The sequence below is a fragment of the Triplophysa dalaica genome, chromosome 7 (assembly GCF_015846415.1).
Source record: "Triplophysa dalaica isolate WHDGS20190420 chromosome 7, ASM1584641v1, whole genome shotgun sequence".
Classification (NCBI taxonomy): domain Eukaryota; kingdom Metazoa; phylum Chordata; class Actinopteri; order Cypriniformes; family Nemacheilidae; genus Triplophysa; species Triplophysa dalaica.
The window spans coordinates 11,362,186-11,471,617 of record NC_079548.1 but is presented as its reverse complement, the minus strand read 5'-3'; the positions used below and the strand labels follow the sequence as shown (position 1 = coordinate 11,471,617).

The 109,432-nt window shown below is 39.5% G+C and overlaps 1 protein-coding gene and 1 long non-coding RNA gene across 4 annotated transcripts; one reads left to right on the top strand and one right to left on the bottom strand.

Moving 5' to 3' along the window:
- Positions 1 to 21,964: 21,964 nt before the first annotated feature.
- cacna1ia (calcium voltage-gated channel subunit alpha1 Ia) lies at positions 21,965 to 99,570 on the bottom strand. Of its 2 annotated transcripts, XM_056752974.1 has the most exons (35): positions 99,443 to 99,570; positions 91,072 to 91,205; positions 79,813 to 79,910; positions 78,219 to 78,378; positions 72,326 to 72,668; positions 71,989 to 72,081; positions 67,651 to 67,999; positions 66,996 to 67,387; positions 64,729 to 64,880; positions 64,347 to 64,532; positions 62,138 to 62,255; positions 57,889 to 58,044; positions 57,140 to 57,227; positions 56,043 to 56,203; positions 54,907 to 55,383; positions 54,350 to 54,450; positions 53,095 to 53,218; positions 52,707 to 52,775; positions 48,969 to 49,147; positions 48,718 to 48,844; positions 48,272 to 48,397; positions 47,800 to 47,889; positions 44,915 to 45,107; positions 44,403 to 44,554; positions 44,078 to 44,187; positions 42,148 to 42,281; positions 40,727 to 40,797; positions 37,131 to 37,209; positions 36,909 to 37,030; positions 35,124 to 35,501; positions 27,352 to 27,498; positions 26,619 to 26,756; positions 25,113 to 25,281; positions 24,774 to 25,006; positions 21,965 to 24,083 (listed from the first exon to the last, which is right to left on the bottom strand). In XM_056752974.1, the coding sequence occupies exons 1-35, from the start codon at positions 99,530 to 99,532 to the stop codon at positions 23,457 to 23,459; spliced, it is 6,366 nt and encodes a 2,121-aa protein (XP_056608952.1). In that variant the 5' UTR covers positions 99,533 to 99,570; the 3' UTR covers positions 21,965 to 23,456. The 2 variants fall into 2 exon arrangements, with proteins under 2 accessions (XP_056608952.1, XP_056608953.1); XM_056752975.1 differs by lacking the exons at positions 21,965 to 24,083; positions 24,774 to 25,006; positions 25,113 to 25,281 and adding an exon at positions 25,296 to 25,487 and having other exon boundaries at positions 99,443 to 99,547.
- On the top strand, positions 58,987 to 60,944 carry LOC130426310 (uncharacterized). Of its 2 annotated transcripts, XR_008907169.1 has the most exons (4): positions 58,987 to 59,204; positions 60,080 to 60,248; positions 60,481 to 60,611; positions 60,808 to 60,944. It is a non-coding gene; the product is annotated as an uncharacterized LOC130426310 (long non-coding RNA). The 2 variants fall into 2 exon arrangements; XR_008907168.1 differs by lacking the exon at positions 58,987 to 59,204 and having other exon boundaries at positions 59,822 to 60,248.
- Positions 99,571 to 109,432: the final 9,862 nt, after the last annotated feature.

Here is a 109,432-nt window from a genome sequence, read left to right as displayed (position 1 = left end):
TGCTGGGTTGTTTTATTTACATCAACTATTACGTTGCTGGTTTAAAACAAACCCAAAATGTTTGAAAATAATAATAATAAAATCATAGAATTACTTGAGGCACTATTAAGAATAAAAAGTTGAAGTTTTATTAAGGATCGAAAAGAAATTCATAATACTTGCAATATTTTAATGCTCAATGAACAATAAAATGGCATATAAAACACTTCGATGCAATTTATATACATATTAAGAAAAAGAAACATCAATAAATTACAGAAGTTTAGATTTAAAAAAATACATAAAGTCACACAAGAAAATATAAATAGTTCGACAACTTTCCACTTCGAAACTCATAACTGTTTACAAAATACAATTTACAAAGTTGCACGGGTAAAATGCTTTAGGGCAGTTCCAGCATTAGGGATGTGACAAAAACACTCAGGGAATGTATTTGTTACCAATATACTGAACCATTTATTTTTAGTTTACTAAACCCTTGTTGATAGAACTGCACTAATATGATAAAATATCAGTCTAAAAGGAAAAATAAACAAGCGTTATGGATGTGAATAAGGGACACCGCATTCGGGAGGCAACAAACTTTGTAGGATTTCTGTAAACTAAAATGTACAAACCTGAAGCAATAATACCTTAACTTGAAGAGGGACCTCACACAGGTAATTGAACCACCAAATGTAGGTAAGGTGCAGTTAGTACAGTAAAACCTTTTGTAAAAACTTTTTTCATGTTACTGGTTGACATTTGCAAGGAATGTCTTAGTCCAAGAACTTTCCTCTTCATATAAACTCACAATTGTTTTTAAAAAGCTTTAGTTCTTTCGGTTCCAGTACTGCTTAACCTGACATACCAACGGAGCAGTCTTACTGAAGAGGATTCTTTTCATGGGAGTTTGTAGACAACAGTGTGGTGTGCACTTTTGGAAGTGGATGTCCGGCAGGAGGGTTTCTTCATCAATTTGTTCATCTTTAAAGAGACAAGAAAATAGACAAGAGAAGAATGTAAGGAAACTGGCCTACCCAGAGCACAATGGATTATAATAAACATATAAAGAAATACATTAAAATTTTACCTAAATAAAGTTTACCTTTAAGCTTGGTATCAGGACATCCAAGTTCCAGTCTACTTTCTCCTGAATGAATGATCCATTAATATTAGCTGTTATTCTGTAACCTGTCAGTGGGGGGGGAGGGGGGGAAGTAGAGTGGGATCTAGTACAGAAAGTGAAATACAGTCTTAAAAAATAATATTATAAACGTTAACACAACTCTTAACTAATTCGACACACTCAGGAATACGTAGAAGAATAAAAAGACCAACAATTGTTCGTCTCATATACCCAAAATTAATTATATTGCACGGTTAACCACTAACGTTATACAGTTGTGTTCAAAATTATTCAACCCCCACTGGAATTGATTGTTTTGGTCGGTTTGACATTGATTATGATCATTCAGTCATCCTGCTTACAATTAAATCAAAGAGGCACGTGTAGGTCAGACAAATATAACATAACATTTATAATGAAATAACCACAAATGTCTTTTCTGAGCTCACATCATTATCAGTTTTATTCAACCCCCAAGTGACATTCAATCTTAGTACTTAGTACAACATCCTCTTACAGTTATAACAGCTTTTAAACGTGAAGCATAGCTTGACACAAGTGTCTTGCAGCGATCTATGGGTATCTTCGCCCATTCATCATGGGCAAAAGCCTCCAGTTCAGTCACATTCTTAGGCTTGCGCACTGCAACTGCTTTCTTTAAGTCCCACCAGAGGTTCTCAATCGGATTTAAGTCTGGTGACTGCGATGACCACTTCAAATGTTCCAGCCTTTAATCTGCAACCATGCTCTAGTGGACTTTGAGGTATGCTTGGGATCATTGTCCGGATGAAAGGTCCAACGACTTTCCAAGCATCAGGTTTGTGACGGACTGGATCACATTGTCATCCAATATCTCCTGGTACTGAAGAGAATTCATGGTACCTTGCACACGCTGAAGCTTCCCAGTACCTGCAGAAGCAAAACAGCCCCAAAGCATGATTGACCCCCCGCCATGCTTCACAGTAGGCAAGGTGTTCTTTTCTTCATAGGCCTTGTTCTTCCTCCTCCAAACATAGCGTTGATCCATGGGCCCAAACAGTTCTAATTTTGTTTCATCAGTCCACAGAACACTATCCCAAAACTTCTGTGGTTTGTCCACATGACTTTTGGCATACTGCAGTCGACTCTTCTTATTCTTTGGGGACAGCAAGGGGGTGCGCCTGGGAGTTCTGGCATGGAGGCCTTCATTACGCAGGGTGCGCCGTATTGTCTGAGCAGAAACTTCAGTACCCACATCTGACAAATCTTTTCTCAGTTCCTCAGCAGTCACACGGGGACTTTTCTCCACTCTACGCTTCAGGTAGCGCACAGCAGTCGAAGTCAGCATCTTCGTTCTGCCACGACCAGGTAGCGTTTCAACAGTGCCCTTTGCCTTGAATTTGTGAATGATGCTTCCTATGGTGTCTCTTGGTATGTTTAACATCTTTGCAATCTTCTTATAGCCATTGCCCTTCCTGAGAAGAATAATCACCTGTTCTCTTGTCTCCCTGGACCATTCTCTTGACCTCACCATGTTTGTAACCACACCAGTAAATGTCTAGAAGGAGCTGAGTATCACAGTCATTTTAAAGCTGCCTAATTGGTGCTTATTAGGCTTTATTGCTGCTCCCTGATATCCACAGGTGTTTTCAATACCTGATTGAAAACACTTCATTGAACCTCTGTTCTTCAGAGTGGTAGTCTTTAAGGGGTTGAATAATTATGTCAATGAAGAATTCCCAAAAGAAACATTTACTACTGTATTACAAAACTAATTGATGTCATTTTAGTTGCATATGGTTCTTTAAGAAGTCCTTGTAGGATTTCATTCTGAATACAATTACAAATGTACACTAAATTCCCTAAAACCATTTACAGCATTGGGGGTTGAATAATTTTGAACACAACTGTAAGAGCCAGCCGCTATTCCCGAAGCAATAGAGCTGCTCTCAGAGGAGTCATGACCGCTGATAGCCAGAAGCTCACACCTCCGACAGCGTCTTAACAAAATCTCAAAGAGGAGTACTGTTTATATACAACTTACGTATTTGAATTCTTAAAAACTACATTCTCGTCTAAAAACAACAACAAGCACATACCAGATTAGCCCACATTGTTACATTCTTGCTAATAGGAAATGCAGAATCCATGAAATCTATTGCACCCTCTTCCCCTTCTCAAGATGTGACAATAGATTTCATGACTGACCTACTCTGCATTGAAATAGGATGAGAGTAAATGTTAAAGAGAAGTGAGATGTAAATGGTTTGAAAGGATTGTTAATGGTTATATGTACGTTGGCAGACTGCCACCTAATATTTTTTGCAATCTGTTGGTTGTCTTTGTGGTGACCTAACCAGCCCACACTTACACTGACACAGAACAGCACACTTAGAGTCTGTCACTTATAACGGTGTAGTTATAATAGCCACCAGCTATCAGGTCAATGTACAGAGCATGTTTAAGGAAGATCCCAGGGGCTTTCCTGCTATATAGAACTGGCTCTGGTCCATCTGGGCCACACAAAGTAAATTACAGAATATAGAAAGAATCTAAAATGTTTCTGTATCTCAATTGGAAGAGAATTGTGTCAGCCACACAAAGGTCATTGTTAAGATTTCAAGGGAATACACATATTAAATAATCATAATAAACAGCATTTCATAAATGCACTGTAGGTTGCATGTAGGATGAGAGCATTTCAAAGACCATTGTATAGGTACTACTATGTATGAGTATGTGTTTGGTAAAATAATTATTTTGGTTTCATTCTGTGAACAACTAACAATATTTCTACCAAATTTCAAACAAATATATGGTTTCTATTTCCATTTATTAGCACAAAAAGAAACTTGAGAAACAGGTCAAAATAACGGTGTAGGAATGACCATAGCGGTCATGTGACATTATTAAGACTTGGCACATCTCCGTCCACCTCTCTGACCCAAAGCTCAAGTCCGTCTCCATGGAGAGGTGAGAGTTCCCGCTGGAGTTTTCTCTCTGTCCATGAGAATTGATTACCAGATCGACACTCTGCCAAAAAAGAAGCTGTCTTCGTGTGGCTTGTTTAGATCTGAGCATGCTTCACATCTGCGTTTACCTCAAGCTTTGCATTATTTGACAGATCACATGCATAATTAGGCAACAACGGAAATAAGTTTCATACTCCACAAGTCTGATAAATGTGGTTTCCTGCCCTCACTTCTCATTTTAACAGCTAAGGGTGAAAAACAGTGGCAAATTACATTACAAAAGAAAGTATGAACCATATGACGTTGATCCCTTTGCTACCTGTATAGAAAAACTTGGTTATAGTTTGTTCAACAGATCTTTTACAAGATTCAGTTTCTAAAAGCCTGTTAACAGCAGGTGAGAAGCAGAAATGCTTTCTCTTTTATGAGCAACAGGGGGCAGTGTTTAGCTTTTATCAGAACTACCACACATCTCGGACGCTCTCACGCACGCGAGCGCGCACACACACGGACACTGTGTGTGTGTCTTGTGTTTGTGTGTTCATGCATTCACACATGTGAAGAAAGAGAATGGAGCTTTAATTGTTTGCCACATATGTTTTCTGGAAAATTCAAAACAACACTGTTGGGGGATGAAATTTAAGACCATGTTAATTTAACTAAACCGAAGAAATTCTTTGTTTTCTTTCTATTTGAATGCTCACATCCAATTACTCAACCACAAATAAAACGCCATCTTTCTTTATCTTCCTCTCCTCCTCTCATTGAGCAGATGGGCCCTCGATGGGTTGTGGCCCTCATGCCGACACCACAATGTCCCTTTACTGACTCCCAGCAGTCACTCCTCTCCCCTCGTCCTCCATTTATACCTTTTTATTGTTACTCTGTCCAGCATCCGCTTCCAATTTCATTCCCTTCAAGCATCATTCCCTCACACTGAGTTGCTTCAAGCAGTGTTTGCCTTCCTGGTCTTTGCCTCTCTCTGGAAAGAGATATGGACAGAGTCCAGATAGTGAGTTCTCACCGCTCTTCATTTCTGGTTAAATCACTGGTAATGTGATTCACAATCTATTTGACTTCGGCAGAGCGGAGGCAAGCAGGTGAGCTAAACCAGAGGCGACGTGAAATTACTCACTCCCCTCTCCATGGCAACGCTTCAAACCTGACCTCCCATAATCTGCATTGTAAAAGCCATACAATGAAAAGGAAAAAGAAGCACACTTACACAAAATAAGTGCGCTGAAATATTTGTAATCTTAAATCTTGCTATCTGTGATTGACCTTTAAATGAGATACTATGACAAAGAGGAAAGATTAATTACGGTGCACAATGTGTCGACATAATCCAGAAATAAGTCTGTTCTTAACTTAAAGACCCTGTAAATTCAGCAAAGGCTTTTTGCGGCTTTTATTTCATTTATGCTATAGCTTTTAGTCCAAAATATGCTAAAGCCATCTAAATGCAAAATTCATACGCATTTAAAATGCAATCAGTCTCTTCGGGAAAACAGATTGAAATTATTGATGATTCATCTTGCTATACACAGATTTGAATCCTTAACAAATGAACTCCAGACTCTCAAGCAGAAAATCACGGTTCATTGCTGTGACACAATTAAAGCTTTAAACAAAGAGACAAGCCCTTTCTGTTTCAATATGTGCTCATCATTACGTAACTGATCATGAACTTCTACATTTATACATTTGTACAGTCCTGATATGCGCATCATTGAAATTTAAATCTCATTATTAACATGACGAATATAAACATTGATTTGGTTGGATGTCCGTTGAATGTTAATATATTATAATTAGACATACTGCATGTCTCATTTACAAAATTTATGCAGACAACTAAACTAATATGCAAACAGATTATTATCCAGTCAAATGAGACACATACTGTTGTTATTTGTACAGTTCTCAAAATATCAATACTTATTGATTTTCAAAGGTTCTGGGGCTATTGTTTGTCTTTGTGTTGATTTATTAGACAGATTATGACATAAAGACACCCCCCCAACACCAGATATTATTGAAAATTAATACATACATCACCATACTTAGTGAATATAAGTTTTAAAGGTCCATTGTGTAATTTTGTTTATGAAACATTATGTTTTTTATCATCTTAGAATGAGCTATTTCTATACACCACGGGTCTCCTTGCATGGAATTCACCATGTTGTTTCTGCAGTAGCCCTAAACGGACAAACTGCTCTACAGATTGCGTTTCATAAGCACGTTTGGTCCTTCGGGAAAGAAACGAAAACGTGAAGACATCTTTGTCCTGTTTCAGCTACCGTAGTGCTTTGTAAGGGACGGGTTGACGGGTAGAGTGAGCCGTTGGTTGCAATTTGCAACCTCACCACTAGAAGCCGCTAAATTTTATACACTGGACCAAATCGTGGAAAGTTTATATTATTCGCATTATCATTTTTACTCATATATATGTATGTGTACCTGTAAACGTATTTCTCTTCCCTCTCTCTCCTAATGTACTGTAAGTGTGTGTGATTAAATTCTCTATCTGGTCAAAAGTGCAAAGCAGAGCAATTCGAGAGCATGAGTTCTAGCAGAGCTAGTCAGAAATGTGTAATGTTTAAATTGCCTTGAGCTCTGACCAAACAGAAGGTTTATCATCTGACTCACTGCACCCGCTCCACACATGCATTACGGAACATACTAATTATTTTGATCATCATAATGATGATTGCAGACTGTTTAACACACACGAACGCGCGTGTGCGCGTGCACACACATATGCAAATTTAATGCTAAAGAATAGCAACAGGAAATTGGAGGAGAGGCATAAATGATCATTTGGAATTTGACTGGGGGAAATGGCTTGTGCATGCAGTGACAGATGTTCTCCTGCACCCACACATCGCAGTGACTGATGACTTTTACAGTAACGTGGTCTGCTGTGTCACCTTGGCTAGCCTCTAACAAGACCCCCTGGGTGGACAAGATAAGATCTTTGACTCTGTTTCGACGCGTCTGGTTTGGACCGCATGTGTGTCTGCATCATGGTCACACACACCTGCTTTACCAGTGGTGGCTTTTGGTATTTTTATCTCCAAGGAACCTGAAGTTAAAACCTCAGTTAAGCATTTTACATGAGAAAATGGCTCTGTAGAACAAAACAAAAATTAAAAGCCTGTCTGTGCATCACTTTATGGCATTTCATTTTTATAAAGCTTCTTTAGAGGAAAAATACACCAGTCTCTAGTTTTACAATAAAGCCTGCAGACCAGCATGTGATGTATAACACATTCTGGCATGTTATTGTTTCGTCTAACAATATCCGCAGTGGGGCTGAAAATGACTTCACTGTGAAAAACAGTGTGGCACTTTAGTGCACAGAAGCTTAGTGTAGACCTAATGCTTATGGTAATGCAGAATTCTTTCCTTGACTGAGGGATATTAAAGGCAATATATTTTCTTTCTCTTTCACACCTGAAGCTCTTACAATTAGCAGAGAAATCCACGTGACACATCTAAAGTTACAAGTTGAAAACAATTCAACCAGCCAGAAGTGGATGTCTTATGCATTATTGAGTCAACCAGTCTTATTTTCGTCTTTACCAATTTTGTGTTGTTTGTTTTGAATCAATCTGTATGCAGGTTAACCCTCGTAAAAATACCAAAAAATATTCTTAAAAATACCATATTTAATTGAAATTTACAGTCTTGAATTTGGGGAAATAAAAAAACACTGATAACTCATCCGGCACTACATATTTCCAATCAAATGTTGTCTAGAATGAAAACGTTCCTTCTCCTAATACCACCTAAATAAATTCAATTCAAATGTACTTATGTAGTGCTTGTTACAATGTTGAATTGTTTAAAGGCAACTTTCAATGAACACATTGAACTTTTTTATCTACACTATGTGTGATCAATATATATTCATTTCAATACTTAAAGCTATTATGTATAATGCATTATAAAGGGTTATCAAAGGGTATAGTTCATGATGTGATTTGTTATACATTATATGTTGTTGTAATGAATTATAGACAAATTATATGTACAGTATATACTGTATATATGACAATAATGACACAGAAAGAGAAGTTATACAGGAGTGTATCACACAAATAAAGCAGTGGAGGAGGGTGGAGGTGTAACATTGTGTGTTTAAATGAGAAAAGGTGAGGTTGGAGCTGCCTGTCTCCTTGTGGTGTGTGTGTGCTGAAAGAGCTTCAGGCCACTGTCTCACGACTGCAAGGTCACGCACAATAGGTTACTGTCAGACATGTGAAAGTAATGTGTAACGTGTGTGTGAGAGAGAGAAAGACTCAAAGCCTTCGCGGCTATAATAATGTTAATAAGATGCTCATCAGATCAGTGGATTAGTATCTGGAGCTGACAGGGAGGAGGTGAGAGATGCTCCGAGTCTAATATTCTGAGACTGAATCAGTATCTTAAACTCACCCATTAATTCTAATACTGACAGACACCACGGAGAGCGACGGAGTGAGAAAGAGATGCAGAAAATATACAAACTGATTATTCTAAAAAATGCCACATTCAGCAGATGATAAAGGAGACTGAGGAGTGTGGAAACGCATTTTGTTCCACCGTCTGTTACTCCGTTTTTTTTTTATATGCAACTCAGATCTTGCTATGATATTCTCAAATTGATCTGCTAGAAATTACAACAGACGTATCTATTGACTTGCATATCTTTTGTGTCCAAAAAAAAAGTGAATGGGTACCGCCGCTGTTTGGTTACTAACGTTTTTCTAAATTTCTTTTTATGTGTTCTGCAGAAGAAAGAAAGTCATACATGTTTGAAAAGACAAGAGAATGAATAATTGATGACAGAAATTGAATTTTCTTGTGTAATATACCCTGACCAACACTCTTTGGTCTCCCCTATATTTACTGCAACCATATCTAATCAGTAAGGTGCGAATGAATCACTGTCCCTCAGTATAACAGTCAAGCACTGATCAATGATGCTGCCCGGGAAAGGGTCAAAGTTCTAGCGGCACAGGTAGACAGCTAAATACATCACCACATGCGTTTACAGAGGCCCCACATTGTACTGAGAAACAAAGGGATGGAAGAGACAGACCAGACAGAGGGAATAAGGTAATGATTGAGAAAGTCCTGTGGGTGTGGAGCTCAACACAAATCTTTGAGACCTGACCTGGGGTCAGTGTATTAACTGTCACTGAGGGCACGGGTCGTCACAATGACCTTTGATAATTGAGATAGCAGGAAGACTAATGGAGCCAGCCTGTTGCCTCAGATACTCCTCTATTCTCTGTTAACATCCACTAGATTCTCATCATCTCATCTCGTCGAGTCTATAGACTCTTCATTAATGGAAACACAACCTGGACTGGTGGAGTCTGTGTGATGAAGTAATATTGCTTGCTCAATTTTATACATGCAAATGCAGGTGAATTAACTTTTAAACCCATGGGATCACATGTGAAACATAATGACAGGTTGTTCATATGTGGAGAGACATGTTGAAATTTCATGTGAAATATATGTGTGGTTTCTCTATACAGAATTTTTATGAAAAAAGCTTTTTGAATATTTAGATTTGTCACTTATCAAATGTAAATCAAATTGCGACATTAACAACGGTTACACTGAAAGGTCAGACCTCCTCTCTTCTACTTAAGCACAAAATACGCTCTTTTGAACATTCTGAGATTGTGTAGGGATCACATGGATCATCAGGTTTTGCACATGTGGATTCCACATTAGCACATGCTGTTGTTCAAGCGAAAGTGGGACATGTATTCCTGTGAGAACTAATGCCTCGCCTTACTATGTTTTTCCGTGTACCTTGTTGCACTGCCTGGTACCGATCATCTAAATAATCGAGCATCATCTCAGGATCTCAGGCTCTTTGTTAAGCTCCCGGATGGCAGAGAGCAGCATGCAGTCTGTAAGAGAACTTCTGCCTCTCTCAGGGGACTTTCACTTCCAGTATCTTTGATACCTCAGGATTTCTCCTGGTTTCTTAGCATGCTCTTGCTGAACATGGTGCTGGTGAGGAGATAAGCTGATACAGGAGGATTATGTCCTATGGAGTAAAACCAAGATATGAGGGAACATGGAGGCATCTCTCAACATGGATGATAGAAAATGGGGTTGGGTGTGTGCACTGCGAAAATATTTTTTTAAGTACATATTTCAATAATATTTGCTTGTTCTATGAATGTCAAACAAAATATTGTAGTTTAAAAATGACCAAAATAATAAATAAAAAAATTATTTCAAAGTTATTTTAGATTATTCTATATAAAGAATTATGAAAACTAAAAAAAGTCTAGAAAAAACAGGTTAAGAATTTTTTGGGCAGTGTGTTTTGGCTCTAACCATCCATCTGTAATGACACTCATCTGCTCTTGGCTGCAGGTCTGCCTCATCTCGATATGCCACACCAATCACATTTTAACATACTGGAAATCCTCCAATCAACATACATCACCTTAGGGGGCAGAAACGTGGAAACCAGATGATGAGGGCTCGGGGAGAAAACGCAAGTCAGACAACTAATGATGCATGGAAAGTGAAGCGCGCAAGTCAAGATCTGAAATTAAAAACATAAAAAAAGATCCAAGTTCCAGCTGGCAAATATCTGCTGCACATTGAGTGACTGATGATCTGGCTGCAGGTGTGTTTTAGTCCACGGAGGGATGAGCTGTTGCTGGTTGGGGCAAAATGGAGTGATGCTGCACTGAGCCAAAGATTTCACACTGATCAACGCTGAAGTGATTATGGATTTAACACTGTGACCCAGGAGTTACACCTGCAGTCCAGATAACACTGAGCTGTTATACACATTGAACATCTGAAATGTAAACTATTCATTATTATCTATGAATTATGAATATTTTGAAACAAACAAATGTTCTGACATAAAATAAATATGAAATTTCCAATGTCTAAAGTAATTTAATTTGAACATGGATAATTCCTTTTACATAAGGTTTCCTTGCCTCCATTGAAGCGACAACATGCTCTTTGGATCATTCTCAGATGTGACTGGGATGCCATGAATCATCAGGTTTACACAACAGTTCAAGCACATGCTATCATTAAAGCAAGGATTTCAGTGATCATGTTTATTCTAGTCTAGATGACACTGTAAATAATGAACCTTTCATCCAAGCTGCAACATCTCGCCTCAAGTGGCTTTTCAAAGTCGTGCTTTCACACCATTTCAGCTGAAAGGAATTTGCAACAGAGGCATTTTTCTTAATATATGAGATTTATGAGACGTGTTCAGGACAGATGAGTTTGTTTATTATCTACATCACACAAACCCACGGATCTCTTTTAGACAATTGCAAAGCAACCCTTAAGCAAACAAAGCATATTTTTCTTAATATTAATTGTCAATATATTCAATCAATTTATATAGGTTCGAAAATGATATTAAAGTTATAATAATATTTTGCTAATTTATCACAATGTATTGATAATACATTATGAATTGCTCATGTTCATATGTTGAAAAATAACCACTTGATTCCCAAATATGGAAATGTATTATATTTTTTGTATACTTTCGAAAGGAACATATATATTTTACCAAAGTCATGCAGGAGAAACAAGCATCGTCAGTCACCGCTGCTTTAAAAAAATATTGCAACCTGACATGAGTAACAAATACCTGTTTTCATTTAAATTTCGCATCCATGTTGCTTCCATGTGTAAAGCTCTGAAATGTTTGATGCTTTTGTCCTCACAGGCTGATCATTAGGTGAGAAACCAACACAGAGATCCAAGCACCCTGTGGGTAGATTATGTGAGCTCATGTTTGTGTTTATTTGCTTCTATGCTATACACCAAATGGTAAGTGAGTATGATGCGCTATTACACGACAGAGATGGCATTTGAATTTGAGCAGACATTCTTCATGCTTGTTTACATAATTTCAGCGCTTGTAGAAATCTAGCAGATTTCATTTATATTTATCCAAAGTAACCTACAGCGTATTTAAGGAATAAACTATAAATTAAACCTATGACATTGGTGTTATGAACACTGAATATATTGCTTTGACAATTCGGTGTGTGTGGAGTGGATGTTGATGTATTTAAAAACAAATAGTGACTAACTTGAGTAAATATTTCTGTCTGCATAGTTATCCATTGAGTGCAAATGTTTAAAAGGATTGAGTTAAAGGGTTACCACTGTCAAAGTATTGAAGTGTCCACATTGTGGTGCATTAACGTGTGTGTGTCTGTCTCTTTACACCTGTGCCAAATAGGATTTTATCTACACAAAACCACAGACAAACACACTTTATTGGATTATAATCCATTCATTTCACGTTTCAAAGCCACCAGGACTTCAAAGCACAAACAGAGAGCAATTTTATTCCTGTCAACATTTGTTTAAAGTTTTGCAGAAAGAAACGACATCTCTGTAGCTTTGAACACTAAATGTTAACACCAGGTTGTCAGTAATACTAACATTTTCGTTACTGAAAGTGCAAAACTCCATATATGTTTTTAGGCTTAAGATATTATTTTACTGCTCAGACTAATACACAATTCAATAGCGTGATGGGTAAGATTGATGTTCAGCAGTGTTTCTTTGGGCAAATAACAAAGTGGAAGATCTGACATGCACACAAGCAAACATCTGTGGCAGGAAATGGATTAAAATGGTACCATTGTATCAAACAACCCCCAAATACAAACTGTTGGCTCCGGTTCCCCTGTAAGCAGTGAGCAGGGTCGCATTGACAATGCCATCAGATAATATTAGAAAGAGGAAATGAGCTAATGTCTGTGTCAATGAGGACCAATTTACCTTAATCAGGCTGAATTCACACGGGCACACAGTTATTGATGTGCTAGACAAACACCTACACAACATTTAACGATTTCTGTTGACATATCCCAAGAATAATAAACAAACTAACAACACACTGCACAATGTTTTTCATAAAGTCTCAATATCTTAAATTTTATTTCATACAATACATTTTACAATGAAATCTTAAGCAGGACCGGTGGTACATGTACAAAGGTGAAAGAGGGCAGGACTCCTCAGTCTCAAATCGTTCAAGTCACCTCTTTATTGCCACCAGGCTGAGAATATGTACATTAAATTACAACTTGTTATTTTTTCCTCCACTGTTCATTATTGCACAACTTTTTGTTTGGTTTTTATATGAACAGAATCAACAAAATAAAGCAATCGATTCATTTGGACATTATAGTACAAAGAAAGCAAAAATAAAGTGTTATGTTTACATGTATCAATATATATATATATATATATATATATATATACCATAAATTCAAAAAGTCTTTCATATAAACAGCCTTTCAAACGTGATAAAATCAGCAAAACTGCTGCAGAAAGCCAGAGAAGCGGTGGTGAGAAATGCCACGCCCCAAATGAGTTTGAGTGACAGCTCTTCTGATTGGGCTTGCTCATAAGAAGTACCTCCCATCTGTATATGTTTGTTTGTAAAATGTAAGCACCCTTAAATTTCATAACACTCCGGTCCACACACCGTATGATCATGCAGGGGTGCTGCCAGAAATTCTGGGCCCTATGGAAACCAAAATTTCTGGGCCACCAACAAATAGGAAAATAAAAAGGGGGTCTGCTCTTCTGGGCCCAAAATCAGCCTGGGCCCTTAGAATCGTCCTAACCTTACACCCCTTTACTGCGCCCATGTGATCATGCACGAATCTCTAAATTCTCAAAAACAGCCTATATTAAAAATCCATCCCAGACACAGGACACGTCGCACAACAACACGCTCAAAATATCAATCCTTTGAGGGCTCACGTCAAATCCGAGCGGCTGATTCTGAGGTAAATGATTCTTAAATCCATCCAATCATGTTTCTCCACTCCTCAGTCCTTTGTGTGTCTCACATTGTCGCATTCTATCACAGTCACACAGTCTAAAGATCCACTTGATTTCTCACTCCATTGGCTGGCGTCTAAACACTTCATGAGGGAGTAAATGTTCTGTGTGCCACCCAGGTTCGAGAAAGCGAGTATGACATTTGTGGTCTTGCGTCCCCTGGGGGCCCGTGATCTCTTATGATTCAATCGCTGCATTGGACTGCTGGGATAAAGGACATGTGGATTTTGCTTTAACAAATGTTAACGAATGTGAAATAGAAAGGCTGTGCTTCTTACTGTAAAAAAACTGATAATGACCTTTATCTTTCTCTGCTGCAATTCTAAAAACACCACACACATAATTTCACAGCTATGAGGGTTATTAGAGAGCGAGTCCTTCCTTTGCTGCTGTAACCACTTCCAATCTTCTGGAAAGGCTTTTTGCTAAATGTTGGAGCACGGCTGTGTAATTTTTTTTCCATTCAGACTTAAGGTAATGTTGGGCAATGGCATGCAGTTTGCCTTTTAATCAATCCTAGAAGTTTTCATTCATTAGAACTAGCTTTTCTTCAGCTCAGTGGTTACAGCATGGCCTTAGCAACTCCAAGGTCATGAGTACGATCCCAGGGATTGCACAGATTTAGAAACAATTTAGAAAGTGTATAGTGTAATGCAATGTAGGTCGCTTTGGATAAAAACGGCTGCCAAATGCATAAATGTTAATAGGGTTTAAGTCGTCATGCAGGTGTAGAACGGTTGATTCTCTACGCGTGGTTTGTAAATAGCCGAACCCTTTATTGAGAGTGGATTGTCAATTTACTTTAAAATCCACATGACACGGAAGTAGCGATTGTCTTCTTTTCCATATCTTGACCTCTATGCGATTAAAATGGCTTCTGAGATGAAGAAAAAAATGTAGGGTGGGACTTGATTTTGTCCAACGAGACCTGAATGGATTGTTGGAAGTTGCTAACAAAATGGAGGCAGATTTGAATGCCAGTTGCAGTCAGTCAGTCGGTCATGGGAGCCCCGCACTTACGCCATTCCTCGTGACTGGAAAAGCGGAGAGGACGTCTTTAGTCATGACCTCATCCACTATCCATCGTGATTCGCTTTATAAATTATGCAACATAAAACTCATTCAAACATGAAAAGTCAGAATGCTCCGTCTTTCATCTCGCCCTCTCATCTTTCGCCATCTCTTTCTCCATCCTCTATTACCACCCTCACCGTCTATCCCTCCCTTCTGTCCATCTTCCCAAACATCAAAGTAAGCAGACATCACAGGGCCGATACGAGTAGATGCTAATGCAACTATTCATTCATTCATGCACGACTGGAACCGTTGCATCATAACTTGTGCATTCAGCTGTGAATGCAGAGCTGGGGACTAGACCCTACCGTCTGCACGCATCCAGCGGGGCCTGAAGAGCCTCAAGGGCTGCTGGAATGTGTATCATTTTAAGTATTCTACCTGATATCATCTTTATTACACTGTATAGTCTATAGATGTAAACCCGGTTTGACACATTTTTTGCAACACCTGCTCGTGGTAGGTCAATTCATAATCATACTAAACTGAGTGGATGACCACGATCTGATAGTTAGTGTACGTAAATTTCTCGCTTATGTCTTATCCTCTTCATGAATGGCAAAACACAGGAGGGTTGAATCATAGTAACATGCACTACAGTAACATCCTGTGCTGGAGGTTCTGGCTTTACACTCACTTCCCGTAGCCCGGGGCTATACAACATATGTCACCCAGACAAACAAGAGCTATTTTCAACCTCGGTTTGTAGATGTCTGCGTATGTTTGTGCGCTTGTGTACTGCATGTGTGAACCCTTATCACAGCTTTTCAGACCACATACCCCCCTCTATCTCACTCTCTCTCGCTTGAGCGCTTGGCAAGCAGCTATTTTCTCTAAAAGCAGAGTTGTACAGTGAAAAGGAGTGGCTGAGCTTTTGTTGGAGATGCGCTGAACATCGGGCTTGTAGCTGTAATAAAGAGTTTGAGTATCTCTTGCGCATTCATGGAACATACAGGGGGGCACAAAAGCCACACGGTAAAGCCATATGCAAGCCATTAAGATAAGCCGCTTTGAAAGTCCGCGGCTCGAGCGGTACACACAGACTGCATCAATGCACAGTGCATGGGGCCATTTTAAATTGAAGGGCCCTCGGCTTGCAGACTTCATAATTGTCATGATAAATATGTAATATTGTCCCGAGGGCCGCCGCCGAGGGTGAACCCACCATCGCAGCCATTTCATAACGCCCCCGGCACATGCTTGCTTCCAGCGGCATGTAAAAGACACGTGCAGCTGAACATTTATGAGAGAGAGAGCGTTTTGTTGTGACAGATCAGTAGCTGTGCATCAGTTCACAAAAAATGGCAAATGCTATCTTTGCGTCTCTTTTATTCCCCACACAATAGGCCAGAATCATAATTGCTACAGAGAACATGACACATCGGGAATAAATTGCTAGTGATTTTTTGTCTCTCAGCTTCTATCTGCAACGCTGCATTAATGGCAACCCAGGCAAAACAGTGGTTGAGGAATCTCTTTCCGATATTAACGCTTCACATTAGAATAGCAAAACAGATGAGATTTTTATCGAGGTAACCTGCTACACTGCCTAAACGCCAACCAACAGGCACTTATTTGAAGCAGAATAAAGACAAAGAATCAGACTTTCAGATTTACATTACAGCTTCACAGTAAAGTATTCATGGCCATCTAGCATTAAGTAACGCCATACCAAACCGACATCAAATATGTAATCATGAACGCAGCCTCGCGTGTCCGTAACGACATTTTTATGTCGTGACATTATGGAGCCAATTAACAAACTGTAGGGAAAGACATGCAGGACTGTATATCCACAGGCCATTCGAAGTGGGTGTTGTGCGAGACTCATAAAGAAACAAAATCAACCTTGTAAAATTGAAAACCGTGCCTCTAGCTTAAGCCTGGTTAAGAATTCATAGCTCAGCAAGTTCACTGAAAGTCCTGTACTGTATATATCATGTGTGGTATACTAATGCGTATTTCCACACAGTGCAGTCATAAATAAACTAACAAGCCAATATGCTTTAGCTGTTGTATCAATGTACAAAAACTGATTTAAACACATTTTTTGATAAAAACAAGATGATGCTTGTTAACACAAACAGGGACAGTGAATAATGACTAAGGTCTGTGAAATGTATGAATCCATTATATAAATTAACTTTAAATAATCTGGTGCGCAAACAAATGAAAATGAAATGCCTTTGGGGTTTCAGACACTATCCGCTTAATTAATGTCAATGTAGCATAAATAAACAAACAGACTTGCCATGCTTGAAATAAACATTATTATTTGCTGCACCGAGCATGTGCGGTAACACAGCAGACATCTGTGAACTAATGAAAACCTTATAGCCCAGAAATAAATACGGATGAGCTGTTTTCCAGCAAATATGATTTTGTTTCATACTGCTTGTTTTGTCTGTATATGCTATTCTCTACAAAGCAATAAGTTGACAAAATGTTGCAACAAGCAAATCCTTTGCTTAAATGTACTTTAAAAATGGCATTACCTGGAAAGAAATCGATTTCAAATAATTTCCTTTTTTTAGCTTTACAGAGAAGCTTTGAGAGACATTTTTATAAGATTAGTGTTAAGATGATATTTCTTTTTGGCGAAAGAGTAAGATTTAGGTATCAGTTCCCATGTGTTCACGTTAAAACAAAACCAGTCCGAATTTCTCAGTGCTCCAGGCATGTGAAGGATTTTTTATTTCTATGGTTCAATTCATCTGCCAAAACACCAGGGCACATTTCGTAGTGGTTCTCTTATTTAGATGCCAACTTTCCAGTCATGATTCAATCCCAGGCAAGGTGAGTCTGGGCAAACCCAATAACTAAAATTTGACACTTCATAAGGCTGTCGCAGTGATCACAGACAAGCCCAGACAGCCTCTGCTTTGCCTTATCCAAACAAGAAATGATGATGCCGTCATTACAAATAAGAATAATCATCAGTCTCATGACCAAAAAAAGATCTCCTTTGTTTCCAAGTGTTCTGGGACACGTTGTTCAACCCAAAACACCTGCTGCCTCGATTTAGTATACGAATTACGTTTTACAGATCTTGAGGATTCGAGAAGCCAGATGAGGTTAACATTTTACTGTGTTTTTAGGTTAGTAGAAGGAACAGGGATGCATATTCATTTCCAAAAGTAGTCTATTAAACATTCATGAACTTTGACGTTACTCAGAAACAGGTGCAAGTTAAACAGTGAATTCGATTAACTGAAAGTGAACTCGCATTTACAAGCTCTCTGGAACATGAATATTAATGGACGTTGCTGCACGTACAATGTTTTAACAGAAAATTATCATTCAAGCCTGGGAAGGTTCATGCAACACAAGCATAATCATGTTATATCTAAAAAACCTTCATAGCAATGAAAAGAAAGTCTACAGGGAAACACATATTTGTATTCAAGTTGTTCAGTTTTGTAGCCAGACATGTCTTCGTGTGCTTGATGGGAATAAAAGAAAACAAGCTCTACATTCAGGCCTCATCTCTTTATAACATCTGACTCGAAGCACTTGCGAAGCCACAAGCACAGAATAAAACCACCAGACTATACTCTCTCAATTAGATTACTAATACACTGTTGTCTATGGTATGAGCATCAAGGCCAGAGAGCTGGGTAATATCAAGACCCACCTGCAGTCTGATCGTCAATAGAAATTAAGGTATAGCGTCAGACAGAAATTCAAAACTGGCTTGGTTTGAGGGATTTTGCATCAAATGGCAACACAACATGAGAACACAAATGTACAAATGTTCACAGAAATGTCCCTAAATCAAACATTACGAAATCAAACATTTCTTATTTTAACTACACAGCCATTTTACTTTCTATTAAATATTAATGTATTTCTTTTTTTGGCAGCCAATAATGACATAACGGCACTATTGATAACGCTATGCCCGGGGTTGCCAAGTTTATACTTTTCCTGCAGAACTTTTAAACTTCTTCTGTGTGTGTTCTATTCCGAGGGTTAAAGGTGGAAAGATTTTGTTCGTTTTTGGTATTTTTAACTAAAGATTAAATTATTCATGTAAAAAGTGTTTATGATCACCCTTTTATACAGCTATTTTAATAAAAAAAATTGTGGGGTGGGATAGTTGTGTTGGACTTGGGCTAGTTTTTTTGGCAGATCTGGCAACCCTGAGCAAAAGATTTATTAAAAAAAATATACTACTACTACTACTACTACTACTACTACTAAAAATAATAATAATAATTACAATTTAAATAATCTAAAAAACCCTGAGCATGACATTTATTTATAAAATTATACTACTACTACAATAGATGAAAAAAAAGAAAGACAAAAATGTTGTTGAAGCTAATATATTTTGCTACAATGTCAGCTGCATTCTAACATTTGAAATTAATTTTTTGCTGCTCTCTGTGATCTTGTTTTAAGGTCAGAAGTGCTGCCATCCAGTTAAGAAGCACACCGTAGATGACATTCGCCTAGCTTTATATCTACAACGTGTCTAATGGGGAAGATTGACAGCCATCGAGATTACGTTCTGTCCTCTGTTCCTGTTGTTTATGGAGTATGTTTTCGTTTTGTGTCTTTTATCTCCTCATCTCTTTCTTATCTGCATTAAATGTGGTGGAGCTGCAGTAACAGAGCCTGAGCAGCGTGTCAGGAGCGATTTGCTTTGTGTCACCTTGATAAAACTGATGCGTGTGTGTGAGCAGAACACCATATTTTAGGAATGTGAAGCCGTGTGCTCAGCAATGACGGAGTGCTAGTGCCTTGATTTAGTAACTGCCAAACGAACCAAATGAGAGAGGTGTTTGGGGATAAGGGAGAGCGAGAGATTGAGAGCCTCGAACACACCTACTCAGGGACGTACTCGACTACACCAAGCTGCAATTTAGTCCAAAAATACAACACCTACAAATAAATTCAAGCATTTCTTATCCTTTCGCAACGAGTTGCAGAAAATAGGGACACGTTAAAAGCTTTAGAGTACATCACAAGGGTATCTTTCCCATTGTCCTATTGGAGGTGCCCTGGTCATTACTGAAGATAATTTTTTTGTCATTAAGTGGGATGATCATCTTTATTTGAACCGTGTGACTTTTCCTTGGTGCTTGCTTTATTCCAGGCAGACGAGGTAATTACTCAAGCTCCAGATAAAAAACTGTCACAGCCATGATGTCAGAGGTTCTCCATACATCTCACAGACGTCCTCTAGTGCTGTAATGATTAGATAAGCCAGATTCAGAGCTTATGAGTTAAACATATAAAAGATACGACCTCCACAACTTTACAAACTGCAGCTACAGCTATGCTTCTCATTTGCCATTTATACACAAGTGGTAACCAGATAACTTCATACCTTCTATATAATAAAATAGTTCGATTTTTAGACCAGCGCAACAGCCTCAAGATTCCCTGGGCATGTGACACCACAGCCCCATAAGTGTGCCGTCATGACTCGAGGCAGCAGAGCAGATGACATTTAAAGGACAGATAGCTGGAGGGCAGAGATGTTTAGGTGGAGACAAAACACTTTGCCTTGGAGCTTTCTGACCAACCACATGGCTGTCCCCAATCCTGTCTGCTGTCAGAACCATCTTTTCAAGGCCATGCTACATGGGGCTTTATTGCTGTTTTACGAGGGGAATTTCAAGAATTTGAACTCTTTTGGGATATTAATGTCTACCAGGGGATGAAAGCTACAATAGTGATTTGACTAGAGCCAATGGAGGAAATCAGTGGACAGGAAAACTAGTTTCATCAATAAAACATGGTTGCAAATGTGGGTTTACTGTACATCAATACAGATTTATCCCTTAAACAAGGAAGACTTGAGGGGTGGGGAAAAAAGAATAAAATCTGTGTAAGCCTCAAACACTCTAAAATGCATGTATCATTGTCATTGGTCATAGCATACATGCAATTCAATTAATATAAAAGGATATGTACACGTTCAACCCATTGACAAGACACACAGAGCTGTGTATATGATCCATTATTCAACATCAAATACACCTCCTTAATAAATGCATCTTTAAGCTACATTATTACACGTATGTCAAACTATACAGCAACAGCTGTGAAGCACTTTACCTGTTGCTAATGTGAATCTGGCCACCGCTTCTGGTTTGCCGTGTTTGTGATGCAAACTTGTCAGAGCATTAAAAGCTAAGTCAAAATAAATCAACATTACATTTACCACACAGTTCTTCTCGACTCAGCCATCTGTTTCCCTGAGGAAACGAGCGGTAAGTAGTGGTTTTCCAAGGCCCTGAGTTCTAAATGACTTCATTTGCTCATCTGAACCGTCTGGAGCCCATTTATTAGTATTTACGCGTAATGTGATCAGCCCTCACATTGTGCAGGAATTGTGACACTGTGACTCGACAAAACGCCAATCGATGAGAGAATTTCTTAAACAGATGAATGTGTAAATGATAGTTGGATTCTAATTCTTGTGGCATTGCGCTGGATGGCCGCACTGTTGAATCTCATTGGTCCACTTTATTAACTTATTTTGTTAAATAAATATCAAATATATTGTAGTGAGTTTAGTTAACGAGGTTAAATATTCTATTAAAAAAATTCACCGTGACATCATTATGTGTATTTGGGGAACACATAGCTACTGTTTATTGCTGTAGTGTGAGACTAAGCTTTGAAGTCATGCACACTAATAGCAAAATTGTCTTGTAAGTTTCATGAACACCTTGAAAACTAAGTAAGCCCTTTGTTGTGGTGTTCTGCTGAAATCAATTTAATCTGTGAATGGAATAGGTAGGATATTGACAATCCTGCACTTGGTCCTGATTTAACCAAAACAGAACGGATGTATGTACAGAAATCCAACATCATGTATTGACGATAACAACCAATCAAATGACAATGAAGTTCATCAACAGGCCTAATTTTGAGAAACAAGTAAATTGAAAGAAAAAAAAAAACCACCAGGGGAACTAAATACTACAGCAGGCTAAACTAAGAATTCATCATATTTTGTATATTTGTCGTACCTACATTTGAAACAAAAAATCTGCATTTGCACATGAATTCACATGACTAATGGAGTCTAAACTACATGGAATAAAGATCAAACGAGTGCATTTTTTCAGGAGGAGGAATAATAATAAGAGGTGCCCTACTGAAGTCCTGTAACCATGCTAAAGAAAATTCCTGCATAAATAATCGAGTCTGCTGCAAATCCAATTAACCTAGTTACTGTATGTCGAAATGAAAGCTTAATGTCATCGTTGTACTCATCTGACATGCCATCCAAGGAACAAAATACAGTAGAAGCTCCAGGGTTCTTGAAGAAACGTTAAATCCCATGGCCTGTTCACCATCCGTTGTCTGGCTGTGTTCACATCATCCAAGAGTTTAATGTAATCCACAGTTTAATATCCGTGTTTTGTTCCTTTTTTTCAATCCATTGGTCCTTTACATCCAAGCATACAAAAAGTCCCCTCCACGTAACCAAAATTATAAAAATGGAAGCCACTTGCAGGGAATAAAGTCACACGTTTCGGGGTTGTGGAGAGGACTAAAGTGACAACCGTCACCTGTTTTTTTTTATTCCAGAGCATATCAATAAAAAAATATCTGAGTAAAAACCTTTCTGCTCCCATCCAGAATTGACATCTTCATGTGGTATTTGATAAACTGGTTGTCTTTGTAGAGACTACATCATGCAGTGGACTGTCCAGTGTCCATATTTTTCCCTCCTAATGGAAAAGGTTTTGCATTACATTTGCCCTTTACTGAAATTGATAAATAATAGAAACAAACCAATAAATAAATAAATAATCCAATAAATAACCGAAACATAAAATAAATAGACACACAGAATAAAGCATAAAACACAGCATAAAACAGACAAAACCATAAACTCGAAGGCCTTCCTCTCAACTGCATTCAGACAAACTAACATAAAAGGACAAAAAAATTCAAAAATTGTGTTTTGTGAAAGAGTTAATGTCATTGAATCATTATTAATTTAACTTAATCTAATCATAAAACATGTCATGCCCTGTATTACAGAAGAAAACCTCTTTACTACTGTATGTTTATGGTCGGTTGCTCTCTTGCTCTTTCTCTATATATTTTTACATATAGTTCATTTTTGATTCACCATAACCACACAATTCCTCACGGGATTCAGCTTTGCGTGCACTGTTTGTTGTCTCCCTGACACGATAACTCGGGTCGTACAGACATCTGTGTGAACAATCCCCTCTGAGTCTAGTCATGCACAGAGGGACTGAACCCTATTCTCTCAATTCCCTCCAACTAGTGACTCTGTTGGACACTTACTGAAACCAGTCCAAGCAAATACAAAATGGTAACAGGTCACAAATGAAAACAGGGAGCTAGAGAGATTTTTTGAGACGGAATGCCAAGAGTCAACTCGCTCTCTGAAAAAAACAGAGAAACCGGGCAGTTGGCCTTAGAAATTACTAACACTAGGTAGAGTTTCATCTATTTTTGCTGGAGCCTACGATTGTTATTTGGCTTGTACTTTCCCCGTCCTTGCCCTGGGTTGCTTCCGACTGCCTCTCTCTTCCCTCTTCCTTCCGTTCTTTCCAGGGTCCGCTGAGATTACCCTGTGGCTCTTTTGCAAAAACGTGCCTGCCCTCCATTTCTTGGGATGTGACAGTCCCCTGGTCTAAGCTGCCAGTGCTGTTGCACTTTTTCACAGATGTAGATGCTAGAGAGCTCGGCAGAAGCAAAGACGTGAGCGAGAAGCTGCTCAGGGTCTCCGAGAGCTGCTGGCTGTCGCAAGTCTGGTTGGAGCTGCACGGTACCATCCCTGTGTCATCGTCGGATGGATCTACGGAGCCTTGCCTAGTGTTGGTTCCGCAGCTGCTCTTGCTACGCTGGTGCCCCCTGGTGGTGTGGAGGTTCTGGGCAGCTGGTGGGCTTGGTCTCAGGGTCTCTGTGGAGAGATCGGTATCCTCATCAAGAGGCGTGTCTAATAGGGGAAGGGTGAGCTCAGGGTTCTGTTGGGCAGATACAATGAAACTGAGCCCTTCTTCCATGGTCGTGGGGAGGCTGCCCTCTGAGCTGCCCGTAGCCAGAGAGGAGTCGCTGTGAGATGGATACTGAGGGCAAAGAGAGAAAGAGTGTTAAGCAGGAAATTAATAGCGAAATGCAAAAGAATGCCACAAAAATAGATTAGGCTAAGGCAAGGAATTTTAAACCAGGGTCTGTGGATCCTCAAGGGACTTCGACAGCAAGCTAAGAAGTCAGAACAAAAAGGGGGCAGAGGAAAGGAAAACTGACTGCAAAATGCAATTTGAAAAAGTAAGAAATAAAATCTAGGGGTTTGTATATATTGAATATCCTGTGTATATATATATAATGTATTGCATATCGTAAAACAAAAAACTTAAGATATGTATCTTAGAGCGGTCAACATGTGACCTGCGACAACTTGTATATTGTTTTCTGGGTTTTATTTGTGCGAAATTATATTTTTTATTAATATCATTACATTACATTTTCTGTGTTTCATTTCATGAAATGTGCATATTGTTTAACCATATAATAAACAGTAAGCCCCGTGAAGCTTTGGTTTACATGCAGTGATTGTATAGCCATGATGCATTGCGACTAACCATGCCTATTAGCATTATAAAATCCCTGTAAACCAAGGGTTTTTGGGGCTTGTTGCTTCAATACATCTCTACAAAAAATCTGCATACATGAAAATAAATTGTTGTCTCATATTTAGCACCCATTTAGAAGGGGCTAAACCGATACATAAGTTTTACATGTGTGCAAGCTCATACTTGTGTGGTGAGCAGTCTGGTATTGGCTCCAGGAGAGCGCAGAGAAGCCCACGAGGCTGGTGAAGTTAGCCGAAGCCCTCTTGGTTTGTGTCCCAGTCTGCCACTGGGAGGAGCAGGGAGGGCGGCGGCTGCCGGGTGGAAGAATTCAGCAGGGAGACGAATGGGAGTGTTAGAGCCGCTCAAACCTCCTGAGACTCCTGCAGACTCTCGATTACTGCTAGAGGGAACTCCACCTTCACAGGGAGACAGCGGAACAATATTACGGTCGATGAATAGCTGTGTTTACTTCACAGAATAAGTCATTCATTTTTCTCCAGTGCTGTGAAAGTGCCACATTACCAATGCTGTGACGAGCAGGTGTGTTGTGACATTGATGCGGACTTTGAAAATCAGCCCCCGTCGACTCTTCCTCTGCCCCGGAGCTGTAAACTCGACAGGGTCTTTGCAACCTGCTGTGACCTTTCCCTCCTGGTTCTTCTGAGCTCAGAAACTCATCGCAGCCCATTTCCTGAGAAGACAAATTTACATCTTAGCTCTTTCAGGATGCTGGGGGATCTCATTTAGAGCTCCACTACAACAGTAATAGAGATCAAGGGATAATTTGGCTTCTGGTGGATCAATGAAGCAATCTGCAGCACATATTTTAAATAGCTGGAGATGTTGAAAGTCTTCCGAAGAATTAGGCTGTCCGACAAGCAAAGCTGCTTCCCCTCCCTGCGAAGAAGTACAAGCCCCATGAGGCTTTGAGATGTAGAGTAAGTACTTACATACAGTAGTTATTTAATTTCTGTTAATGAGGGTGAGATTGTGGTCCTTCTCACTGTTTAGAGTTCAATAAAGGCTCAAAGTGGGAGATTGAAGAGATTACATCACAAGATCAGAACATCCAATGTTAACTTTTTCAGAGACAGATTTACGGTGATTGAATATATGTGAACATACAGAGCAAGAAAAAAATTAACTATTTTCAATTCGACAACCACCTTAAGGTCTGTCATGCTACACAAATCCTGTTAAGATGCAAAATGTAAACACACATTTGTGTATTGCATAAACTAGCTACCAGATTACGATGTTTACATTCAAAGCAAAATCAAGAAAAAAAAATCTATGGGTGCTGATAATATATAACCTTTACCTAAAAAACACTGTTTAAATCAATTACATAAAGTTATTGAAATGTGGATTGCCTGTGATCAACTTAATGACTTCAATCATTGAGGTATAGTTTAAACAAAACGCAAAGTTTAAAGTGATAGTTCACCTTAAAATGAAAGTGATGTCAATATTTACTCACCCTCTTGACATTTCAAAACGTTTTTGCCCTTCTTTCTTCCACAAAACACAAAATAAGCTATTTTAAAGAAAGTTTAAGCGGGACCCGGGACTTCTATTGTATGAACACGAAAACCAAGTGAATGGGTGCCAGTTAACAATATTCTTCGAAATATCTTGTTTTCGTGTTCTGCCGAAAAAAAGGAAGTCATACAGGTTTGAAATGACAAGAGGGTGAGTAAATGATAACAACATTTTAACATTCATCAACTCTGTCAAAAAAACACAGGTTACATACTGTACTTAACTTTACATGTCATATCCTGCAAAATCATTTCCGTCAGATCAAATTATAAATCAGGATTATAAATTTACGATTGCAAATCATGGTAAAAAGGATGATCACTGATCTATGCACTAGCTGATTTCATTTTACGGATGGTAGCTTTAAGAGGATAAAACATGTTAACATCTCAAATGATGAGTTTGAACGGTGAGATAATTGCATCAGATCTCAATGGCTGCAATACTTGGAAATATACACAATTATGTTTATTAGACAAAGTTCACCTTGCTCCCCTTTCCAGCCATCTGGTACACGCTCTGTTCATCCAGACTGAGGTCATCAGGCAGCGCTGGAGAAGATGACTTATCTGAGAGCTGCTCTGATCTTAAAGACGCCTGCTCCAGTTCAGCCATGTGGATCTGCTGTGGGTCACAATCAAACAAAATGAAAATCAGAATCCATTGCATTTCCATTCCTGCCTTGTTTTGAAATGTCGCTATCAATTGCTATTTATTTTTAACAAGGTGATGATCTCTTTCCAAAAAGACCAGGAAGAAATTTGTGTAAATCAAGCAGAGAGACTTTAAGAGTCACATGGAGTGGGACGGACTCCTGGGAATCAGAGATGGATGATGAGCAGAGACAGGGGAGAGGAAAACAGACTGATAGGCTGACAGTCAGGCACAATGGAGGTATGACAGGTGTGGAGGTTACTGCTTGAATTACTCCCAACTGCCCTTGTCCAGTTTGTCACCATGATGTATACAACAGGATATTGTGTGTGTGTACATCAATGTTTATTCACACCCAGTGATGTGCTGTAGTGGAATAATAGATTAGCTGATATAATAGAATTGTTCTGTGATACATCTTTAATTTTTTAATATAGCTAATGACATTATGGAGCGCAAGATTAATGTAACAAACTTTGCTCAGATGTGTCAAGATACCGAAGACCTCACATGATGTTAATTGAAAAAGGATTTGATTTAATTCAGCTCCAGTGTGAGGGGGTACCTCCTGCGGATGAGTCCTGCAGTCTTTGCAGATGGGTGGGGAGGAATAATGATGGAAGACTGAGCCCGAGAGGTTGTCAATCATCAGCATCTCTCCTTCAAATGAGTCTTTGATGAGCAGAGAGACACTGTCCAGCCACAGGTTCTCCTGGGATACAAAAACACATCATCAGACTTCACATCACTGACTTAATACCAATAACTCTCCAGGACTTTCGTGGCATAGACACCTTGCAGCATCTAGAGACACCGCAGACCAAAATTTATTGTAAATATTTTTGATAGACCAATCCATTCCCGTATAGCGCATCTACAAATGTGACGACAAGTAATCCAAAATTTGATTTGATGTTGTATCTTCGCAAAATTTATGTTTATCTACTCGAAACGTGATAGATGTCATCGCAGTCATGACCTGAGTTAACATACACGGTTTCGGAACAGTGCCACTTCTGGTCCAGAGATATAAAAATGGCTATTTTTGATAATAACTTTTGAAAACTTTTGTGTAAAATCATAGGAGTGGTCTTCTTTGATTCCTTGACCCTTGCCGAGTTGAACCATACCCAATGTTCCTCATTCGTCCATTGTGGGCATCGCCCATTTTTAATTTTGTCATAAAATGCTGTATTTTACGAACGCAATAAAGTATCGCTCAAAACTTGGTTCATCAAGGTCAAGTTCTGAGAAGACTTGTAAAGTTATAGGCCAGTGGTCAAAGAGATATAATGAAATGCTTATAACATTTGAAGAAATAAACATAATGGTGTTCAATTAACATTAGTATATTTGTTGGCCCAAGCCGAGTTGTCATATTCCACCATTCTTCCTGGTCGCCATATTAAATTATATAGAAAACATACTTTTTTTAACTCCTTCTATACAATTTGTCAGATTTGCACTAAATTTGGTATGTAGCATCTTGAAACATTACCGGCAAAAGTTCTTAAAAGTTCCATGAATGTATGTCCATTACTTGACGTTTATATCAAACTTTTAATGTCCAAATTTGCTGTTTTTCAACAAATTTTATTTATATTTGTTAAACCCAGTGACGAACATATGGTGACTTATAATAATGATTTATGTCAACAAAAAAAATCATGAAATATGAAGATACAAGGTTTCAGAAGGACAGCACCAATATACAAAACCGAGACATAACACACACACACTCACATACATACTACACACTCTCCCAGCAGGGCTGGACTGGGCTCGTTCGTTATGTCCGTGCGCAATTGCATTCCGGGTTTTCTGGCCCCTTGGTGACTGGGTTCAGTCCACAATTACGTTCCACGACTGTATTTCACGTTCTGGAGGGGTCTCCCACCGCACATCGGCCCACCGGGAAAATACCCGGAATGCCCGATTAACAATCCAGCCCTGGCTCCAAATATACACCCAACACAGTCCTTGATTGCAAAATTGTGAGACACTCCCTAAACACACAGTATCAGTATGTAGAGTAGTTCCAGATTTCTTTATGGACTTGCTGTAAATGAACAACATTAAAGTTCATATAAACAAACAAACAAACCACCTCAAAAGTTATCAAATAGAATTAGGCTTTGAGCTCCCTAAACACGATAACAAAAAACTTCAGACCGCATCCATCAATGTCTAGCTCACCGTACCTCATAAATGGCACGTCACTCAATGCTTAATATCAAGATATTATAAAGATGTTGTGTATAAATTATTCTAGACCAAATCGGATTTCCACAGAAGTCTAAAGATCTGACCGTGGCCTTTCTCTGAGAGCTTAGCATTGAATTTACTCCACAGGCAATAGAAGCAGGAGTCAACTAAAGGATCAATCTAACCCAATCAGAAGTGCTGTTATCTAATGACAAACATTTATTTTCTCAGGTAATTGTACGTTTTGCTTCAAAGCCAGCTCATTACGCGAGTCAAAAGCTTTTGATTTACCTCAAATAAACAATTAAGTGGCGACGGCTAATTAGAGCTAGATGAAAATTGATCTCACCGGGCATTATGTAGGATATAATTCTAAGTGCACTCAGTTATTAGCACACAAACTCTTACATAAAACAGAAGTCTTCACAGTGTGGGGCCTGGGCTTTGTGTTTGTCCAAACAGTTTGGCAAAGTCCCAATGTTCACCTCAGCAACACTAATGAGAGTAGGACTGTAATACTAGAGATTTGTAGCCCTATTCTAACTCACAAGCTGCTATTATCCCCTGAAGATTAGCATCTAGCGATGCAGAGTGTTAAGAGATCACACACACACACCTCTGTAGTTAAAGGTACGGTACAGAGCTTCAAGTAACCAATTTATGGTTCCAGCCATGACCCACAGAGATAATGCGCCGCTCGAGTCTGGCTGCGGTCACCGCTACGGGCACCGTGGTCACATGCTGCAGTGGAAGAACAATCATTGTCATTATGTTTCTGAGAGCCACCTCTATGGTTGTTATGGTTTTACCAGCACATGCACGGCTCATAAACCGTAGCAGGCGCACGGAGCAGGAGAGTGCTGTATAATTGGCAGGGATGGATTTTTAATGACACTTTGGCACATGGCAAACCCAGCTTATCAGAATCACAGCATACAGGCACTTTAGAGCTCTTAAAAATCACAGGTGGAATTTTACCTGGCTCTTCACAGTCCTGAAGCGTACACACAAGTTAGCGTACACATGCCGGGGTTGTCTTTTAATGAGAGTTCTGTCAGCCTCCCAGCGGCGGATCGTTCGGCACATGGCACGGACAAGAGTGAACTCAGGGAAGAGCAGCATTTCTCTGCCGGTCTTGCACTTTTGCGAAGGTTGTGCTGTACGAATGGATGAAAGACAGAGAGCATCTCTCTGCGGTACTGTCTTTCTCATTCTCTATGTCTGCCTGTCTCTTTCTCCTCTGCTGACTCTGGCTGCGGTTTTGCACAACGCTGATCATGAGCAGTTATGATGTGTCGTTGGGGAGCATGCTGTACCTAATCAGTACACGCGCTGTTTCCTCCCAGAACCACACACCGGGGCACATTGAGTTACCGAATTTATACACTTTAAGAGATATATTAAAATCACTTTCACTTTTACATATTTTTCTGAATTTATGATTAAGTCTGACTTATTTTTGATTGTAAAGATAAAAATTATTGGTGTTCATTTTTTTGCAATTGGACGTCTTTAATTTTTTCTGATTCCTATTTAGATGCTAGGTACAACTTTGCAGGGAGTAAAATGTAGGTCTTAATATAAATATGAATAAAAACAGACAAGCTATGTTAATTTGGTATCATTTGAAGATACTGTAAATACTCAGATACACGTACAGTACTTGACAGCGCCATCTGACTCAGACAATTACCTTACATTTCCTGGCCATGGCACACAGCGTGAGCAGAAGCTCAAGTGCTTGGAGGATGAGAAGAGCTGTTCAGCAGAAATGCTGCAGTCAGTGTGTCAGTGCGCAAGGCACAATCCAGAAGACACGTTTGGAGTGGGAGGTGACTTCCCACCGCATTTAAAATATGTTCTTTAATAAATACACACTGAACTGTGATTGAACCCGGGATCCAAGCCCCTCTCAAAATTTGGCCTCTTTCAATTTAAGCGAGCTTTATCGGCATAGAGAGTAACTGTCTGCCTTGTGGGAGCAGATCGAGGCAGCTGGTCTTTCACTAAAGAGGAACAGTGCAAAATAACATAAAGAACCACTACAATACTAATAAATCATCTTCGCATTAAACAGAATTATTTAGCAGCACCAAAGAAGGGTTTTTGTTGATAATCTAACAGACTGGCATACCTGCTCCTATAGAAATGCCTGTAACAGTCACCAGCATCATGCTTCTGCGATGTGTCATGGTCATGCACCTTCATTTGTTACAGCCTCAAAATATGAATGTAACAAGGTCTATTATTGGTTTCTTGGGATTTGATTTATATAAATAAATAATTGACATAAACCAAAACAAAATAAATCAACATAGATGGAGATGGAGCTCTCCTGAATAATTGACAATACACATATCTCAACTACATAATATGTGGTACTGTATTTCCTGCAGAAAGACATAAAAACCATAGGGAAGAAAGTATAAACATGGCTGTAAAAATAATGCAACATAATGAAAACAATCAAACAACTTTGATTTATGTTCACTGAATCCTGTACCTTGTCAACAGCAGACAGGTATGACATATCATCATTTAAGGGCCAGCAGGGTTTTTAATAGATGATGAAATTATGTGTTCTATGTGATGAAATGCGGTTTAGTCTAATTAAACAGGCAGCATGATTCTGGATGATAGTCTGAAGGGGGTAAATAGGTGTTGGAAATAAACTATCTATCTATCTATCTATCTATCTATCTATCTATCTATCTATCTATCTATCTATCTATCTATCTATCTATCTATCTATCTATCTATCTATCTATCTATCTATCTATCTATCTATCTATCTATCTGTCTGTCTGTCTGTCTGTCTGTCTGTCTGTCTGTCTGTCTGTCTGTCTGTCTGTCTGTCTGTCATTAAGTAACAGTTCACTAAGAGCAAACCTTGTTCCTGGAGGTTCACAACCCAACACATATTAATCAAACACACCTGATTCAATTTCTCAGCCCATTAGTAGAGTACTCCAAGCTGAAATGGCTGTGTCAGATAAAAATAAATAAAAATATAGTGAGTTTGTGTTTCTTAGGGGACAGAGATGGTAAAGACCCCACTAAAACACAATAATTTCTGTGACAAATACTACTGAGCACTTATGACCACTTATCTTCAATAATGACAGATTTGCGTTACTCCTGTCTCTTTATACGTCTGTTCACCTCGCAGAGGAGATGATATGTTTTAGTCTGCTGACTTGGCTTCTGCCTGAAGTCAAACTAGTTTTTTTCCATTACTGTTCTGCTGACAGTCATACACATCTCTTTCCCGTTTCTCTCTGTCTCTCATTGTCTCTTTCCCCTCTCTGATTCTTAGTCCCCAAGACTGCAGTTAGTGATAAGGAGTAAGCTCATTGCATGGATGTTGTTTCTGCTTTTGTGTGAGTCACGTTCTAAAACTTTCTAAGGTAAGGGACATCGCTTTCTGTAGGCAACGATCTGTACTGTTGGATCAACATATTCAAAAGCATACTAGCATCATCATTGGGGTTACTGTAGCCCTAAGGATTTCAACTACACAACCACAGCCGAAATGTTAACAGGAAAACAAAAACCATTAGGGTGCCATAACAGATTTTGAGCGTTTGATGCCTTATTCATACTACATGTATACAACGTAGGAAAACTGTAAAAAAAAAACATTATATTAATGATACATGCACCAGTAAAGAAAAAAGTAAAATGGGATGTTCAGTTCATGTAGCTCAGTGGTTAGAACATGGCGCTAGAAACGCCAAGGTCATGGGTATGATCTCAGGGATTGCACATACTTAGAAACAAATGTATAGTGTATAGTATAATGCAATGTTAGTCGCTTTGGATAACAGCGTCTGCCAAATGCATAAGGCCAAGGGATTTAATGTAGTTTATTACATGACGTAATATTTCATAAACTGTTGTATATATAACGATTATTATATTCTCGCCATATCTATTGAATTTTTATATATATATAAATAGAGCTTTAAGTCAAATTCATGTTTTGTTAAGTGTTTTCTTTTTTGTTTATCAAATAAATCACACTCAAAATACGAGTGTAGGGAGGAGGAGAGAGAGGCAGTTTGTAACTATTGTGGAGCTAAAAGCAAAACAGATGTTCAATTATTTACGTTATTATATGTGGAGCATAAACATGATATAGATAAATATTGTTATTGTCAATAGAGGTATATTGTGACACCCCTACACTGTACTCTTAACTTTTATTTATAAAAGTTTATAAACTTTTTGTTTATATAAAACTTTCGGTAAAGCCCTCTTAACTGCACAAACCTATAAAGACGTGCAGTACAACAACAGCTTCAAGCTAAGTGCCAGATTTACTAACAGCTCACGGTAGAAAAAAATACTGTTTATATTTCCAAAAGACACGCAGTGAAAATTAGTGGACACAGCTTTTTTTGCGACTGAACTTTCTCTTCAGATGCAAAATTTATGATAGGAGAGTATTTAAATGACTCACGCAATGCGATTTACCAAGGTTTGTGCTCATAATAGTACTGGTATTTGAAGATTTATTTAACACAAGTGTTAAACTCTACGCTTATTTGCACTGCTCTTAGTAGATTGCGTAGGTCATTATGGGAATGAGATATTGTGACATATTGTGAGAAATTTCCACTCTAACCTGCACTTTTTTAAACTGCACTTTATGTTCTCTATTCCATATTCAACAACGGTTTGTAAAGTTTGAGATCAATTTGTGACTTCAACTAATTGGGAAATGGTACATTTATAGCAGCACTTAGCAGTTTAGATCAGGAAATACTGCGGTTGTAAAAAAAAACAAATTCTGGCTAAGTAGCATCACAAGGCATGGCCTTGGAGTTAAGGCACTCCTGAGTCCTGAACATATAAAATTGTACAAATCGCACACACTCACGATCAGATGCATTAACACATGCAGCTTCACTACTGAATTCATGTGCTTAATATAAATTCAAACCTTCAATTACAGTAGCATTCCATTGCTCTGTCTCTCCCTGTCCTCCTACTTGCTTCCCTCTTCTCTCAGCAGCTACATAATCTGCTGCAGAAGCTAAAAATGGACAGGTAAAGACAATTATAGCTCCACAATAGCTGCCTGATAGTGAGTCATCATTGCGTTTGTGCGAGTGCACATCTATACCAGTGCACCACAATATTTGTCACTATTCCGTTTTTAGCAGATCTATCTGTGAACACGCCAAGTACTGACTCCTGATTCGCTATGATGGATAAGATTCACTAGTTAATCATTTGATCCCGAACTTAATTACAAAAACGGTGATTAATTGTCGCTCAGTGTTTACATGTCTCAGAGCGTCGGAGACTGACACAAACATGTTGCCATGACGACGGGACCCAAGCTGGGGCGAGTCCCGAGGCTCTCTAATGAAAACGTCTCATTCTGCCTTTTCTTCCCCCTCATTATGCCTCTTCTGCCCTTTTTAGCAGACCCAAATCATACTCTGACTTCACGAGCAAAGGGCAATAACATTTTTCTATGCTTGAAGACAAATGATTATGAGAAAACGCTACACTTGTTGACACCGTCCAGGAGATATCTACTCATTTATTCATCAATTCGACAATCATTAATTCATTCCTCTTTAACAATCCATTCATCATTCAATCATCAATCCATATATCCATTATTAATGTGACCATCCATTCAAACAAACCTAATCTTAATCAATCCTCTCCCCATCCATCATTCAATCAATAATCTCATCTCTCTCCCGAACAGCAATGTGAACATCCATCCGTCCTTTGTCCACCAGATCATAAATTCAATCCATTTTATAAATTCATTCCAGTTAACAAGTCTTAAAGGGGAAGTTGACACAAAAATAAAATTCTTTCATCACTTATTCGCCCTTATGTCATTCCAATCATGTATGACCATTTTTTTCTACTTTGGAAACCAAACCTGATTGGACTCCATTGACTTCCATTGTATAGACACAAAACCACTGAGACATTCTTCATAATATCTTATTTTGTATTTAACAAGAAAGACTCATATAAGGGGTTTTATTTGACATTGGGAGAGTAAATAATGCTATTTTATTTGGGGGGGACGCATTCCTCCATAAAAAAATTGTCATTCAATCCATCCCTCAACCCCTGTCAGTGCTGAATGTGTCCTACCTGGGCCGGTGAGTAGAGTTTCCTGGCACTGTTGAGTTCACAGGCCCCTGTGTGTGTGTTTGGGGAGTGATGTGGAATAGCAGAGCTTGGGCCAGCTGCCTGAAGCCCCCCTCCACTCCTCTCTACCCCTCCTCCTCCCGACCCTCCGATGCAGCAGAGCGTTCCCTGGGCCAGCTCAAGTTCAATCTCTGCATCCATCTCAGCCTCTTCCTGGGCTTCTTTGTTTGAGTCATCCAGATGTTTCATCAGCACTGCCACGACCACATTGATTAGAACAAACTGAGCCGTCAGTACAAAGCTCACAAAGTACAGTGGAGAGATGAACTGCAGGCTGGGATTGCAGGTGTATTCGCCGGGCGGGCATTCGCGAAGAGTGTCCTGCAAGAGTTTGGAGAGAAAGAGGGTTAGGATAAATATATTTAATCAATAAGGTGCGAGAATTGGTAAATGTTAAAATACGTTCTCCAACTACTCATAGCTATGCTTGAATAAGGAACGACTAGCAATAAATCAGCATGCAGGATTGAGGAATTAATGGGATGATTCACCCCAAAATTTTAACTCTGTTACTATCTCCTTTATTTATTATTATCATTTCAAACCTTTATGGCTTTCTTTACTATGTAGAAGACAAAAAAATATTTTGAGGAATGTTGGTGATGGCACCCATTGACTTGCATTGATTTTGTGTACATACAATAGAAGAAAATGGGTTCTGCTGTTGTTCGGTTACCAACATTCTTCAAAATTTCTTCTTTTGAAGAAGATAAAAAGTCATTAATGACAAGAGGGTGGCTAAATGATGATGACATTTACACACTATCCCTTTAAATGGTTAAATTATTCATGAAACTACAAAAATCCTTTACTACGGGCTAAACCTCCTAGATGCGTCTAGTAACCTGTATAGTACACAGCGTGACAGCTGACTTCCCCATCATCCTCATATCATGTGCGGTTTGATACAGACTGCCGTTTCAAACAATAGGAACAAATGCCATTTTCATTCTAAATTATTCTGATGTAATATCAACACTCTCTCTTTTTATTCACTCCAAGGATGCAGCGACTGAGTGGCAGATGGGTGCAAGCTCTTTCAGTGATTTTGCTTGGCCACTCATGCGTACGGCCCGGGAAAAATGTAGTGGCTCTCTGCAGGTACACCGGAGCTCAGGTTGTAATTTACAACTTTGATTACAGTGATTCAGCTGCCAGGAACCCATTGCAAGCTTCCATCACCTATAAACCTCATTGGGTGTGTGTGTCTAATGGGGGAGCATGTCAACCTCCATCAAAAACACCCTTAGATGTGTGGGGGCTGTTCTGCCCTCGATATCGCATCGATATGTTCGCATTTATTCAGGTGCGCATTACCACTGGGCTGAATGCGCTGAGCTGGCAGTTTTTCCATCATATAGCTATAATATAAAATCCCGGCCAGAGAGAAAACGTAAAACTAGGCAGATTCTCTTCATATAGGCTGATAAAAACTCTTATAAACTCATTCTTATAGATTAGCATTAAAGATGAGAGAGAGGTATGGAAATGACTGATGATGAAAGTGTGGTAAAATACTGTGCAGAGAAAAATGAGGAATAAAGAAATGACACGTATAAGGAATAAAAATGTTATATATCCAGATGAGCTTGAAACAATGTTTCTCTATTTTGGTGGCTTAATGTAACGAATATTACACATATTACCGTCACTTTTTGGATTTTTTTTTCGAGAAACTTTAAATGAGATTTTCTGGTATGTCTTTTGAATCAACAGTAACTTTTTTACCTTCATTATACCGTTCCAGTTATCACCGGTGGAAACCTGGAAAAGTGTGAGGAACGCCATGCCGAAGTTCTCAAAGGTGGCGTGGCGACTCATGCCCTCACACGGGTAGTCCTCATTACACACTGCAGGAAACAAACTGAGCCATTAGACAAGGAAAAGAAAGAGAAAATGGGGGGGCAACAAATAAACCAAAAAGAGGAAAGAAGAGTCATGTGTTTTTACCCAGCTCTCCAAACAGCTCCACCCCCAGAGCAGCATAAATAAAGAACAGAAGCATGAAGAGCAGGCCAAGATTCCCCACCTGAAATACATCAAATGAAAATCTCAGTACCTAAACCAACACATAAAGTAATCATTTAGCACATGCTTTTTAAGCACCAACATAAGTGAGAAAAAATGAAGCAAACAAGCTTTCGTTTAGATATGGATTTTAAGAATTTATAAGAGTTTATGTATTAAACTCCTACAGCTCTGCGAAAGTTTTCTAAGTACTCAAATCGCATGTGGAAATCCTTGTATTGCAGAGGAAACGTCACCCTGGGGCTCCACACAGATGGAACGAGCTCCCGGAACAGACATAACAATAACAAAAAACGCCGTAATGTATATTTTGTTGTCTTTGTTTCTGCAGTTTGTGTCCCTCCGCAGTCGTAGGCTAAGCCAAAGTTGTACCGGCTTCCCTTCAGCTAAATGAAGTAGAACAAATGTGTGATTTTACAGAAAGAGCATAAATGATTGATGAGACTAGCGGTCATGTCACAGGCGCTGCTCTGGGAACAGAATTAACCCTCTTAAGAGAGGAAGTGACCTGTGTCCTAACACAGCCAAAGCTTGCCCAAAGGATAAATGTGAATTTAGGCTGGATTCAAAAGCACACAGTCGATGCAAATCACAAAAAGAGCTAAGACAACAGTGAGGAACAAAAACACACAGGCGCTAAAAGCTAGCCTAAAGTGGCAGTCATTATAAAAACAGTGTGAGAGATGAGCGCTGAATGCGTAAATGGTGAATAAAACAATCAGCTTAGATCATGTTAAAGGGTTAGTTCGCCCATTCACTCACCCTTATGTAATTTCATAGCTGTATAAATTACATTGTTTCGATGAACACGGAACAAGATTTATGGAAGAATGTTAGTAGTTTTCAGTACGGGATATCATTGACTACTATAGTAGGAAGAATGAAATGGTAGTCAAAGGTGCCCGAGAACTCTTTGATTTCCAAAATTCTTCAAAATACCTCTGTACTTCTTCGACAGAACAAAATAATACAATATTTTTTTCCAACTATGGTAGTGGATGATGTCCCAGAACTGAAAATTACTAACATTCTTCCAAATATCTTTCTCTGTGTTCGTTGGAACAATGACATTTATACAGGTTTGAAACAAATGTATAGTAAAATGTAAAAGATGACCGATTTTTTTTTTTTGGATGAACTATCCCATTAATGTGATTTGTACAGTGATGTGATGCGTTTGGTCATGTTGTTTTATAGGGCGTGTCCGTGGGTGTGATGAAACAACAGCTGAGCTTTAATACCATTAAATGCAAATAATGGCCAATCTTTCTGTAGCAGGACAAAATCTTTGTAGCGCTAGTGACAGACTAGAGAGAAACTGCCTATCTTAGCATTGAGAGAAATATTACAAATGAAAAACCTTAATGTGTGCGCAACATCTCCAAAACTGCTTCATTTACTAAAGAGGCCTTTGTGGTTGTGTTGTAAACATTTTAGGATTCTTGGCTGCATTCTCTCTAGCTCTCTAGACCTGCCACGTGCCATCTCACTTTGTTGGCTCGAGCTAATAAAGTTTGATCTTTTGACTCCTGGAACTTTCGTCTGCGAGATTCATCTTCAGGATTGAAAAGACAACACCAAGTGCCTATATTGCCCAAAAGTACATTAGAAACTGTGGTAACAGATTACATTGAAAGCTTTAAAAGTGATAACATGATATTCAAAATATATCATAATACATAACATAATACCATTAACATTTATGATAGCAATTACACTGTCCACTATATTCCCCATGAAATCAAAGTTTTTTTCACAAACATCTTTTAGACGTCTATGTGATATCTGCATTAACATCAAGAGATGTCTCCTGTCAGATGTCTGTAATGTTTAGGATTCAGAATGTATGTAAAACTGCTTTTTCTAAGCTGTTTATCAGATGTTTTTTGCACAGCAGATGTTTTCCAGATCTCCAAATCTTTAGCAGACATCTTACAGACGTACATGTGCTAGCTGGGCTGGCTTTTGGCATGAGTGTGTTAACCTAACAAGGATATCAATTCACTAGTGTGCTCAAAAAACATTAATAAAATCACTTTTTAGAAAAAGAACATTCAAAAATAATTATGCACTTCTGCACTTCAATTTCTCAACAGACATCCATGTTGTGAATTAAACAAAACACTGTTGGCAAAACACTAAGCATTATTTTAAAAGGGGAGGAGCCACTCAATATGTCTACCTGAACTTCCTGCTTTGGTTGACCTTTAAGGCACTTGAGTGGGTCTCTAAAGAATTCCATGGTACAACAAAACTGTTTATCTAAAACCAGTATTATACCATTTCACTTTAATAAGTGTAGGCTATTTTGTTAGTGTAGTGTATGTATAATATACTGAGAAAGAAAAATACTAGTTATATACAAGTAGATGAGCAGCATTTCTAAAAGAACTAGAAAAAAAATGAAGAGGCATTTCTGGAAGAACGTGCAAAATGTGTGACCAGTCTATGGGAAGTCTGCGTGAGAATTGTGTCTGGTGAGCTGGTGTGCCTGAGTGACTCTTTAATCGGCTGGAGTGTTAATTACCTCACAGATACCATTGGGGATAAGACATTGGGCCCAGCAGTAATGAACAAGGGATCAATACCCACAGAGGAGTAACGGTTAACTCCACCCTAGAGACGTCTAGCCAGTAGATCTCTCCTGAGGCACTAACTGTACAATTCTGTTACCAACAACCTACTGTGTGTCTGGTATAATAACGGTGTGTGAATATGAGAGGGATTTCGAGTGCCTTGTTTCATTTAGATTTCTTTCATTTTACAGCTCCTCAAACTTTTTTACAGAACACTATTGGGGGTGGGTCACATTCCTCTTATGCCCTCCCAGCTAGGACAGATACGTCTGTAAGATATCTACTAAAGATCTGAAAACGTCTGCTGTGTAAAAAAATCTGCTGAGCATCTTAGAAAGAGCAGTTTTAAATCCATTCTTAATCATATACATCTTACAGACATGTATGACACCTGACAGCAGACATCTCAGAGACATATTGCAGATGAGTAAACAATAAAAATACATTTTACAGATGTAATTGCAGACATCGAATAGACATCTCCCAGATGTATATGTTTTATCAAGGGTAATAAACATCTTACTTAGAAGTGCTATTATTGGACTTATCTAACATATTTTTATTTCCCTTTATACAAAACATATGTACAGTTATGCATTTTATAGTCAATGTGTCCCTTTTATATGGTACAGTTTTCTGTTATTTTGCGCTTTTACTCTGTGAAGCACCTCAAAAGATGTTTGATTATGTTAAAATGGTGTGTCTGCAAAAGCAGTCACTACATTCTTATTCTGCTCTTATCTGCCCTCCAAGAGTGAGCTTGTGATTCCTCTGAATCACCAATTTTCATGGGCCGATAAGCAGGCCGTTCCTGTTGCCATCTCTGCTTGGATGACTTCCTCTTCCTCGTCTCTTTGAGCCAAACCAAAATGTGACCAAAAAGAGATGAGGGCGACAGTGCCACGGTGCAAAAGATGTTGAAGTTTGTTGATGTATTGTTACCTGTGGCAGGGCTTGAACTACCGTATCCAGCAGGGCTCTCATTCCTGTTGCCATCTTTAATAGCTTCAACACTGTCAAAGAGAGAAAGAGAGAGAGAGATGTGAGCAAGAACGAGTTACCAGTCAGTGTGCGTTTGTCTGTGAATGGCTAAGCCTTTCAGAAGGAGAAAAACAAAGTCTATTAACAGAGAGCGGCGTATACGACCCCCCCAAACCCCCGCCCACCTTGGTTTAATTCCAGCGTAAACGGCTAATGAGGAGGGAAAGAAAAGGTCAGGACTAAAATTAAACCTTCACACCGTTGCCCTCCGTCCATACGAAGCAGGCCACAGATAAAGAGTGATGGCACGCTGACTCAAGTGATGGCTAGGATTAAAAACCAGATTAAACTCTAGACAAACAGATCAATCCTTAATAATACAGCACCTCCCACCTGGGAAGATTATCTTTTTGGGTATGGTGTCATTTCTGAAGCTCATACTGGGTAATGAGGCACGCGTACCCTAAGTCAATCAGCTATTGGGAGCCCGACATGGGCCACTGACTGATCTGCTATCAGTGTGAAATCTTGAGAAGAAAATGAGAGGAATTTTTTAAAGATAAATACAATTTTTTGCAAAAATATTCTGCACATGAAGAAAGCTGGTTTATGTCCAGGCTGGCTGATGGAAAGATACCCTTGTTAAACGGCACTTTGAGGGGAAGCAGAGCTCGTACTGATGGGGTTCAAGTGACTGAACACGAGAACAGGCCTCATTTACAGTATTCAGATGTATTGGAAGCTTGCACTTGCGGTTCAAGCACATGCAATACGCATTGAGCTGTGGCGCTCATAACTGAGTTCAGATCTGATATGTGATCCCATTCTTTCCCTCTCCTTCCATTATTTCCTTTCCTCTCAATAAAAACAGATGAAAAAAAGATAAAAGGCATGAAACAATGGCTGTTGTGGAGAACCGTTGGCTATATTTCAGAGATTGTGCTGGAAAGAATGTGTATCCAGGCGATTGTAGGATTGTTGGTCTTATGTGGGCTGAGCCCCCTATTTGAACGTGAGCTGTGTGTCAGAGGAATCTCACAGTGTTTATGAGATCAAATCTGTTTTTTAAAACAAGATCAAAACTATAACACACAAAAAAAGTAAAATCCTAGATGATGAACTAACCGACCTCATTAACCTCCACAGCTGACGGACTATCGTGACGCATCCATACTTGTAAGAACTGGATTTAATGGCAAGTAACTTTAGATAGCTTACTGTACCCCCTGTTTTCAGCAAATGTTCCCATAATCACACATTTTAAAGGGCACTGACAGCTTAATCGCAGATCTTAAGGGGAGCTGAGATAAAAGACGGGGGGCAAAGCCTCTTAAATAGGGTCGTGCAATGCCTATGATGTGTTTGTTGTGTTTGTGACTAACCACGGGCGATGCGCAGGACCCTCATGATGCGGATAATGGTGGGGTTGATAGGAAGAGCAGCACTGATCTCAATCTCCTCCAGTGTGATGCCCATGATTGACAGCAGAACTATCGCCAAATCCAGCTGGTTCCACCTGCACATACACAAGGGACAGATTTGCTAATTTATGACAAAATTCAAGATTGATGCACAAACTTTTCCGTTTAGTTTCCATTTGCTCTGGTAATGCATTTTCCCAGAGAATTGGCTCAAAAGATATGAACATTTGAGGCTTGGTCTGGTCAAGCAAGCAGCTTGGGACCTAGACTGTTGCTAGGGACCACTTAATAACACCCAATTAAGAAGAATTAAGGACCCACTCCAGCACAAGTGTGACCTCATTTGCTAATGTGAGACGGGGAACGGCTCGTTTCTTATGCCACTGCACAAATCACAGCCGCCCACATCTGCAGCGCTGGAACTTGCCGACGCCACACCTGTCGGCACACACACCTCATTCGCCACGGCGCTCATAATTGTGACCTAGTTAACAGGCACAGGGAGCTACAACAATAAATAATGGCTGTTGAAAACTTTCTGGCGTCATGCTTGAATAAAACAGAAAGTGGAGAGCGGGTGCCTGTTTGTTTTTCTTTTCTTTAAATGGGTCATTACTGTATATTCTCATAAAGTGCCAGGTCGTCTGCGGCCAGGCGAGAACCCATGCTCACCCGATGCACACTGATACGTGTCAGTATTCGTTTAAGATGAAGAAAGCATTCCTTTAGTCTGTCTATTGATAGGAGTTCTATTAGGGAAACAAACACAGGAGAGAGAATTCATTAAACCCCCGAGACAAATAACCCTATTCACTCTCTCTTTTTTCTCGCTCGCACTGCAGTCAGGTGCACTCTGCTCTATTAACACCATACAGGGCTAATTTTATTTCTATCTGCAGTCATAAATGCAAAAGCAGAACCAACATTTTTGTCAAAATAGCATCCTACAGCGTCAGAGACAACACGGTAAAGTGGTTTCGGTCAGGAATCATTTGTTCAGGAATCATTCGTGTAATTGTAGGAGCGGAAACATAATAACACCAGAAGATAATTTTTTTTCTCCCTTTCATGTGCCTCTGTTTAATTTTATTTTCAATTTATTGCAACTAATTACATGCAAGGTTATTTAAGTTTACTAAAATTAAAACTTTCTGTTCATTAAAATTATTGGAAAAAATTAACTGAAGGAAAAATGTAAATGTTGCCTCAAAAATGAACTCTAAATCATTCAAATTATAATAATAAAAGCAAACAAAAACTTAAACAAAAATTTAATTATATTAGGGTTTTTAATAATATTATAATAAGCAAAATAGCATCCTACACTGTTAAATTAGAATAATAATAGCAACATAAATCCAAAATATTCCAAATAGCTTTAAATCCATCCATAGCTTTATTCCAAATAAAACTTTAAAATGAACTACAAATTAAAACTAAAAATGTAAAAAATAAAAGCTACTGTAATGTATTACTAAAACTATAATTCTTAATACTATATAATTCTTGTCTATTTTTATATTTACTGTTACATTTATATTTTAATGTTACATATTGTGTTTTATTCTTCACTTAGCATCTTGTTGTTATTGTATATTTCTTATTTCATGTAAAGTATAACGCTTGGGAAATGTTGTAATTATATACAATCACGCCAAGTACCTTTAAACTGAAATTCGAAAGAAATGAAAACGAGAAGAAGAGGAGATGTTCAGAAGGGAGGAGAGAAAAAAGGTGAGGAGATGAGAGAAGACAGAAGACGAGAACACGAAAAAGGAGACATGAAGAAAAGTATGAACAGGAAAACGGTAAAGTGAGAGAGAGAGCAGATAAGAGGAGACGGGAGGAGACATGAAGAAAATAGCGGAGAAGAGGGGAACAAAGTAAATACCTGTCTTTGAAGAAACGTCGGAAGCCGAACGCAATGAGCTTTAGGACAGCCTCCAGCACAAAGGTGCTGGTGAAGAAATAATTACAGTATTTGAGCGCGATCTCCAGAGACTGGGGGGAGGAAAGAAACGGAGAAAGAGGAAGCCGGTGAAACAGAGGAAGAAATCAAGAGAGATGTGAATGATTAAAAGACTTTTGTCTCAGGTGCATAAAAAATCTGTCAAAGCGGCCACTCACACATTGGTTATACAAGAATATCATTTATTCTATCGATGTTATGATAAAGCCCATTCAGTGTTGAATATTCATGAGGTAAAGTGACTTACATGTGGCTGGCTGTAGTGCTCGAGTGACATAGTCACGACGTTAACGCAGATGATGACTGTGATGAAAATGTCCAGGTAGTGACTGGTGCAGAGTGTGTGGATCATCAAACGCACATGACTGTAACTAGCGTAGTAGGGTAACTTCTGGGCCTCTGAGAGAAACAAGTACTTGAGTTTAGAGTGATTAGGGACCTTTGAAGCGTGCCATTACAATCACCGACATGTGTGTATATCTAAAGATTGCCCACCCACCCTCTCGCCATATGTAGGCTGGCGTAGGCAATGTTACACTTGGTGACTTCCGAACAAACTGCCAAACATTTTTTTTGTAGGGCACTTTTTACATGAGCCACTGATCTCAAAACACCTGTGCGGTCTCTCCATCTGGTAAACACTATTACCACATGCCTGGAGAATCAAACTGGTTGTTCAGCAAATCATGTGCAAATCAAAGCATCTCTTTTTATTCGCTACCACTGCACTCTCTCCTTCTAATCCCCTATCCTCCTTACTTCTTCTTTTCTTCTCCATGCGCCTCAGTCTCTTCTCTTCCCTCCTCTTGGCCTCCTCCACCTCCTGGTGCTGCCGGCACTTGTGGAAGTTCTCCACCACCACACCCACAAACATGTTCAGCACGAAGAAGCTGACGATGAGGAGGAAGGAGATGAAGTACAGCAGCATCCACGGGTTGTTATTTATTGTGGGCTGATAAATGAAACATGGAAAAAACAACACAAGAAATTGTCAGGGTTTCAAATGTAATTTAAGAAGATGCAAAACAGAATAAACACAGCCCAGTCTAAAAATCAACACACGGTCACTCATAAGCTTGAGGGAAATTGGTCAAATTACGATAAAGTGAACTTCGCCGCGGCTTTTGCATGGTTGCTTAGCAGCGGGTTGATGTGAAACAAAGACGGCGAGTCTAAATTAGCTCATTGGAAAACAAAGGATGACCTAGCAAATAGTATGTGGGACACTTCCATCTGTTTTCACACATAGATAAGATCCTGCAGCGCACTATGATGAATGCAGATGGGGAAAGATGATGCCGAGGGGAAATTACACATACTATTTAACCCATGATTTTTCGCTCTGGGTTTGACTCTCTGGAGATGTTGGGCTTCTCCTCTGGGATGAGGTCTGGCTGGAGGCCTACACTTAATCAGTATGTGTCGGTCTGTTAAGCATGCAAGCTCGCCGCTATTTCGAACCGAGACTTTTGAAAGTTATTACTTTTTAGCTTTGAAGCCAAAAGCATGTTAGTAATTATGAAGCTGATTGTTTGTATTCGGGATGAAATGTTGATTGTTTATTCCTTAAGCTCTTTATTGAAGTTTGAAGACAAAGGGAACACAAAACAAAGTGATTTTTCTTTAATTACTTTAAGAAAAAGTACAGCAGTAAATAAATTAAAACATTTTCAAAGCTTAGGTTTAGTAATCTAGACCTTGTAAACCAGGGGTCCCGCTTTTTTTGGCAAGGGCCACATATTTCTCTTTCTTAAATGGGGGGCCGGGTCAGTTTGTAACAGAAAATTGCATGGGCCGGAGTGACTTGTATTATTGTGGAGATTTAATTATGATTTTAAATGTATTTATTATGCCTCCTAATGCTAGAATAATTTATTTTGTTATGCACCGTGCAGACAAATGATTACTTTTCAAGAGATATAGCCTATTAAAAGAGCATTGTTATTACTATCATAATGACATTTTTACATAATGAGTGCTATTCAAAATGAATTAGTGTGAACTGTGGGCTTCCGGCTAGTTAGAAGTCCAATGTCAGGTTCCATTCCAGTCACAGCCAGTCTGAAAGACTGATGCAAATGTTCATCAGTGAGTCTTGATCTCATTGGAGTTTTCATCAGTTTCATGCATGAAAAGGTTTGCTCACAAATATACATGCTGCCATGTGGACATCTTCATTGCTTGCCTTTTGAGACCGTCGGGCTTAAATGCGTCTTTCAGAACATCAAAGTTCTGCAACTCAGCCAACTCGAACTGATAAGGAGGCACGGCTTTGTTAATGTCTGCAGCATTCTGATTTCTTTAGCGTGGACATGAATCTCAAGGAATCGCATCGCATGTCAAACTCCGCCTTCAGCATTACCAGCGCTTCCGGAGACTTTTCAGCTGGGGATGGAGCTGCTGGTTTCTCAGCCGAGAGACTTTGGGTAACCGGGAGATGAGTGAAGTCTTGCTTTTGCACTTGTCCCACAAGGAGTGCTAGTTTCACCTCAAATGCATTCTGAATCAACCTTTCTCTCTCCCAACCGCTTGGCCATTTTGTCGTCTCTTTGAATTTTTCTGCTGGTTTGCGCGTAAACTGTTCGATTGCGATAGTTCGTTATGTTGAACGTACCATTCTGTTGGTAGGTGAATTAAAAAAATAATAAGGCTACGTTAATAGCTAAGGGAAATTTAATCTGAAAGCCAATATTAAATATAGACATGATATAAGTGAAACCTTATATAAAAAAAATGTCTGCATTGTTCAGAGGGCTGGTCCAAATGTGGGGGCTGGCTGCACTCGGCCCGCGGGCCGCAGTTTGGGGACCCCTTGCTTTAAAATCTGCATGATACATGGATTGTCACTGCTGAATTACATTTATTCCATCATTCATGCATTAAAAGTGCAAGTGTAAACAAGCATTTTTGTAATATAAATGGCGGTTAAGCATTAATGAATAAATTTTTGGTGTGTCGACCAAACATGAAAATTCTGTCATGAATTATTCACCCTCAAGTTGCTCATAACCTATATACATTTCTTTCTTCTGTGAAACACAAAGAAAGATATTTGGATGAATGTCAGCAACTAAGATTTCTGTTGCACCAGTCACTACCATAGTAAAGAGTATTGTATATTGTTTTCTGATGAACACAAAAGCAGATATTTTGAAGAATTAAGGAAAACAAACAGTTCTAAGGGTACCTCTGACTACCATTTTTTGACTAATACAGATATCTCAGGTGCTAACCTTCTTCTAAATATCTTTCTTTGTGTTCCACAGAAGAAAGAAATGTATATAGGTTATGAGCAACTTGAGGGTGAGTGAATAATGCTGACAGAATCTCAGAATAAAATTTGGGGTGGAGTATCCCTTTAACACCGTGTCTACACTGGACACGACTGGCGCGACATGATAAAAGACAAATGACATACATTAGGCATGGGGGTGCGATGCAACAAACCCATTGAGAACAAACAGTTTGTCATAGACACGGTGTAAGACTTCGTTTTATCAATGCCAGCTTAACTTGAAAATGTTTACTTATAGAGCTATGCAAACAGAAACATATTTCCTTGGTTTATACTTTATTAACAAAGAATCGCTGTCAGGATGAGACATCCATCAACTTGATGGTATGTTACGTGAAGGAGACGGTACCTGCTGGTCAACTCCTACTGAATCCAGACCATGATACATGATATTGACCCAACCGTCCTTTGAAGCCAGAACAAACAGGGACATCAAAGCCTGTAGAAACACAAAGATGTGCACACGTGGATATGGGCACATGCAAGAACACACACAACTACTGTACAGTACATGTGATAGAGGTATTTAAGAAAGGCTGTTATAGAGATTTACATTTGTGCATCTGACAGATTCTTTAATCCAGTTCATTTAGTAGCGTTGAACTTGAACTTTCCTTGAAACTAAACCCATGACCTTCGCATTTCAACATTTGAGCTATATTCATAGTATATACGCTGTAATTATGGTTTAAAAGAACGCACAACTAAATAAACATGGACACTTAAGTATATCCATCATATTCACACAAATTGAGTCACTCAGTAGTGATATTTCGCAACTATGACATAATATGACAAGCCCAGTCTGAGAACAAACTAACCTGGCCAAGGTTGTCAAAGTTGTACTTGTGATGGACCCACTTGTAATTGGCCAAGAGACAGTCAGACTTGTTGGTGATGTTTTTGACATCCAGGCCTAAGCAGTAGTAAAACTTGCCTTTGAATAGCTGCTCAGGCAAAAAAACACAACACACACTTCCTGTCACTCAGCGCCACACGTCTCAAGCATCACTTTAATAAAACTGTCAAAGCACTGTGGGATATTCGGAAGAATAATAGTGTTATGAAACGAGACCAGGAGAGAATAAAAAAAGCATTTCTCTATGAAGACAGAGACGTGGCACCAAAAAATAGAACTAGAAAGGAACTCGAAATTTAAAAAGAACAGGAGTAGAAAGAAAGACAGACTATCTGGACGAGCGGGGTGTGACAGTGAATTTAACATATAAGAAAATAAAAACCGAGGCACGGGGCCCCTGTGCTTTACCTGGACTCCCAGGATGCCAAAGATGATGAAAAAGGCACAGCAGATGAGAACTATGTTTCCTATAGGCTTCAGAGAGGTGATCAAAGTCTCCACAACCAGCTTGAGGCCAGGAGCTCGACTGATAACCCTGTCAGAAGGAAAGACGTGTTAAGCACTCTTCAGTCAACACCCAATCTAAAAACAGCTCCATATGGGAAAAACAGACACATGCCGGGCGATACCATATGCATGTTCACAATGCTGATTCGTACCTGAGGGGTCGAAGTGTGCGCAGAAGCCTCAGAACCCTGAGCACGCCCAGAATCTTGGCCCCGCCCGCCATTGACACGACAATGTCAATCAATGAAACGAAAACCAAGAAACCATCCAGAATGTTCCAGCTGCTGCGCAGGTACGCCTGCTCGCCAATATACAAACCCATCGACACCACCTATAGTTACACAAATAATACTTTGTAGTCAATTAAAAGCCTTTATTTAATAGAGATCTGTCTTTCAAATCCCACCTTATAGACTGTCCAAACTGTCAGGATGTAAGGCATGACATTTTATTTTTTTGTTTGAATAGTATAGCCAATATTCCTGATATCTACGCTGGTCGCCGTAGTCTGACTTAAAATGTCAGCATGACTCCAAGAGACATGCGAGTAGCTGTCTTTGTGGAGAACGGATGGAACTCAACTGGCTCCTGCTTACGTCCATCATGACATCCTGCCACGGTGCTCAACTAAAATCATGCACTATGCAGGATGTGAGTGTCTGTGCGTAAATTCAGACACTTTTGTGCATTGTGTATGATGCTGAAGAGACGTAATCCCTGAAATGATGAATACATGACCTGAAATATCACTAGATCCAAGGCTGCAGGGATTTGCTCCCATTCTGACACTGATGTTTGGTGATGGGTTCTGGCAAGCTATCATTATTTTTAATTCATCCCAAAGGCGTTCAGTAGGACTCAGGTCTCAAACATGTGTAGGAAAGTCAAGTTATTCCACAGACTCCACAGGGGAATCATATTTATGAACCTCAGTTAGTGCACATGTAACCATAATGAGACATTTCTGCCTGATCTGACCCTCACGTTTGTAACCCAGTGGTTTATTCAGTCATATTAAGCAGCTTTTTTAACCTGGCAACTCTTTATTTAGATGTTAACATGTATTTTAAAACCTTTTCACAGTGTAGTTGTACTTAGGAAACTGATGGCTGTGAGGAGACTCTCAAAACAAGGGATTTATGAGAAACAACAAATAAGGTTAAAAGCGGAAAGTGAAGAATACAAAATACAAGGAGGTCTGACAGTTGAATCACCTTGAAGCTTCTGAGGCAAAATTATGTAACACTAACAAGACAAGTGACAGGAAAGTAACGCGCTCACGCACTTAAAGGAACAGTTCACCCCAAAATAAAAATTATGTTATCATTTACTCACTAACTCAATTTCTGATGAACACCGAGAAAGATGTGTTTGATAAATACATTTATTTGCTTGGATGGTCCCTACAACATATGTGAAACCTAAACAACCCACATGCACACGGTGTGATGTCGACATCAGCTGAGGTCTATAAGAGAACAGAGCACACAGAAGAAGAAATGAAAGCTGGAAAGAGTGATGTATATTTAATAAATGAGATCTCCTATCTGCGTCTGCTCTTTCTTGGGATACATTTGGGATGTATCAGCCTGACAGGTTCTTTACAATATTGCCAAAAAGCCAATAATAAACCAGTGATGCACACCAAGGCAGCACAGTAATGTGACACTAACACGCTAGCAATTTAAAGAGATGATTTTTGAGCGAGAGCAGATCTGCTTGCAGAGCTCCTATTAGTGGAGTGTAGGTGGGTTTGGGACAGTAGAATCTGTCTTTGTCCCTCAGGCGGTGTCACACCGGCAGGCATATTTCTGCAGCGGCTGCAGAATCTCCCTCCCCAAGGATGGAGTGTAATTGTTGACTTTCTGGTCAGCGAGAGAAAGGTGAACTCAGAGTTTGACTTGTGTCTCCTACTGCAGCGGTGCTTTTAAAAATGTCCAGACTCCAGAATAAGCTCTGCATGATCTGTGAAATATCTGAACAACCACTTATCTACACTTCTTTGGCTTTAATTAAGATTAGGACCTCTCTCCTCTGTGTAGGTTATTGAGGTCGGATATCATTTTAGGAAACTGTGTATTTTCTAGAATCTAGTATCTAATTTTAGACAACATCTGTAATGCATTAGATAAAAATATTCAAGTTGAAAGCAAACAACATGGCCTACGTCCACAAAAAGAAAGGATGTCAACCTGACTGCTGAATCGACTACTTCAGTACCCAACTCCTTAGATAACTGTTTTTCAACTTGGTAAAAAACATCCTGCTGCAGCTGATCACAGGGGTTGTTTCTACTATGCAGCAAACTTGTTTTCTTTATCTAACTGAGATGTTCTAAACAAAAAATATTCTATTCTATTTCTATTTGTATAATTGGTAATTATTGTATAGCTTTTTGGGGGGTTTCCTTAAAATCACTTTTATTAAAACATGCAAAGACCATTTTCCATGCAATTTTTTTCATATAAGGACCAAACATCAGACAATATTGATATTATGGATTCAATGATTTTTTTGTGGCGTTAGCTTGTCTCACTCAAAAATCTACATATTTTTGTTAAATTCTCAAATATCACATTTGAAATGGATACAAGTAACTCTTTATTTCCATCCTGTTAGTTAGTCATTCTAGTAAATGTTACTGTACACCATTGATGCAATAATCCTATTAAAATACATAAAGTTTAAACAAGATCCTGAAATACCTTTTAAAAGAAAGATTTCTGAATAGATTTTACATGAGGACAGATACATCACAAAAGAACAGATCCATAGACAGACACTATAATGAACAGTAGTCTGGGTCTATGGACACGTAGTGGCGTTTGTGACGGGTCCATCCTGTGTATGTTCCATTGGTTAATGATTTAGTAGTTTACCTAATTTATGACCTACAACTGCCAAGAGCTCAGAGCTGAATAGATGGGCATGGATCTAAGACTGACTGTGTCTGAAAGAGGAAACTGGCTCTTATTAATATCATTACTTAATTGCTCGTCATGAGAGCCAGCGAAGTAACCCAATCTCAAGAGATTCAGACGAGAAAGTGAAATAAGAGCATACAAGTGAAAGGAGAATGATGAAATGAAAGATGGATCAGAGGTAGAGACGCAAAAACACAAGTGTGCACGCACACGCATGTACGTACTCATTTTTTGTATTATTACTCATTCTAACAACCACAGTGTTCAAACAGTAACTTCAACAAAGGACAAATGTGTGTGATTTTTTTTCTCAGGTTCTTAAAATGCAATATGATGTTACACACTATAATATTCCTTAACCTCAAGAGTGAGGTCCAGAATTGGAGATTTTTATCTTTAGAACAGATGAAATACACAGTTTTAATGTGTTACAAAATCACACATATTGTAGACTAACAATTTTTCAATGGTATTACTTGATTGAGCAAACCTGTTTCTTTGTTATTTCATTTAAAATGTTCCACATAAAATAATCTTTGACATTTTTGCAAAGCATGCTGAGATAAAAAGGATCAGCATGTTATGCACACATATGGGGGTGCATGCAGCTCCTTTGCCTGCTGTCAGTACATCAAAGGGGGAATAATAAACACTTAGTACTCGATTCAATTCTAATTTTAAAATCATCCTTTTTTATTTTTTTAAATGGCCTCAAATTATTGATAATGTTATGTTAATATAATAAAATTGTCATTTAAAATGTATATTCAATTAGAAAAGTGCAAAACAGAAACTTTTGCACTAATGGACTTTTGCACTAATGGACCCTAGTGAAAAATTATTATCACAACATCCATTAGAATAAACAGATTTTTATAGTAACAGTACAACCATCTGCATCCTGACTCAAAATAATCATTTTCTGCATATTTCTCAGCACATCTCAGATCATATGTAAATATTTACCTTGAGTGTCATTTCTCCCACAAATATGGCTGTGAAAATGTAATTGGACACGGTGAGAAAAAGCCTCTCCTGTAGAAGATTGAGAAAAAGAGAAAGACAAAGATAGTCAGAAACTTTTCAACTTATTTTTAAAAACATTTAAATATGTTATGTTTTGCATGTTTAAATATAAATGTTTAATCCGCACATGTATTAAACTTAATACAACAAATTGTTTAAGAATATTGTGTGAAGTGTGTCAAAGTCTAAAAATGTTAATCTACATTGTTCATTATGACATTTCAGTCAGACCAAAATGAGCTAAAATATAAAAATATTTTACATTCATCAAGACAAAATATATCCATAATGATTCAACAATCAAAGGTTATTTTGGTCTCAGTCTTACCAGGCTACCCTGCAGAATCTTGGGTCTCTCCAAAGCCACAGTGATGCAGTTTGAGAAGATGAAGACCAGAACCACATAGTCAAACAGTTTATGAGCTATGATGGACTGACACAACGACCTGAATCTGAGGGAGAGATTAGAAATGTAAGAGGAAAGATCAAAATGTTTGTATTTGCAGCTCAAATTTTAGCTAGATATGAAAAACACAGGCTGACAGACAAGGGTGGGAATAATAGGCTCCTATCTCACTGACAGTGATCAATATCCTAATCAAGGCACTTTCTGAGGACCTGGCAGCCCATCAGTGCTATCGATCAGGCAGGGATAGAAGAATAACAGCTGGCTGAGGAGACGAGGTGCGGTGGTATCTTTCCTTCACTGTTACTCAGAGATGCCATCAGTGGAACTATGGTGAGCAAACTGTGACATAAGGTTCTTCTTAGTTGCCTTAATTTCAGTCCTGTTCTATGTGTGAAGTGACTACTGATCTGTTTTGTATCATAATGAGGTCTGGCTCTGTAAAATAATTTTTGCAGCTGCACTTTTAAACTTGGGTTAGTCTCAAAACATTTGTCTCTTTTCTCTTGAGTGGTTTTCTAAGCATAGTGAACTGTCAATTTAATATGTACATTTAATGCCATACATTTTTGAAAATTAATATTTATTATGTTTGTCTGAACAAAACATAAATCTGATGATACAGAATGTTTATACTAGTCTGGAATAAGCACATTTGTGTCCTTGAGTGTCAGCGCCACCCTAGTGGTTAGTGACATTAATGCTTTTTTCATAAATGTTTTCTCACATAAAAAGACGACTTGGCAGAACGTAAGAAGATGTTGGAGAATGCACCTCAAGAAGAGTTTAAGGGCAATATTTTCAAGGTTGAACTACATTTAACGTGACACGCTGTCTAAAAACACACGGCTTATTGCTTGACAGGTTAAAAAACAGTGTCAAACACGTCAATGTGCATATGATTAAAAACTGCTGGAAAACATGAATGTGTCCTGTGCGAATGACCTCTAAGTCTACATTTACATTTAGGCATTTGGCAGACCTCTAAGTCTAGCTGAAGAAATTGCTTGCAAAATACCTCAGTGTGTATTGTAATTGGACTTGCATAAAATGATATGGAAATCTATTCTGTGTTTTTAGTTGTCATGATATTGTCTTGATCAGACCGGCAGCCTAAAAAACCTCATACAGCAAGTGCGGATGACTGTCATGTATTAGAAACATTACAAGGACTGACTTGTTTTGTGGAGAGAAGAGGAAGACGGACCAGTCTTCCCTGGTCTCACACCAGTCTGGTCTGTACACCTCCATCATCTTCTGAAGCCGGAAACATAAACTCTGCAGATGAAATAAAGCATGTGGGTTTATGATCTGGTGGCATTACCACACCGTGCTTGCAAAATGAGGGCTGGGACAAATTCTGCAGTAAAAAGGGAGGGGGGGGTGTTGGAATTGTATTGGATGGTTGGAGCAGTTATGAAACAGATCTTTCCAATAACTTTGTTCCATTGGAGATGCCATAATGTTACTATTAATTGCTTACAAAACAAGAGTCTGGCTGTAAATTAAAAACTGAAAGCCTGTCGCCATCTGTTGTGATTCACGATAGCAGATATTATTTGGGCCATTTTCATTGTTTGGTCGATTGGCTTATTGTATGGACAATTGGCTTGGTTTACAGCAGACCTATAAGAGCAGAATACTTTTTACAAATCTACGACAATTCTTACTCTTCTCCATCTCCATAATATTTTATAGCTTCATATAACCTCCACATGGTTTGTTGACACTTACATAGTCCAGCTCATCGTCTAGATCCTCCCTGTCCTTGCGTGCGTTGACCTGAGGGTAGACTTCATTGATGATATGAGGTTGGACTGAGGGGGTCTTCCCATTGCAGTCATGGTGATCTCCAACACTTCCCTGCCCACCAGAGATCCTCTTCTTGTGCATACGAGGGTGCAGAGGAGGCAAGGCCGGCCCGGGCACCTGCAGCAGCTCCGGGAGCTCCAGAGAGAGTGCCCTCCGTTCTCTGCGCAGTACGAATTGTCTGGAGAGGAGAGGCGGATGCAGGGGAGGTGGCGGCGGCGAGAGCAGGGACTCCTGCTCGGCTGGGCGGGAGTTAGGACTGCGGACCCTTAAACTTCCTCCTCCGCCCATACCCAGACATCTTGAGGATCGCCCCAAGCTGTTCCAGCTTGACCTGCGACTCCACACGCCTTGCAGGGTGGGCCGCCCCCAGTTGTGGTACAGAGAGGCTCGTCCAGGGCACTGATGCACACAGAACATAAGTTCAGCTTTTACTAAACAGTCCTGTCTACACCTTATTCACAAAATTTAGTAGCTGAGTCTGCCGTAGCAACACCGTAAAGCCCCGGTCAAAGTATGCCAGATCAAAACAGCTTGCAGCATACCACAACGATAAAGAACTGCGGCGTGCACACTTCATTCAACACTAAAATTTAGGCCGTGTTTGTGCCTCATTTGCATAACTAATATGGTGAATCTGCAAAACACAGACAGTGTGTGCAAATAAACCACACTATCAGCAGTCAATCCCCCCATTGCCGTCTAGAACCCTCGTATAAAAAAACAACCTCCTCACGAGGGCTGTTATCATTTCAGCCATTGTAAAAATAATTATCTGGCTATAAGTTGCTCTCTGCTTTTCAAGTGCCCGCTCAATGACCCTCTGCGTATATGCTTGTACAGCACCGCCTAGACGAGCAGTTACGACTCTCCAAGTGTTGAGTAAGGGTCTTATTAATGCTTCACTAAATGCTAATACATGCAGAGCTGATGAATAATTACTTTGTTCTTTGTGCATTTTTAAAGGGGGTTTTGAATTGCTAGGATAGTATGATGCAGCCCTGGTGGCCTCTTGAAAAATCAAGTGTCTACGATTGACCGCGGAATGTGAAATGGCTTACCAGAGTGGTTTGCTCCAGGCTAGCCCTGCCCAGAGAGCTCACGCTGCTCTTGCGAGAACCCAAGGCAAAGCTCAGCCTTTCTGAAGGGTACAGACCCCTGGCGTTGGGCGCAGGGGCCAAGTCGAGATGGCCATTAGGGGTCAAAGTTGAAATCTTGGGATCTATCCAGAGGACAGGACATCACACATCAAAACTGATTGGTCACAAATAAAACATTTTTTAAAATCATTTAAGCCTTGAGGAACACTAGTTGGCTCATCACAAGCCACCATGAGGGAAAACCACTTGTTTTGTGTTTGTGGTGGCGAATTAAAAACAACCATTTGCCGACAAGCCTATTAAAGTTTCAAGCTCCTTTGATTTCAGGTCTTTCAAAATGTTCCTCTCACACCAGGAGACACTGATGGTAGGATGTAAGACTGTCTTCTGTCCATGGAGAGACACTAAAGGCTTTAGCGTATACATTAATTATTCATCACAGTATGTCCTTAGATCTCACGGTGCAAGTTATTTTCTTTCTTTGTGATCCTTTTGAAGTGACATTTCAATGTATTGTTCCAAATGAATGCAATGCAAGTTGAAGGTTGAGCCCCAAGGTTGGAAGACACTGTTCAAAGTAGCAGGTGTCCATACAACATTCGAAGGAACTGCATGAGCATGTGCATGCTGTCATAATTTCAAGTTCATCCAAACCAATCTTTTTTAAAACATAAAGAGAATTTTTTAAGTAAATGTTACATTTTCAGTTTCCAAAAAGGCCAAATTTAAAAGCATCATAAAAAATTAACAAACTATGGAGTTGACTATAAATTCTTCTAAAGCATAGCACCAGCTTTGCTTATATGAGAGACTCAAATAGTGCACAGGGCATATAGACTTTTAAAGCTGTATTTTTTTAAAACCTGGCTGGCACCCATACACCTTATGTGCTGTAAACTGTAATTTTGTGGAAAATAGCAATACCCAAGACTCTTCAAAATTCCTTTATTGTGTTCAACAGATAAAAGTATCATGCTTTGGGGTGAGAGTCAAAAATCACAATGTTTCCACTTTCAGGTGAACTGCCCCTTTAGAACACTTCCTTTAAGTGCACCCACCTGACAGCTGAAGAGAGTCTTTCTTTTCTATTTCTTCTAAGTTACAGGAGGATCTGTCATCATCTGAGTAGGAGCGGTTAGCGTCGCCCTGGAAATTAAAGACCCAAGGTCAACAAGACAAACAGAACAAGGTTGAGTTACAGAAACAGAAACAAGACAACAGACAAGAGAGCCAGGAACACAAATGCTCTTATAAAATGACTAAACAGTCATGAGCATTCTTTAATAGATATGTCAATCTCTTTGCCCTCCCTTTGAAAGTCAACCATGTCTGTTCTAGTTCCCTACTCACCCTCGCCAAACACCCTGCATCTCAGATATAGACTATAACCTGGAGGCCCACTTCTACCTGTCCCCAGAGAGATAACCTACTCCTGTAGTCTACCTACCTACCTGCAAAGTCCTATTTAGATGCCAGTGCACTGAAAATACTTTCAACCCCAAAGAACATACAAATCTCAACACAAGCCACTCGAAAGCCTGATAAAAGGCCCAGGACAGCCCGGTAAGTTATCAAAGCCTATGCGTGTTCTTTCTATCATTTTATTGCTGAACACTGGAAACATTTTTTTGTTTTGAAAAGCATAATAGTTACAGTCAACAGACGCTATTTTTTTACATACAGTATTTAAATTTACACTGTGTGACATTTTAATATTCAGCAGTTAAAACCCCAATTCTGTCGGAAATTGTTTTGTGCATCAAGCAAAACGCTCAATTACACTAAAACTTTAGTTGAGCGGTTTTACCTCAGCCTGAAATCCCTCCACCAGGATGGCCACAAGCAGATTGAAGAGAACGTAGTTCCCGAAGGTCATGAGGGCCACGAAATACAGGGCTGCCAGCGGGGAGGTAGAGGCCATGCCATTATACAGAACCATGTTCCAGTCCTCCTGAGTTAAGATCTGAACACATATACACAAGATAATTAAAGGTAAGATTTTTTTATGGGAAAATTCTGTATTTATACAGTTCTTAAGCCATCAGCAGCTTCGCTGTTTTAGACTTTTGTTCACATCCATTATTTGTGACCCTGAACAACAAAACCATTGAAAAAAAACAACCAATCTTATGGGTCATTTTTTCGAAATTGAGATTTTTGCATAATCTTGAAGACGAATAAATATGATTTCTATTGATGTATGAGTTGTTAGAATAGGACAATATCTGGCTGAGATGCAATCATTTAAAACTCAGGACTCTGAGAGTGCAAAAAATCTTAATATTGAGAAAATTGCCTTTGAAGTTGTAAATCAGGAGCACTGTGGCAGGCCATCCACTCACTAAACTAACGTTTTTATATATTTAAGGTAGGAAATTTACAAACTTTCTTTGTGGAACATGATTTTTACTTAATATCCTAATGATTTTTGGCATAAAATAAAAATCTAGAATTTAGACCCATACAATGTATTTTTGTCTTTTACTAAAAATGTTCAGATGCTACTTAAGACTGGTTTTGTGATCCAGGGTCACATTTGGTCTTGTTATTAAGATATAAACTGAAAAAATATAGGAAACGTACACAAACAGAACAAAAATGCCTTCTTCAGGCAAAGTCAATATTTGGTGTGACCTCCCTTGGTATTAAGCAAATCTTGAACAATATTGGGGAGAGTGTCCTGAAATCTATATACTGTACAATTTCAATTCCTTATTTTTTTGTTGTTGTATTTAAATAACAATTATAATACAGATCGTTATATATGGGTCATTATACCATTGGGCAGCGTTATGGATGTGACATTTTGAGTCCAAACTTGAAACATAAATTCTCAGAGAATGTATTAATTTCCAATAGTACCAATATTTTATTTTACTTAACCTCTGATGAGTCCAAATACACTGTAACGAATTGCTGTAAAAACTACAGCGTTATTTTACAGAAGCTGACTGTATTTTAAATAATACAGAATATTGCTGTAAAGTGCAATGCATTCTGGGGTCACTTGACGGATTAACTCAATGTACAGAATATTGCTGTAAATTTCAAATCTACAATGGCGGGATGATCTTCAACAGTCGAGATTGGGGTAGTGCGCAAAATGAATGATTCACACCTGTGGTAAGTAACTTATTACGTATTTTTTTTCCATATTTGGTAAATATCATGCTGGTAACTTTATATAGAGGTATCTAAATTCGCGGTTCATATTGCTAACCCCGGATTCAACCTCCATCCGCGGGGACCGAAGGAGTCTTGCGGGGTTTCAGCAGCGCCGTCGCGGTAAGATTTCAAACATTCTCCGTCGCTATAGCACCTGAGGACAGAAGTTGTTCATGTTATTTAGAGTTTTTGTTCACACCAGGAGCGAAGGCGGTATGTGACGAGCTACAGTTCATTGTATTAGTAAGTTGACGGTTGTTTTTTTAATGTTGAACATCGCGCCCGCCGTAGACTCGGTAAAAGTTACATGCTTCGACAGTTGTGATATACTCGGTCGTGATTATTTTGTGGTGTAATTCAAATTTGCAAATGCAGTCATCCGTTAAATCGAGCGCCCAAATTAAAATGAGTCACCATAGCTCGAGGTAAGTCGATGTTCACGGAGGATAGCCCGGTAAAGTGATTAATGTACGTAACCAGCTAGATATACAGTATATGTAACGGAGGCCAGATGAGAGCTGTAGCAAAAGACGTTACCGACACCCTCATTGTATAGCAGGCCTGTCTCCCAAACAGGACCGTTGGAGGGTGGGAGTGAGACCCGTTACAAAATACTAGTGTGACAATTTCTTGACCGTGACATCTCTAACGTTAGTTGGATTACATTTCTGTATAAGTACGGTTTTAAGTGTAAGTTATTCTGTTTAATTTGCTTAGAGTTTGTTTGTAGAGTCACTTATACTTAAATGAAGTTTAAATGTAAAATGCTTAAAGATAATTGTATAGTCACTATTAACTATTACTATTGTCACATGTATAATTGTTTGTTTTAGGACACACTTTGCCATGCAGGCCACTGGATGCTGACTACTGAAGGTTAGGTTGTGTGTGACGGTGCTCAGCACAGCTTCATGTCTGGCCTTCCCACTCTGTTCATAACATGTTACATATTCAGGCTTGAGTACCAGGATGGGGCAGCATGTACTTGGAGTCCAATGAAAGGTATTAATTGAACAACTTCCTTACCTGCTTTTTATAGATATGTTAATGTTATATACCTGTTAAGACCTTTAAAACAATATTTCTCAACGAGAGATGCAATTTTTTTGGGCAAATTATTTAGAAGTCTCCCCTATTTAACACTAGCAAGCTGATGATTTAATTCATGTGTTTTAATATAATATATTTTGCACATTTAATATATAACATTTAGTTTTTCCTGACTGATTTGTAGATATTAATCCAGAGAGTGGAACAAGAAGCATCATCTAAAATGCCAGGAAACAGAAGAAACAGGTTGCAGTGAACCCACATGTTGCCGCTCTTCTAAACACAATGATGAATATTCAGTGTAATCGATGAAAAGTAAGAAGCACACACACACACACACACACACACACACACAGACACACGCACACACACACACACACACACACACACACACACACAGATCTCATCATTGAATTACATCATATTATTCTCTGACTGTATATGTTGTCCTCTGTTTTTCTCTGACTATAAATTGAATATCTAACATTATTCTCTTGTTTCGTTTCCATAGTTCCAGCTACTTGTTGTGCTCTGATGGATCAAGATGTGGACCGTTTTAGAGACTCACTTGGGCCTTGTTTTGCAATGTTGTTTCATGATGGTAATGTTGGTTAACGTGTTGTTTAAACATGAATGTTTAAAGAGCCATGTTGGATACTATGAAGTTGTTACTGAATAAAATTATTTCATGTACAACAACGTACACAATTTGTCTGTAATGTATTTTTGTATCAATAAAAAAAAAATATGTATTTCTTCTAAATAAAGTAAATTAAAATCAAGCAATTTGCTGTAAAAAATACAGCATTATACTGTTGCTATTCAAAATTACAGTTTTTCCTGTATTCTGCAATTACAGTAAATGGCTGTAAATTAAATTACAGTACTGTGGCTGTACAATTTACAGTAACTGGCTGGCAACCCTGCTGCCAGTAGTTTACTGTAAATTTTACAGGATTTTTTTTACAGTGTATCACAAAATTAAAAAGAGAGAAGAAATGTATGGATGTGACAAAACAGGATGCACATTTTTGAGAGACAACATGCTTTGTAGGATTTCTGTGAACTAAAATCTACAAACCAGAAGCATAATACCCAACAAAAGGGAGAAGATTACGAAACACTTATTTTAATTAAAATGTGCCCCTTTATGAGAAATTGTTATGAATGCGACACTCACCTGACATAAAACTATGTTTTAAAAACAATAAAAAAATGCTTAAAAAGCATCTAAAAAAAATCTAAAAAGACACTATTATACAGTATGGTGCTTAAGTCTGATTAGATAAGCAATGTTTCAAAGTATATGAAAAACTAAACTGAATATTCTGGCCCATTTAGAAAGTGTTTTTTGAAAATAACTAATTTATGACAATAATCAATAATAGAAATGTATAAACAATTAAAGAGACTGTATCTGTACATTGAGGTGTGAGTTTTTGAAAGCTGTAGAAATAATATTGCTTTACTGTTCTGAATAAATCTGCTATAATAAATCTGCCACTATGATAAAGTTATAGATTTTCTCAGCGGACATGTTGCAGCAGACGCATGCTGGTAATCTCATACGCTCAGTCATTCAGTAGCAACAGAGCCTCAGATGCATCTTTCACATTGGCTCCCGGCCCCGCGAATCCTCAATCCATGATAGATCCACACAGAGACGTTTTTTTTTCCCCACATCCTATATTGTCTAATAGTCTGAACAGTGTTATTCCACCAAAGTAAATTCCCAGGTGTGCATGATTCAATATTTTTACCTGACTCCCAGTCAGCCCATGTTTCCTTTCACCTGAAGCAGCACTTTCAAAAATGAGATGGGTTTTGAGATCGCTACGTACCTGAAACACTGTGACAATGGCCCAAAGCAGAGAGTCAAAATTTTTTCTGTCAGGTACCGTGTCCCCAGCTTCTGTCTTCAGGCTAAATTTACAGCCAAAGATGTGCATTCCAAGAATACTGCATAGAGGGAAAAACCAGACAAAGACTGTTACTCACATTTAGCTATTCTGATACCGTATTTTTTCAATCAACCTCAACAGAATGTGAGACGTAAAGACGAATGAGTCTGCCGGAGATAAGCTTATCAAAATGTTATCAGTCTTGTGTAAGGACAGCTGCCAGGGATGTGACCAATCACAGATCACAGAATGCAATAATCAACGAGAGACAGACAGATGAGACAGTGGAGATATTACAAACAAACCGCAGACTGAAAGTTCACAATACGAACACATTTGCGTACATTAATCTATGCTGGTGATCTTAACCCGAGATGTGTGTAGCCCTGTGGGTATTTGCCCAGGTTCAGTTGAGAATTTGTTTTTGCTTTTTTTAAACCAAAACCTAAATCTGTAATTATAAACTTTGAATAAAAATATGAAGCCTGTGAAATAAATAAATGAGTAATTTAGCTTGCAATTCGTTTCAGTATAAATTATAGTATATGTTGCTGTGGATACTTGAGCACCACTCGTAGTTTAAAAAGAGGAAATGTTCAGAAACACTTTTATGCAACAGACATCTTAAAAAGCCGATTGAAGGATTAATAATCGCCACAGCCGAAGCGTTCAGCTGATTAATTTTCTCAATTTCATCCGACTGTACCTTGCGAGGGCCCGCAGACCGGCCTGGGACGACTCCATCCATTTGAGAGACATAAATCAGGGCATTGTTTTTAGATGAGGGGTTATAAATTGAGATGCTCGAGGAGGGTGGAAGACGCTGAAAGACGAACGTGAGTGGGAAAGACGGATCGTCGGGATCGGTTAATGCACTCAATCGTGCTGTAGCCTCCATCCGTCTCCGAGCACTCTGCTGGAATTGCGGAGCTGCAGGGGGAAGCGGGCGAGTCAGTGGGCACCAGGGGCCCGAGTGTTATTGTACCGCTCTCTATCAATCTCGCACTGATCCTTATGGGCCTGTCATTCGCAGCCCAACCTAAGATGTGCTCTCAGCCCCCTGTGCAGCTGAGACACGCAGCCATGCACAACCCAGCTTGATTCGGCTGTCGAGGGGGGGGTGTCAGGTGTGTGATTTTATAAACCCTAGGTGCTTTATTGGAGAGGGATGTAAAATTAAGCAACACAGAATTTTTAAGGCGCTTTAGATTTGGCCATTAAGTTTCCCAAGGACTGTGTTGTTAAACTAATTTTGCAATTCACCTTTGAGCCCTAAGAAACGTTTGAATAGCATCAAATTGAAATAGCGAAAATGCTGCCTAGTTGGTAACTTTAATTAATTTATGTAAAAACAATATCACAATTTACTGGCAAATCACATTTTTCTTGGTTTAAGCATAAACCTCACAAATTTTTGTTGATTTATGCTTAACAGAGTAATTCACCAGAAAATTAAAATAACCCTATGCCATGCTAGGTGTATGACTTCTTTTTTTCTAGTCACAAGACATATAAAAACCTATGAGATTCGACATTCAATATACTATATAAACATTTACTTATAGATTGTCTGTTTTTGTCTGAATACTGTTCATTTATATGCGGTGATGTAACCGTTGCTAAATAAGCACATAATAGCAATAATTTTCTCTCAGAAACATATCGTTTTGCTTCAGGAGACATTTAATTAACCCACTTGTGATGGACAGATGTGCTTTCTGAAACTTTTGAACCTTAGATCCAATTCAACGGCATTACAAAGATAGGAAGAGCCAGGATATTATATAACTTCGGCTGTTCGACTTCCACATACCCAGAGGATGGGATGAGGGTGATTAAATCAATCATTTTTATTTTTTGTAAACTATGCTTCGAACACTATAAACTTGCGTCCATGAGGTTAAAAATGAAAGTTTTTACTTAGGTACAAAGTATTATGACTATACAAGAGCACTAAAAAACAATTAAGTTTGCTTAACTTAATTAGACTTATTTATATTTAAGATCTGTGCTGTTTTTGAGTAACTCTGACATCAATCTACCTGGCAACAATGGCAGTTTCCTTAAAATTAGGTTTCCACTGAACAGAATTCTTTAAAACTGCACAGTATGAATGTTAAACTGAGTAACCCCACAAAATATGACCCACCTGAATATAAAGATAAAGAGCATTAGTAACATGCAGAAGGTGGCCACGTTGTCCATGGTCTTCATGAGGACCACCAGCTGTCTGCGGAGAGCTGGCATGAACCGCACCAGCTTTATGACCCTCAGCAGTCTGAACGTCCTCAGGACGGACAGACCTCCGTCAGACTGCCCTATGATCTCACAAACACTGTATACATACACAAAAAGAGGAGTATATCTGAACATTAGCACTTCAATTAAATTACAAAATATCAATGAAAACTCAATCGATGAATCAAATTCTTCTGTTGATTCAATAATGTAAATGACCAATCTTTTTTCCAATCTAAAAACACATTAAACCTATGATGAGACATTAAACATTAAAGGTTCAATGCACTGACCTGATGATCACAATGATGCCATCAAAGATATTGTAGGGGTTTCTCAGATACTCAAAGAAGCCAAAGGCGGTGAGCTTGAGGATCATCTCCAGCGTAAACATGCTGGTGAACACTATATTACAAATTTCCAGGACATTAGTCAGCTCATCGGGCTGTAGAGAGAGAAAGAAAGAGAAAAAGTAAGGACAAGAAGAGGGTTGGAAGAGAAAAAAAGTTAAAAAAGTTGATTTCATTACATTCGTTACGGCACGGCACAGTAGCAGAAAATTCACAAAGATTAGCTTCAGCTACTGACACTTTGTGATCCTGCTGGATAATTCAGAGATCAAGGCTCTAAAGGATGCATCAGACTACTGCAAACACTTAACTGGGACTGCACAGCATCACTCTGTCACTTTTGAACCCAGCACCTGAATCCTCTAAAGGCACGATCCACTGAGCTCAGGAGGAAATCAACAGACCTCCCTGATCAGAATGTGAAGCCATGACCGAGCTTTGATGTGATCTGGCATCACGTAAATCCGCCACCTTATCTCAACCGATAACACTGTGTGTTTGTGCACGAGAGCAAGAAAGCAGAATTCCAGAAGAGAGAGATCCGATTCGAAAACACTTCCTTCATCTTGCCCTTTTGTTCCCTCGCAGACTATCCAAACCCCCCTGCACCGTTCCTCCTAAGATCAATATCTTTCCATTGACGAGTTAAGACCGAGAAAACACAACTGAAGGGTGAATGAAAATCAAACCGCTGGCAGCTCGAGAGAGATGCCATTTAGAGAAATTGAATATTGACACAGCGATCGGGAGTAATAATCTCAAAACAATCCGGCGAGAAAACACCCATGGCTTCATCTCCCCCGTTCCATTTTTATAAGTTCTTTTCTCTTCATCTTCCTCCAGACTACGCTGTCAGCTGGTCTTTATTCACTGCTGTGTTTCTGAACCTCAATTGGTAGAGCATTGCTTTAACAACTCAAAGGTCAAGGGTTTGATCACAGGGATCACAGAAATGCAATATAATATACATAAATATGTCTTCAGAGGTGTATAAAAAGCATAATTAATGAAGCGTTATGTTTTTATTATCTTAGAATGAGCTATTTATAGATATATACACTGTGGGTTCTCTTACATGTAATTCACCTTTCGTAAATACATTATCTCCTTCAGGAAATAAGCGAAAACATGACGACATCTTAGTTCTGTGTCAGCCAGAACACAGAGAGGTGGAGTACGTGAGCCGTGTGGTTGCTATTCGAAACCTCACCACTAGATGCCGCTAGATTTAATACACTGGACCTTTCAGCACTGAAGCCCCATCAACTCACTATCCACAGATTTAAACAAAATTCATGACACCTCACATTTTTTAACTACTTCCATAAAGTTCAGCCCTTTTCAACTTTTTGTTTCTTAAATGACTAGCTCTGCTGTCAATCCCACAATCCCCTGCACACACCTGCCACTCACTCACCTCCCATAGAGAATTAACTGAAAAGCAGGATGGTTCATACCTGCAGACTCGTGACTGCAAACTTGCAGTTTTTTACAGAGTTGTGGGATCGTGCACATTGGCACTTTGTTTGATCTGCGTTTGCGTGCGAGACAAACCCACACCCACATTTGTTTGGTAGTTAAGCTTAAACATACCGAATCAGTATGATTTCATAAGAGAGTCATGACAAAACATAGTTTCACAGAACGATCAGAACACTGAACACAAGAAACGCTTCCGTCCATCCCGTGACAAAAGGACTAGTTGCTCAGATGCTGTTTCTATGTACGCGTGTACAGGGACTTCTCTGCGCGCTTGTGTGGGCTGCCTTTACAAGATGTCTCGGAGTCTGAATGTTGAGTGAGTTAAAAATGCTGTGTAATGAAAGCCGGTGGTGACTCTTTGTGCTTGTTGTTATTTTTAGTGCCCACAGAGAAGAGAAAACAGGCCCCAGTGCAGGCGAGGCAGCAAAGACATGAGGGGGCGGATGAGGGAGAGAGAGAGAGAGAGAGAGAGAGGGAAGCAGTGTGCAGTGTATATGAGATATCTACATCTTCAAAAGATAATTAAGTGCACTTTCATGGCAAAAAAAATTGAACAAGACTCCAAAGGCCTTTCCACATGCTCTCATTAGTTTGAATGGCAGGCCCTGTGAAGACTATCAGCGCCCCAGAAAGAGTCGGCTATTACAGTAATATCTGACATGATGAGGTTGAACAAGTCTTTAGAGCCGATTCATTATATGAACCGACTGTACCGTGGGTGCAATTACCTGGTTGTGGTGCTCAATGCCCATGCTGATTGTATTGATAAGGATGGCGATCATAATCCCTCTGTTGAAGTACTTGCTCTCCACGATACCCCAAAGTTTCACTCTCATTTCATCCCAAAGGTCTTTACATTTCACCAAACAGGTGCGTTTGCTCTTTTGCATTTCTTCGGTGTGTTGCTCATCCTCCCTCTCATCCAAGGGGTTCACATCCCTTTCACTCCCTCCATCCTCCCCATTGGCCGAGTGGTCCGGCGACCCCGATCCCTCTTTGATCGACAGGGCCGCGGCACACTGCGAGCATTCCTCCGGATTTGGAGTGACAGAGAGAGAAACGGTGTTCTCGAGAGTTTGGGAGCTGTGGTCCAACTTGCTTTCGTTAATACAGTGAGCCGCTACAAGACAAAATAGGAGATAGGAACTCAACAAATGTGTTTGACATTTTCAAATAATACAATAAAATGTTCGCCAGACCGTTTATTGGACAAATGGCATGCGCTTGGAATCAAAATGTCATTGGGCTGTAAAAGCAAACACCTTTGAATGTTCTCGTGGTTTTATTTGATAATTCACTATATGGTCAAAGAATTTTCATGGCACACTGCTATTTTGCAGACTCATGTCCCGCTCTTCCTGCCCCCCCCCCCTCCCCACTCACTCTGAGCTGAGTGGCAATGGTGTCTTTCTCCTCCATTCACATTAGCTCCTCCTCCAACCGCCTCCGTTCCTCCCCTACCTCGCCCCCTTCCTCCCCCAGGGGGAGGGGCTTTGCCACGGAGCGTGTAGTAAAGGGCGGCTGAGCGGCGTCGGGCCTTGCGTAGGATGTGGCAGACCAGCTGGAAGAGCTCCTCATAGCAGTCTCCGGGCTCTGCGAGCGACGCCAATGTGCTGGAGGACAGGCAGCGAGCGCGCTGCTCCTGCATTAGCTGGTGTTCACGCTGTTTGGTCTCAGAAAACTGCGTAGCAATGACGACCAGGCACAGATTGATCATGAAGAAAGATCCAATCTAAAAAAGGAGAAAATAACAGTGAATCGTGCATATTGGTAGTGTCATTTGTGTGCACATTTGTTTTTCTGTGTTGATTAAACACCTGATTTAATAATACAATTACACAAATGAAGTAACAGCACAAAAAGGCCCGGTTTGTATGCGCATCTCCATCGCTTGATAAATTACAACTGCCTTGATCGCTAGAAATGTACACAACCATATTTTTTTTTACAAAACTCCACAGGCAGTAATAGGCAAGGCAAACAGGGCTCAATTTTGTGAGTCTATTTGCAAAGAAAGGTTGTGCGTTTTGCAGAACAGTATGATAATGACTTCATTGAAACAATCAGTGCTATTTCAGCACATTTGGCGCTTGGCAGAACTGGATTGCAGGCGCTTGGTGAATAAAAAGCAGGTTTTTAATCTGAGATATTCGTGCATAAGAGTCTAAACCCTCCTCTGTGAGTTTGCTCCAGGGAGAGGGTGGAAGAGATCTTTAAAAACTTCACATGTACATTTTGTATAAAAATGTAAATAAGAACTAAAAATGAGAACTAATTTGAGTAAACAAAGTAAACATTTTACACATACAACAAAAAGTGCATTACATTCGGTTCCCAGCTCACAGGTTATTACTGTGAGTGTAAAATTCAATCAGCTTTAAATATCCAGCATGATAGCAAAATCCTCAGATGTAGTCTCAGCCGCAGTGTTTGGCATAAGCGCCGACCATAGCTGTCTAGATGAGCTGCTATAAACGGACCCTATGCTTGAAGAAGTCAGCAGACGCCCAAACAAGAGCCTGTTCTGTTGTGTATGCGCCCGTACCTCTCTGGCTTTGATGTGCTATAATTATCAGGCTGTTTCATAGTAGCAAAACCTCCAAATATCTATAGTCCTCACCGAGAAAAACTAGATCCTTCTGCCAATGTGAAACGGATTAATAGCGGGAGCCAATCATTTGAACCATTGAGGACAAGCCGGTTCCAGACTCATCAGAACAGAGAGAACACACATGTGCAGACCTCAGGTCTTAATGAAAATAAAGCCACATGTGAAGTGGGGATCAGAGAGGACAGATGAGAGGTGGAGGAGGAGAAAAGTACTGGACGGATGTGTGTGTGGGAGGATGTAGGGCATCTGTGCAGGTGTGTCCCTGCCTTCACATCTGCTCTTCTCTGATGTGTGACTGGACTTCAAATCAACAGCTGGACCTGCTCCGCTCACCTGGACTTATCACAGATTTATCCAAAGAGACACTTTCTTTCCCTGCAATCCTCTGTCTGTTTGGCAGCTCCTCCACATTCTTTTGTACTGTATGTACATTTGACACACTGAAAGCTTCTCTCTTCTGTTTGTGGTGTTTATTACTTATACACAAAATAGGATCGTACCACTTAACAATTTTTGTATTTAACACCATGTTCTAACCAGATGGTAAGAAAGAAAGAAAGAAAGAAAGGTCGGTCAGAGAGATGGTGGTTAGTGAGTATTCCTTTGATTAAATATGACAGGTGATTATTTATACTTAATGCTGTAATTTCAATGAAGGGGCCTGACTGCAGGCAAGGTGACATTAAAACTGCCTGTCTGAAGTATGAACAATAAGTAGAGACTAACCTTTCATTATCGTGCTCATTTTGACAGAACAAATCTTTCCTTCCCCTAAATGTCCACCTACTAAGACAACATACCATATCTAAATATGTAAATCATGTTTAAGACAACTGTGGAAAACAATGCAGTCGCCCTCGTCCCACGACACCAGTGCAGCAAGCCAAACATGTAACAGAATTAGTTAATATTTTGTAGCCCGTGTTACCAGAGACAATGTATTTAATTTAATTATTTCTGTTCAGCCGGTTCATTCACAGCGGTCCTTCAGCAAACAGCTGAAGAGGAAAAACCGGGCACGGAGAAGCCGAGCCTGAATTAATTGCTCCGATGTTCAATAGAAGTGAATGCAAGTGAATAGATGCACATCGGTGGGGTGTAGGCTCTGTCGGCACACTATGGCCCACTCTCTACAGGTAGCGGTGGCTGGCTGTGTTGTTGCCTGGTTACAGACAGAGCAGAGCGTCAAAGAAGTAAATAAAAGTGCCCAGGGACACAAATACGGTGAAAAGGTACGTCTTATTCCCTTAAAGAGCTTAAATGACGTGGGGCATACTGCTTTCAAACCACAAATAACTGGAAACTGCATAACTAAAGCTTAGCAAATTTGAACTGACTAAAGATGTAAATACTGCTTGCTTATATATTGTAAGTGATTATAGGATTTGTTGTTTTTTCAGAGGGACTCGGTCAGCATAATGCAGGTGGGTTCAAGACCCCACACTGACTGCTTATTTTTTCAAACTGTTAAAGAAACAAAAGTTTACTGATAAATGTTACGATTTCAAAAGGGCAGAATAAACAGGACAATCATCTAAAATGAGGAATAAAAAATGAATCTTTTATGCCTGACATCACTTTCGCATACCCGCAGTTTAACGCATTAGCAGTCACTGTACAAGCTGTGTGCTGGTGCATGCTGGGAAGGATCACATGACGGCTTAGCAGGGTGTATGTGTCTGGGTGGCAGGGTCTCAGTCAGGAAGTGCGCGAGACTGCCGAGACAACAGCGGGGGTCTGCAAGTGTGATGGGCTGTAATTAAATGCTAATGCTTGCACTCCAATGACCTACACAGGATTAGCAACACACACCCACACAAACACACACATCTTCCTCCACTTGCTATTTGGTAGTCTAAAATGTCTTTCGGTGTCTCGAAGCAGATCCGTCAGATGTCTGTGTGATGTCTAGCAGACGCTCGATCGCAAGAAAGGTGAAGAAAAGCAAAAACGACTACAACAAATATCAGCAGGCGTCTCCACTTTTGGACCTCAGCGTCTCCATTCCTAAATCTGTTCAATTCCTCTGTCATTCCCTCAGTCTCCTGCTGTTGCTCAGCCTCAGATCCTTTTTCCGACTTATCCTCAGGCATTTCCCTTCGTTCTCTCTCTACTTTAATCTCTGGACGTGATGTTATCCAAAGCAGATCTAACTGCAGGCCTGTCTTGTTCACTGCTGTTTGTACCATTCAGAAAACGGGGCCGGTGCGGAGCGAGAATAGGCTCCTTCGCGGCATCGCAAAGATAAATTCACTTTAGTATGTCCAGCTATTGATTCACCACAATGTTGTTCATTGCCTCATCGATCTCCATGACACTGCCTACTCTTAAATGTGATGATTAGCTAATATCTGCATCTATGAAAGCTTCATGGTATCACTAAGACTAGCACAGATTAACTCTGGTCTGTCAATAAAAGCTTTGAAGAACAGACGCATCTGTAGGAAACATTCGGTAAGATTATCTGTCCAACTGGAGTAATGCAAGCAAAATAAAACCATTTACATACAGTATTACTGGTTCTTATTTCAAAATCAAAACAATGCTTTTGGTTCCAACATACCATATGGTGAAGCTAATTAAAATGAGAAAGCACTTAAAAATCTATTTCCTGTTACGTGGCCTAACATTAAATCTACCAGATTATGTTTGAGTTTACAGATGGTACTCCAAACATTACATATGCATCCAGATTTCCACTTCACAAGGTGTTTATTTCAGATGAGACAAAGTAAATCATTTTTAGGTGAGATGAAAGTTTGAGTGGTGTGATGTAGGATTTGGAGTTGAGTGGTTGTGTCCTAGGGACTGAGGTGACCTTTGTGTTCTTACAAGAGGGACCAAACATCCAGTTCACCCTGTGGCCATGTTATAGTTCACAAAATTTCATGCTTCTTGAAGACTAAATACATCATATAAAACACAGACAAACATTATATTTAAACAAACATTTTAAATATAACTACAGAAAAGGAAATTTTGTTCAAATATAAAGTGAATGTTGGCTTAAAAATGATTTAAAAAGCTGTGAACTTCGAGCTGAAGTTAGAGCGAAAGAAAAAGCTGTAGGAGTTACATTCAGTTTTGAGGTCTGTAAAGACAAGACTTACAATAATGAGGAATATAAAATAGATGAAGTTGTAGAAGGAATGAGCGTCCATGACGTAGTACATGATCTCCACCCAGCCCTCGAGAGTGATCACCTGCAGAAAACCAGACCATATTCAGTCCATAAATTTATATAGCGCTTTTACAATTTTGCATTGTTGCATAGCAGCTTTACAGAAAACACACTGTAGAATGATACAAAAGCATTAACAACTTTTCATTAGAAATACAAGTGTAAAAGAAGTGTATAGAAATAATGAAAAAAGTAACAGGGAAAGAATAAAATACATGGCAATATTCAAAATCTTCGACAAGATGCCACCAGACTCCAGCGTATACCTGAAATATGACAATCCAGGCATAACCAATGTTGTCGAAATTGATGGCATCTTTATGAGGGTTTGTGTGTCCAGTGTGACAGCGGGTGTAGTACTGATTCCAGTTGATACAGAGCCCCATGGCGGAGGCACTGCCATTAACCAGAGGCTCCGCGCTGAGGCCCAGGGCCTGACGGTGCAGTGCATCTTCTTTATCCAGACAGCATTCTCGTCCACCCTCTCGCCGAGTGGGCACGTCTCTGCAGGACATGATGCCGTTATCCTGGGGCAGCGAACAGATGAAGGGCCGCTCGTCATCCTCCTCAGGCTGATAATATGGGGTGGGAAGAGTTATGCCAGGTGTGCTAGGAAGAAGACAAGAGAAGAACAGAAGTCATGCTTTTTTTGTGTAAAGTAAGTGTTTGAGGTCAGAAGAAATAAAAGTGCATTACCAAGTGCGTTCTACAAAAATTCATTTTGTAATCATTATTGTCTAAACACTATTGGTTTGTCAGAGGCATGATCCGACAGGAACGCCCTGATTTTCCTGATGTTTCAGAGCACAAAAATATATTACCTATAAATATATTATCGTCATGTTCCTGGCTCTCTCGTTCATGCTTTTCTAGTCTTGTGTCAGGATCATGACAGTCCCAAGTGTTTTGTGTGGAAGCACATGACCATAGTTTGTTTTGATGTGCCATGTACTCTCCTGTCTTGTCTCTAGATCCCGCCCCCTCGTCACCTCGTTAATCGTCTTGTCAATTGTTTCATGCCCCTCACCTGCCTGCCCTCGTTATCCCGCTTAGTTTCTACCCTATTTATTGCCCTTGTGTTTTGAGTCTTGTGCTGGTTCGTCTGTTATTGTGGAATGTTAAACCTTGGTCCTTCTAAAAGTCAAGTCAAGTCAAGTCAAGTCAAGTCAAGTCAAGTCAAGTCAAGTCAAGTCAAGTCAAGTCAAGTCAAGTCAAGTCAAGTCAAGTCAAGTCAAGTCAAGTCAAGTCAAGTCAAGTCAAGTCAAGTCAAGTCAAGTCAAGTCAAGTCAAGTCAAGTCAAGTCAAGTCAAGTCAAGTCAAGTCAAGTCAAGTCAAGTCAAGTCAAGTCAAGTCAAGTCAAGTCAAGTCAAGTCAAGTCAAGTCAAGTCAAGTCAAGTCAAGTCAAGTCAAGTCTGCCCCTCGTGGGCTTTTGTTTTTCCCTGTTTGTCTTGTTTAAATAAAAATGTTGTTATCCCCCTGTTTGCATCTGGGTTCTGTTTGCCTCATTCATGGAAATTATGTGAAAATAACAATCACCATCCTTGAGAATTTCAGTTTAATGAATTGTATCCTTTTTTTATAATATGAAGCTATATTTGCTAGTAAACAAAACAACAAGGTACACTTGTTGCAATGCACACACACACACACACACACACACGCTCATGTTTGCACAGCTATCTTTATGAGGACATACATTGACGCAATGCAATCTCTAGCCCCTTACCCTAACCCTAATTATCAGACCTGAGTACCTGACCCTAACTCTGACCCTAAACTTAACCTAAACCTAATTATGACCTAAACCATAAAACCAGGTCTTGGCCCTCAAACAGCCCTTTAAAGGGGTCTGAGAAAGTGAGGACCGGCCAAAATGTCTAAAACTCAAACTGGTCCTCATAAAGATAGATGTACAAGCACGCACACACAGCTAGACACTCAGTCTATAGATTTGTCAAGCAGGTTAAGTATATGAAATAAATAAAGCAGAAAACAGTTGCAATGACTGGCATTTTTACAATACTTTGGCAATGACAATACATAGTGTTAGCATAGACTCACAATCACAGAACTCTATTGTAAGATACCATAAAAACAACCCTTTTTGACAAATGAAATTTGAATCACATTTTGTGTGATTAGTCGTCACAATAGTTTTAAGTGCACTACACGGATGTCCCTCTTTTCCGATTCTGATCCTGGATTGGGGCCACGTAGACGGACCTGCAGTAGAGTCACCATGGAAAAACAACAGTTTCCTTTCTCTATCAATACGCATTTTCTGTTCTCCTTATATCTCTAATCATGTCTGCAACCATGGCAACATATGGATTCAGTTTTGGATGGAAAATCCGGAACAATGTTTATACAAACAACAATTACATTGTAAGCATGCACAGATTCCAGTCATACAACCTAAAAAAAGAAACCTATGTCTACAGTATGTAGGACTGCAAGTACACCGAAATGGCATCCAGTCTAAAATTATTCTACAAAAGACAAATGTGCGTGCGCGTGTGAACCCGTGTAAGAAGCGCATTTCTCTGGAAGTGACCCATTGAGGGCAGCTTGCTCCTTAATCACAGTGTTTTACTGCCCAGAAATAACCGTTTCCATTAGCTACTCATACTCTCATACATATCACAGGGTCTCAATGACTATTTTCCCTCTATCTTCTTCTCCCGCTTCTGACACTTAACCCCACACATCCACAAATATGAAGAAATTTACACACATTCGACCCCATTTGTCATACCACCTACACTTAAGTTTTATGCACGGCCATATTTTTTCACCCACCATGCAAGCCATCGTCACACTGACCAATCAATGCTCCCTTTGCTTTGCAGTCTAGACAGTTAATCTAAACGCGCGCACACACAAAGCTCCCAAGACGGCCATGTCGGAGGCATTGGAAGCCAAGAAAGGATTGGTTCATCATCCCCAGGGTGTAATTCGCCCCTTTTGGATGGAGGACTTCTCCACAGACACACAGCTCAATAAATGCCAAGAATATTTCTGCTGTCTTGGAGGACATTTCTTTGCCCTTCGACACACAGCAACCTAAGAGCCCAAAACACCTGTAATGAGCTTGGACACGTCAGACCGCGCCAGAAAAACAATTTGTCTAGGTAGTCCATTGTGGTGAAATACGTTCACGTGGATGGCTACACACAAGGACACACGTATGTACATTTCAAAGTGTCCAAAGACACACACACGTGCAAAACTAATCAAAAGCCACAGTGATATGGTAAATTGAACCAATGCATCAAACCATCATAGAGATGTATGAATCCCCCCACGGGGACTGTGCTGCACATGCTGAGATTTCTGCTATAAACGTCAGCTCCATTTTCAACATGACTGTCAGACTGGACCACACGGCACTGCTTTCCTTAAAGAGCTCAGCAGTACCGCAACCACTGGGGGGTTGGTTGGGAGAGAGAGGGGAAGAGAGAGAGAATCAGTAGGTCTGTCAGGGCTCTGTAAGGCGTACTGGAGTGTGAATGATGTTAGTGTACTGCCAAGGCTTGGGCACAGCATGGCAACGGACTGAGATGCACAACCCAGCTGCTATAACCCGCTGTGGCACAAAATGCCATTCCACTGCCAATAAGAGCGCTCCCGCACATAGAGATAATTGACCACTGACGGACGAATGCTGTCTGTGGAGTCGTCGTGGGTGGGTAGGTGTTAAGGAATGCACAATAAAAAGAGCACCAAAGAGCAGTTTGGGAATTGTACTGAACGATGACTTTTAGAGGGTTCAGTCTGTTCACTCGGATTATCTTGTGCAACCCAGCGAAGTTTAGGGACCTTTGAACTTCTGTGTCTAATTTGTTTATAGTCTCCACAGAGACTGTATTTAAAAATCTCTGCTAGTGCTTCAACATCTTTTTGATACAGAAACCTGGGTTGTTATTGTTTACTAAAACTAAAAGCTCTTAAAACATTTCTGTCAATTGAACTCAAAATATATACCTAAAAATTTGAAAAACGTAACGTGTTTACACTGGATGCGACGTAACATGAGAACCTGCTTGTTCTTAATGGGTTTGTCAGGCTGCGCGGTATATCCCGTATACATCAATTTATAAACATTAAAAAAATTACATGACAACTAAAACTAAAAGATATTAGTTAAAAATGACAACCGAATAATACATAAATAGGTACTATGTGTTTATATTAGTATTTGACATATCTTTTTAAAACATATGTTTAGATGTCCTTTGAGTTAACATCTAAAGAGATGACGTACAGGTGAAGGATGATGCGCTGGTGGTTTATGCGTAACTATGCCATAAAAACCCATATATAGGCAAGAAATGGCTTTTTAAAGGCTTTCATGTAGTGACCTATATGCTTAAAAGGGTTAAACAACAATGAAAATAAATCAATCAATAAAATAACTGGATTGAACACTGATTGATTACAAAACACATGATGCTATGACCCCTCTGATGGAATGTCATTTTGACAGAAGTGGATTTAATGTGAAGTGGTGTTGAGTGGGGAGTCTGGCGACTGTGGGAAAAGTAGGTACAGGTTAACTAGGAGGGAAATATATATATATATATATATATATATATATATATATATGAAGAGTCTGGTTCCAAAATGACCAAAATATACAAAAATATACAAAAATACAGACTAATAAAACAAAACAATAAAAACATGTTTTCATTATAAAAAACATAAATTTTTAAAAGTTCTCTCATTTCGAAACCAAACTCTTTATATATATATATATATATATATATATATATATATATACAGTATATATATATATCAATTCTATATTATAATTTATTGCAAGGTGACAAACCCCTCATCAATGCAGAAGAACATCAGATGATTTCACAAGAGAAAGACAGCGTGAAAGACCCTCTATTAAAATGCAATACATTATTCTCTGACTGTAGTGCCAGTCTGTTAATATACCGCTACAAGACAATATATGACAATCAAACCTCAGCACTTAGTCATAACTCAGACATACGCTTCTTTATCACAAGCACAAAGAAACAAACACACCGTTTCGCTGCTTCACACACCGCCATGCACCGTGAGTGCTTTCAAATCCAATCACAGAGCACTGAGAGGCAGGCAGACCGCGGTTGGCACGGTAACCTCAGGCAGACACCCACTCATGAATATGGACGCCAATCTGAGTTTTAATCAACTGGAGCCAACGACTGGATAGAACTACATTTGCATTTTTAGTGGCAGGTAGACAGTAAAAAACAAGAAACGAAAAGATTACACTGAAAGGATGCAGAGGAGAAATGAAAGTGAGAGGACGGGTGAATCTGAATAACTGCTGGAGAGGAACAGAGAAACGCATTTAGAAATGTGGTACGGATTACATGGAGTCGAATGGATAATTTGTTTATTGATCACATGTGGCCTTGAAATGACACAGCCATTGCTCTCTGAGAAGAGAGGGGACGATTGAAATACAGTACGAGTCAGATCAGCGTTGAAATAACTTAGAAGATCCGTTCTTCTAAATTTGATCTCTTTACCCTTGTAAACCTCACCTGGCATCCCAATTAATCCAAAGTGTGGATTCAATACTCTGAAGTGCTCATTCTACTATTCTGTTACCTTCTAAACAAGACTTTTCAGCTGGACCTCAAAGAGTACAAAAACAGCCAATTGTCAGATCACAGTTTTCAAAGATAATAAAGTTTGACATTCACTTTGGATTCTGTAGCGAGGAAGAGTGAGTGATAGTGGAAATCAGCTGTGCACGCACCGGTCCCGCATCTCCCAAAGAGGATTTCGGGAGCATAAAAGGACGAATCGACAGGACTGCCGTGAGGTGTTAGCTGGTATTTTACTTACGTGTTTTTGTTTGATTATTGTATTAAAACTTTATTTGAATGTTCACCGGTTCCCGCCTTTTATGGAACCTTATTACAGAGTCTAATGGCTGAAATACACTGATTTTGAAATCTGAACAGATTTTCTTTTAACTAGACATCATACATTTGCAGACTTTTGAACGTTTCAGATAGAACTGATAAATCTGCAGACTTGCGCAGACTTTCTGCAACAAGTCCAGACTGAAAATCTTCACAAAACCTGAGCATAAGTCTTAGCCTTAGGACTAATTGAAAATAAATGACAATCGCCCGCAGTACTCACAGGGTAAAGTTCTCCTCCGGGTAACAGCGATTTCTCAACAGTCCAGCCCACAACTGCACTCCAATGATGCCAAAAATGAAAAAGACAAAGAAACAGAGCAGGAGCACGTTTCCCAGCATGGGCAGAGTGTCCAGCAGCAGGTTGACCAGAATACGCATACCTGCACACAAGAAACAGAATTACTTGAAATCAAAACAACACATGAAATCAATGGCCACATTTTCGTTTTTGATAAATGTTCCTGTTCTCATAAAGGTTTCATTATGCATGTTACTTCTCTCTAATGTCTTCAATTGGAATGGTACCAACCTTTTCCATGTCCATTGCTAATTCATTTTCTTTCCTTTTTTCCTTGATGCTTCCTTGTGTCAATTTTTATTCCCCACTGAATACTCTGATTCCCTTCTAAACTGTGACATTACGTTACCTACACACATTGCCAGTCACAGTTATAGTTTTACATTTTTCTCTAACTGTGCTTTTATTGGTATATACCCTACAACCATTTGTGCTGGTACTGAGAGAACGACTTGAGTCAGTATGACAGACCACCCAGTGCCATCTTGTCATAAACTTAATTTGTGTATTTACTTCTGCATCAGTGAGAATGCAAATGTGTGTTTGTGTGTGAGCGAGTCCGTGTGCGTGTGTATTTGTGAAGCACTGCTGGGATTGAATGAAGGGTGTGTGTCCCTTCTGATTGGAGAACAGCAGCGTGTGATTACAGCAGTGTGTGTGCGGTTAGAGGAAACACAACAGGGAGCTAACGCAACACAAACGGAAGACATCTTCACAGAACCAGGTGCTTATGTGTGTTTTCTTGACACATCAATATTCTCCAGTCAAAGTTGGAAATGTATTGCTGACTAGTAAAAATCTTAACCACTGGGAAAAAAGCTAAATTATGTGTGGGCCTACATACTGGTTTGGTAGCGGTACACGAAATTAAGGATGTATTTGGAAAGAGCATGCACTTTCATTTCTTGCACACGCTGTACATACATTCAAAGGTTATCACACAAAGGTCCTACACACATATCCTGAAACGTTTCTTTGAACCAGTCCCCTAGAATACGTTCCAGCTCTTCAACAAATCTCAAGTCGGCTGATTCAAATGCAAGCTAATTCAGTTAACATTCATTTTTAAAGCGTTACACCACGGGCACTAAAATATTGATAAACCCTGGTTTTCTTATGGAAGCTAAAAGAACGGCCACATTGTTTGAAGGGGCATGAACACGAGACAGAGGAATATGAATTATAGCATTTGCTCAAGGACAACTGTTTTTCTACTCAATTACAGGAGGAATTAATCTGGCTATGCCATTGGCGGTGGCAGAAGTAGTGGCTCTCAAATCCTGTTAACATTCATTCCAGCTCTTCTGTTCTGGACGATCTGCATGCCAAACACAAAGCTGCACAAGCACATGCTACTGTGGGTTTGATAGGCCAGGGTTTGGAGCTGACAGATGAGTGTGTTTTTGGTACTTGGCATCAATACAGAAAAATCCCACACATGCTGAATTGGAGCACGTTTTCCCCCTCGGGTTTGCAGATCGGTGATCACAGGTATTGAAGAGGAGTGTGTACTCACTGGGTACTCTGTTGATGGCTTTCAGGGGTCTGAGTACACGAACTGTTCTGATGGCTGAGAAGTTGATATTCTGCAGATCAAGGGAGTATTCCACCATCCTGAGAAGAAATAAAAAACACAACGGAAATGTCATTTCCGTCACCTGCTTGCAGTATTCGACCAATCACTACGCTTTTCAGAGCGATGAGCTTTGTAAAAAATCCATGCGTTTCAGAGAGGCGGGGCAAAGAGGAGATACAAACATGCATAGTATGTGGAAAATACAGCGTTTTTTACCTTAAATCATGTAAACACATTGCATTAAATCTAAAACGACACTATTCGTTTTAGTCGTGTCATATGATCACTTTAAAGCAGTATTACAGTATTTATAGTATTAGCACAATAGTGAAGTGTAAGTGGATATTAATATGCAACTAAACTAAGCTTTTATTATGTAAACATGAGAAGTCAATTTTCTCATATCTAACATTGTCATTATAATCAAAAGGATTTCTGAAAGCTAACGCTGCTCAAAAAACAATAGAAACCCAAGAAAAACCTTCACAGAAAAACTAATGGTTTCCATTAAAGGGACAGTTCTCCCAAAAATCCTATCATGAATTCCATACTCTCTAGTTGTTCCAAACCTTAATGCATTTATTTTTGGGTCAAACCAAGAGAAAGATATTTGGATGACTGCTTGTAACCAAACAGTTCTTGGACCCCATTGACTTTCATAGTAGGAAAAATTACAGTGCCATTCAAAAGTGCCCCAGAACTGTTTGCTTTCCTACATTCTTTGTGTTCAACAGAAAAAAAGATTATAAAGTAATTTTTCCTACTATGGAAGTCAGAACTGTTTAGTTATAAGCATTCTTCCAAATTTCTTTCTCTGCGTTCATCAGAACAAAGACATTTATTTATTCCATTATTCCATTTATTTGGAACAACTCGAAGGTGAGTAAATGATGACAAAATTCCTTTTTAGTGTATTCTGGGCATTATTCCAATAGAAATAATCTGCCAGATAACATCCCACCAATAGAATCCAATGTGTATTGGTCTGGGTTTTTTTAGCATGAAAGGTTTTGAACAAGTCTGCTTAACCCATGTCCTCTAGTTTATAAGTAATTCAAAGAAATTTGGCATTCCATGAGTGTCCATCTCAAGCATCAGGTTCAGTCTAAAACACATGCTTGGAGGCGTGAAACAGTTTCACACAGACCAGCAATATACGCACCACAGACAGACACCTCCATTTAACACTCTGCCCCCAGAAAAAAGCCATTGTAATGCAGACAAAAGCACAATACTCTTCATCACGGTCTGATCATGTGTGCTATATCAAAAACAGAATTGGTGGATATTTGACTCTCTCGTTTATGTGAGAGCCGCTCGCTGTGTGACGGTTCCCAATTGCTCTCCTTATCAAACCGCCCTGAGGTACTCTGTTCTTGAGTGCTTTTAAAAATAGAGGCCAGAGGGTTTCATTTCCCCAGACAGAAACAGACATTATCTACTGCTGATCGACGCTTTAATCTGCATGGTTCATCACCAAGAAGAACACATCGAGACACTGTTATATAGCAAACACCAGATAAACACACAAATACACACACAGCAGATTTAATCCCACCCAAGTGGGGGCCGTTTTCGAGCAGACACATTTCCCGCAATGTCACCAATCTGGACAGCCTGTCTTTGACCCCCATCTCCATGAGGTGATTTTCAGTGGTGATGTATCCGAGCTGAGAGCTGAGTCACGGAACGAGATGAATGAGTCAATGGTCACTGAGAATATAATGACAGCATCTCAAAGCCGCAGCACAGGGAGTCACACTCCGTTTAAACATGTCTGCCCAACCACACAGCGAGAAATACTCCACGGATCTCCAGAGCCGCTATACTGCCAAAAAACCTTCCCACATTCGCATAATTAAATAGTACAGTAGCATTTTAACGTGACTGCACTGTTAAAAGAAACCCCTAAGACCAGCATTATTTCAATGTTGGTTAAGGTGCTGGTCATTCACCAAAAAAAAGACAATTTCAGATCTGTCAAACTAAAAAATAAGACTGGTTAAACTTATTAGTAATACCAGCATCCAAAAAAAACAGTTTCTGAGAAGATTTTTTGAGAAAATTATGGAATAAGGAATTGGTGAATTATTTGATTAAAATTTGTATATTATTTAATAGTCCAAATATCCACCAATATAACTTGTATCTGTAAGCAATAATCAAATAAGTATTTTTAGCAGAATTGGCAGATCTAGCTATGTAAAGATTGTGTGTTCGATTTCCTGGGAAGACACATACTAACAAAACACTTAAGGTACATTACAAGTGATTTAAACGTTTGTGAATGATGTCCTTCAGAATTCTTGCAGGCCTACTTAGTTGAAAAAAGAGAAACATTCAACTTCATCCCTCTCCTCGCCAATGAGTCTCATGAAGTACACAGCAGGGAGACTAAATTAAACAGGAGAGACAGTTATGTGATTGGACAGTTCAAGAGGTGCTTGCATCCAATCTACGCATGGGTTTGATTGGACGGGTAAAATCCAGACGGGTATTTCTAACCCCTTTGCTTTCATCACAGAACACCACCAAGTAGAAACAATGAGATAATTAAACTATACCAGGGAGACAAAACATCTGGTTTCAAGCAGCGCACTTCAATGGGCAGGTGTAGACATGCCGTGCCTTGATTGGAAAAGCAACCCGTTATTATGACTGGACCAAGGAGACTGGATGTTAATAAAAGTTGTACAAAGGGTTTCTGGGATATTGGTCTCCCCGTGACACGGATTTGTCCAAATAACTTGGCTTAGGGAAACGACTTAGTAATTCAAAGCTGGAAACAGGCCAAAAAGAGAGCCCGCAAGAGAGGCAACCGGGTCGTTTTAACAGTGTTCCTTCATTGCGTACTACCCCACAAGAATGTCTGACTCTAGTGCTGTTGTCGCGCTTAACAATCCCATTATGTCAATAACTGTCTGACTGACAGGAGTGTCAGCGCTCGCAAAGCTCTGAGAAGCTACCACACACACACAACGTTGACTGTATATGAGGTGCACACAAGCGTGTCAATCAGGCTTGCACTGACAGGTACCTGCATTCTACTTTGGGAGAAGGGCAGAAAGTGGGCAATAATAACCATTCTCGCAAAATCCAGGAGACATTTTCTTATGAGAAAGAAATAAAAGTCTGAATACATTGATGGTGCGAGAAGTTCCATAACATCTAAGCGTTGGATAATTAAAACAAGTTTGCATCTATGTTGGCCCTATGTATGTACAGACTGTTCACGCTAATGTAAAATATTCCCTTCTTTTCATTTACTCGAATTCTCTGCTTTCCTCTGTGTCCATCATAAATGATGGAAAAGCTGCAGACTAGCATGGCTTCAGGTAAACTCAAAAGTTTGATGTGAACTACTGACCCTACTCTTCTCTTTATTATCTTCTCTCTTCAGTTCTCTCAGCTTGGTTTCACATTTATTTCGATTGCCTGGTATGAACCCTTGTTCGATTGCTCCCCCCTCCCCCTGCCCCCGCTGGACTGCGTTCATATTATTATTTTCGGGTCCGAACCGTGTGGTCGTTTGTGTCATCAAGCCTGCAGCTGTTTACCCTGTCACTTGTAACGACAATGCGAAACATTGCATAACATTGATCGCTTCACTTTTATACATTTATGTTTTTGAACCGTTTTGTTTCCAAAGCTTCAGTACGTATCAACACTTTCGTCTGTCTTATAAATCTACTGCAAATGCTCTTAAAGTGATACTACATCCAAAAATGAAAATTCTGTCATCATTAACTCGACATTGAGTTGTTCCAAATGTGTATACATTTCTTTGTTCTGATGAACACAGAGAAAGATATTTGTAATAATGCTCATAACAAAACAGATCTCAACACCCAAAGACTGTCATATTAGGAAAAATGACAAAAAACAAAAATGTGATATAGGCCTACAGCTCTCTGCTTGGAGCACGTCAGTCTCACTCATCAGAAAAGTGATTGAAACACACACACAAGCACAATTTTTTTACCAAATAATACGTCATTAATAGCGGTTCACTTCTGCAATTTGGTACAATTGTGTTCATATCAGCAGCGAAGCGCACTGGAGTTCACATGACCTGCACTCAAGACCTCCCATTTTAAGCAGACTGGGGTAAAGTTCGAGGGTGCAGACCCAGGTTTGGAATACAGTATTCACATCATCCAAATGAACCGAACTCTGACGTTAATCGAACCCAGGTGTGCAAATGTGAAACCGCCCTTAACTCAAACACGCTTCACCTTTCCATTGCAGGCAGTACAAAGAAATAGGAAAACATTGATGCATGATAACATAACATCCAGTATTCCAAGTTACCTCCTCCATCTCATTTCTTGCCTGTGATATCCCACAATCCTATGTGTTCCGTTCTGTGATCGGCTGCCACGAGTAAAGTTTTGAAATATGTGACCCTGCCTGTGAAAACTCAGCTAAAGCAATTTTCTTGTGATACATGAAGTCGCATTGCAAAAAATATCCTGTAACAAAATAGTCTTGATATGGAAGGCCATGTCAAAAATGAAAATGATAGTCAAATTTATAGATCAATCAAACTTTGATGATCATTTTCTCATAGACTTTGGGACTTTTACAGACTGGGTCACAAATACTTTTTAAACCTATACATAGTCAACTAAATACATGCTCAATAACTAAGCTCACTTGAATCAAACTAATTCAAACTAAATGACATTGTGATATTATGATGCCTTTACTACCTGTTTCCTATGTACTTGGTACCTCACATCATAAAAAAACACTGCGTAAATTCATTGACTGACTCCGCAGCTGGTTTCACACGCAGTCCGTGATTGCATCAAGCCATTTGTAACTTCCTCTCCCATCCCTGCTCATTCAATCTCAATCTGCTATGTAGAAAATATTTCCTCTCCTCTTTCATTTCGAATTTCCACAACATCTTTACTTATTCACGCCCGGGCCTGCCGAGGAAGGCAGAGCCTGCAGCGTGCTGTCAATCACTCAATAAACACCTGCTAATCACATCCAGCAGCTGGCCCGCTCATTAGCATACATAAATTATTCATTAATACAAAGATATGATTAGAATAGAGGATCAGAGAGGGGATTGGAGAGCAAAGTGAAGAACGCTACATGATGAGTTTTGTTTCAGGGTGCAGCCAATGAGAGTATAATCGGACAACACTGTAGCACTCTGAGTTCTTCACTGTTCCTGATTATGAATAAAAAACAGCTCCACTTAAGACTCAAAAATAGGTACAAATGCCCGCGCACACACACAGACACACACACACACTTCAGAAGTCAGACTGACCACGTTGGATGATCCAAAAATATCAGCAGCGCTTTTTCTTTTTGTGCTGTAGAATCAGTGGAAATGTCAGAGCGGCGATTGAAATGTCCTAAAGTGAGATTACCTGAGAGAGCAGGATCTCGCAGCTCTCCATTAACGCAATTTGCATAAACACCTTTTAATGGCTAGCCCCTATTAGGGGGTCCCTCAACGTAATACACAAAAATTCTGTGATTATATGACCTTTCTTCATATTAGGACATTACATTAAGTATTGTTTGTCAAATTATTAATGTAATTTAGTATCACAGCATAGGAAACACACGAGTGACCGTCACACACAGGCTACAATTCTTTGATCTCAAGGCTGAAATCCCTTTGGTCGACGCTTAAAGGAACAGTTCACCAAAAAATGAAATATTTGGAAGAATGCTTGTAACCAAATAATTCTTCGCCACCATAGATTACCATGGTAGGAAAAATTGCTTTATTGTTGAAGAAAGTAGGAAAGCAAATAGTTCTGATGCACCATAGACTACTATTGTAATTTCTAAAGAACAGTCTGGTTGCAAGAATTCTTTCACCGTGTTCATCAGAACAAAGAAATTTATACAGATTTGGAGCAACTCGATGTTGAGGAAATGAATGAATGAATGAAGCATTTATATAGAGTTTTATTGTATATTGCTGTACATCTAAAGTGCTTTACAATAGGGGTGGGAGAAAAAATCTTTCTCAATGAATATCGATTCAATCTGCAAGCGATTCGAATCAATTCACAAATAAAAAAGATTTTTCTTTTCTTAACCAAGATTGCGGAAGTCAACTGCAAGAGACATTTAATGCTCAAACACAGCGGAGCATAGAGCAATACACTGTGTTCCAATTCGCCTACTTAAACGAGTCCTAATAGGAGATCCTGTTTTTGTGATGGAATAGTAGGTACTTTTGAGTGCATGGCAAAAGTGATTGCCATGATACTAACAGGAAGCGGAAGTGGCCGTTGTTGCCTAAACAACATTGTGACCATTAACTGTCACACACATCAAAATACAACTCTTCTATCTATTAAGGTATTTATTCATTCATTATTTCGTATGTAATGTTTACTGTATGCTTACATTTGTTCATTTAGTAACGCATCAGTTATATAATTTATTAATGCAGTGGAGCGTCACTAAACTCCGCCTACTCATGGTGGGTTGTGGGTAATATCAGCCGTTAGAGAGTGATCATTCTTTACTTCAAATTTCTACCGGAAGTATTAGACCGTCTGGGAATCTTTGGAATACTATTTTCTACATACTATGATTTGGGACATAGGCCTACTAATTCTACCTTCGAATACTATTACAACAATTAGTATGATGATTGAAACGCAGGGATAGAGAAAGAGAGATAACCAAATACATTTAGTTCTGTAGAACTAAACTGCAAGATCAATGAAATACATTTTTAGGATGGTCTTTCTCTGCAGCTGCTCTGTGCAGTGAGTGAGCGGCAGGGAGAAACAGAGAAATACATTTACTACAATATACCGCAGCTGACTTATCTGTAAGTGCAAAATAGCGTTTCCCAAAACCTGTCACTGTTTGGATTTAAGAACATTAGATTCAACTTTATTGTCAATACACATGTAAAAAGTACAGCGCAATGAAATGTAGTTTTGTCTAAACAAAAGTGCAAAATCGGCAAGTGCAGGATAGACAGTGGTTGCAAAAGTGCAGGAAAAACACAGTATTATGGAAGTAGTTCACAGCTGGGAATGTACAATGAACATAATATACATGTGGCTATTACTATAAACTGGACATTTACAGATGGGTACATACAATGATAATTTGTAGCTGTTATAATAGTAGTGCAATGGATACAGAGTAGTGCAAATAAATTATGGACAGAAGCTATCTAAGTGACAGCGCAGTGGAAGAAGTTATTGCATATTTAGTTGTAGTACTGGAGTGCAAAGATGCATGTGTAAACAGTGGGTACTGCAATGAACAGTCATCAGTGCAAATGAGCCTTTCTGGTAGTTCAAATATATATATACATATATGTAACATGAACATGCACTGTAAATATGCACAGTTTGTTAGCCAGACAGACGCGCAGTGTGCTCTGCACGGGACTACACTAATATTGTTAAAATAACTGCTCTTTTAATGTACGTGTAAGATGATTTTATCATATGATGTGGCAATGTGTGGAAGCGACTGTAGTTTAACATACAGCACTAATGAGTCGCATTCAATTATTATGTACTTGTTTTAATGTCTGACAGCAGAATACATCAATGAGAATGGCTTTACTGGGCACTCAATTGTATTAAAATACAATATGTGACAGTTCTAAGAGAGGTTAGCCAAAGTACCAACACTAGTCTGACTCTGAGCGCAAAGTGACGAGATGACATCTTAAATATGCTAATTAGTACATCAAGAATTGATTCAGAATCGAATCGTGAGGGACCAAACAATTCCGACCCCAACTTTACAATCATATGAAAGGGTCTCGTCTCGACCACCACCAGTGTGCAGCGTCCACCTGAATGATGCGACGGCAGCCACAGCACAATGCGCAAGGAGAGAGATACAGAGACAATTCAGAGGGTGGGGATTATTAGGAGGTCAGGATTGACAAGGGCCAGTGGAGGGAAACTGGCCAGGACACCAGGGTTACCCGTACTCTTTAGGAGAAGTGCCATGGGATCTTTAATGACCACAGGGAGTCAGGACCTCGGTTTAACGTCTCAACCGAAGGACAAAATGATGACAGAATCTTTGGTGGGGTGAATTGTCCCTTTAAAGACATCACGCTTCCTACAATATGTTCTCCACACCATAAACAGACAAACGCACACAGTACAAAGAGAAATTACAGCAGGAGGGCTTTTTGGAACACACAATAGAACAGCAACATCTGTTATGCAGAAAAGCCATCAAACAAGACAAATTTGTTAACTTATCATTATATGTAAATTGGATAGATAGATAGATAGATAGATAGATAGATAGATAGATAGATAGATAGATAGATAGATAGATAGATAGATAGACCCCCCCAGGTGAGTGTACCATATCTTCAAAAATATAATTGAATTACAAATAAACCACGCTGTGCCAGGCATCGATGGAGCGTGCCAGTGAAAAGTGGAAAAATTAAAAGGAAGCCAAGAGTACATGACAAATATAAAAAGTCACAGCATATGTGAGGTATTGTGCAGAGAGACATAAATAAACAGAGATGAATCCAGAACAGAGCATGAAAACGAAGAGAGAGAAAGAGTGAAAGGGAGTGCCGTTTCAGCACTCATCAATCAGAGTGTCTGAGAGTAATTAGCTACCTGCCGACGGGCAGCATCTCTCTAATTGTTCTCTGCATCCTCTTTCTCCCGCTCTGCCTTCATCTGCCTCACTTTCATGCAGCGGCAGCCTTCTACAGTGTTAATGTGAGTGGTGACTGTGTGTGTACTGTTGTGTGCATCTTGTGAAATGAGACTGCAAAAATGATGACTCGTGTGTGGGTGTGGGGACGGAAGAGAAAGAGAGATACCGACTAAAAAAGGATGGGAATCTGAGCTTGGGAGATGGTTTTGAGAGACTAAAAACATTGAGGAAATGTGTGTGTGAGAGGAAGAGGCACTGGGTGTGTAGTTGAAGATAGCCTCAAAGACCTCAAAGAAAACAGGATTAGCCAAGAGTACACAAGAAAAGATCTCACACACTGGAACACATACACTGCAAAATTTGCTAAGGAGAATTATAAGTTAATAATTTAACAAAATAAACGCTAAACACTGCTGTTAATCACTTTATTTGCATATAAAATAAATGATGTTGTATAGTTTAACTTAATTTTTTCAAATCCTGTTCTCTAAATGAGATCCTTATTGTTTCCGAATGCGATAAATGCTGTTGTGGTTGAATATTGCAAGGCTCTCTGGTACACTTGATTCAGATTCATCTTGTAATATTGCAGCAGTGTTCAGGTTGTTGCCAGGTCAATTGCTTTCTAATTTGTATTTTTACTATTATTTTAGCTTCAAGCTTATGTACATCATTTCAACTCAAATCAATATTTCATGTCCATGTATTTGTTTAATTTGTAAGCAGTCCTCTAGTAAGTGGAATAATATACCACGAGCCAGTTAATATCGCAAAATAAACCCCTTCAGGGTAACACAAGACCATCTGCATCTGTACATTATTCCTACAGTAAACATGGCACTTGAAAGCATAACACAATAGCAAAAACTCTCTGTCACACAGTACGGCCCACATTTGCCGGCTGTGTTTACATAAATACCCTGCCAGACAGTGCAGCCTCACTAGATAAATTGATCGGCACTGCGTGGTCGAAACGCGGTGCGGTTGGGTAGGACAAATTCATCCCTCTTTGGCTTTCCATTCAGCTAATAACTGAATAAAATAGATACATAAAACAAGTCCCCTGCATTTGCATGGTAAAGAACCTCTTGCATTAATCATACCTCGTAGTCACACTAAGTTACACAAGAAGCCTATTATGCTCAGACAGAGCAAAAAAAGAAGTCGACCGAACCAAATTAAACAGCAACTCATTGGAAACTGCAATGCCAACCTATTTTCTAACAAACCTACTTTATCTCCAACAATCCTTTCCCTCAAGTTTTACATGTACAATTATGTATCCAAATATGTACCAGCTAATCTAATCTACTTTGAGGCAATCCTGCAATAAGTTGTTTGTCTAAAATTCAGGTGTAGTAGGAAGCAAGAAAAAACTGAAGTATATGTCCTCTCCCATCAGTCATCCAAAACATTTCGCTATATAATAGTTTACCCAAAACTGAAAATGACGTCATCATTGACTCACCCTCAAGTTCCTAACCTGTAGAAATTTCTTAGTTCTGTTGGACACAAAAAAATACGTACTATGGTAAGTGAATAGTGCCCCACACCAACTTGAGAGTGAGTAAATGATGACAGAGTTTTAATTTCTGGGTGAACTTTACCATCAACAAACATACATTAGAAGTCCACCACACAGAAAACCAGCTACGCAAACAATGTGTATATCAATGGCACAGATCTGTCCCATAACAGAAGGGCAGATGTGGATCAGGCTTACAGTATGTCTGTCATCACACATGGCCACATTATTGCCCATCAAGTTTTAATGACTCTAATCGCAGCCTCAGCAGATCCTGCTTTGATGAATGTGGAATGAAGCTGTTCACCTTGTGCTAGCACATACCACTTGAATGTGCGACTCAATTGGCATGCAAAGGCAGACAGGAATGTATAAGCAGGTTAATGAGAAGAAAGAAAGATTGCGACAAGCACGCAGAGCCAATTTATGTAGCATATAATAAAGTATTAACAGCCCGTATCAAAAACCGTTTCAATTTGTTCAGCTCCTTTACTTATGATGAGCGTTTGTCTCTTGCGAGTTTGTGTGGGATGTGTGTGTGATAGAGACTGTGTGTCATCAACAATAAAACTTTTATTTTTCTCCTACAAGGTTTGTCCTGTTGATCTAATGCTTCTCTGCTCAGAGATCATTGTCAAAGGAAAAGATGCTCTTAAACGTATAGTCTCTTTAGAAGTTTGACAAATTATTATCACATATCACACTTTTGAATTGTTTCTTCTAGCTAAGAACTGGAAAGAGCTAAAACAGTACTAAATAAACAGTGGGGCACGGTTATATAGGGGCAACACATCAGTCGATCTGGAGGTAAACATGAAGCGTAAATGCTCAACATTCAGTCCTCTTTTAAACCAGGCACTACTGCTTTTCAGAAGAGCTGAAAAGGACTGTCCATTACTACAGGTCACATAGTTCAGATGTTTATATTGGGAGTAAGCACACTCTGTATCTCCATGGCCCTCTTTAACCTGGAGCTGGAACGGCTGGTGTATCTGGAAAGGTGGAAAGAAAACAGCCCTTACCCTGCCATGACGATAAAAAAGTCCAGTCTGTTCCAAGTATCACCAAGGTAACACCGACGGCCAAAGATCCCCAGGGCCACCATCTTCACCACCATCTCCAGTGCAAAAAATATATAGATAAACGCATCGAATGCCTGAGAGAGAGAAGAAGAGAAAAAGGACTTTAGACCAATATGAAAATACCTTGACCCATGAAATACCGTGACAAGCTTTTATGCATAGATGCATACTGTTGAAACAGGAAGTTTGGGTGACACATATAATAGCCCTTTAATAGATTTTTGATAGTTTGTAGTATTAGTGGGAGCGATATCTCATTCTACAGAGTAGAAATATGTAGTATAGTATCAATCATATGGTATGTTATCCTTGGAAGAAGACGACTTCAAATATTCATTGCAAATATATCACTATGTATTTGTAAATGTTTATAATTTTTTTAAATAATTTTGTCAAATGGAAGACCTCAAAGCTGGACTTAAGGGGATCATTTATAGAAGATATAAAAGATAATAAACAGTAGTTTTAACGCAATGTTCTAACCACTGAGTTACAGGAATGACTACTTACCAGATAAAATATATTTAAGAGTGAAACAAGGAACTGTAGGAAATCTGTTGTTTAAGGCAATGGTCAGTTATATAACTTACCTCCCTGGGCTATGATATCCACAACATATCTGTTGCAGCGTAATAGCAGTATTGAATTCAAGTCCATAGAATTATACTTTCTAAATTCAACAATAAAATGAATACACATTTTTGTGCAGTACTTAAAAATCAATAATCAAAATTCTCCTCGACAACGGTTGCTTTATCCATTATAAAAAAAAGACATTTTATTCCAAAAAACAAATAGAACAGGAAGGGACAAGTTTTTCTCACAGCAAACGGCATCGCAAATGCCTCTTTCGGCTTAAAAAAGTCTGTAATTACAAAGGCGTGGACACAGCTGTCTTTGTGACTGATCTTATTGCACATGCATTTGTAGGAGTTTCCTCTTCAGATGCAAACGTTATGGGAAGTGAGTAATCATGCAACTTTTATTTAGAAAAAAACGTTAAATGACAAGTGTTTACTTTCGAGAACACGTGTGTACATATGAATTTATGAGAAATTATTGGCAGTCCAGGTGCAGTACTCCATTAATTGAGGACCTCTGGTCTCTTAATACTCCAGAAGAGGAATCTCTCACGATAACATTTGCTAATGGAAAAATACAGTGACAGACATACTTAGCAATGTGTGGCACGGCCTTATTTTTCAAATACACAATATCTGACTGCCAATAAGAGCTAATGAGTTCCTGAGAGAAGTCTAACTGAATTGGCTAAGATATTAAAGTTCTTATAAGAACCCTTGTGTAGAGAATTATTGTCTTAAAGTCCAGTGAACACGCAGCCCAACGGGACGTTCTGTCTTGCGTCTCATCTGACCCTGGGAGGCCTATCATGGAATTAGGAGACTGACTCCATCTGAAATGTCTCTACATCAGAACAGATGAAGCATTTAATAGAAAGTGTTCCTTTCATAAACAATTGAGAATGTGGACAAGTAGATTTTAAGAGGGTTGTTAATTAGCTCCTTACAAACACTCAGACGTGCGATTGCTGCTTTCAAAGCCCCCCGTTGCGATCTCATTACGACAGCACTGATAGCTGGGGTTTGTGTGACTGATTACATGGACCACTAAGATACGGCCTGCGATCGCCCTCATCACTTACTTTGTTTCTCCTCTTATGTCGGTTGTGTTTTTTTTTTCATTTCTGCGCTGTGTTATGCTCCTGGGGGGATAATTATAAAGATGCGAGAAGTGGAATTTTCTTGCACGTAAGTCCCACAAACACATGCAGAGAATGAAACGTCTGTAACACTGTGCCACGAACTGCCTCTAAGTCTTACTTTGCATGTCCGCAGTTGCCAAGTAGAGCTGATACAGTTTTCGTTCCCCACTACAGTGTCTGTGTGTGTCGACCGCTCTTCCGTTGTTCCAAATTGGAAAACTTCCTGCCAGCAGCCACGAAACTGAGTTTGAATCTGGGCAGCACTTAAGTTTCCCTATGGGTCCAGTGGATGCAAACATCCCGGCTCCAAAAGAACGTTTCCTCTAAAGCACCTTCTTCCACACGCCATACCTGACATATGGCTCTCTATACGAGACTGTACACACACAGCAAGCAGGGAAACAAGACTCTCATTCCTGCCCACGCATTTTTCCGTTTTTGGTGTCACAGTCAAAATAAATGGGAAAGAGTAAAATCGGTGCACCGCTGAAGTTCTTCCTTTGCATTTCTCTCTTCGATGCTGTCTTAACACAGAGAGTAAAACTCCAAACATTCTCAACACAGGAAGCCACCGGCTCTCAGCAAGAGCTGAATGTCGTACCGTATGCCATCTTGGCTGTTTTCTCTACAATGCTTTCCTCTACTTTTGATCTGCTCTAAACGTGCTGTATGCCATATTCACACAGGTAAGCCTGAGATATGAGCTCAGCTCACAGTCAGCATTATCTCTTAATTGGGCCATGCATTGTAGAAACAGATTGGAAGTTGCAATAAAACTCCTTCTATTTGGCGGAGATCCCAGTCATTTGGAGAAAATGTTGATAACTTATCATCTCTTGGACTAAAGCCTGTGAGATAATTTAGAGTGCTGTGCCTATATTATTTCTGCATTGTTAAAACTAAGCTATAAGCTATTTTAAACACACTAAATCGTTCAATATTTGCACCTTCATTACACAAAGCTTTAGGGAAAAGCCACCAAACTACTGTATGTTCAACAACAGTACATCACACTACCTCTCAAAACTTTATTTTTTTGCATAGTAGTAAACACAACATAATTATGGAATATCACAAATGTAACTATGTAAGTGGTGTTGTTGCTAAACAAATTCCACAATAAATCAAACACTTGATATCATCGGCGGTCACTTGTGGTCGAGTATGACTGTCCTCCTTCTTGGTCCTTGTGGGTCTTCAGATGAGCATAGAGGTTCTAGACCCAATTATTATTGTGCAGTGTGGGCAGGTGAAGGTGGTGGTGGGTTTGAACTGGACCTTTTTGATGGATGCTCTCTCCTTTCTGAGTCTGCGTTTGTGCTCTGCAGCGTGGTGGAGCTCTTCATTATATAGTGCAGCACCCTCATGGACAAGGATTCTCCATGTCGTCCTATTTTTTGTCATGTCCTCCCAAGTCTTAAGCTCTATATGGAACTTTTTTATGTTTGTTTTAATGTTGTCCTTATACCTCTTCTTTTGGCCTCCTGGGGCACGTTTTCCTTCAGCAAGCTGGGAGTAGAGGACATGTTTTGGAAGGCGAAAGTCATGCATACAGACAACATGTCCGGTCCATCTGAGCTGGTGTTGAGCAATGGTAGCAGTGATGGTGGGGATACCAGTGTTGGTGCGCCTATCCTCCCAACTTATCCTGAGGATTTTCCTGAGGCATCTCTGGTGACATGCCTCTAGCGCCTTTAAGTGCCTACTGTATGTGGTCCAGGCCTCTGATCCATACAGTAGAGTGGGCAGCATTACAGTTTTGTAGAACAGGATTGTGGTCTTTGCCAGAAGGTCGCGGTTCTCAAAAACCCTTTTCCTGAGCATTGAAAAGGCCCCACTAGCACAGCTGAGGCAGTGGTGTATTTCATCGTCAATGTTGGCTTTTGATGATAGGGGGCTGCCCAGATATTGGAAACGATCCACATTTTCCTATTTGATGTTATCAATAGCGATATTTGGGGGCAGGACAGGAGTATTGTTTGGTGGTGACTGATAGAGGATTTGAGTCTTTTATTATGTTGATGGCTAGACCCAGCTGTTTGTATGCTTTTTTGAAGGCAACCAAAATGTCTGTTGGCCAGGACTTTCCCTGTGGTGGACAGGAGAGAAATGCCACGGTAGTTCCCGCAGTCTGCCTTGTCTCCTTTCTTAAAGATGGAGACAACCAGGCATCCTTAAGTTGTGCAGGGATTTTTTCTTGTTCCCATATTTTGTAAAGCAGGGCATGGATGTGTTTAAGGAGATCAGGGACGCCTTCCTTTAGGACTTCTGCTGGAATGCCGTCCGGAACAGCAGCCTTGTTGTTCTTCATCTTCCTAGCATCCTGCACCTCTTTCAGGCTGGGTGGTTCCCCCATGCTCTCATTTATAGGCTGTTGAGGGAGTTTTTCGAGGGCCTCCTCTCAGGAGTGGTGTCCCTGTTCAGAAGATCCTTGTTATGCTCTTTCCACCTGTTTGCTATTGCTTCCTTATCTTTCAGCAGCGTGAGCCCATCTTTAGATTAAAGGGGGGTTAGACAACGGTATCTAGGGACATATACCGATCTTGTGGCATCAAAGAATCCTCTGGTATCTCAAGAATCAGCAAGCTGCTCGATCTCCAGAGCCCTTTTTGTCCACCACTTGTGACTGTTTTTTCTGCATCAGTTGGATACTCCTTGGGCAGGTCTGCACTGAGGGCCGACTGGAGCTGTTGTTGGTAGCTGGGCTCACACAATCGCTCGATGTTAAGGTCTGGCCGGCTCTTTCTTTTCTGCATCCTTCTTTTCCGCATCAGGTGGATAGACATGAGGAAGCGAATAAGGCGGTGGTCAGTCCAGCATTCGTCTGCACTGGTCATTGCTCTGGTATTCAGAGCATCACGTCTTTGGTAAGGACGATGACGTAGTATATGAGGTGCCATAGTTAAGAGCGAGGAGGCATCCATGATATTTTGAATGTGTTCTTTTGGCGAAAGAGTGTGTTGGTGATGACCAGGTTGTGTTCTGAGCATTTTGTCAGCAATAGTGTGCCATTGGAGTTTGTGTTTCCAACCCCTTCTTTCCCTAGTGTGCCGCTCCATAAATGATGATTCACTCTGGCATTGAAATCCTTAAGTAAAATGATCTTGTCCTCCTTGGGGACTTTGGATGGAGTTTTGTCAAGGTCAGCATAGAAGGTCTCCTTTACTTCATCCTGTGCATCAAGTGTTGGAGCGTAAGCACTAATAGCAGTGGCCATTTGTGGGGTGATGCATATTAGTGTTCCCTCTGGACGCGAGTTTTCGAGGCAGGCAATTTTTTGGGCACCTTTTCTAACCCCATCCCCTACTGGGGTGAGCAGAGTGGATCCTAAATAGGGCTGTTCAGTCATGGGTGCAGCTGCCGAAAAGCTCTTTCTGCCTCAATCCAAGAGCTTAGCGACCTTCTTACACCCACCGCCTGTGTGCCAGGTTGTGGCTGGGAACTCCCAGACTACACTGTCCTGCCCCCGTCGCCACTTCCTGGTCGCCACAGGACTTTTTATCCGTGATGTAAAGTGGATGGGTTCCCCTTTGGGAGGACGCCTGCGTGTGATATCTTTTAACGTGGGGAGACTGATGCACCTGCAGCCACCACACGGTCCTTGGCAGAGGGGGGCCTGGTTCCAATGGCATGGAAATCCACAACGACTGGAGACCACCCTCTGTTGCAACCTTCATCGGCCTTCAGTGTCGTTGTGACATTATCCATTGGCATCCTCCGCACACATCCGCCATTGAGGTATTTGGATCGCACTTTGTCTGGAACCTCCCCCTCGACCTTACCGCCATGGGTGACCCTACCAGGAGCTTAAGCTCCCGACGGCATTGCTCTCAGGCTCATTGGAACACACAAGGTTCTCCACCACAACAAGGTGGCGATCCATGGAGAACAATCTGACATCTTAGTCATCTTTCAACTGAAATCTCTACCCAGCATCTTTGGTCCTACACTGGAACGCTTTACTAGAAACAGTATTGAAGCAGTTCCTGTGCTGGCCTCTAATTTGCTGCCATCATTAATAACGCCATTATTCAGCCCAAGTCATTCATTTAAAAAATAACTGTGTTAAAAATATAAAAAATGTTAAAGATATCAAAAATATTTTATACGTAACAATATTAAAAACATTAAACATATTCAAGAAATATTAAAAATACAAGTTTGCACAATTTTATTTTTTTGGCCACAACATATTAGAGACAAACTTTAAAGCAGTAGGGAATATATAATAAATACTGTATATGCATGTGTTTTGGGCAGGTTTATTTATCTGATACAGACGGAAACATTCACTATAAAAGATAACACTATATTGACCGAAAACATAATGTTCAGCCAAATGCTGAATGTACTAAAATGAGTTATATATTCAAAATAACGATTTGCTTTTATATGTTGTAAATTATTTTCTATGCTTATTGTTATCAGGCAGAACTGGCCCAATTAACACTACTCCGTTATTATCACCTGTAGAGAACAGGTGGCAAATGAAATGTCAATTAGGAGATGTGTACGCTTTCATAAATTTTGTTCAGCACATATTTTGAAGCTTTGTTTCGGATTGCCATCAGATTCTGGATCAACGCACTGCAAGACAAACATTATGCAAATAAACAGCACTGTTAGAAGACGTTTTGCGATCCATCCTTTCTGAATTCCCCCCGCTAACATTCCCATCGAAATCACCAAACTGCAATCATCCCTGATGACAATGTTCAACAACAGCAGCATACAGCTGTTCAAAATCATCTCATATTGACGGGTTGTGGCACGGGGCAGCCCACAAGAGTCGTGTTTTATTTATGAGACACAGAGACAGATTATAGTGAATAAATTTATTAAAAAAAGAAAAATGTACAGTATTGTAAGTGATATCAGAGCATCTCTTCCGCAAAAGTGTTTTAATGGAGGCCATTCATATTCAAGTTATATCGCTTATGAGAGCTGTTTGATGAACTGGAACAGTGTCTACTGTAATAATTCTTTCTACATGACCATCGTGTACGTGAGCCAGACGTTCCAGGCAAGCTAATAAACGCAGCAGGGCCTCTAGATAGACAGTTAAGAGGACACAAGTCCCAAAAGCTCCCAAAAGGCGACATGAACATTTAAAGGCCATTCCTCTGTCAACACAATCCCCTCGAGTTCTGTCCGCTTCATCAACCTCTCCAAAAGTTAGAGTCTCATTACCCAGAGAGAGACCAGAGGGGGGAAATTAATAAAAAGAACGTCTGTGTGCAGAGACACGACTGGCCAGGAATCTATGGCTGAACCGTCAATTCTCATCAAATGACAAATTAGCATTTTAGGAAACATCACGTTCCTGGACATTTTTATTGTGCATCAGGTTAGCTTTACATATCTGAGAGGAGAGTGAGACAGATGGAGCTCTGTTCTAAAATCTAGTGAACTGCCCAAAGAGGCAGCGTTTTTTTGGCATAAGAGCCATGGTTTCGACAGATTTTGAATTCATTATGTTGCATCTTAAGGGATCTCGTTTTGCCAAATAGAAAGCAGAATTGCAAAAAAATTATAATAGACATATATGTAATCCAGCCAGTGAAAACTTTTGTGGGATAAAATTTGTGGGATAAAACAGTAACTCACTTCTATATGATGTAAAGAACATGTTCAATGCATTGTGTGAAAATAGAACATTTTGTATCTTTGTCATGTCAAAGATTGAAATCCAAAATAATTAAATGTAGCATCAATAACATAATTTCAGTAGTCTAAATCATTCATTTTAGCATTATAAATACAAAACCGGAGTACCGTATACCAAAATCTACTGTATCATATTTTTTGTCATCGGAAGATGTAAACACTTGTCCAGAACCACTTCCGGTGTCATTTTATTTATTTATTTTATCTTTAAATCTTAAATATATAATTAAATCAAATATATCTGTTAACATTTTGATTCGGATATAAATGTTCTGTTGGTTGTATTTGGTTAAAATGTTTGGACCAACATTGTTTATATTTTCTGAAGAGGTCCATAAGATTTTCTAGACTTGATGATGCTCCCAATCGCACAAACACATGTATACACTGCCGTTCAAAAGTCTAGGATCACTCTATATTCATATTTGTCCACAGTTTAGAATAACATTAACCATCAAAACCACGAAATAACATGGGGACAATAACTGTGGGAATTATGTTGTGACTATAAGCTTCCAAAATAAATGAACTCTGTTATATTTTAGCATCTTTGAAGAAGCCACCCTTTGACTGGAATCATATGCTCATTTTATCATCCAGCCTCTTGAGCTATCAACCTGTGAAGCTTTACATACAGTACTGAAGGAATCTCGAGCTATTGTGGACTCAAATTGACTGCTTTTTATTTATTATTTGGTCCAAAATATATATAAAAATATATATATATATATATATATGTTGGCACATTTATATTTTTGTCTATAAAAGTGATTTCAAACATTGAAACACACACCTTCAGGATTTTTTATAGCATGAGATTTTTTTTCAAGTGATCCTAAACATTTGACGGGTAGTGTATATAATAGGTATAAACTTTATATATACTGTACAAAGCTAGTATTTTAGAATGTCCACACTGACCTGTAGAATCTGACAGCGTTCTGAGGTGCAGTCGATGTTCTCGCAGGGCTGGTACATCCCCAGAGTGACGCAGTTTAGCAGGATCACCATGATACTGATCCGCTCGAACCACGTGATGATGAAAAGGTTAAGGTCAACATTTAATAGAACAAGCATCAATAAAACAACTAACACACCTAAACTTCAACATTTTGTTATGCCATTTTAACAAGTTTTGCCCTTCACCAGCAAGATGCTAGGCCCTACTTTATAATGATAAACTGATCCATAGATGGCTAGGGTTCTCTTTTAATGCAAGTCTATGGGATTTTTTCACAACCTTTTCAAAACCTTGTAAACAAAACTAATCTTGTAATCTTTATTTACCACTTGCTGTGAGAAAATAGCCAGTCTAATTGTTCAGAAAAGTACTAGCACTGCATAATATTTAAATATTTTTATGCATGTGGAAACAATGGATTACAACATATTAAGGTTTGATACATTGAGCATGTGCAATAGTAATAATGATGCCTGCAAAAACCAATGGGAACACATCACAAATCGTGCAGAAAAATGCAACTCTAGTTCACACCAACTGAATTGGTTGTTATTACAGTCACCATGGCAGGTCATTAATGAATCACACTAATTTCACTAGAAGTCAGTCAGTTAAGATAAACTGCGTGAGAAAATAGTGAAACACTGTGAGTTTTTCACTGCAACCTCCTCAGGTCTGTTAGCTGGAGTGAGCTTCTCTCCTAAATCTGTACAAGCCTCATCTCCTCACCTTTATGGACCATTTCTTTTTCAATTTACTCTCAACTCCTTTTCCTCCGGCTTGGTCAACCTTTTAGCAGGCAATTTTTCCGGTGTGCTCATACCTTCTGCTCCTACTTCTGCTCCATCACAATTCTCTCTCTCTGCCTTCATCTCCCCTCTCATCTTTCAACGCTTATCTTTATTTCCTGTCTTTATGGCACATGCCACAGGGGAAAAGGGGCTTTTTTCGAACTTGTGCTTTATCTAACGGTGATCTTCTTAACACAAACACATACTTGCATCCCTGTGCACTTCTCAAAATGCACTCCACCGGAAAAAGGTTGTGGCATAAAATGTAATATGTGGCCAATTTGTTTCATCCAAACTTTCAATGGGAGCAAACAGACATTTCAATATGAATGTGCTATTAGACTCAAGCATTCGCCACAGCGTTGGCCACACTTTGAACTTGGATGTGTAATATTGTAAAAAGCTCTGCTTTAATCATTAGAGTGGAGAACTCCCCCAAAGGGCTAAAGTAAGCACCCGCATCATGTAGCAAGGACCTCACTATGGCTACTTGTAGAAATTGCTCCTTTCTTTTTTTATTGTTGTTGATTTCTCATCAGCTTCTGATGCGGCTTTTGGCAGAAGGAAAAAAGCGCCCACAGAAACACTTAAATGACATTAAAGAGAAATAAGCAAAGAATCAATCTCAGAGGGGAACACATCACAGAGAGAGAGAGAGACTAGGCCAAATGGCTGCCAGAAACATTGCCTGTTTATTAAAGATAATATGCAAAGGTGAGGGAGTGTGAAATGAGACATTCACATATACACAGAGAAAACACAATTCACTTAAAAATGTAAATATTATCAATGAATTGATATGTGTATTTTTTTGTAAACAGTGTTTCAAACTCTTGTCCAGATTTCTCCCTGTAAATCCATGCCAAATATATGGAAATAGTGAGTTAATTTGAAATTTAATTGAACCTCTACTTTTCCCATGAAACAGGAGAATGTTTAAGATGTGCAAGCACAGCAAAAGTAATTGTATTGGTCTAGAGCATGGTAGTAAAATGATTACAATAATGTAGTGTTATGCTAATCAGTACAAAATACAACCCATCATCAAAACAAAAACATCTGAAAACAAAAAGTTCTGTAAAATCCAAGTTATATTAAATTGTATGGTGTAGTATTGTACATGGGTAGTTGAGAAAATATACCTTAAATGTAAATACGAAGATAAATCTCTTGTGCTATTTTATATTATATGAATATATAAATAAGAATAATATAAAATTATATCAAATATTTGCAGTCACACAATAATACGCTATATTTGTCAACCCATATGTCACACGATTTAATCCACTTGTGGCAAGTTTGCAAACATCCCTCAACCATAAAATCATGCATTGTTATATGAATGAATTCTCAAGATAGTTTTTTTAAAGAAAAGGGTGGGTGAACCTCACAATCGACCAAGACGATTAAAAAGCGATCGCATGGACTCACAAACAGACCCCTCATCATGCAAACAGCGGAGCACTTAAACCACACTCGGACTGCCAACAGACATGCCATCAGTTTCAAAAACACATCAGTAGATTAAAAACAATATAAATGGGATTTCCTGTAATTAGCAACCTTAGACGAAGCAAACCGGAGACTCCTATGACACTGTGAAAGCTACCATTAGGACAGACAGAAGTCTGGATGGAGAGATGAGACGAGCTACAGCAGAATGACCAGGGATGAACAGGTACAGAGGTGACCCTTTGTTCTATAGAAGCCCTGCAGGTTACTACACTTGTATAAAACAGACAGTCCCCAAAGATAGAAGAAAGGGATGAGGGTGTTCAGACAAAGACAAGCGGTAATGATGAGATGGTAATGATGTGTAGTGATGTAATGATGTGTGTGAACATGGGAGGAAGAAAAAGGGAAGGGTAGGGGGCTGCTGTCAGTCCGAGGGTTGGAAACGATGGAGGAGGTTAATAAAGAAGAAGCAAACTATTTTAGGATATTCCGCTCCCCTGGAGACTTTAATAATGGGGCCACAACTCCCACAGGGGACACCGTGTCCCCAGGACATATAATATTTGTCTCGCCTTACAAGAACAAACTCCAGATTTAAATAAACCAGCAGTTTTACACAGAGGAATCTTGATCAGAAATATGATGGACAAGATATCATCATTGGTGTAGTCGAGGGTATACACGCATACGGCGTATAGCCCCTTCTTTATCAGTCGACATTGCGTGTATCAACTTGTTTAGGGCAGGGTATGCACGGGTACACGGCCAATACCCTCTGTAATTTTGGTGTGTCATAAAAGTCATGAACAACAGGACAAACTGAATGAACTGCTGTCAATACTTTAGAAAATGCCTATGACTGATCTCACATCTGATCTTTCATTTCAAATCAAAGAAGACGGGAGTTGCTTTTGACAGAGCCCAGCTCGAGGTCAGATTAACTATGAAAGAGGAAGAGCGCAATGTTAGTAGCTAAATGTTTTATGATAGAAATGTCAGGGGTAGGTCACATGTCGCGTCTTAAAACGCATGCAAAACACTGGCTGCGTTGCTTTCTTCCTCTTTCCACAGTTTGCACGCCCGTGGTGTCGTTTAGGTGGGAGCGCTTGACCCACGTCAACATGGTTAACTTCCGAATGTAAAATCCAGTCATGTAAACTACAAACGCACAAAGCAATCACACTTTTCAGGTACTGTAATGTCAGTGTGACAAGTCAAAAACATGACCAGACCTTCACTAGTTCACTAGTGCAAACCAGCGGCGTCTTGTATTGCCTTCCCATAAGGGCAGTAAATCGCTCTCCCTCTCGTTCTCATTCACAACTCCTTCCTGGTGGAACATTCTTCCTAACTCTGTCCGTTCAACCACATCTCTCACAACATTTAAAAAACTACTTAAAACCCATCTCTTCTGTGAATACTTCTGTAAAAACACTAACTCTTTATCTCAACAGGTTGTGATCTAGCTTTTGTTGAAACCTTGAAACCAGTTACTTTGTATTGGCACTTAATGTATTATGGCTCCTGTATGACATATCTCTTATTGCTCCTAAACTCTTTGTAAGTCGCTTTGGATAAAAGCGTCTGCTAAATGTCTAAATGTAATGCTAAAGAGCTTGGCTTACTCAAGTGTGCTTAGGTTGTGGTCAAAACCGCTAAAATGTTTGCAGATACGTCATAACTTCTAAATGAATTCTAATTCTTTATTTCTGTTTCTATATTCTTTAAATGTTACCCGTTTTAAATAAAAGAAAAACAAGTTTGTGCAACGTTTTTTATTTGATGTCTATGTTATTACTCAAAAAAGGGATAGTTCAATCAAAACTGGAGATTCTGTTATCACTCGTTTACATTTATGTAATTTCAAACCCAAATACTCTTAGATTGTGTAATATTTGTATAAAAATCCGTGATTTTACTTTTTTACTGATGCTGATAATCATGAAAAGACAGACATGGTTAGACGTTAGCTATCGTTATCCAAGTTGCATCCAAATGACTTAAAATTCATATATATAGGAAGTCAAACATTTTTGGGGCATTGGTATTTCTAAAATCCTGCGTACTGCCCTGGTTGTCTCTTCATATAGCCTGTAGGCCATCACTCATTTCTGAGTAACACCGAGGTGTTCATCCTTTGCTGTGCCGCTTAAAAAATGGGGGCATAAATACCAACTTCTCATCACTACACCACTGGGTATCACAGTGTAAATATCACGGTGCAAACTAAGAAAAAAAACACAAGTCATATGTGTTTCCATGAGCACAGACAAAGCTGCAGACATGACATTTGGTCTTGTGCATGAGCATGTTTCGAAAATCACTAAATGTGTACTTCCTAAACAAAATGCATGTCAATTGAGTAGAAGCATTTACAAAAAACAGTAGGCAACTTTCATTGCATCCAATTTGTTTCATTCAATGAAGAACTAACCGCTGAAGCGTGTCTCGTAAATATGCTTGTTTGTTTGATAACAAATACATATCTTCATCAGTCTCAATCAGCTCCATTAATCACCGAGTCTCTTGAAAGAAAAAACTGAGGACAGGATATTGCAGACCTTCTCTCAGACTGCCTCAATGTATCTTATTTCTGTCATTGACTCTCTTATAGAGTTGTGAGGCGGGCTTGGCCTTCACCCAATGAATGCTCACGTCCCAGAGTGATGTGCAAAACCTCAAGCCCAGACCGACTAACGGCCGTGCACAGCCATGCAAATAACCGCAGCCATTCTTCAGCTGACTGCCTCTGTGCCCGCTTAGCCATTCCACTTAAACCAGAAAAATTCTCAGAGGAACAGCGTACAAATTCCAAACGCCCCCCACCCTCTCTCTTCCGTGTTCACATTAAATGTGCATATGTAGGCAGCGTGTGTGTTTTGATTGAGTGTGACACATGCTCTGGGTATTTGTGTTAAGAGGTGTTAAGAGGAAGATTAATATTGGCAGTTAACTAAAACCTTTCACTGCTGTCTCACCACAAAACGAGTGTGCATCTCCCTCGAGTACACTGGAGCTCTGAAGTGAAACACTGCGGCTCTCCCCTGTGTGCAGTAGACAGAGGACCTATGCCTGCAATACTGGCTTTAATTGTGTGGGTTCGTACATGCACTTTGAACTTTGCATGCTGTTCATAGTGTGTGTGTTGCACTCTTGCACGCCTTGCTACATGAACGTTTGATGCGTGAGCGTCTATGTGAAGCGATGACGATGAAGGCCACAGTGACTCATGGATAAATCGCTGGCTATGGGAACAGACACAACATCCACAATTGTCCCCAAAAAAACAGCAACTGATCTCTAACCTGTGATGTTATAACGTGATCTCACGGGTATTCGTAACTATTATGAGGTGGCTTATTTGTATGAATTTGTATGTTGTAAATAGTAAAAATGGTACAATTGATAGGGATGTATCGATTCATCAGCTCACAATGCTGATCTCACGGTTAAATTTTTAATTTAATAGGTCTTGAATCGTCACATATTATAATTGATTTTCAACTGGCTCACGGGGAATCGTTACATCCCCTACGATTAGGAAGAAAGCAATACTGAAGCCTCACACCAAATGTAACTGTCGTACTAAAAAGAAATGGAAGAGATTGTGCCACTTCATACGAAATAGCCACATCGTCATAACTTTACCACGTGAACACTACGCGAGCATGCCGGAGCGTGCCCCCATGGGTGGCAAAACACTCAGCAAAATGACTGCTTACAATATCAGGAAATCCAATTCCGCCCAATGCAATTCCGCCCAACATTTCCATGTCCAGGAACACCTGATACCTTTGTAAGTCGTAGGGAAGTCGTAAGGATCACCGTCGAATCCAGCTGCTTGTAATTTCAGCAAATAATTGCGTGTTTTAAGTGCGGATTCTTTGTTTCTCCTATTCTCCTCAGCCATTTTGCTGGGTTTTTGACACCCAGGGGAGCGTGTCCCAGGGCGTGTCCCGACATTTTCACGTAGGAACGTTACATCAATGTATTAGTATATGATCCAGATCTATCAGAAGAGCAGTGACATGTTGGATTGCATAACATTTCATCTCACTGCTGCAGGACTGCAGACACACCAAAATGGACCGGGTCCAACACACTGCAGCATACCGAGGGTGTGGAGTGGAAGATGTTCTCTGTTGAAACTTGTTGCATCACGGCTGATTGCAACGTGGGTAAAAAACAAGCACACACTCAAAGGCGATAAACATTACATTACTGCACCGTGAGTAAGCGCCAAAGCCTCCAACACTGTCAGTCTACTCTGCATTTTCACAATCTGCTCGAGATCACTCATTCGTGGCAAGCAGGACGTTACAAGGCCTAAATTCTTAGCTTCTCTCTGCAGTATATCACTGTTAATTCCTATAATTTCTGTCTCAATATATTCCCATCTATTTTATTGATGGATTTGTTGTCTAACCGTTGACTGTACGCACGGGTCTTGAACAAGCTCAACCTGCGGAGCGAGTACAAAGCTTCCAGCTGATACGTAAGAAGGCACAAATCAGCTGGATATCACCCCTCAAAATGATAAACGCACACTTCACTAACACCCCTGACAACTTTTGACCTCCTCAACAGCTTTGTCATGTTTGAAGGACAGAAACTCCTCCCACCATCCACTAAACCTCGGCCTGGCACATACACACAGACTTTATGGAGCTGAAGATGAATGCAGAAGGCTGAAATAAAAAGCTCACTTCCAAACTTCCAATTCCAAATTAATGACTGAATCCTTCAAATAAAAGGAAATGGATAAATTCACTACTGTGTATTAAATTCAACTCAAAATTCTGGCAGGTCACATGAGTCTAGCTTACATCAGCTGATCACATCAGGTGCAGCTTATCAACGCTAACCAATACTCATACAACACATACCAGACTGTGTCCTATTTAAGTTGCCTTTCTTTGCTCCTTATCAACTGCTTAATCGTGCCGCACTTAAAACCCACCTCCATCCCCATCTCCTCCATATCTGCCTGTGTCAGTCAGATCATTTTAATCGAATCCTGTTACGCATCATGAACTGTTCTGGTTCCCCAGGTGGGGGGACATGTATCGCCGCAACCCCGCTGCGTCCATGCAAGGCCGAGTGGACAGGCGAAGAGTTTGCCCAGAACATTTTCAGTTTGATTCAACCAACTTTACATATTGCTATTGTTCCTTACAGAAGTAATAATATTTGATTATGTAAAGTTAATTTACATTCAGAAAAAATACGGCAAGATTATACAACTCATTTAAATTATATACTGTATGACATGCATTGACTTACAACCACATGCACATGTGTTTGATTGTTCTTTTATATATAACTTAAGTAGGCAGGAATGACCTCTGACCTGCTCCCACTCAGGAACATGTAAACTATTGACCTCAAGTCCTACATTACAGCCTCGTGGGAGGCTTTACTTTTTCATCTTAAACATACACGGAGTACTTTATCCCCTTGCTGTAGCGAGTTGTGTACGTTCAAAAGCATCACACTCAGGCCCATACTGTGTTTGCCTGAAACTGTGGGAGTTATGTCATACCATCTTTATTTTAAATAGTACAAATAGGCATTGTAATTTTATGAGGAGCCTGGAGCAAGAAGACAGCTTCCTGTCAGACGAACAAATGAGCTAAATGAGCAAAGTGTGTTTAAGTTGTTGTGCTTGTCTCAGCTGGTTGAAAATTGTTTGCATAGTCGAGATGTATTTCCATTTAACAGGAAAAAGAATGGGAGTGGAGGAGATGGAGAGGCCAGGGCCTATGAGGAAAAGAAAAGATAGTGTCATCCTGGGACAGAAACTTTCATAATCCTGTGATAGTGGGAACAATTATGAATACATTTATTTGTTCTGTTGAACACAAAAGAAGATATTTTAAAGAATGTAGAAATGCAAACAGTTCTGGGGCACCTTTGACTACCATTGTCATTTGGTAGTCAATAGTTGCCAAGTACTGTTTGGTTACAAGCATTCTTCCAAATATCTTTCTCTGTGTTCATCAGAAAAAATAAACTCGCGGGTGAGTAATTGGGATTTTTGGGATTACTGTCACTTAAAATGTTTTGGGATGGCATCACAAGACGTTGTTTGGAAACACAGCTTCTGCCCAAACCTTTCCCAAAAGTTACAATCATGAATGTCTATGGCTGATGCACAGTTACACATAAAGTGACACAGGCACGCCAATACACACACATGTACACATCTTGCCGGTAAGGGGAGCGAGAATAGACTGAAGGAGAGGGAGTGTGTCTGTCTCCCAGACGTTTAACTGCACTGGACCCTGACAGTAGCCCAAGACAAATCAGGCCCTGTTGCCACAGCAACAGGATCATATGAGGTTCCTCCTCAGATATGGAGCTAAACACAGTGTCTCTCCTGTGTGGGGGAAACAAAATGGGAGATGCAAAAAGCACATGAGAGCTTTGATTGTGCACATGAGACAGCGTTGAAAGATCGAGCTGTTCATTGTTTCCACAGTTGCATCATATCCATGGCAATGGCAATGACAATAATGAGGATGCTAATGAGGCGATGATGTCATAAATACCAGGATGTGATGCGTTGTAGAAAAAAGCACTCGGGATGCCCCTTCTCTCCTTTTATCACCCGTTCACATGCAAAAATACACACTCTCACCAGCTGGGTGCTAAATGATCCTCCACTATCCCAAAAGTCTTTGATCTATTGATCGGAGCCGTGTTTTATCTGTGAGTATGAGGTCGCTTAGTAGGGTTTGATCTAGAGCCGTTTCATGTTGCATGAGTTTGCGCTTATATGTGTGACCTCTCCACGCACGCTATCCTTTGACCTTAAACGGCTGCCCTTATATTCTTAAGTAAACTCAGACAATCCATCAGACTTACCAGCCATTTTTATACAAAAGTACATTTAAAGAGAACAGAAGTAGACCTAAAGGGCTATAAAACTCAACAGAAACTTGAATCTGTAAATAAAAATTTAAATGTATAAATCATAAAAAAATTATAAAATAAAGCACTATCAACTGCTAAGGAATACAAATAGGCCTTAGTATGGAAATAAAAGTGTTTTTGATAGTATTTATATCACATCAGGCTCTATTTCAATGAAGTATGAACAAATAAATCTGATGACACACGTCTGATAAGACCTCAAACTCTACAGTATATGATAAGTAGTAAATATTAGATGTTTGCCGGTGTTTCAGCGATAACCAGTGAGTGTCAGCAATGATGAAAGTATATAGTGGTGACTGATAAGGATGGAGTGATTGAGAGCCAAAGACAGGTGGAGAGAGATTAGAAATGACAGAGTGAGAGAGAGAATGAGATCAAAGGAGGGATGTAAAGTGACAAAGGAAATCGACTTCTGAGTCCAGCAAGACGACAGACGTCCCATGCAGCCACACCAGCCTCCTTTAGGCCATCTGTCGCTCTCTACCTCCTTCTCCGTTTCTCCCTGTCTTTCCATATTTCCCTCAGTTTCTGTCTCTGTCCAATGCATAACGCTTCACTTCTGACCTTTACTGTCATGATGTTTGCCCCTGGCCCTGAGAAGCACACAGCGATAAAGGGAACCCATGCGAACGAGAGATTTCGAACCCAAACCTACAACACAAGGGTTTCTGCTCTTAAAAAAGCCCTTGATTTTTGTGGCTTTCATAATCTGTCTTTAAACTTTCAAGCCATCTATATGCTAATGTCTGCCATAAAGTTGGC

Excerpts from the sequence above, each read along its gene's own strand:
- cacna1ia (XM_056752974.1), bottom strand. The coding sequence starts at position 99,532 with ATGGTGATCCTGCTAAACTGCGTCACTCTGGGGATGTACCAGCCCTGC. Across the intron at positions 58,045-62,137 it reads CCATTGTCACAGTGTTTCAG|ATCTTAACTCAGGAGGACTG; the intron begins GTACGTAGCGAT and ends ATATGTGTTCAG. Across the intron at positions 52,776-53,094 it reads AGATTCTGCAGGGTAGCCTG|GAGAGGCTTTTTCTCACCGT; the intron begins GTAAGACTGAGA and ends AATCTTCTACAG.